This window comes from Prinia subflava, chromosome 14 (genome assembly GCF_021018805.1).
Source record: "Prinia subflava isolate CZ2003 ecotype Zambia chromosome 14, Cam_Psub_1.2, whole genome shotgun sequence".
Lineage (NCBI taxonomy): Eukaryota > Metazoa > Chordata > Aves > Passeriformes > Cisticolidae > Prinia > Prinia subflava.
This window is the reverse complement of record NC_086260.1, coordinates 20,798,595-20,940,041: the sequence shown is the minus strand read 5'-3', so window position 1 is coordinate 20,940,041 and position 141,447 is coordinate 20,798,595. Positions and strand designations below refer to the sequence as shown.

The window sequence follows — 141,447 nt, the reverse complement described above, 5'->3', positions numbered from 1 at the left end:
TACAAGAAAATAGCCTAATGACAGGTCCAGTAGCAACCCAAATGTCCCTAATCTTACAAAATTACTTACTGAAAAAAAAAAAGAGTGAAGCTTAACAATTCAGAGCTTAGGTTGATAGCCTGAAACTGATGATCGTGTTTATTTCTCTATTCTGAAGAAACGTCCTCTTTGACCTGATGTACAGTTTTTAGGCCCAGACCTTAAAAGACAGCAAGAATGATACAACTTTTGTAGAAAGGATAAACAACAGTAGTATCATTCCATTTGGTTACCAAAAAACTCAAAAAGATTTTACTACTCTTTTTCAGACATGGCATTTTTTCATACAAGTAAAATAACTGATTAAAAATGCTTTCCTCTATCTCTAGGTTGTGGGGTTTTTTGTTTGTTTGTTTGTTTGTTTGTTTGTTTTTACAGTGCTAGTTTCTATTGTTTCTACTTTTCTCTTTTTTCTTTTTTTTTAATACAGTAACACTCCAAGAGGTTCCAGAGTATTGTCTTGGTTTGAAAGACAGGTATCTGCTAGGAAGGGGGCAGGACCTCCCTAGAGATGGAGAATTCAAATCCCCTCCCTCCAAATTATTCTAATTTAGAAAATTAAAGGGGCTTTCAGGCAGAGGAATGGGGATAGGAATAACAGTTCTTTACTAGTATATATGACGAAACAAACAAACAGACAACAACTACAGCATTAATAATAAACAGAGCCAGGAACCTCAAGCGCTTTCTTTCACAAAAGCCCAGGGGCAGTTTTATCTCGGTGCCCCTGCGGAACTCTGAGAGGCTGAGCTGGAAGGGTGGAAAGTCCCGAGCTGGTGGATGAGATGAGGAGCTCTGCACTGGTAGCTGGAGCGGCTGAGGTGTCCCGGCAGGGCTGGGCAGTGCTGGGCTACAGAGTAGCCGGAAAAAACCTCAAAGCTCCCAAGAAGAAGTGGCAGTGGGGGGAGGGCTGGAGAAAGCGAGCTCAGGATTTCTGGGTACACGAGCAGATGACAGTAGATTTCCCAGGACGAGGCAGAGGCAGAGTGATGGCAGTGAACTCTTCCTGCAGCAAGGGGCAGCTTGACTGTCCTCCTTGATGCCGAGAACAAGAGAGAGCAACTGCCCCCCCAGCTCTGTCTTTTTACCTTTCCCAAAGCTCGTGTTATCTCCCCTCTGAGGGACACTCCCAGAGACTCAAACCAATAGGTGTAGCCTTGTGATGCCATGTTCTTCAACTACTCTTTGTTCTGGTTAAGCACTGTCGTTAAGATTTCTTAGAAACTTATGGGAAAAAATTCTGTAAGTGAAAAAGAGGCAAATCTAACCCCCAACATTATCCACCCCAAATTTTTTTCCATACCAACCTATTACATTGAATTTAAACCTTTAAAATATATACACACATGTGCTACCTAAATTATATACATATATACATACAGATATGGGTACAAACACAGTGATGTGGGTAGTTCATTCTAAAGCAAGGTCTCCTTGAGGTATGCATCGGGTCTCTCCATCCTTTTGCATCACTCACCAGGTGCAACCTGGTCCCTGAGTGAAGACAACCCCACGGATGGGATTGTCTTTGCTGGAGGCAGAATTAATCCAAATAGTTTTTCTCACCATACCTCTCACATGTACCGCTGGAACCTTATCTCCCTCTGTTGTTCTCAAGGGCTCAGATTGGGCAGGGCCTGCTCGGTTGGTGTTCACTAACCATGTGGCCTTTGCTAAATTAATCTCTCAGTTCTTGAAAGTCTCTTCACTCAGCGCCTTCAAGGTGGTTTTAAGCAGGCCATTGCACTGTTCACCGGCTGCTGGTTCATGGTAAGGAATATGGTACACCCACTTGATGCCATGTTCTCTAGCCCAGGCTGTTATAAGGCTGTTCTTGAAATGGGTCCCATTGTCTGACTTGATTCTCTCAGGGGTGCCATGTCTCCACAGGACTTGCTTTTCCAGGCCCAGGATGGTGTTCCGGGCAGTAGTGTGAGGCTAAACCTACAGGGTAGGTTTCCAGCCATCCAGTGGTGGCTTCTACCATGGTCAGTACGTAGCACTTGCCTTGGCGGGTTTGGGGAAAGGTGATGTAGTCAATTTGCCAGGCTTCCCCATACCTGTATTTGGACCACCGCCCGCCATACCATAGGGGCTTCACTCGCTTAGCCTGCTTGATTGCAGCACACGTCTTACAGTCATGGATAACTTGAGAAATGCTGTCCATGGTTAGATCCACCCCTTGGTCTCGTGCCCACTTATAGGTGGCATCTCTGCCCTGATGACCCGAGGTGTCATGGGCCCATTGAGCTAGGAACAATTCTCCCTTGTGTTGCCAATCTAAGTCTATCTTGGACACTTCTATCTTGGAGCTTGATTTACTTGCTCATTGTTTCGGTGCTCCTCATTAGCCCGACTCTTGCTGACGTGGACATCTACATGGCGGACTTTTACAGGTAGCTTCTCTACCCAAGCAGCAATGTCTTTCCACTCATCAGCAGCCCAGACTGGTTTTCCCCCACTCTGCCAGTTGGCCTTTTTCTACTTTTCCAGCCAACCCCACAGAGCACCGGCCACCATCCATGAATCAGTGGAGCTTTGGCCACTTCTCTCTCTCAGCAATGTCCAGGGCTAATTGAATAGCCTTGAGCTCTGCAAGTTGACTCGATCCACCTTCTCCTTCAGTGGCTTGTGCAACCTGTCATGTGGGGCTCCATACGGCTGCTTTCTACTTCTGGTTCATCCCTACGATGCGACAGGAACCATCAGTGAAAAGAGCATAGCGTGTTTCTTCTGCTGGCAGCTGATTATAGGGTGGAGCTTCTTCGGCATGTGTCACTTGCTCTTGTTCCTCCTTGTCCGTGAGACCAAAGTTTTCACCTTCTGGCCAGTTTGTGATTATCTCCAAAATCCCAGGGTGATTCGGGTTTCCAGTATGGGCGCGCTGAGTGATGAGGGCAGTCCATTTGCTCCATGTGGCATCAGTGGCGTGGTGGGTAGAGGGAACCTTTCCTTTGAACATCCACCCCAGCACTGGTAGTTGGGGTGCCAGAAGTAGCTGCGTTTCAGTCCCAATCACTTCTGAGGCAGCTTGAACTCCTTCATAGGCAGACAAGATTTCTTTCTCTGTGGGAGTGTAGTTGGCTTCAGACCCTCTGTAACTTCGGCTCCAGAATCCCATTGGTTGACCCCGAGTCTCACCAGACACCTTCTGCCAAAGGCTCCAGGACAGGCCATGGTTCCCGGCTGCAAAGTAGAGCACGTTCTTCACCTCTGATCCTATCCTAACTGGGCCAAGGGCTACTGCATGAGCGATCTCCTGCTTGATCTGGGCAAAGGCTTGTTGCTGTTCAGGGCCCCAATAGAAATCATTCTTCTTGCGGGTAACCAGGTAGAGAGGGCTCACAATCTGACTGTACTCGGGAATGTGCATTCTCCAAAAGCCTATGGCGCCTAGGAAAGCTTGTGTTTCCTTCTTGCTGGTTGGTGGAGACATTGTAGTGATCTTATTGATGACCTCAGTGGGAATCTGACGCCGCCCATCTTCCCAGGATGGGATCTCCTCTCTTTACTCCCAGGAACTGGATCTCCTTGGCAGGTCCCTTGACTTTGCTCTTTTTGATGGCAAAACAAGCTTCCAGGAGAATCTGGATGATCTTCTCTCCTTTCTCAAACACTTCCCTTGCTGTGTTCTCCCACACAATGATGTCATCAATGTACTGTAGGTGTTCCGGAGCCTTACTCTTTTCCAGTGCAGCCTGGATCAGTCCATGGCGGATGGTGGGACTGTGCTTCCACCCCTGGGGCAGTTGGTTCCAGGTGTACTGCACAGCTCTCCAGGTGAAAGCAAACTGAGGCCTGCATTCTGCAGCCAGAGGAATGGAGAAAAACGCATTAGCGATGTCGATTGTGGCGTACCAATTCGCTGCCTTGGACTCCAGCTCGTACTGGAGTTCCAGCATGTCCGGCACAGTGGCACTCAGCAGTGGAGTCACTTCATTCAAGCCACGATAGTCCACAGTCAGTCTCCATTCTCCATCAGACTTGCGCACAGGCCAAATGGGGCTGTTGAAGGGTGAGTGGGTTTTGCTGACCACCCCTTGGCTCTCCAACTCACAGATCATCTTGTGAATGGGGATCACTGCATCTCGATTCGTCTGATACTGCTGGCGATGCACTGTTTTGGTGGCAATAGGTACTTGTTGCTCTTTTACCTTCAGGAGTCTTACTGCAGATGGGTTCTCTGATAATCCAGGCAAGGTGTTCAATTTCTTAATGCCCTCTGCCTCCACTGCAGGTATTCCAAAAGCCCACCTGTTTCCCTTAGGGTCTTTGTAATAGCCATTCCTGAGAAAGTCTATGTCCAGAATACACGGATCCTTTGGGCCAATCACAATCGGATGTTTCTGCCACTCCTTCCCAGTCAGGCTCACCTTGGCTTCCAACAGCGTCAATTCTTGTGATCCCCTCGTCACACCGGCAATGGAAATAGGTTCTGTTCCCACGTCTTGATGGCATTAGGGTACACTGCAAACCAGTATTGACCAAAGCTTCATATTTCTGTGGCTCTGATGTGCCAGGCCATCGAATCCACACAGTCCAAAAGACTCGGTTTTCCCATGCCTCTTCCTGGCTAGAGGCAGGGCCCCTGTAGCACTGGTTACTACTCTCTTCCTGTGCATACACAGTAGGGGTTCCTTCAAGGGGATCTGACAGAGCATCCTCATTTCTGTAATACCTGGCAGCCTGGTCATGGAAGGCTGAGGCTACCTTCATTCTAGTGGAACCTCCTAGGTTAGTGTTTCTCTCCTTGAGCTCATGCACTCGTGCTGCTAGAACAGAAGTGGGTTTCTCATCCCACCTTCCCATGTCTTCCCCAAGGTCATGCAAGAAGGACCACAGGTCAGCTCATGAGGTGTACCCTCTCTCTCTAGCTGAGGGATGTTGGGCTCTGGCTCTGGGGCCTGTGACTTGCACCGGTGCCCCATGGGAACTGTTCCTCCTCATCTCCTCCCTTACCTCCCTTATCTCCTCTTGGAGTTCCTTAACCACAGCAGAGACCTGAGTCTGCATTGGGTCACTGATCATACTGTCAAAATTTCTAAGCTTGCTGGCTACAGAACCTACAGTCACTCGGTTGGTATCAGCATTAATCATTGACATGAATGTTTTGTATTCAGATGGCCCTTTAGTTGCTAGATTCCACAACATTTGCCCTGTGCACCTGACTTTGTCGGGGTCGTTGTTATGCTGTCCATCCCTCCCAAAAACTACCTCTAGTATTGCCACTTCTCTTAGCTGTTGGATCCCTTCCTCAAAGGTCTGCTAGTGTATGGTATGGTGGTGCTCCTGCATTCTGTCTCTGTGGACAAACCTCTCCCTTACACTCATTAAAAGCTGCTCCCAAAGGGAAAGGGGTCCTTGCTCCCTTACGAATACCTGATTCACACCTGAGTCTTGGGTCAAGGGTCCCAAATTCCTTGCCTCACCACCATCCAGTTGCACACCTGTACCCATAAGGTCCCAGACCTGAAGTAACCAGGCTGTATAAGGCTCATTTCCCCGTCATGCAATATCTTTTTGCAGACTATGGAGACTTTCATACGACAGGGACTCAGTGATGATCTCAACTTCTGGCTCCCCTGTGGGTTGTGAGGGCCCTCCTTTTTTATCCATATCACCTGGGTGCTCTGATTTCATCTTATATTTCTTCCTTTCCACAGGGGCAACTGCTGCTGGCTGTGACTGCCCCTGTGGTTCAGCTGGAACCTGTATGGTTGTAACGTCTGTGGGTTCCACTGCTGCACCTTCAGACTCTGCCTCTTCAGGGCAGGGGAAGGGTTTGCCACCAGCTGGGGCTAATGAGGCCAATGAGGCCACCACTGGGGCAGGGCAGGTGCTGTGACTCTTCTGAGTATGGGGATCTGTGGTAGGCAAGGACACAGGCACCGTGGAAGATTTCGGAATGTAATGGGAAGGCAGCTAGGACTCTTCCTCCCCCTCATCCACAGAGATAAGTGAAAAAAGTCCTTCTGAGGTATGCAACTCCCTCTAACTTCAGTAGTTTTCATCTCCCTACTAACTACTAAGACCCACCATCCCTTTGTGACGTAGCGAAACCCCTTTAAGTATTTAACTCCAAGATACAAGCTAATAAATCACCATTTTGACCATCCACCATATTGGTGTCAGTGTTTGTCTATGGCCCGAGCAGCTGGGGTGGGGCTCAGCCACTGTGCTGTCCTTTGATACCAGGTCGCCAGCCTTCTATCCGAAGGCAACAGGGATCCCCGGCCATATTGCTCTCTCGGCCGCAGGGCCATGGGCCCAGAGCAGGTAATGGGGAGAAGTGGCAGGAAAGCGCCAGAGAGAGGGTGCGGGGAGCCCACCCGCAGGGAGGCTGTTCCCAGCAGTGTTGAGGTGGAGCCAGGTGCTGTGAACCAAAAGTGCCGTTATTGAGGAAAGGGCATTGAAACCAACCCTGAGAAACACCACGTAGCTTTATTCACGACGTCAGCTGGGAGTGGGAACTCTTTAGCCCCTCCACTGCACCCCAAACCACATCCTAGCCTGCTTGGGCAGGCCTGTGTTGGGGCAACCTGGGGACACCAGGCAGCCCCTTGGCCTGACAGCCAGCAGCAGCTTCGTCCAGCAGCAGCCCTATCACAGCAGGGCTCATGGACAGGGCGGGGCCCCAGCACAAAGAGTCCAGAGGGGCTGGTGGGGATCAGGGCATCTGGGCCCCAGGGTAGGTGAGTAGGTGCTGTCAGGGTTCCAAAGCCTTCCTTGCCTGCCCAGCTCCTGGGGGAGACGTCTTCCTCTTGAGGGACTACATTCTGGTGCTGTGGTCCACCTAAGGGGGGCAGATAGGGGAGGGGTTGATGTGGCTGCCCTCTCTATTGCCATGCTGGGGACAGCAAGGCTAGATGCTCACCAAGGCCTGGTGCCGCTCCCTGCTGATGTGCACCACGGCATCATGCACCGAGGGGAAGAAGGAATGCTTGGTGATGGCTGAACTGAAGAAGTTGCCCCGCTCCAGCTGGGCCAGGACGGATACTGTGTGGAGGGATAAGTATCTAAAGTGATAGCAGCTAATTGAGACCCCTGCCAACCATCCGGAGCAGCCTCCTCCCACCTCTTGTGTTGTGGGGGACACCAGGGTCACCACCAGGGACCAGTTTCGAGGCTCAGATTGGATCCATGGGACAACCTGCAGCACCTGTCCCCTGGGGAAACCCTGGGGATGGGAGCACCATGGAGGGACCCCCCCCAGGCTGTATGCCAAAGGACTGGCCATGCCCGACCAGGGCTCATGACTGCAGATCCTCCTCACCCGGGCAGCTGGCAATAAAGACATCAACTTCTATCTCACGGAAATCCCTGAAGATCTGCAAATGGGAAAAAACATTTTACCCAGGAAGAGGGATGAGCAGCAGTCATCGGGGCACCCCACAGGGCCCCGGAGACACTCTCAGAGAGGCTGCTGTCCTGCCTGCTCCCCAGCCCCTTACATTCTTCAGGATCTTGATGGAGACAGTGTCCACGAAGCTGACAGGACTGAAGTCCAAGACGATGGCGTAGAAGCTGGGCTGGGGCAGCCCTAGGCTGTGCAGGGTGGGCTCTGAGAGCACACTGCTCTCTCCTGCACTCAACTCAATCACTGCCAGGCCTGGACCATCCTCTGCATTCTGGGGAAGGAAAGGAGACCTGGCGTCATTGCTCCAGGGCTTGCAGCACCCTGGTCACAGCAATGTTCCCCTGGGCTCACCTTGGTGAGGCTCTTTGGATGTATGAGGGCAAGGCAGTGGGTGGGCCCGGGAGTGGGTGGCCCTCTCACATCTTCACACACTTTTGGGCTCTTTTCAGATGTGTCAAAATCCACCCCTCTCCCCAGCAGCACTCTGCAGAGCTGGGCTCATTAGCTTGGCACCAGGCCAGCCTTTGCTCTTGCTGTTAATTCCCATTAACTTGCCAAAAGGTTAATGACTTGGCAGCTCCAACATATAATCATTAACAGCCTGGCTTTTCCACTGACCTTGGGTGTGACAATGTGACCCAGTTCAATCCCAGTGCCTTTCTCACCCATTGGCCCTAAACTGAACTGGGAATCACATGGGCCACCAAGCCCCACCAGTGCACTGACAGAACCATCAGAGTCAGGAAGGGAAGAGGTGCAGGATGTCACTGTCGGGGTGGTCTCCTACATCAAGGAAGCACCTTTTTCCTTTTTGCCTTTTCCTTCTCCAGTTTCTTCTGCTGTTTCTTCAGCTTCTTGAGGGCCTTCTTCTTCTTCTCAATCAGGCGGTCCACATCAATGCCGCTCTGCAAAGCAATGTGGCCTTGTGTCCCCAGCTGGCCCAACACCACCCTGCTGCTGGCAGGCAAGAGACACAGGAAGTATTCTGAGGTTGGTGGCTCTCTTACCTTTTGCTTCAGGGCCTCAGCATACAGCTCCACGTTCGCAAAATAGATGGTGGAGGAAGAGCGGAAGATCTTCACACCAGGGACCTCCTGTGCCTGGGGACAGATGGGGGAGGGTGGTACCCCAGGGATGGAGCCACCTGCCCCACTTCTCTCCTCCCCATGAACATGCCCCCAGCCCCTTTTTCCAGTGAGCCACTACTGGGGATGCTTTGAACTGCCCCTCATTGCAGGCAGCTGCAATGAGGGGCACCCCACCCCTGGTGCTGTTACCATCTCATATTCCACCACATCCCTGTAGACATCAGTGTCATAGATACGCCCCAGGATGGAGTAGTGGGGACTGCAAGAAGCAGAGCAAAGATCTGAGGTCACCAAAGGCTCCTCCTGTCCTTGGGATGTGGCACCAGCCCTAGCCGTGGGGTACTTACAGCTGGGTACGGAAGATGACCGTGAGCAACCCAAAGGCCACCGAGGCTGCCAGGCCTATGTCCAAGTTCAATAGGAGAGTGGCTATGAATGTCACAATCCAGACCAGCTGGACAGGGGACACAGGTTCAGCACAATCTCTCCACTGGCACCCGCAGGTCTCAGGGAGGGTGGAGAAATCAGAACAAGAGCATAGCCTCAAGGCTGGTCAGCACCTTACCAGGTCCACCTGGTTGGACTTCCAGAGAGTGCTGAGGTCGCTGAACTGCTTGAACATACCCTTGAGGTTGACAATGATGATGGCAGCTAAGATAGCCTAGGAGAGAAATCTCTGGAGCCATGAGGAAGCTGAGGGCAAATCTGGGGGTACCTCTTTGCTGTTCCCCCACCATATCACCATGCCATGGGATAGGCACAGGTGTGGGATTTGACACAGAAGCTGTTGGACTAGATGTACCTTGGGCAGGTCCCGGAAGAGCTCTCCAATCTTCAGAATGGTCACCAGGATGACCAGAGATGCGATGACACCAGCTACCTGTGCAGAAGGAGAGTGGGAGGCAAGATATGAGCACCCATAGGGAGCCCTGACTGCTCGCTATGCTTCCTGCCCCTGGTTCAGCCCCAGAGAGGGAGGCAGCACTGCCCAGACCCACCTGGCTGTTGCCCCCTGTGCTCTCCTGTACCAGGCTCCTCGACATGGAGCAGCTGATGGCAAAACACTGGAAGAAACCTCCCAGGAAGTTGCAGAGGCCCAATGCAATCAGCTCCTGCAGGGACAGAGTAGTGGCAGGGGAGCACCATGCTTTCATTTGGCTGCAAGAAGGGCAAGATTAGCTTTCACCCAGGGTGGGGGCCCAGTGCCTCAGAGCATCACCTGGTTGCTGTCGACTTTATAGCCATGTTTCAGAGCAAAGATTTTGCCCAGGGAGATGCAGATGGCATAGCCTACCACAGCAATGGCAAAGGCATTGCCCACCACCTGCCCAAAGTAGCTGACATTAGGGGCCACAGGTGGCTTCAGCCTACATTCAAGAGAGAAATGAGGCTCAAACAGGGGTGCTGTGGGCAGCACAGTGCCCTGGCACAGCCCCCTTCACCATCAGGCCCTGCTCACCCGCTGGGGATGTTGCCCACTACAGAGATGCCAAACTTGTCATTCAGGTTGACCCCATAGGAGATGCCAGTGGAAACGATGATCTGGGGGAGAATGACTGGAATGAGGCAGGGTCTTCCTGCACAGGGACTATGGTGGAGGAAGGAGGGCACAGTGCATGCCCTGGAGCTGCACTTGCCAAGGAACACCATCCCACCTCTCCCCACCCTGAAGTGGACAGGGATACACCAGGGATTCCTGGCTGCATCCCCACAGGAGGCTGGGGCAGCTTTGGGTACCGTGATAAGCTCGATGGGGATGGGCATAGGCAATTTGGCAGCAAACTTGTGGTTGAGCTCTTTCACGATCAAGATGGCCGCCATGGCAATGATGGAAGTCACCAGGGTGCCCACATTGGTGTCTGGCAGCTTCTTGCAGAGATCGATGATGGTCTGGAGAACACAGGAGGAGGGACTGTGCTCAGGAAAGCAGATGCCTCCCCAGCAGGTTTTTGGAGGCCTCTGTGTGCCCCACAGGTGACCACCAGGGGTCCTTGGGTTCCAGCAAGCCCCCACTCACCACAAACAGTGAGAGCGGCCCTGAGTGTTCGCCCTGGGAGACTCCAAAAACATTTTTGAGCTGGGAGACGAGGACGTGCACAGAGGCAGCAGTAGTGTAGCCACGCACCAGAGGGTCTGAGAGGTAGGTCACCACAAATCCAAACTGCAGGAGGCCCAGGGCCACCTGGAAGAAAAGATGGCAGAAATGACCCAGAGGTTATGGTCTCCTGTTCTCTGGTAGACTAGGCTGGGACTACCTTACCTGGAAGATACCTGTCAGGACAGTGATAGTGGCCACCAGCTCCACCCTGGCAGCGTCGCGCAATTCCTCATTGACAGTTGCATTGCTGCCATTGACGGACTCCAGGAAGTTCTCGCTGGGCACCAGGGAGTCTGTCAAGCTCCCAATCATGACAGATATGACAGCAAAGGGGCCTGAGAACAGGTAGAATGCAGGGAGCCCAAGGTGGGCACCAGGACCTCTCTGAGAGGACCTCTCAAGGGGTCAGCTCCTCTCCTTAGGTCAGGCTCAAAGCACACACACTATACTTTGGCTCTGGCTTGGCCAACCTCCTTCTTGGTGGAGTAAAGGCAAGAAAGATTCCCCCAAATGCTGATGTGGTAATGCTGTGCCATGGACATCCTTGCTCCCTCCCCACCATTGCTGAGCAAGCACATGATCCCTCAGCTCACCCACAGAATTGTGCCTTGATGTTCCAAAGAAGAAGTAGAGGAAGACGGGGTAAAAGGAGGAGTAGAGACCCGTGACTGGCGGCAGCCCAGCCAGCAGCGCATAGGCAAGCCCTAAAAGATGGAGCAGGGAGAAATGTTACCAACAGCCAACCCCTGGCCACCCCACCTGTGGGGAGCCCCTGATAGCCTGGGCATGGCATCACTCACCCTGGGGCAGGTGCATGATGCCCACACTGAAGCCAGAAACGATGTCCCCCAGGAGCCAGTCCTTGATGGGGTAGCGGGGCAGCCAACGCAGGAAGGGCAGGAAGCGGAACAGCAGGGACTTGGCAGCAGAGCCCGAACATCTGGAAGGGAGGGAGCAGGAGCTGAAGTTGAGCACAAGTGCAGGGGGCTTGGGGACATCCCATGGGGAGCAATGGGATCTGTAGGACCGTCAGCTCCATCCACTGGAGCCTAGTGTCCCTCCAGGAGGAGAACAGCATGGGGACATGGGCATTTGGGCATAGGGAAATGAACCCCCAGGTCTGCAGCTTCCTATGGTGGTGAGGCTGGGGTGCAGAATGCCTAGCAAGGTTCAGGCATATCCCACTGGCTATATGGTCTTACCTGGTCTTGCGGAGACAGCCACGCAGAGACAGCTTGGTGGGAGGTTTTCTCTGCACCATCTCCTCCAGTTCAGCCTCACTCAGCACCTCACGGGGTGCTCGGTGGGTCAGGGCCATCTCTGCTGCCATGCCCACCTGGCTCTCAAAATGCCAGTCCACTGCAAGGACACTAGGGACAGCTCAGCCACATTCCCACGGCCAGGGGCAGCCAACACCCCACCCACCCTGAAGCCCCTCCTCCAGCTCCACTTGCCCACGGGACCATCCCATCCTGGCCAGGTGGGCAGGAATGGCCCTGAGGATAGGCACAAGCTGAATTTTGGGAGTCCTGAAGCAGCAGCAGTGGCTCAAAATAGAGAGCAGTAGGCAGTCAGCCGGTGGGCTGGGAAGGAACTGAGGCTTTGGCAATCAGTGCTGCTCACTCCAGCCCAACAGCCCCATCTACCCCACTGGAATGCACAGGTGGGGTCTGCCAGCAGAGCTGCCTCGGGGGGGCTCCCTCTCAACCTGCCCGCAAAGAACCCACCTCAGTGCCAACCACCTTCCCCTCTGTGTACTGCAGCAAGGCAGGGCAGTGGGCCAGCACAGCTGCTGAACCGAGCCCCAGCCATCCTACAGCCCCATCTGCAGACTTTGTCCCTTTACACATGAGGGGAGCAGGAATGTGAAACCCTGGCAAATGTCACAGCTCACCATCCCTCCAACAGTGTCTTCCCTTGACCCCTGCAGTGCAGAGCAGGATGAGCCTGTGAGCAGAGGAGCTAGGCTGGGCGGAGGTCTCACCTTTCACAGGGCTGGGATGGTGAGACTGAGGAATCTGTACAAATCCACAGCTTGTCCTTATTCAGGGTTCACTCTGAGAGCTGCACCATCATGCCAGGCCCACCCAGCTGGTGGTCTGCTCAGTCTTAAGGTGCTCATCCACTTGCAGCTGGACCCACAATCTCCTCCCTGGGTGGGTGGGGGTGTGCCAGCCTGAGTCCCTGTGTGATCCCCAGCCCTCCTACCTGCTGTGCTCAAACTGGTCAGGACCCACCAGTCAGATGCATGCTCTGCTTAGTCCTATTTATTAAAACCAGCCAGTGACCTTTGAGACATTGTTTGCTGCCTCCTGCCCTGTCGGGAAGCTGCCCCATTTCCCAGCCCCATGGATGCATAGCACCCACCATGGTGGGTGCCCTGGTGTGCTGGGTTCCCCACCTGTGGTAGACCCAGCACTGCTACCACTGTGCCCAGAGCCATCCCATTCTGAGGACTTGACTACTGTCTCAGCTCCTGGTGTCCAGCCATATCCAGGATGCTGCCATGCCTGACCACCCATGCCATGTGCAAGGCAGGGGGCTTCTTGCAACTGGGCACAACCTGGTGCCAATCTCCTGCCAAGAGCTGCCTCCACAGGGTACTGCTGTGCCCCCACAGCTCCCATGGATGTCTGTTCCCCAACCCAAGTCCTGGAGCAGGAGTTGTGACCAGGACAAGGAGGGTTACCCACAGCCTTTGGTCATAGCACCCAGGGTATTTTACCCAGACCCTTACTTACCTGCTGCAAACAGGTGTGCTATGCTCTGTGGACTACCCTGGTCTCACACAGTTCGCACAGATCCAACTGTTATCTTGTTCCAAAGGTCCCTCGTGGGCACTATAGTCCCACTGAACCCATCGTACCTCCCTGGGCTTTATCTCAACCTAGAATTGGTTGTACGGAATTTCTGAGTCACATTTGGCCCAGGCCCATGGGGATACAGCAGCGGAAATTCAGGCTCAAAAGTCTGACTGGTAGCAAGGTGTGGTGTGAAGGCAGTGGGCAGGGTGAGGCATTAGAAAATCCTGGGTCCGCTGGATGGTGGGATGGAGCAGAGAAGTAGCAGGAGTGGTGACATCCAGGACCACAATCTCTGGAGTTGGAGCAATGTGTCTCAATCTCTGGTGCCTGGTGGGGGTAGCCTGTGGCCACCTTGGCTCTCTCTGTGGTGAGCACAACCCAGGTCCCACAGCTTTCAGTTAGGCTGAGCCTCTTCCCTCAACCCATCCCTTGCCCTCTCTGTCTACCCTCATGCCCATCAGTTGTCAGGTAAAGCCATGTCCAACACAGGCACCCACATACCACTGCTGCCTCCTCATTTATCCACTCCCTATCATTTATTCATTCCCCCAGCATGGAATGAGAAGCCATCGCAGGGCTCCTGCTTGGAAGCAAATAGCACCCTGTATCATTTATTGCCTCCTTATCACTGCTCCTTCTCCCCGCCCATGCCATTCCTTCGTGCCTCCAGCCTCCAGCCCCCCACCTGCACCCGACTGGTCACTCTGCCTGTGGCCCCTCCTCACCTCTCCAGGCCCCCACTAGCTCTTCCTCGCCCTCACCCCCCAGCCAGCCTCTGGGGTGTGCAGGAAGGGCTGCAGGACAGGACCACAGCTCCCGACACTGGCAACGCGATTCTTTAAGGCCACTCTGAACTCAGCCCCCAGCAGCTCAGGTGACAGAGCCTGTGAGGGACAGAGGGATAACAATCGATGGTGACCCTTGCTCAGGGCGCTGTGGATCAGTGCTGCCCTTTGCTCACCTGCTATCTCCTCTTCAACAAGAGGGATGGAGGGCACCAGGATCATGCTCAGCCTCCTCTCCCTACACTTCCTTCTCCTTGTTGGCAGTCAGCTTGACTCTGCTGAGGTCATGCAGCCTTTGGAAAATTAATCTTCTTCCCTTAGCCTAGGTCAGGCTGGGGGTGCTGGCAGCTGCCAGGCACCAGGCCCACAGCTCACTACAGCCATTCTGGCACTGCAGCCCTGCCAGTCAGGCCTGGAGCCACTGCACACCACCACTGCCAATCCCATCTCTGGGTGAATCAGCCTGGATTGAACGCAGTTCAATCACTTCACCTGAAGTCCCCATCCCCTGGTCACCTTGCCCCAGGCCACAGTGACTCCCAGGCAGCCTAGGAACTGGCTGTGAGCTCCTGCCCAAGCCCCCTCCCAACATCACCTCAGGTGCTGCATCCATAGCCCCAGCCATGGATCCCCAGCAGAGGGAGAGACGGCACAGAGGCCAGCACCATTTTATAGACTTTTATTTCCAAACCTGGCACTTCCATTATACACTTTTACACAGCCAAAAGGGGGGTGGGGGGTGGGCATCTCCCTACTCCCTGCCAACAGTCAGGAGACAGAGAAATGAAAAAAAAAGGTAGACCAAATCCCCCAAAGGAAAAAATCCAAACTCAAGGAGGATGCTCTCCAGACCCCAGGTCACAGCACTACAATCAGGGACCAAGCTGCAGACTGGTCTGCAAGAAGCAGATTTCTGCTTCTTGACTGGCCCAGCTCCTCAGGGATGGCCACCAGCTCTCCAGGGATGGCCACCAGCTCTACTGCTATCTTCTTTTTGGCACTTGACACTTGCTCTCCATGTAGCAGCAACATAAAGAGCCCCATGCCCAACTTGGCAGAAACATAGGCCCTACAGCACATCAAGGACAGATCTCAGGACTCTGGTGCTGGCACTGCACAGCTGGAGAGAAACTTGTAAATGAGCTTGTTTCCAAAGGCAAAGCTGGGCAACATGGAGGTGCCTGGCTGCTCCTAGCATGTGGGGCCAGCAGGCTTTCCCTCTGCACACTGGTCCCAAATGGCATGTAAACATGTCAGCAGGCCTTTCTCTCCTCTTCCCTGGGAAAAGGATGACAGTGAGCCTGCCTCATCAGGGCTGTGCTGGGGACCCAGAGTACCCCCAGTCACCAGGGGGTGATTCTGTTTCCTCCATACTCTCCCCACTGACTCAGAGAGGCAGCCAAGAGGCCTTGGCCTCCCTAGAGGCATGAGGATGGTAGGACGAGTTCTCTCCTGTAAACATGTCAGGCTAGGCTACAGTAAGATGCCACGGCAGTGTGGTAGTAAGGCAGTACAGAGCATGTGGTCACGCAGACCCGAGAACACCATGGGGGTGAAAGGGAACATGCTGCTCCAGCTAAAACGAATGCCCTAGCCTGAGGCTGGGGTAGGCACGGAGGAGTGCCATCTCACAGCACAGCCAGAGGTCAGGGCCCAGCCTGAGCAGGGACACCACCTAAGTAGCTTGAATTTCCAGAGAGGGCAGAGTGCCGTTCACCTCCCAAAATTCAGGCTACTCTGAGCTGGGGTCCTCTGGGGTCCTCTCAGGGGAGAGCAGGTCTACAGAGGCCCCAGGGAACCAGCTAGATACAACTTTTGTGGGCAATGGTGGACCCCGAAACTGGAGCCATATCATGCTCCATGCATCCTGTGGATGTTAGTCCTCTGCAGAGTTAGGACTGGCTCTGGGAAAAGCCAAGCCTGCTGCTAAGCAGGACAAGGGTCATTCAGCTCCCTTAACAGACCCACAAACCAACAGAGGTTTGTTCTGTAACATGCACATTAATGCATGTGCACAACACCCAGTGGGTAAAAACACACTGCTCACTTGCTGAACCGAGAAAACCAGCACTGATGAGAGTGGGACCATACTGGTACAGGACAGGACTGCACAGCAGAGCTTGTCTCCTTCCCAGCAGGTTCCTAGTGCCGAATTTGCTGCCCCATTCACATGTGCCCTCACTGGCACACAGCCCCAGCTCACAGACAGGGGCAGCCCCCAAGGGGTGGTCCCACAGCAGGGCAGTGGGAAGCCTGGCTGCAGGGAGCTGAGGGACACCAGGCAAGAAGGTGGCACCAAGACGGTTGGAGCTGCACAGTAGGAGGTTGGGGGGAAACAGGGCCAGCTGCCCTGCATTGCAGATGGTACAACGTAGTGCCAGTAAAGGCTTAAGGACAGCTTGGCACTGTTTCTCCAGTCCACTGAGATTGTGGTTCTAGTGGCCCCAGGGAAACTGGCAAGGGGCTGTTGATGAAACAAATGCTCCAGGTCCTGGGAACAGACCATCCGTAAAAATAACCATAGAAATTTCTCTTCTTTCTAATTATAAAGATACAAAAGGATAGAAAACCCTTCCTTGCCCCCATATCCTAGGCTCCATTTCTGTCCCCCTGCCACTGCCCACCCTTCACACACACAGGCACACCCCACACACAAACAGCTTGCAGAGGAAGAGCTTGGTCCCAGGGGGTCAGAGATGCCACTCTTGCCCAGTACTACCTGTTACACCAGGCAGGTGATGGAGAGCATAGTGGCAGCTGAGAGCCTGGAAGCTCCTGGTAGTGGGTGGTGTGGGCTGCTGGCCCCTTAGCCCACAGGGCAGGGGAAAGCAGGGTATGTTTTGGGCCTCTGACAACAATCAGTTCTGGCCCCGGTTCCATGGGGATACCAAACCTCAGATGGCAGTGCCTGGCGAAGGGCTCTGCTTCTTCCATTTCTCTTGTGGACAGTTTCGACCCCTCAGGAATGGCCATCATTTCTCATTATTCTTCTCAGAGGAAAGAAAAACAGTGTTAAGCCATGGCCTCTCTCCTGAGCTCCAGCATCCTTTCCCCGCTATGCCAGATGGGGTCAGGGCAGAAAACCTCTCCTGTGTTAGGGCAGGAACAACTGTCTCTGAGTCCCTGAGATTAGGGAAGAGGGAAGGAGGGATGGGATGGGGTGGGGTGGGGTGGAGTGGAAGCAGTACCAGCAGGGAGTAGAGCTAGAGGGAAAGACATGACATACTGGAAACTGGGTGCCTGGGGAGAAACGTGGCTGGGGAAGGCAGGGCTTCCTTAGGACTTAGGCTCCCTCCTCTCCAGCCAGCCTGGCCCTTGCATACATCTGTTGGGACTTAAGAGTCAGCACTGACCAAGGGATCAGCCAGGAGGCCAGTCTAGCTGCAAAGAGCATTTTCCCTGAGTACCCACAGGCCACAAGCAAGGACCATCATCTCTTGGGCAGAGAGGACAGACTTATATACACAGAGGTTTCTGCTTGTGCTGCACTACAAGCATCTGGAGCTGTCACACCTGAGGCTTCTCCCTGCCCAGTCACTATTCAGGACCAGGAGACACCTGCCACTCACCCGCAGAACTCACCCTTACACAGCCCTCTCCCTCCAAACTAAACCCCTTTGGGAAGACACCAGGCTTCAGACTACGCCCAAGATCAACTGAACAAGATCTGGCTGAGGAAGGAAGGAACACACTTACTCTGAGTCTGGTGACAGCTCTGAAATGCTGTGGGAGGTGGCAGAGTGAGGTGTTGAGGGACACACTGCAGAAGGCGTTGAGGTCTGCATGGCAGAGGGGGTGGCAGTGGTCTGGGGGCCTGAAGGTGTGCTGGAAGATTGCACTGAGGACAGGATGGAGGAGTTAAAAGAAGCAAGGATAGAAGAAAGTATATCTAGCTGTTCAGTGGAAGGATGTTGGCTGGGAATGGCCTCCAGGTTCTCCCTAGAATGCTGTCTCCTTGACAGCGGTTCTAGGCTTTCCCTAGACAGCTGCCTCCAAGAGAGATTCCCCAGGTTGTCCTGTGAGGGCTGCCTGCTAGGCACTGTGTCCAGAGGCTCTCTGGAATTAGGTCTTCTGGACAAGAAGTTCAGCTGCTCCCTTGAAGCTTGTCTAGCTGATGCTAGCAGGTCCCTTGAAGGCTGTTTTCTAGAAAGCAAATCCAATTGCTCTCGAGAAGTATCTCGACTTGGCAACGTGTCTATTCGGTCTCTGGACACTTGCCTACTTGGCAATGTGTTTAGCCACTCTCTAGAGGCTTCTCTTACTGGCCCACAGTCTAGCTGTTCTTTTGATCCAAATCTGCAGGGTAAAGTGTCAAGGCAGTCTCTGGAGCCCTGCCTCCGGGGCAGTGTGTTCCCATGATCTCTCTGACCAGGCCTAGCAGCGAGTAGATCCAAGTTTTCCCTAGATGCATGTCTGCTTGGGATACTTTCCAGGTGTTCAACAGACCCATGCCTGCTGGGGATAGTGTCCAGCTCCTCTCTCGACCCATGCTGACTGGGCACACCTTCCAAGCATTCTCCTGAGTTGTGCCTGCTAAGCTGCTCCCGGGACATCTGTCTCCTCATCAGCATGTCAAGCTGCTCCCGGGATGAGTACCGGCTGGCTGGCTGCGACAGACTGCCAGCCCCAGAGTAGATCCTGCCATAGGAGGCAGCAGGGACAGCCCTGTGACCCAGCGTGGAAGTCTTGTACCACGTCAGATCATTGGTCATTCTGCCAACAGATGGCAAGCCCTGGAGGGCTGGAGGGTACTGGAGGCGGTTCTTCAAAATCCCTGCATTGGACAGAAAGAGAAGTCAAATATTTGCACAACAGCAAGAGCAGGAAAACCAGGGAGATTACCATACCTCCCCAAGGGCATGGCCACACAGATCTGATGCTGAGCTTTCAGTGTCATGTCAACCTGAGACAGGCAAGGCCACCTTTGCCCACTTGCTCCAGATTGTTACCTTTTCTCTGCCGTTGGGTCTGGGTGAAGGAGTTCTCATCCCCACTGGTCAAAGCCAGATCTGGCTGGTTATTATTGGCTGCATCCTTATTGATGTCAAATCCCAGTTTCCGCTCGGAGCCCCATTTCTGCAGGGAGCAGGGGTGAACCTCACACTCGCCCAGAGCTGGCCAATATGACATGAGGTCATTGCCATCCACATCTGATGAAGGACACAGCAAACCAAGCCCCAGAGAAGAAGGAGAGAATATTTCCATGAGCAGCAATTGAGCCATTACAAGAAATGGCCTGACCCCCAGGGAGCTGAGCTCATTCTTCTCCCTGCCAGACCCTCAGGACTTGCCTTTGGGAGTGGTGTTGGCAGGGTTAGTGAGGAGGCGTTCGCTGTGTGCTGCCCGCTTGAGCTGGCGCTGGAAGCGGCCCCGCAAGCGTACATTCTCCTCGCTCTCTGAGGATGGGATGGAGATGCTGCGCTCTTCATCCAGAGACAGGTCACTGTCTGAGTCTGAGTCCTGGTCTGTAGGAACATGGTGTGTTGGGGAGACATTTGGTATGAAGGTGGGAGAGGTTCCTGCTGACAGTACCAGAAAGGCAGAACCACCCCAGGCTGACCACACTCGTTAGAGTGCCTTACCCTTTGCTGCCCCTCCCTCAGCAGCAGCCTGTGCCAGCTCCCCTGGCCCTATCACCAGGACCTGTGAGAGAAGCCCAGCTCCATTTCATTGCACCTTCCTGTAAAGCAGCTGCAAATAGCCCTAAGATCCCCTCTGTCTCCTCTTCCAGGCTGAGCAAACTCACACCTCTTAGCTTCTGCTTGCCTGTCCCACACCCCAGCCCCAGTTAGTCTAGCTCCAGTGAGTTAAATGTCTGTGCAGTACTGGAGAGCCCAGTGACCCCAGAGATCCCACAACAGCCATTGTCTCCGCTGTTGCCTCTGCCACTTCTACCCCCCAAGGGACTGGCTATGCCCCTTGCCATCTGTCCAGGAGGAGGCTGTGCTAAATGACACAATGGCTGCCTCTCCCTTCTATCTACCATGTGTTTGGAAGTCACAGCTGAACATGGGGAGGCAGATATGACCATACAGCCAGAGCCTACACCAAGAAGAACTTCCCAAACCCAGGAACAGGGCTGAGCTTTACCTCCCCCAGCATCACGGTGGAACATTGCCATGTCGATGTCCGTGGGGCCGGCATGAGCCAACAGGCTGTGATCCAGTGCCGAGCCCTGACGTGCTGCCACGTTGTCTCTGAAAGAGAGGAGGCTCAAACTGTCACAGTGGCAGGAGCCTCTAGCTCTGCCCACGCACTGCTGGCCGCCAGAACCCTGGCTGCTCCCTACCTGAGGTAAGCTCTCTGGCTGGAATGGGTGCGGGCAGAGCGTACGCTGCTTACTGAGGACACTGTGGAGGCCCCCAGGGTGATGCGGATGAGCCCACTCTCCTCAAACAGTGCTGTATTGTTGTAGGCATTGGGGCCCTGGGGAGGAGGGAGAGGGTATGTGCCCTGTTAAAGAGTTGCCATGGCAGCCCAGGGAAAGTGGGGTTAGCTCCTGTCACCTCTTGTCCCAGACATGTAGTCTGAGCCCAGCATGCTGGGCCACTCTGCTCTCACCCACCTGTGTGCTCCTCATGGCCTCCTCACTTTGCCCCTTCTTGTTGAGGCAGGCCAGCTTCCATGCCTCCTGCACCTCCTCATTCAGTACACAGAACAGGACCAGCACTGCCAGGCCCTGCCAGGTGGGGAGAGATGCCATGAGAGACAGATCCAGAGTGCCAGCAGCAGGACAGTCTCTGGCTCCTTCGAAGTCCAGTGGCCACCAGATGCACCAAAAACCCCCCAATACCAATGAGAGCTAACATTCATAGTGGCTGTGGATGAGAGAGGAACAGGTGGGGTGTCCACTTGTCTGACAGTGGCCAAAGAGCAAATGGCAGGGTCCCATGCTGCAACATCAGCCCCAGAGGTGGGAGAAAGTTGGCAGGGTGCTGCCATGGATCGTATTTTGGGTGTCCAACACCTCCATCACATTCTCTTACTCAGCCCTCTCAAGACATGGAAGCGTCTTCCCTCCAGATGGCACTTGCTATCCCTTGGACGCTACCTCTGAACCAAATACCTTGTAGCCACGTCCTGCTCCATGAGACTGCTCACCACAGGCACAGCAGCAAGGAGTCATTCAATGCCACAGAGGTGACAGCAGAAGGGATAAGGAGATCAGTGAGATGTTGGGAGCTCAGCACAGGGCACCCACTCTCCACAGATGGCCATGGCGACCACAGGGATGCTCTCCTGCGCTCACCTGTGTCCTCCCCAGCAGAGGCCGGGCAGTTACCTGGAGGCTGCAGAGGACAGTGTAGAAGTAGTGGAAAGCCAGGACACTGTTGTTGACAGCCAAGAGGCCAAAGAGCCAGGTAGTGCTAATAACTAGAAGCAGAACAAAGGAGCTCCGTAACGTCATGCTGGAGAGAGAGACAGACAGGGACATAGACACACACTGAGAGGTTAGAGCGTACTGTTAATCTGCACTCTAGTGCTCACAGAGATCCAGAGGGGAAAGCTCCTGCAGAGACCTCCCTGCTGCACCCAGCACTGAAGGCACATCCCTACCAAGTGGCCCAGCTCCCCTGACTCCCAGGCCTTCCCTTCTGGATCATGTATGGCAAACACAGGGGCCAAAATGACACAGGTCATTTTGAGCCACACAGAGCTCCAGGGCTGGCTCAGGAGGGAATGGGGAAATGTCTCAGGAGCACGTACAAGAGGAAGAAGCAGGTGCTCATAGCTGACAAGGGCTTAGTGCTGAATCCAAGCAGACACGAGATGGCTGTGAGGGCAGGTGGTGAAAGGGGACCAGTTGGGAGGTCAGTGTGGAGATGGGGGCATGTAGGAACAAGAAAGGATAAAGTTTAGGAAGGGTTAATGTGGCTAGCAGGTATGGGAGAGGAGAGTGGCTGACACTGATGCACAGAAGGGCCCTCTGCAATGGTAGAGGGAGGAGGATGGTCACTGAAAATGCTAAAAAACACTAGCTGCCAGAGCACTGCTAGGAGTTTGGCCACTAATACTCACAGAACCGATTTCTTCTTCATCTCCTTTTGGCCTGGGGAACAGGACATCTTGGCCACAAGCAGGAACATGACCCCATTCATCTGAAAGGATTGGCACTGATTAGAAGCTGTGCCAAGGGCTGGCTTTGACCTGACCTTCCCAGTGCAGACTTCAGGTTTGCCAGGCCCTGCAAACATCCCCTCCTTTCCCCTTCATGCCTGAGCTGTGGCCTCCCCCAGGTTTGGCTACAGTGAGGAAGGGCCTCTAACTGAGGTAGAGGGACACAGAGAATGGGACAGGCAGTAGGCAGCCAAGGAAGGGCAAGTGCCCATGATGCAGAGAAGGGAGGCAGGAGAGGGTTGTGGGCAAAACAGGACAGGGTTTTACCACAATGACGACAGTAATGGGGCCTGCAAAGCTCCAGACCAGCTTATCATGAATGGAAATCCAGCAGAAGTCAGGGTTCCCATAGCCCTCAGGATCCAGGCCAACAGCCAGCCCTGCAGGAGGAAGGGAGAGGTCAGGTCCAGACCCAGCAGCCTTGGACTTGTCCAAACCATGTCAATCCCATGCCAGCATTGTCAGGAGTGAAGGGGCTTTCTCCCTGCTCCTTGCCCTGTGCATAGGCTTCCCCACCACAGGGGGAAGAAGTCGGGACTGTGAGACTCAGCAATAGGGGCCTTATTTACTTTTCCTCAGGTGTCCCTGACACAGCCCAGTCCAGGAGGCATTCACTGCCAGCAACAGGTCACCCAAGTACGCAGGCCTGGGAAACCAAGAGACTTTAACTAGAAGAGCTGAGGGGATGTACTGAGAAATTACTTCTCCTTAGGAGGCGAGATGACAGCCCCTGATATGTTGTCCCCTGACCACCACAGCACTGCTTGCTGCCAGCACTGCTGACCATGGCAAGCCCACCCTCAGCTCTCCACACTGGATGAGCTGGGCAACATGAGGTAGTCAGGAGACTGCTGAGAAGCAGCATGGCTGGTTTGGGTACAGCTGTAGCATAAGCAGCTCTTACCAGTGATGATGGCAGGCACTCCCCAGCCAATGGCGTAGTAGAAGCGCATGGCCCCAAAGTTGACGTTACGGGCTTCAGTCTGCATGCGGTAGATGTGGAGGCCCTGGACGAAGAGCCAGGCGAAGGTAGAGAGGAAGAAGCAGTGGAGGAGGATGGCAATCACAGTGCAGAGAAACTGGGGAGGGAAAAGTGACTTAGAGATGGTCCCACTGTGCCAATGCTAATGGCATCATCCACACCTCACCCTCAACCCCATGGGCGAACTTGTTCAAGTCCACAGACCTGGTTCTCAGTACGGTTGATACCCAGCAGGAAGAGCAGCTCGGAGAAGAAGAGGGTGACTGATATGTTGGAGTGGATGCCACGTGTGTTGGACTTGAGGCCTTTAAGGCAGGTCAGAAAGGAGAAGGTCAGCAGCAGAGACACCAGGGAGAGAGACACCAAGGAATACGTGACAATTGCCAATGTCTCCAGATCACCTTCCAGTTGCTGCAACAGCAGAGAACCAAAGGCAAATAGCAGTGTTAGGGGCAAACACAGGAAGCTTGCAGAACTCTCAAACTGTATTTGTGTCCCACAAGAATTTTTTTGCCTGTGTCCAGGACATTTTCTGCCTGTGCTGGGACCCAGCTGCTAACAGTGCCCACCATCACCCATAGCTCCACAGGCTGAGCTTACCTCTCGGTGTGAGCTGTCCATCAAAACTCCAAAGGTACCAAACTGGGAGCACTGGCAGTGGACATGGGTGGCGTTTCGGTACACAAGCTCGCAGTCTCTAGCTGTCCAGAAGCCAGAGGGGTTGGTCCTACAGCCACCAAAAAGCAGAGTGCACTTAGGAGAGAAGACACACAAATGTGTGTGGGGGACAGGAACCACAGAGAAGAGAGGTGACTGACACAGCTCTTCTGCCAGCAGATACAACTGCATTCCTAAAGCTGAAATACTGGAGCCAGAGTGTGGGTGTGGCACTGAGGGAAATGGGTTAGTCATAGACTTGGCAGTGCTGGGTTAATGGTTGGACTCAGTGATGTTAAAGGTCCTTCCCAAATAAAATGATTTTGTGACCCTGCTGTGTCCTCCCAGAAGAAACAAATCCCATGGGAGAGGGCGAAAACCCCCACATCCCAGTGCTACTCAGGGAAACTTGGGGAATGAGAGGTGTGTGAAGAAAGCAGCGCAAAAGGAATGGCCTGGTCAAGCTCAACTCACAGGTTGGAGTGGGTCCACTGGACACAGAGAGGTTTGCTCCTGTTGGCTGTCTCCAGCAGGTAAAATTCCAGCACAAGAGGGGTGTCGAGGGGTCCTTGCAGGAAGGTGCGATTGCTGAACACAGAGACACTCACAATGGGGGAGTTCATCACAGGATTCTTGGGGAGCCTGCAAGGAGCAACAGAGCTCTACCATCACTATCACTGTGTCTGGCAGCTGCAGACCTCCAGAGACTTCTCAGGTGTCCTGCTCTGACATCTCAGAAGGAAGAGCTCTGCCAGTCTACAACATGGGGCTGGGAAATGTGGCACAGAGCAGCACCAATGCCAGGAATCAAACCCTTGCCATTGCAGACAGACTTCGCAACTGCCAGAGGGAACAGAACAGAGTCCAGCCAGCCCTCTCCACTGGTGCTTGTGGGGGCAAAGGGGAGGAGAATGTACCTGACGCTGCGGCGATCCACTTGGTAGCGTGCAGGCAGCAGCCGCCCAAGGGTGCGGTACATGATGAGGATGACCACAGTGAGAGTGGGCTCAGGGTCTGGCAGTGCCTGCTTCGGGGAGGAGTTCTCCACAGTGTAGTTGCCTTCACCCCTAGCCAGCGTGGGCACTGCTGTGGGGACAGCTGGGGTGAGAACACACACACACAAACACACACGCACACTTGTGTGAGCATGTGCTGTTCTGAAGACCCCCAGGAGCCTTTGGGATGTAGTGAAGTGTAAAGCTTAGGCTCTCAGGGCTGGCTCTTGGACCTCTGACAGAGCCATGTCTCAGTAGGGTATATGCAAACTAAGTGGCTTTTAAAGATCCATTCCAACCCAAATCTTTCTATCATACTACATCTTTCCTGCCAGCTGTACCCACTGATGTTGTTTCTTGAGTGATGCTCACATGCTCACCTTCGGCTTTCAGAGGGCTTAGCACTGACAGTGGCAGCACAACGTGGGTGTGGGGGTCCCAGACAGGCTGGCCCCGGAAGAGGCTGCTGTGGTAGCGAGGATAGCGCCGGCGGATGTGGGAGTGGTTCTCCATGCGATCAATGCTTAGCACTGCAAAGGAGCAAGGCAGTGAAAGTCAGCTCTCAGATGGACACCAGGAGAGCAGCTGTGCTCCACGACACCCCAGGATTCAAGTCCCTGGCAAAGGGACCATAGGAGCCATAGGCTGGGTTGGGGCTATGACCTTTATTTGGGCATGACAAAAAAATCTCAGTACCCACAGTGTTCCTTCCCAGCCCAGATCCTTGCTCTGCCATAGGGCAGACTACTCCTGCCATGAAGGCCAGCTGCTTTTTCACTAGAGACTGGAAAGTAACTGGGAACAAGCAGCACACTCCTGGCTCTGCTAGCTCTTAAAGGGTAGCTAGTCCAGGCAGGTATGGGACAGGATATCTCCCACAAACATCTCCCCATGTTTGAGAGAACCATCAAGGACATTACCAACACACTCCCTGAGATGCAGTGAGATGAGAAGGGAACAAGGTGTGATGGCAAAGTGTCTCTGCACCACCCCAGCCAGCTCCTACTCACTGATGTTGGGTGTGACGACACCAACAGGGTTGAGGTAGGTTAGTTTCATGTTGCTGGCCAATGTGCCTGAGTAGTCTCGCAGTTGCTCCATGAGGCTGACGCTGCTGTGCTCCCCGTGTGGCAGCATGGCCCAGTGCTCCTGGTTCTCAGGTGCCAGCACAGAGCTGCCTGCACGCAGCAGGTTCTGAATGGGAGAGATGTGAGGACAGAGGGTGGGCATGGCCTTTGGGCCTCTCCTGACCACCTCCAGACTGCTGCACTGTGCTCTCTGCACAAGGGCTCTGGGAAGAGAGGTACATTCTACTACGATGGGTCTCCACCCTCAATTTTCATCAACTAATGCCCTTTCCTGCACCCTTGCCATGAGGAACCTGCTAGCAGCAGTAAGGCCTCCCTTTGCCTTCCCAGGCTGAGCAAACCCACTTCTCTGCCTTTGCTCTAGCCCTGACCACACAGGTCTTGCTTCTCACACTGCTGGTGTGGACTGAGGAGCCCAATGCTTCTGACAGGGTCCCACCACATCCTCAATCCCCTCAGAAACATAGGGTGGCTGCTATGAGAAGCAGCAACAGAGGCCGCTCTGATCTCGGGGAAGGACTCACCTCATTGAAGTGGGCGTCCTGTGTAGCTGTCAGGCCAAAGCCATGCTGCTGGCTCTCAAAGGCCATGAGGCGGGACAGCAGGCGGAAAGCAATGTGCACATCATTGCCAAAGTAGTGGTCCATGTGGTCTGTCACCGCCCGGAGCCGGTGGGCCAGCTTCTTGGCTTCAATTGTGTTGAGCTCAGTCTTGTTCTTCTCCAAGCCCTCTAGCTGTCAGTGGGGAGAAAAGAGAGGGTTAAACAATCCAGCAGATTCCTTACCAGGAAACTGGGATGCTGCAGATCCTGTTGGACACAGAGATTATTTCTGAAGCCACAGCAGAAGCCATGGACACTCACAGTGGTGGTCACTAGAACAGGGAGAACATCTGGCAGACAACCAGCATCCAGCAACACATCAGGGTCCGCACTGGCCCAGCTAACCCAGTGCTATACTTGACAGAGGCCAAGGAGATGAAAGGACAGGGCAAGGCTCTGGCAATACTTCCATGGAAGCTCTCCTGGCTTCAGTTTCAGTTCAGCTAAGATGACATGTAAGGGTTGAATACACTTGCCTGGATATTTCAAAGTGATTTGTCCCTGAAAAAACTGGGGGGTTAAAGAGGTCTCACGGAGCAGATATCCCACCAGCTTCAAACCACTCAGCCCTGCTCAGGGTTATTTATTTTCCTCTCAAATACTCTGGTAGGACTCAAGTCATTCTGAGGGGAACACAGACTAAATGAAGCCATATGAATTTAAGCTCAGACCACTGCTCCCACAGGAGGGATTTGGGGGAAGAAGATGAGAACAGAAAGGCACTGAGCACTATGACAATGCCCTCTCGTACTCCAGGCACCCCTGGAGAGCTGAGTGCTTTGAATTCTGGCTGTGAGCCCTTGTTCAGAGGGCTCCTGTTCTGTCAGGGCTGCAGAGCTGAGAGGATTACCAGCACGGACAGCTCCTTGAAGGCAGGTGAAGTGCAATTGAAGAGATCTGGCTCCAGCCAGCCCTTTTCCTCATCACAGTGTCTGATGGCTGCACCTAAAACAAGGAGGAAGTGCTTGTTGGAAATTCAGCACAGGAGACATGGCTGCCCTGCTGCATCCTCCTAGCATAGATCTCTGCACCAGCTAATCCCAAAGAGTGGCACTGACAAGTGATGGGGAGGGCTTGTAAATCCCTGGCGCCATTGTCCTGCTTTGCACCAGTGCAACTCATTCTACTCTCAGTTTGTAATGCCTCAGCGAGCTGCTGCCATCCCCTTCCTCTTGGAGCTGGGTGCCTATATGTGCTTTGGGGCTGCATCACACCAGGTGCCATCACACAGGCCTGCAAAAAAGGACTGACTTAGCAGGACCCAGGCTGGAAAAGCCCAAGGGGACATGACTGTGTCCTTAGGCACGTCTGACCCCAAGTTACGGAAGCCCAAGCAGCCCCAGGCATCCCCCAGCTGACAATGCCTGCTGAGGTCCTGCCCTACAGGGCAAAGCCACCCCAGCCCTGCTGTTTGGCTGGAAAACCAGCACTGAGATGGAGCCCCTTCAGTCAAGGGGGATAGGGGAGTGGAATGGTGGACCCAAGTGTAGAGGATCCAGCTGTGTGGGTTCAGTATCTAGCGCCAGCCCCTAGTACCTGGTTGGAGCCCAGGCACTTGTGTACAGCAAGAGAGTTTCCAAAACCAAATGGGATGAGATATTAACCATCACCAAAAATACTGCTAAAGCCAACACAGAGAAAAGTGTTCTCAGGTGGTTGTGTCACCACAAACACTTTGAGCAAGAGAAACCAGGCAAACCAAGTGTACCCAGCAGGACTGTGGAACAGGTCTTCCTGGGGACAGCATCAGGGCACAGGAGCCCACCCAGGTGCCAATGGCCGGGAGAGGATAGCAGGGGAGGGCAGAGAGAGGAAGCTTAGAGCAGACTCCAGTTGCTGCTCAGAAAAGCCCCAGGGACAAGCGCATCCTCTTCCACCACCTCCAGCTCCTAGTAGTCCTTCCAGCCACCCTTCTCCCAGCTGCAGAAGCACAAAGACCAGTGCCATTGCAGCAGGGAACAGGAAGAACAAGAAGTCTCCATACTGATGGCATTCCCCTTGCACAGAACAGAGACTGACTCAGATACAGATCTGGGCAGAATCTGACCTCCAAGTCCCTGTGCCTTCCCCTGCCAGCCAGGCAGAAGGAACAGGATCTTATGCTGTGCCTGTCCATCAGTTCCTGCTCCCATCCTACCACCCCCCACTCAAATAGTTTCCCCTTCTTCCACCCCACAGCCATTCCTCCCTGGTCTTACCACCCATTGTTCACCACCAACTCCTTCCCCGCCCAGGTTAAGCAAGCGAGTGCCATCCAGGAGACCCAGCATCTATCCCAGCCAGCAAGCAGAACACAGACCTGCCCAGAGGCAATACTGCAGGCTTGGCACAGAGGGTGTCAAGAGCTGCATGCAGCTGCAGCTGCAGCTGGTTAGCAAGCTGGCAGCAGAGAACACTGTGTAGGAGCAGTGAGACCAGGCAAAGCATTGGGAAGATGCTTGGCAGCTCCAGAAGCAGTGGGGGAAGAACAGGGGTGTGCAGGGTGTCAGGCAGGAAACAGGGAGGGAAAGCTGTGTGGTGCAGCCCTTACAGCACAGGGAGAAGGGGATGAGAACAACCTTACCTGCACCCCTCAAGCCTGTGCACAGAGGGCAAGAGAACCAGGGAGAGAAGCGACAACAGTTAGGAGCCGAACGTGCCTCCTCCAGGGGCGAACGGCTGGGGAAGGACAGGGTTTGTATTGTCCCCTGGGGCTCACGCTGCCCTACATTCCCAAACACCCTGCTGACACTTTTTCTGTCACTGAGGACAGCTTTGCCTCCTCCAGCTCAGGATGCTGACTCCTACCCAACATTCACCTGACAGCACATTGTGCCCTGCCTCCCTTGCAGTGCACACAGGGATGAGGCCGGTGGAGACACAGCAAGGCACTGTGGGTGCTGTGCCAGACCTGACCTCAGCCTCAAGCCTGGTGAACCCAAAAGCAGCAGGAAGAAGATGGAGACCAAGACTGAGGGAACAGCATAGCCCCATGGCTGGGTAATGGGTCTCTCCACAGCTTTTACCCAACCCCAGTCCTATGGCCAGCAGCCTCTGCTCTTTGCTCTTCCCCATGCTGTGGCATTTTCTCTTCCAACTTCCTTCTCCCCAGCCTCAAGCCCAGTTGAATGGGACTGGGGTAGTGCAAGAACAGAGTGATACTGCCAGGGCTGCTACAGGACAGCCAGGCTGCCCCCTCCCCTCTCCATCACGTCCTCCACTCACCCAAGGAGCCTTTGGGACACAGCACTGCAGCCGAGAAGCCAAACTTGGTCTGGGGCCACCACACACCTGCCTTCAGGCTTTTGGGGCAACCATCATAGAGCACTGTGGAGACACACTGGTCACAGAGCCAGGCCACTGACACCAAGCCCCATGGCACTAGCTGCCCACACTCCTGTGCCCACGCTCACCCTTGCAGCCACTGGGCGTCACCTCAGCAAAAGGGCTGTCACAGCTGTTGCACTGGCGGCCAATGACCCCGGGCCGGCAGTGGCACCGGCCAGTCTCCCTGTCACAGGAGCGCGAGGTGGAGCCCACAGGGTAGCAGTCACAGGGCATGCAGGTGTCACCACCTCTGGGGCGGTAGTGGAAGTCCTAGGAGGAGACAGGGACAGCCATCAAGAGAGCCCACTGGTTCAGCAGCTGAGGCTGGCTGGAGAACCCCTAGAGCCAGAGGAAGTCAATGCTTTCCTGATTTTCAAACACCCCACTGCCCCCATCATCACCGTTCCTCGGCCAGGAAGGCTGTACAGAGGAGCTGAGCAGCGATCCAGCCCAGATTCAGGCACACAAAGCAGGGCCTGGGCAACTGCCAGGCCTTTGTGGGGGACAAGGAACAGAATCAAGAACAAGCAAGGTTTCAGACAAGCCATGGTACACATCCCCATTAGCACAGCAGCCCCTCACCTTGCAGTGGCACTGCCCGTTGGTTTTATTGCAGTCGGGGTCAAAGCCCTTGTTCACATCACAGTTACAAGGCCCACAAGTGGGATTTCCCCACCAGCCCTTCGGACACTGCTGGTTTATCCTAGAGAGAGAAATACCTTTGATATTACAACAACCAAATTCACCAGACCTTGTTCTGCCACCAGTCCAACTGCTCAGCAGCTCCAAGGAGGAAGGTGGCATTGAGAAGTCCCTGGTTACATATCCAGGATGCGAGGCCAGCATGGAGCCAGGCCCAAAGGCCATGGTCTTGCCCTGTGTCTCACCTGTGCTCGCAGTACTGCCCAAAGAAGTTCCCATTGCACTCACACACGTAGCCCAAGCGTGAGCCTGGCTTGCGGCGACACACCGACTTGTTCTTGCAGGGGTTGAGGTGACACACATCCACACAGTCTCTTCCATAGTACCCTGAAGTGTGGACAGAGACCACCATGTAAAGCAAATACCTTCTCCCTGAGAGGTGCTGGAGTACCAAGGAGTGAATTCAGGGGGCTCAGGAGGGATTCTGCCCTCCAGAAAAACTGATGAGTGTCTGACAGGCATGTGACTTGCCCAAGGCATGGACAGGAAAGCAGTCATGGACCAGGAGGAATGTTGCCCTGGTTTTTCTGAGTTTTTTTAAAGCCTTCTACTTGTTCATAAGATAGAGTCAGTTCTTTAGTTTCTGTACAATATTAAGGGTCAGTGTTTCACTTTCTCACACTTTGGAACATAAACAACCTTTCCTGTTTTTGTTCAGTCCTTTGTTTACATATTTCTAGCCTGAAAATAATGTTGGTTGACAGCTGGTCTGGCCAGTGGGGTGAAGGGGTAGTAACCCCAGAAGCCAATCCACAACCGGACCCACAAATGTATAAAAATGAAAGAAATAAACAGGCTTGTTCTCTTTTTGGAGAGCAGCTTTTCACTGCAGACATCCTGCCTCCGTGTTGTTTTGCGTGCCATTTTCACAGAGGGAGTCACAGGGGAGAGGAGAAGATAAGCAGGCACAAAGAGCAGAGGAGTGGCAGGGTGCTGGAGGTCCTACCTGGCTGGCAGACACAGGAGTAGCTCTGCCACTCATCCTTGCAGACGCTGTTGGCTGGGCAGGGGTTGGAGTCGCAGGAGCTTGGTACATTGCAGCCAGCCTCCACCCGCAGGGCATGGTTGGGCTTGGGCAGCACGATGCCCATGACACTGTCACCCAGTCGCACACCCTGCAGTGCAGGTGACAAACTCACAGTGAAGCTAGGACAGACACATGAGGCTCCGGTTCTCCTGCCTTCCAGAAACGCCCAGCAGCAGCCACTCCCCATCCTCCCTATTTAATGCTACCCCATGGCACCTCAGAGCCTTGAATGCCCAGAGGGAGTGACACCAGCAGGAAGGATGCTGGCAGCAGTTGCCAGATTTGTATTTCCAACTCTCCATGTAAATGGATCCACTGAAAAGGGAAGGCTCAGAGCAATGGACTCACCTGTATGCAGCCCCTCAGCCCATTCTTCACCTCGCCAGAGCCCAGGACTCCTCCCACATGCAGGTGTTTCACCTTCAGGCCATGCAGTTCATTTCCCACAACCACCGTGTCCTGCAGAAGGGAGTAACATGAGACAATGGGCACCAGGCCTGTCCCAGCCCTCTTAGGGGGTGCAGAGGCACAGCTCCACCTATGTTTGCCAAGCATCCCCCACAGTTTCTGTCCTGGTGCCAGGGTCTTAAGCAGCACCTACCTGGTAGAGCCCAAAGTCCAGGGTGAGGGTGATGACGTAGCGTGACTCTTGCCCACTGTGGTTGTCCCGCAACTCCAGCTGGAGGTCGTGCCATTTCCCATCACTGAGCTGCAGCTGATCCAGGAGGAGGCTGGTGCTGCGCCCTGGCCCCCTGCTCACCATGAAGGAGAGTAGGCCCCCAGCCAGCTGCAGAAAGGGAACAACAATGCCAGTGAGCAAAGACATCATCAACTGTGGCTGCTTCCAGCCATCAAAGCATGGGGAGGAAAATCCATCCCTGTGTTGTGGTTGCGGGGGGTGGTGAATTTTTCTAGGGAGATGTGTGCAGGCCAATCAATGATCAGCTTTTTTTGCTGGCACCTGGATTGGTCACTCGGAGGTTTAGACACGCCTCTGAGGACACAAAGAGTTAAAAGCAGGACTCCAGAGGGGTTCGGTCTCTTTTGGATTCCGGTTTAAGCAGGCAGACCTCTCAGGCCTCCTTCCCCCGCCCAGCCACGAGGCGGGGTGGGGGAAGGGAAACACGTGGTCGGGCTCAGGTAAGCCGGAGCCCCGGGGGAGAGAAGAGAGTGGACAGGACTCTGGAACTGAGCTGCCCCATCCAGGATGGAGGGGTGGAAAACTAGAAGTGCCTTCCGTGTGTGCTCACCCCTCCCAGCCCCCCCCTCCCTCTGGGAGAAGATGCCCAGCCACGTGGGAGTTGCCCAGCCTAGGAGTGCTTGAGCCTGCAGCCCTGCCTAGAGCTAGAAACTGTTAACTCTTGCTTGGCAGAAAGAAACTTTTTTTAGACATTGTTCTCATGACTGGTAGTTTCAGAAGAGAGAGAGAAACAGCCTGAGACCAAGATGATAAAGGAAGATGAAAAATCCTGGATGGGCAAAGAATGAAAAGAGTAGCTTTCTAAGCTGGACTTTTCTTGCATAATGTTAGCTATAAACTGAACTTGAGTCTCTTTTGAACATAAACTGCATTTTAGAGTGGATGTGGCCAGCTCGACTTGCTGTAGTAGAGCGAACAGAGAAGAGAGGAAAAGGGAGTGGTAGTGCTCTCTGCCCTCAGAGAAGAAACCCTCGGCCCCAAGGGGAAAAATGGGGAGAGCTCGGCATGCAAGCATCTTTAAAAGAGCCCTGTATGCAGCTTCAGCCTATAGACAGCGGTGAGAGCACTGGACATAAGAAAAAGAGAGCGTCACCCTGGCAGACTTCTCCGGGCAGTGCCACGGGTGACATGGAAACACATAAGGAGTGGACCCATGTTTTCTGAGGAACAGTCTGTGGTGCGAAAGAGACTCCTCTCTCCCTTGCTGAATTGAAGATTAGGTTTTTTTGAGTGGTGACTGTTTGATTTAAAACCCAAAGGTTTGGTCTGTAGAGAGTAATGTGTAGGGAGTAGAAACTAAGAAAAGAGAAGAAATGTTCTGAGAAGTATTTATTTCTGTCTCTGTGTGTGTTTAGGAGTTTTCTGTCTCTGTTCTCATGTAATGTAATAAAGTTTTGGGGTTTTTTTGTTTTCAAGATTTAAGCCTGCTCTGCTCTGTTCCTGATCACATCCCACAGTAGTTGTTAGAGAAAAAACATATATTCATAAGTGCATTAACATCTAGCCAGTGTTAACCCATGACACTCTGCTAAATGCCTCTTCCCTCAACTACCCTCTGCTTGGGATGGAGCCAGCAGGGAGAACAAGGTCCCCATGCTCTCTTGGGATAGACAGCAGCAGAGGCTGGGCCTTGAGTGCTGTGGTTGAGGCCATACCTGGCAGAGCAGGGTGGTGTACTGGCCTGCGTGGGCCTGCAGAAGCACCCCATCCTGCTGGCGCGTCCGAAACGCCAGCCCCAGGTACCATGGCACCGAGATCTTCATGTCTGCCTTGAAGTCCCAGGTCAGGACACTGTTGCCCTGAAAATAGTGGGCATGGTGCATGGCTGGAAAGGAAAGTGGAGGTGAGGAGAAGGGAAGGGCACTTCACAGGGAACACTAGAAGCAGGGACATCAGAATTAGTTCATCTCACATGGATCCATTACTCTGCTTCCACAGCAACCTCAGCACAGCCTTGTGCATATCCATCCTGCCCATGCCCAGCAGTGCCCACTCACTCACCATGGCGGCAGTCTTTGCCCCCAAAGCCAACAGGACAGAGACAGGAGTAGGTCCCCCAGCTGATGGAACAGGTGCCGCCGTTCTTGCAGGGGCTGGAGTCACAGAACGTGTGCTTGGCATGACAACCTGGAGGTATCAAAGTCAACTGTATCAGCCTCAACCAGTTCATCACCTCCTCCCAGCCCACATGGAGAGGTACCTCTGCCTGCTGGCCTTTTCCCTGGCTGTCAGAGAGGCAAGCCCTGCTGCTCAGTGTCTCCACACAGACCCTGCCTGCTCACAGATGAGGGTTAAGGCTGTTGGTGCTCCTTATGCCAGAACAAAGATACTGTAAAGCTGGACTGATGACCTAGCATCTCCCAGTTCAGTCAGCTCAGCAGACTCTGCATTTGGGTTCAGGGGACATTCCCAGAATATTAGCTGAGGTGGGCACTAGATCATTTAGGGGGATCTAAAGGCCTTGTTCACCAGCGAGAATCTGCTCAGCTCTAGTTGTGGTGCTGGGATGCTGTTATAGCCCAGCAACACCGCTGTGTGAGAAGAAGTCACTCCCTGGGCAGGAGCTGGCAGGTGGCAAGAGCAGAGGCATTGGTACCTGCAGCAGTTCCGTTGTTGGCAATGTAGGAGGCTAGGTCGATGCGTTTGCTGTCGATGAATAGGTCTCTCATGCATCCCACAAAGTCCCGGTGAGTGATAGGGAAGTTTTCTGGCAGGTTGGGGACTCCTCCAAGAAGCAAGGGACCTGTGAGGTCCAGGGACCTGCAGGATCAGAAGTCCAGGGCTTTAAGAGGTACAGTGACCTCACATGAGCCCAGACAGCTCCCTAAGTGCACAGGACTGAGAAGCAGACATCCTCAGGGACAGGCACACACAGCCAAGGTCTAGATGAAAAGGCCTGGCTCCTCAGGGAACCACCTCTCCCCACCACAGCAGTTCCAAGGAACTCACTTTTTCGAGCTGGTTTGCACACCTTCTGCAGCACAGGAGTAGTTTCCAATCTCGCTGCCAAACTGCAGGGCCACTGAAGCATCACATTCATCTATTGTTAAGATGGCCACCTTGTCCTTGGAGGGGCCCTGCACCACCCCCAGGGTGCTGACCTTGGGCTGAAAGCAAATGAAGGGTGTCAGCAGCACACATGCCCCAGACCCAAGCACCCAAGGGTTCACACAACAGTAAGGAAAGGCCTGAGCACGGCCAAGGTTCAGCTGTGCTCCTGGGTGTGTGAGCAATGCAGGAGGGAAACCTCCAGCCGAGCCCAGCAAGCAGCACCAGAGAGGGGCATGGGCAAGGACACTGCATGGAGCACATTCCTGCAGCCTCCAAGTGAGGTCCTGAGTGTCAGTCTGTCCCTGTACCCAACTGTCTGTTCCACTGCATCCACCCCTAAGGGCTGAAAACCTCCTCTACCTTCTCTCCAGAGCCCCTGCCACAGGACAGAGCCGAGAACAGGAGAGTCAGGCCATTCACTTGTGAGAGAGAGCCATGAGTGTTGGGGACAGCTGGGGCACACGTACCTTGTTGTAGTAGCGGAGCTGCAGCGTGTGCCATTGCCCATCACTCACACCCCCTGGCAGGTAGGGGCTCACCACCGTGCTGGACTCTCCTGAGGAGACAGGGATGATGGCAGGCTGAGGGAAGCCAGACAGCCTTCAGATGTTCCCACCCTTCCTAAGGCACCAAACCCACTGTGCTGATGATGGACTTGTGAAGCTCATAGTGACACAACAGGACAGAACAGCAGCAGACACCAAAAGAGTTTGTCCTGGTTTGTGCTCACTCTTAAGCCCAGGGAGAGTCCTGATACACACAATTTTCATCCCCTGTGCTGTCCAATGATGGTCACCAACACTTCTTAATCCTGCTTCCCTTAGCACAGGTTCCATCCAGGGCAGCACTATTGTCTCCCCACTCAGCACAGGCCTTCTTACAGCTCCCATGACACAAATCCCACAACAGGCAGGGCCAAGTGTACCTGTCGAGTATTTCAGCTGGACCTGCCCTTGGATGATCTCCACTGCTAGGAAGTCGTGCCTCTCATTCAAACGCCCGTTGTAAAGCAGGAGGCCGCTGGGCTCCACAGTGCTGAACCTGGGGCAGGGTAGGAAGGAGGAGAACAGGGTGTGTGCAAGGAGCATGTGGAGACCCCCTCTCCCATGGCATGCACCAGCATCCCAGCACAGGGACACTAAGATCTGAGCACAGGGCCCTGGGATGGAGGCAGAGAGCTGGCAGCAGCAAACAACAGGGGCACTGCAGGAAGGGATGAGCTGATGCCAGTGCAGATTCAGAGCCCTTTGGCTAAAGGTGCTAGGGCAGCAAAGCCAGTAGCACAGGGGTCTGGAGAGCATCAGGCAGTTCTTGAATTGGCCCAGTGTGCATGAGAGAAGAGCCAGGTGAACCAAGGATGCTGGTGTCCAGTGAAAGAAAGAGAGAACTCACGAGAGGGCAAGGGTGAGGTGGAAGCGCTGGCGCAGGCCCCGGAACATGACGAAGGATCGTGGTGGGAAGGAGCGTGTGGACACCTCGCAGAAGGGCGTCTCAAAGCCACCTGCCGGGCACTGGCAGCGGAAGCCGCTGTCGGCGCTGTTGGTGCAGGTGCCACCATTGTGGCACACGCCAGGCACACACTGCCCCGCATGGCTGTCCACTTCACAGTTCTCGCCTGCAGAAGTAAGGCCATGGGCTTGGGATGCATACACAGCAGCCACCCATGTGCTCCTTGTCTTGGGAATGCAAACCTCAGCCTGAATTCAAGACAGGGCAGCTGAAGGGAAGGAGTCTATGGAGCAGCAGAGGGCCAGTGAAGAATACGACACCCAAGTGTTCCCCAAGTGTTCCCCACAGTAGCCAGTGAGCTAGCAACCACTGCCAGCCCGGCCCAAGCCACTGGGCTGGATGTGATGCCAGGTCTGGCTGAAGGGGCAACTTTGGATCCAGTACAACAAGGGAATGTGACGGGAGGGCACTGGCCACAGCTGGGCTGCAAATCCTAAGAATGGAGAAGCAAGCCAGGGAAGTCCTGGTAATGCTGTGAGTGCCTTCTTGGGCCCTGCCCCCACACAAACCTGGGACAAGCATCTCAGTTCTGTCTCTGGGGTGCGGGAACAGCCCAATGCCACTGAGCTCCTGTTAATAGCTATAGAAGTATCACCCATGGCACCAGGAGCTTCCAAACACTGCATGCAAGTGAGAGCAACATGGGGAATAACAAATACCCTGGCACCTTGCTGGCATGGGTAACAGGGATGCCCCATGCCACCCCAACAGTGCAGTTCAGGGCATCTGTCAGCCCATTTTCCTGTGCTAGCTATCCCCACAGAACCCAAGGAACTGCTCAGCTGAAGTCCTACACCCAGACCCTGCTCCCATTACTTGCTCCATGACACACAAGGAAGAAGAAGAGATAGCATGAAGTGACAGGCAAATGAGCTCATTAACCCTTCTGCTAATGGCTGTTCATACTTCAAATGCCAGAGGTTAATTACCACTGACTCTACTTATCTCACCAGGAGCCACCTACAGAAGAGCTCCAGGCAGCCATCTGCTGCCATGCTCCCTCCAGGAAGCAAGAGCAAGGCAGGGGATTTCTCCTCAGTAGCCAGAGGCCACCTTCCCTCATCCCCCAGTTGCCAGTTCTCCACAGCCTGTTGGGAACGTTGAGCAACAAGACACTGGCTGGAGTGTGAATTCCCCTGCTTGCCCCTCCAGCTAGGACCAGATCTGCCTGGATCAGATCCTGCCTGGTGGGGCACCTAGGCCCAGTCTCTTCTTCTGTTCTAGGTGTGTTGCAGCTTAGCCACTGCACACGGGGCCAGCATGGCTCCACACCTCTGCTAGACCAGCTGAAAACTGGCACAGCCTGAAACCAGCAGATGGTCCCAGAGCCCATCACCCTCCTAGCATGGTGCACAGCCAAGAAACCTCCTGTTCCCTAGCCTAGCATAGTCTAGCTTAGTCCTCTTGCTCTGTGAGAAGAGGTGAAAAGTGATGGCCAGGGTCTCCAAGAGAGTCCTCCATGCCAACTCCCTACAAGACAGATTTCTGTCAGATGGCAACCCCAGCCCTGCATATGCAGCACCTTGGAAACACAGAGCTGGGAGCAGAGCTGGACCTCTGCAGGCACAGAGAGGCTTTGACACCCACTGCCCTGGTGGGAAGAGCACCCACCATGGTGACAGCAATGCCAAGGGCCCCACCCACTCCTCTCCCAAGGCCTCAGCCCCAGCACTCACCGCTGAAGTGTTGGCGGCAAACGCAGGTATATCCCCCCTCCTTGTGGGTGCAGATCCCCCCATTCAGGCAGGGGTTGGAGTAGCACAGATTGATCTCTGTCTCGCAGTAGTCCCCTGTGAAGCCTTGGGGACAGCGACACCGCAGGCCGGTGATGGGGTGGATGGGCCGAAAAAGGGTGGAGTGAGAGGCAATGAAGGGGGCGGAGCTGTCAAACTTGAGGACGGAGATGCACTTCATGTAGTTCTGGCAAGGCTCCCGCAGGCACACGTTGTCGTCGAAGGGCAGCACCTCCAGCATGGAGGTGCCTGTCAGCACCATGCGCTTCATGTACAGCTGCTCCTGCAGCTCCTCCGAGCTGAAGTAGCGCCCGCCCCATGGTGCCAGGGCTGAGAAACTGACATTGAGTACCATGCCACCCACGTCTGTGTCATTCTGGATGTTGAAGATAAAGATGTCCTCCTTGGGTGTTGCAAGCACAGTGGCCACTCCTTCCAGAAAGGTGGACAGCAGTGGGGAGAGGAACTGCTCCTGCCACATGTTCTCCAGCCGCACCGTAATGCTGTTGGCCAGCATGTCCTCTGTGATGATGATGACTTGCAGGGTGCACTGAGCTGTCACACTGTGGATCCCATCTGTTGAAGGAAACAGGAACATGCTGCAGGTCTCTGCCTGCTGCTTGGAGGATCTTCTCCCTCCCAGCCCAGGGCAGAGCCCTGCACCCCAGTGTGGCCCCCAACAGGTCAGCATTTGGTAAGGAAGCTTGGAGCCACAGCCCCAGAGGCTAGCAGGGGGCCACCTGGGATGGAGGGGAAGTGGCTGATGTGGCTGCACCTTCTACCTCCTGTCAGGCTCTCCACTGAAAGAACTCTCAGGTTTTCTCTTTTCCTGGATCTGAGCAGCAAACAGCTCTCAGGAACAAAGGTGCTCAGGAACAGAAGGAAGTCCCAGCAGGAGGCTTGGCAAACACAGGAGCTGATGCCAGGGCCTGGGGTGTTTTACTTCCCTGCTGTGCCCTGTCTGCCTTCCCTATGCTGCCTTTTCCTGTGGTCTCGTCCTGCCATTTCCTTCCTCTCTTCTCCAGGCTCTCCCAAGCTTTTGTGCTTGCCTCCCTGCTTCCCCCCTTCTTATTGTCTGCTCTGCATCTCTTCCTCTCTCAGCCCATCTCTGGTTCAATTCTCTTTAATCTCTATTGTCCTTGGAAACAAACTCCTTCCCTTTGGGATCCTGCACCCAGGAGCAATCTCCCAAGCAGGAGCAGAGGAGCACACAGGGACACTCAGAGCATGCCTGCCTGCTCTCTCCCAGACCTTGGCCAGCAGCAGCAGCTCACCCACCACACATCGAGTGCACTCTCAGCCAGCGGTTCAGGCTGCAAGGGGCACAGGCAGCACAGCACAGCCCAAATGGGCAATGGTGCAGCTTCCATCCTGGCAGACCTGTGATCATGGGCCCTTCCCTCACCCCACCTACCCAACTCCCGGAGATCCAATGTATCATGATACTCCAGGATAATCCAGACACCTCTGCTAGCAGCTTTGGCCAGGGCAACCAGCTGGGAGAAGCCTGTCTGCTGATCCCCAGGAAGATGCCTCCTATCACCTGGTCCCCTCCTTCTGGGCCCCCAGCACAGGCTCCAGCATTCAGACCCAGATATCAGCATGGCAAGGAAAGACTGTGCCAACCTTGGTGGCCCCAGAAATGCTCGATGGCGCTCATCAAGAACCTCACTGCTCTTGAAATGAAGCAATCCATCTTCCAGCCCCTTGCTAGCACCCCGACACTGGTGCCCCATGGGCATTAGCAGAACACAGCTGTCACCTGTTGTTCCCATCTCCCACCCTACATTCACCTGAGAGCCCCAAACCCCCACATTTCCTTGGAAAACTGGCTCTCCAACATCATACCAAGACAACAGTTACATTACCACATCTTAACAGTGACTACCATGACTAACCCTGGATCCCAAGCCTTGTTGTAACCTCACCTATGTGCTTCACCTTCTCCAACCCAGTGCAGGAAGGCATGATGAGCACAAGGATTCCTGGCACCCCAGTCAGTCCCATGCCTGGTGAGCATCAGGTGTGCAAATGCCAGCCACTCATCTTCATTCATGCCGCAGCTCCAAGCCTCACTTACAAAGCTGCCTTTACTGTTCTCCTCTTCTCATGGATGCTGTGCTGCAAAGCCTTTTGATTTCCCTTAGCCCTGTTTGAAGTTTGCAGTGCAGGAAGATTTACAAATTGAAACATCTCCCTTTCTTCCACCTCTCTCTTCTACTCTTCAGAAGGTGAAAGCTTTCTAGTGACCCTGCAAATTCCTGCGCAAGCAGCAGCCTGTGCACTGGGACTGGTGCTCTGGAGATAAGGCTGGCTCCAAACTGGGGGAGCAGCATGCCAGTATAGTGACCCAGGAGCTAATCTCCTGGAGGAAAGGGTGGCTGCTTCTCTCTGAAGTCAAACTGCTTCCACCCCATATGGAAACAAGGTGAGAAAGCACCCCTCTCTGTGACACCCTGCCTGCTCTGGCACAGAGGGCAGCATGAGCAGCAGCAACTAAACAGCTCCATTCAGCATCTGGTGGGACATGCCACGGTATCTAGATCTCTCTGGGCCCAGGGCAAGGAACTGGCATCATCACCTGCGTTTGCCAAGGCACATTCTCTCTGCAAGAGGTTCATGGGGTATTAAGACCACCTAAACCTTGGGAGGCAGGAGTATGAGGAAAGCTACAAGTCACACCTGGCATAAGATGCTCCCCAAGCCACCATCAATCCGGCAGCTCTCCCTGAGGAACCACCTGGTGAGACAGTATCTCAGGATGCCACTACTTTGACACCTCCTCTCCTCTCCTCTCCTCTCCTCTCCTCTCCTCTCCTCTCCTCTCCTCTCCTCTCCTCTCCTCTCCTCTCCTCTCCTCTCCTCTCCTCTCCTCTCCTCTCCTCTCCTCTCCTCTCCTCTCCTCTCCTCTCCTCTCCTCTCCTCTCCTCTCCTCTCCTCTCCTCTCCTCTCCTCTCCTCTCCTCTCCTCTCCCTTCCCCCTCCCCCTCCCCGAAGCAGCCACAAGGCCCGGGGACAGCTCTCGCTCTCCCCAGGGGCTGCTCAGCATCCAGCAGATATCTGTGTAATTTATGGTTGTTATTAGGCCTTGGCTGACATGATGCAGAGGGCATCCTGGGGCAGGCTGGAGACCAGACTTGCTCACAGGAGCAAGGAACCTGTGTCTGGGGAAGAAAGTGAGTTGGGGGGAACCTGATGCCTTTGGCATTGCCCAGCCCACAGCAGGAAAGCCAAACATCCCTTTCCTGGTTCCCCACACCAATGTGGAGCCAGGCCTGGCCCCAGAGCCCTCCTCAGTAAGCTCCCCTCTAAGACTGTCCCACCTCAGCATCACACTCAAAGCTGCCATCACCCTCCATGCAGAGGGAAGCAGATGATTAAGAGAATGACCTGCTGCAAATGGAGAAGGATAAAAAATAAAGCTACCAGAAGAAAGCCCAAAGCTGGCTGGAGGCACTGACCCCCCATGGGAAGCATTTTAATCATGAACGCTCAGCCTTTCTGATTAAATCCTGTGGCTGGAGAGCTGGTGCCTGGTGAATATTCATGCAGCAGTGAGGAGTCCTAGAAACACAGCTACAGGGAATGGAGCAAGGAAAAGGGACAAGGGGCTCTAACCGTTGTGCTGAACAGCATAGGGCCATTGTGTTTGCAATTCCAAGACTGACAATTACCACCTTCAAAAGCAAAAAAGCTGAAGAAGCTTTTTTGTCCTCCTCTGAGTGGTAGCAACAGTGTCCAAGACAGCAAAAGCCACTATTCTGACTGCAGTGGCCACCCAGAGACAGCAAGGGTGCTCTGGGGACAGACAGGGTGACTTTCATGTTTGCAAGTGAGGAACAGTAAAACATTTCCAGACAGAGAAGTCAGGAAAAGAGACAGGTATCAGTATGGTGAACATTCTTCACCACTGCTGAAGGGCTTTGGCAGATCTCTCAACATTTAGATAACACTTTACCAGTTAGGAGATCGTGAAAGTAAATCAGGCTCCCGTCACCCAGCACACAAGATGAATGTCATTCTCCTGCAGCTGAGCTTCCATACTTGCCACCACGCCCACAGAAACCAGTCTGAAATGGTTTAAAGTCAACATGATGTCAGGCTCTTACACTGCTCCAATTCCACAGTACTGCTGGCTATGGACAGCCCCTCCATCCTACTGTCCTGCATCCTCAGCAGCCAAGAGCAGATTTTAGCAGCCAGAGGTGTCCACACACCTCTGAGAAGCTGGGGTCAGTTTTGAGGCTATCAGCCTGCTGGAAAGGCACTGGTTTGTGATGGCCCAAATTTTCTGCCTCCTACAAGGGGCTGAGCTAAGAATACACACAGCTCACAGGCAGGAAAAAGGGCCCCTTTGCCCTGTTTTTTAGGGGATTCAGCCTCCCTCAAATGCACCATAAAGGCAGGGAAGCCTCTCCCTCCTAGGATGTTGACCCTTGGGGCAGCCACGTAGGAGCTACTGCTGCCTTGCAGCAGCAGGAAGGTGCTCTGTCATGGCACAGCGTCCAGGGCAGACAATGCAGCCGGGTCTGAATGCCCTGGCTGCCAGCTCCACAAACCCATCCTCTCTCTGTACATGACAGCATGGGGCCGGCGGAGCTGCCAGCTGGGTGGGGGGCTTCCAACAACAAAGACTGAAAAACCAAACAAGACTTCCACCTCCACAACCAATATAAAAGCCAACAAAAGGCCCATTTTCCACCATCTCACTTCCCTTGCCAGAACAGCAATTTTCCTCTTCCATCTTCTCCCCTCCTTCATGAGCACACCTCTTCTATTCTGCCTTCCCACTGGAAGATGACGACATTCTAATTGCAAGGGCCCCCTTACCACGAGGCAGCTCGATACAGGACTTCAGGATGTGATTGTCTTCTGTCTTTGTGCAGGGCTAAGTGTGTGAGGAGACAGGGCTTGCATAAACATACTGTGGCAGAAGCTGGAAAGGTAAAAACCACCTCCAGCTCCAGCAATGGCACGTGTTTGCCTGCAGTCGCTCTGAGCCGGCCCTGTGGCTACAATAAGCCCCCACAGAACCCCTGCCCACTGCCAGACTGGTGCTGCCATGTACAGATCTCCTTTTAAAGTCCCTACTCCATCTTTTGAAAGAGATCCTCCTCTCACAGAATTAGGCAGATCAAGAGAGTGAAAAGGGAAGGCAGCTGCTAGCCGCTGGTCAGCGGAGCATCACAATTTAGAGTACAGCTCCCCATGAACTCCTGGCAATTCAGTGCTTGGCCCCTTCAGAGAGGGCTCTTGCCCTCCCTCCCACAGCTGCTCCACGGTTCAGCAGTGGACAGATGCCTCCATTTCAGATCATGCATCCACCAGCTAAGAAAGGCTAGTGGTGAAGGCAAAGCTCAAGCTCTGGGAGCTCCAGGTCCAAACCCTGCTTGCTCACAGGCAAGCCCCAAAGTCCACCTTTGTTCTGTCCTCAGCTGGGCTAGAGGGCACCCCAACACCTCACAAAGCCACCCCTAGCTACAGCTAGCATCTACAATTGGATACTCCAACAACGCACACTATGCAAGAGTTCCAGGCACTGCACTCAGGTTTGTCACAGCTGTCCCCTGCAACACTAAGTTGGCTGCAGAAAGGTGGTACTAGGCTTTAGAAGCCACCTCGCAAAGCAAGTTTCAGGTGCGAAAGCCAGAATCCAGACTGAACTGTTTGCTACTAGCAGATGGGTGGCTCTTTAAGAGGGCTCCTTCTGCACTGAGCTCAATCTCTCTCTCCTGTGCAGCACCAGGGAAGCACTCGGTCTCGGCAGAGAGAAGAGCCACCTGCGCTTGGGAGCAAAGCAGTGTACCAGCCCCTGGGCCAGCAGCCTGGCCATCCTGGGAACCACCTTTTTCCTGGGCCAGCACCCTATGGCACACAACACAGTCTGGCAGGCCACAGCGCCTCACCAGTAGCCAGAAGTGATCTCACAGCTCAGTAATGATGCTTTGTTCTTACAGACCATTTCCAGCCTTTGCCCCTTTACAGAGAACTGTAACACTGTAACTCAACAGCCTGCCTCCCATGCCACCCTTAACACCACTCCAGTAGTACTCTCTGACTGGAATGGACTCCCAATCCAAATCTTGTTACCAGTCCCCAACCCAATCCCCAATGCACAATGGGCTGCCCCAGAGGGACCTCGCTGAGCCCCTCAAAGGTACTGTACTGAAGATTTAATGATTTTCACCCCCTACCTGTGACAGTCACCAGCATGGAGGCCACAAGCGGACGGTTGTTGTCCAGCTTACGACTCAGCCTCAGTTCCCCGCTCGACTGATTTACAATCAATAAGCGTAGTTCATTTCCCCGCTCAAAGGTGTAGAAGAGGCGGTCAGATGCATCTGGGTCATATGCTGGGACCTTCCCTATGACCCCCGAGGGGAAGGTGTTGGACTTATTGGACACGTAGTTATTGAACAGGATTTGGAAGTTCTTCAGAACAGGGCTGTTGTCATTCTGGTCAATGAGTTTGATGTGGACTGTAGCTCTGCTGACAAGAGGGGCAGAGGTGGCCTGCACTACAATCACATATTCGGATTTTGTCTCATAATCCAAGTCTATCAAGGCTGTGAGCTCCCCAGAAAAGATGTCCATCTGAAATATCTCAGGGATGTTGCCTTCCACAATTTGGTACATGATCTGGGCATTGAGTCCATCATCTGGGTCAACAGCTGTGATTTGGGCCACCACAGAGCCTACAATGCTGTTCTCCTTAACCAAGACCTCAAACTCTTCAGCAGGAAAGACAGGGGCATTGTCATTCACATCCTGAATGGTAACCTGGATGTGGACAGGAGTTCGCTGAGGAGGGATGCCCCTATCAACAGCATAGGCAGTCAGTTCATAGACAGGAACGTTCTCGCGGTCCAGCCTGCGCACAGTGCGAATGATCCCCGAGGTGGGCTCTATGGTGAAGTCCCCATCCCCATCCTCCCCATTCTGGAAGGTGTACTGCACTCGCCCGTTGGTGTGGGCATCCCGGTCGGTGGCAGAGATCTGGAGCACGCTGGTGAAGGGAGGTGCATCCTCAGAGATCATGCCCTGGTAATGAGGGCTGACAAACTGGGGGGCATTGTCATTAACGTCATTCACCATGATTTCAACATATGTGGTGTCCGCCTTTTGGGGGATCCCATTGTCCTTGGCAGTGATAGCCAACGTATATGTGACCTGGTCCTCATAGTCCAGTTCTGCCTGGAGAGTGATGGCCCCAGAGTCTGGATCAATACGAAACTGAGGGACATTGTCTTCCAGGTAGTATGTGATGCGAGCATTTTCCCCCACGTCATCGTCCGTGGCACTGATCACCACCACAGTGCTGTCCACAGGCCGGTCCTCGTTGATGCTCACGGAGTAGTGGGCACTCTGGAACACGGGCCGGTGCGTGTTGGCATCAGTGATGTTGATGTGAACGTGGCAGTTGTCACGCAGGGTGCGATCAGAGGCTGTCACGGTGAGCACATAGCGCCTCTCCTGCTTGTAGTCCAGTGGCAGAGATAGAGTGATGAGCCCCAGCCCACTTTGCGTGCTGATGGAGAAGCGGTTCCGTGTGTTGCCTCCTGTGATCTGGTATGTGATGGCACTGTTCACATCCCGGTCAACTGCTGTGACGCTGAGGACGCTGGTCCCCACAGCCGCATCCTCATTCAGGCGGATGAAGTATTCCTTCTGGGTGAACTCAGGGCGGTTGTCGTTGACATCCATGACAGTAATGGTGACGCTGGCCGACGCCGATAAAGATGGAGAGCCATGGTCATGAGCCTCTACCCCAAAAAAATAGTGCTCGACCAATTCCCGGTCCAAGGGCCCACTGACTGTGATCCACCCCGTGGCACTGTTCACCACAAAGGGTATGTCAGCTGAGACCCCTGTCAGTTTGTACTCCAGGCGCGAGTTCTCGCCATAGTCTGCATCCACGGCCTGGATGTGGATGACAGAGTGGCCAAGGGGAGCATTCTCCAGGACAGAGATTTGAAAAGGGGTACTGACAAAAATAGGGGCATGGTCATTGATGTCCATCACCTGGATGCTTGCCATGCCAGTGTTGTTAGAAAGAGGAGGACGCCCCGCATCCTGAGCCCGAATCCTCAGGGCATACTCCCGCTCCACCTCAAAATCCAGAGGGGCCACCACCTGTATTTCCCCAGTGACACTGTCAATGGAGAACTGGCCCCTACTGTTCCCACTGATGATGTTGTAGTGCACCAGCCCATTGTTGTCCTTGTCCAGGTCCGTGGCAGTGACACGCAGGATCTCAGTGTGCGGCCGTATGTCCTCCCTCACTTGGACAACGTAGCGCTTCTCGCTGAACTGAGGGATGTTGTCATTCTCATCAAGGACAGTGATGTAGACCTTCACAGTGGCAGAGCGGGGCCCCGGCTCCCTGCCCTGGTCATTGGCTTCCACCACCAGGGAGTACTTCTCCATCTTCTCCCTGTCCACTGGCCCACTGGTGGTGATGAGGCCGGAGCGAGGATCAATCTCAAAGATGTCATAGGCAGCTCGTTCATTGACAAAGCGGTAGCGGATGTTGGCATTGGGCAGGGAGTCAACATCGGTGGCCCGCAGCTGCAGAATAGGGTATCCCTCCTCAACATTCTCCCGGATGGTCTCCCTGTACTCGCCCTGCTCGAAGACGGGGTCGTGGTCATTGCGGTCAGCCACAGTGATGGCCACCATGGTAGTGGCGGAGAGCCGCGGTGCCCCGTGGTCAGTGGCTGTCACTCGGAAGTAGTGCAGGTCCATGCTCTCGCGGTCCAGGGCCTGGGTGGTGGAGATGAGCCCGGCCCGCGGGTCGATGCTGAACAGATCCCGCGAGCGGCTGTTCATCAACGCGTCCATGGAGTACACCAGCCGCCCCGCCTCTCCCCCGTCGGGGTCCTGGGCCGCCACCGCCACCACCACCGTCCCCGCCGGCTGGTTCTCCGCCACCTCTGCCTGGTAGTTGTACTGGGGGAACAGCGGGTGGCGGTTCGGAGCTGCGCGCCGGCCCCGGTGCCCTGGGGCCGGCGCCGGGACCAAGGGCAGCCGGGGCGGCCGGGCGGCGCGGGGCGGGCACCGCGGCGGGGACCGGCGGCGCGGCGCCGGGGGCAGCCCCGGGGACGCGGCCGCCGCCCGGCACGGCACGGCAGTGGGGCAGCCCCAGCGGGCCGGCGGCCCCCAGCCTGCCGGCGGCGGCGACGCGGTGGCCCCCAGCCTGGAGGGGAACAAAGAGAGCAGCAGGAGCGGTAGCAGCACCAGTAGTAGCGGCGGCGGCGGCTCCCGGTGGCGGCGGCAGCAGGAGGGGCTCGGGGCGGCCACCGGCTCCTCCGCCACCGCCATGGTGCCTCGGCGGCCGCCGCCCGGCCCGGGCGCACAGCGGTGGCCTCCGCGCAGCCCCGGCTCGCGCCGGCGATGGCCGCCCCCTGCCCCGCCGCCGCCGCTGCCGGGGGTGGTGGCGGCTCCTCCCGCAGCCCCAACATGGCTCCCACCGCCCCGCCCCGCCCCGCCGCGTCCCCGCCCGCCTTGCGCCGCCATCTTGAGCGCGGGCGAGCGGGCTGTGGTGGGTGCTGCGTGCCGCGGGGGCTCTGGGCACTCTGCGGAACACGTGTTCCCGGGGCCCGCCGCAGCGGGTACTGCTGGGTGGTCGCTGTCTGCCCTGGAGCGGGGTGTGCCGCCCGCGAGTAAGCCCCGCGGGCTCAACGCTGCCGGCCACGTCTTTGCGAGGGGCTGCACCGGCCGGCCCCGGGTGAGGGGCTCTCGGAGCCTCCCTGCCAAAACCGCAGGGCCCGCGGACACCGTGCACACAACATGCACCCGGTGAGCCCACCGACCTGCTGCTGCGGCACTGCCTTTGCACAAGGCACCAGAACGGTCTCCGTGCCACCGCCAGCGTCACCGCCAGGGCGACGCTGTGCCCCTGCGCCCGAGGTGAGCCCGCGGGGACTCTGCCCTGCCGCTGTCACAAAGGGCAAGGCAGGAGAGTGCCTGCGGAGAGAGAGCGGTTAGACAGGAGGCACTGCCATGTCTTGGCAGCCCCACGGGCCTCTTCCACTCCCTCGTGTCCATCTGGAAAGCAGCACCGCGTTGAGCGTCTACAAGTTGGCTTTTACTGTGTGGATGAGGATGGGTTTCCCCGTGTCCTGCTCGTCCAGGCAGTGCAAGTGGTATCACAGCCCCTGCGACCCGGCTCCCCACCCATGGGCAACCAAGTGCATGGCACAAATTTAGCTATCCCACTCTGCTTCCCTGGCACAGACCGCATGAGGCATCATCACCAGAGAGGAAGTTGCAGATTTTGCTTTCTGCATCCCTGATACATAAAACAAACAAACAAACAAACAAACAAACAAGCAAACAAAAAAACCCACCAAAAAACCCACCACAAAACAAAAAAAAAACCCCAAAAAACCACCACCAACAACAAAAACCAAAAAACCCCAAAACCAACCAAACAAAAAAAGCCCACAAAAACCTACACAAAAAAAACCCCCAACCCTACATTTTTCCAAGGAAAATAGTTTGAGGCCTTTGCATTACAATGATTCATTAATGCATCAGCTTTGTAATTTAGTTGTTGGTTTGATTCAATCAACTAATATCCCATCCTAATCCACTGGAGCTCGTAACAGGTTTAGGTCTTCATTAGTATTTCATGTGCCAGGGTAGAGGGACATCCTTGGCCGTGTCCTGCTGAAGGAGAGGGCACACTGGGGCAAATGATAGGGAATAAAGAACCGCGTCAGGGAGGAAAATAGAGCATATCTGTGAGATTGGGAAGTTTCAGATGGGATAGGAAAGGGCAGGGCATACATGGGACATGTGCCTCCATGCACATCCCAGCTCCAAAGGGGCTTCAAGAGCCTCCTGTGCTGCTGTGCTGGATGTACTGTATTCTGTATTATTCAGGGTGTGTAGGCTGGAGAGCAGGCGGACCCCCATATCAACACCACAGCCAGGCTAGACATCACTGGCTGCACTTGTTTGGGCCCTGCATAGCTTCCAAAACAAAGTCACAAAGTCACAAATCCATTCCACCAGTGGAATGGATTTACACTGAAGGTGGCGCTCCGCTGCCCAGTTGTCACTCCCAGCACTGCAGGAGCCATACTCACTCTCCAACATATTCCCACCCCACAGGAAACACATGGCTGTGCAAGGTCCCACTGTCCCTTTGCAGAAATTCAACTGGCTGCTTGGGAGCTGCACACTGCTTTGGACAGCACAGGCCATCTGCACAGCAAAGAAAGTTCACAGGAGATGTGTTGGCCCCATGGCACAGCAAATCTGGGGACCTTAAAGGGGTCCAAGCTGTTCTGGTGGTGCCCTCTGCTCCAGCTGTGGCTGTAACATCCCACATGCTTCTGCCACAACATTGAATCCTGATATCATCAGTGCTTTGCTTCTCTGCTCCATGTTCCAGTGCTTCCCCACAAGCCATGCCCACTACCAGCTCTCACCCAGCTTTGGTTCCACCAATGGTGACAGATGGTCCCCTAGCAATTATTGTTAGTATAAAGGAGGGGGTGTAAAGATCACATGCTGTGCACTGATCAGGAGTTTGACAGCAAGCAGGCTCCCATTCCTAGGGTGGAAACCAAGGAAACACAACATAGAGTCTGCAGCACACCCAGTATGTCCCCAAACCACTGGCTAGCCTCATGCAGAGCTGGTAATTCCCTCCCACTACTATCACCCCTGCAGAAGCCAAGGCCTGGTGACCACTGGGGAAGCCACAGGGTGAGCAGAGCAGCAGGCAGGGCTCATCCTTGCCCTGTTGCTTGTGCTGAGCACATGTTGTAGGACCATGACGGGAAATACCAGGCAGGCACTAAAGCAGTGGACAGTGTAGCTCAGCATGTGCCAGAGAGAAGTTCCCCTCGTGCTCACACAATACTCAGGGCTGACACCCAGTGAGCATGGATGCCTAAGTCCCTAGAGAAGCCAACATGTTAATTTATGAACTCCACAGGATGGGTAATCTGCTGTGATTAACTCCTCAACCACCACATGACACCTCTGCCTTGGGTGGTCCAGCACCAGCACTGACAGGGCTGTGTCCATACCAGCCATGGGCATACTGTGGTCTTGGGGGATTTACGTTCTCCCCTACAGACCCTTAAGCATCCACTTGAGCCCTCCCAGTGCCATTAGGATAATGCCAGAGCAGCCCTAGCCCTGCACACAGCTCACCCAAGAAACCTCATTTAACATAGTGCAGCTCATCACTCACATGTAACAGGAACATGCTGGCTGGATCATATATCACACCTCCTCAAACTGGGGATGTGCCATCAGGAAACCAAATCAGAAGAGAGGCAGTATGTTTTAAAAGTAATGAAGGCTTTCAAGTTTATTTGTTCTAATTACCTAGCTGACAGCTCAGGGGAGGAGGAGAAAATTATCAGGGTATTACTGCCACAAAATAGTTGTAATTGAATCATTCCAGACAAAGCAGAAGCACAGGTCACAGGCAACATATCACTCCCCTCCGTGCCAGCCCCCCAATAACCCCTCACTGTTGCACCACAATAAAAACACCAATACATGGAGACACTGCTCTAATTGTGCCTTATTACAGCAAACAATCTTGAGTGTCTTACTTACATGGAGAGCAGGACCTGCTGAGTAGGCTGGGGACAGTGTTTTTACATGCTGAATCCCCTGTGATGTGGGAAGGCCTTTCCTGGGCAGCAGGTGCATCTCTCTCCCCTGGACTTCACAGCCAGCTGCTTCCCCAGCTCTTCCAGCCCTTGGCAGCAGCAGCATGGTGGGGAATAGGTTGTTATGCTCCTGTGCAGCTGGGATAGGGTGAGCAGCCCCATGGATCCCAATGGCTCAGGGGTGCCAGTGGGAGCCACCCGCTCTACTGTCTGGGCTCCTGACAAAGCAGAGACACAGGTCCTGACACTGCTGGGTTTGCCTGGCACGGCAAAGCCTCTGCTGTGTCACTGAGAGCAAGTGCCAGATGAACATCTCACCACAGCAGCAGGTCATGGGCCAACAAGAAGCCCCAGCTGCACTCAGAAGCAAGCCAAGGCTGGCTCAGGGGCACATGCTGCACATGTGCTGCACAGAGCAATGGGGTACAGGAGAGCCAGCATGGGGGACACACCAATGAGCACTGGGAGCCCTTATTTGTCGCAACTGACCCCAGGTGTCACAAATTGCACACATCAAGGCCACACACCTGGGGACTTTTGGAGACACAGGCTAAAGAGGCAAGATGTGGGACAGTCCTGGCTCCGATTCTGCAGGTAGCTGTGTTTGATACCATCCCTATGTTTGGAGTGGCACAGCTTGAACCTGGCATTCACACCCCTGCTCTGGCAGGGCTGTGCCCATGGCCTGGCTGGCTCCCTTGGCACAGAGCCAGGAGCAGAGACCAGCTTCCTGCTGCCAACATAGTGCTCTGCCCAGTACCTGCTGTCCTCCCACCACACAACTCCTGCCATCCTAGGCACCCCAGAGCTGCAGGCACAGGCTGAGGTTTGGGAGCACACATCTGTAGCCAAGGCGTAATTCATTATACTCCATCCAGACCATTAAACCCTTCTTTGCCCAGGTTCACTGCCCTGGCAGTTCTGCTGAGAAGCGAACTGAGTCCAGCTCTGCCAAACCCTTATTGTGGGGCAGCGATGCTGGGCAGGCCCCAGGAATGAGGGCTGTGCCCCTAGCACAAGGGCTCCTTCCCTCCACCCTTCCTTGTCAGCCAGCAACATGGTAGAAAAAGACAAGGCAAGAAGTAAATGAGGGAAAACTACTGCATTACCCCCATTTAGAGATCAGCACCCACTGCTTTGCCTCTGTGGGCAGCAGGCACTCAACCACCCCTGATGCTTTGGTGCCCCCACAACAGGACTGGGCAGGCAGGGCTACACTCATAGAAGTCCAGTTTAAGACATTTTTATTCTTCTGCAGGTTACACATAGTGTTTAAGAAAATACAGTATCCCTTTGGACATTCATACATTTTTACAGGGAAAAAGTAGGTTTCTCTACTAGGGTGGTTATTAAGCTTGGGCATTCCCAGGCTGACTTCCTTGCCCCCCTTGTCTGCCAGGTCAACCTCCCCTCAAAGCATTACTGCCCCAGTGCCCAATCCAGGCCTGCAGAGCTTGTGTCATCCCCTCAAGCTAACAACAAAACAACAAAACAAAACAAAACCCCCAACAATAACAAAAAAAAAGAAGTAAAAAAAAAAGGTAAATACAGTGCCCAGTATTTCCAGTTTCACAGCTCCCACACTAGCTAGTCCCACACTTGCGGACAGAGAGTGACCACACTGTGTAGACAAATATCTAAGAGACCCACATTAGTGTGTGTGACTTTCTGGACCAGGGAAGCAAGTTAATCCCATTTGCTAGAAATCTAAAGGAAATAAAAATAAGGGTTCCCCACAATTAGCTTAGTCACAAACAGCTACTGGACACTAGGCTCACACTGCCTCTGAGCGCTGCCATGGGAACAGGGAGGGCTGTGAGGCAGAGCTACTATGAAGCTCAAGGCTAGAAATGCACGTGCTTCATGAACAGAGCGTGCCTGCCCAAGGGCAGCCCCTCTGCTCGAGGCAATGCTGCAACAGACGTGGCAAGTGGCAGCTTCACTTGGCAGGACATGCCTTGGCCAGACTACTGTGTCTGGCCAAGGGCTTCCAAGGGGCAGTGTCACTCATATGGCTCTTACTTCTAGGCGCCACAGTGTGCAAGAAATTCAGATTTAAACATCACTATAGAAAGCAGATTGAAAAGCAGCTGCTGGGGTAAGACCTCCATGACCCAAGGTGGGCTGCTGCCCAGACGCAAAGCTGAAGGCTAGGAGGGAATAAAAGGTTCACTAGACAAGGCATTAGACAGCGAGCAGCTACTTTCCCTTGAAAGTGCCGCAGCACATTGGCACTAGCAGTAGGAAACAAAACAGATGTTACAAAAGCTTCTTCCAAGCACCAGCGGACTCCACTTGGTCACTGCAGGGAGAGAGATGCACATGGAAAAGAAGTGATACTCTAAGGCAAAGGCCTTTCTCTTCAGGACCTTGGGACACCAGTGCAGCTAAACATCCCCCCACGCTGGCTACTAAGCCCTCACAAGCTCTCTGCCCTTCCCACTAACACCAGCTGCCCAAATAGCTCCTGCTGAGTCTTGCAGGCAAACTACACACCAGCACCCACCCTGCTATGCCTGCCCCGGGCACATCCCACACTCTCTCTGCCACCGGTGCTTCCAAAAGGCCAGTGAATGCTGTCCCAACTTCAGGCCTCACACAGAGGGATACAAGGTACAAGGTGTACTGGGAGGGAATGGGGAGAAAGTGTCAACAAAAGATGTAGTCAATCCAAGTGGTTCAAACTCCAGTCCAAGCTGAGGAGCATTAGCTGGTACCAGAAGAGATTTCTGGGAACTCCTTATAAATCTCCAAGATGATCAGTTTCTCCATCTGGCACTGCTGGTCCTCCTCCTCCTCGCCCAGGATGCGCTGCAGGATGCCCTGCAGGTCAGCCAGACGGTGCTGGTGTTGCAGATAGGGCGTGGAGCGGATGATAGCATGCATCAGGGACAGATACTCCATCCTCAGCTGCCAAGTGGGAGGGGAGACAAACCACAGAGCACAGTGAAAGATCTGAAGTGAGATAAACACTCCATTACAGCATGAACACAGGAGCAGCTCCTGCTGCTGTACCATCAACCAAAGCACAACTCCAGAGGCACCCGCTTTTCCTTAAGTATCATTAGTAACTATGGAAAACTCTGCTTTTCACACAGCAAGAGGGAAAAGCAGAGCTCCTCCCCTGCCCTTGAACACATGCACATCCCCTGCCTCTTGCAACACCAAACGAGAGATTCCTCCTACTACTATTCACAGAGGGTCTCTCTTCCGAAAGGTCCTTGGTCAGAAGTGTGCAGACCACCAGAAGCCTGGCAGATCTTTCTTCAAATATGCTGGTGTGCTGGGCAGGAAAAATCCTCTCTTCCCTCCTCAGCTCCCGAGGTTTATTTAAGCACCCACAAATATTGTGTCCACCCCAGAACTCCACTCTTGCCTGGACCAGCAGGCACTATGAGGGGCCAGGAAAAACACCATTGCTTTGGGACTGTGCTCGCTTCCCCAATGCCCATGAGCACCTTGTCTCCAGGGGAGAGATCAGCAAGCTGCCGCACCAGGATGTCTATCAGGACCATCATGTCTGTGTGGTAGAAGATGCTGGCTGTATCCTTGCTGGCAAAGATATCCTGCAGAAACTTCAGCACTGAGTGTGGTGGCTGAGGTTGATGCTTGAAGATGCAAACTGGATCATCTGGGGGAGGCAGAGAGACTGTGCTGAGCCATATGCTCCCTGTTGCCCCTCTGCTCCATCTTCACTGCACTTCCTTTCATTAGACCCTTTGGAAAGGAGACTGCCCTGCCCTTGGCCAGCCACTCTCTGGCCATGGATAGCTTTTGTGCCAAAAGATCTCAGTCCCTTGCACATTGGTGTGTAATCAGGATGGCAGCTATGCAGGCTACCAAGATGAGACCAAACTCATTATGATTAGCATTTATCACTGTTTATGTTGCACTGACCATCCCAAGTGAGAGCACATTAGCACATCACCTCTCAGTATCTACTGTTTTTGCCCAACAGCCACCATTCATTTTCTCCCTGGTTTATTAAGAGGGGTCCAATAACCCCTTTGAAAAGCCTATCAGAGCCTGTACAAAAAATAAGCTTTCCCCAGAGACCAGCCTAGTACTGTCCCAGAAGCAAGAAAAGAAACGCTTCCAAGTTTAAATGAGCCACCGCATCCTGTTCTCTTGCAAAACACATCCCTGCAGACTCCAAGAGGGGCTCTGGGCCATGGCAGCTCCCCCAGCAGTTGTCAGGAAGGTGGGCAAAAGAGAATCATCTTCATTAGGTTGTGGCCCTCCTCTTTCTTCTCCCAGCTCCTCACTGTAAGGTGATCTCTGCAGGGAATCTGGCAGGGAAAGGGCTAAACAAAGGCTTTGGGAGGAGGCCGGACAGAAGAGCACCTGAGGGCCTGCTGCCCTCAAGCTGATATAGTGTGCAGATGGTGATTTGCAGCCCCAAGGAAAACTAAAGCCAGAGTAAGATGAGCTGCATCCATCACAGGATGGGTTATTTCCAGCAACTCAACCAAATGAGTTCTCTCAGGCAGCAAAGCCGCTGTGCTCCAAAAGGTATTAGAAAGCACAATAGTGGCCTACAGCACAGGCTGAAAGACCTAGCACTATTTTTCCTGCAGAGATCTCCAGCATTCCAACAATCTGCTCTGCAACAGCTCTACAAATACACTGGATTTGACCCCATGCCTGAAGCAGACACAAGGCTAACTCTCTGCTGGCAGTTCAGAAATGGAAAGTTCCACTCTAAGCAGTGTTTCAGACAATAAAAGCTCCCTCTCCATCTGTCCCCCAGGGCAGCACAGGCAGAGATTGGTGTGCCAGCACACATTGAGTCCTCTGCCTGTCCAAGGACAGAAGTGGCCCAGGACTAGCTTTCTTTCCAGACAAGAGCTTGCCTATGGCAGCTGGTCCATGCTTTGAGATGGAGCTGATCTGACCCAGAATTATGGAAATGGCAACCCCTCTTCTTTCCCTAGATGCCATTAGCCAATTACCTTATTCCTTGTGCAGCTCCATCCTCAGCAATGCAGACTATCACCCTCACAAACGACCAGGAAGCAGCACAGCCTGAGCTGACAGCTCCTCAGCTGCCTGCATCCTTGACATCCTATCCCTCAATGAGCATGGGGCTTGTCTCTCCAAGCATCTATGTGCACCCCCTGCCAGACACATAACAGTGCCACAAACACTCACCTCCTCTGTTCAGCAGCAGCAGCAGCTTCTCTGTGAAAATCTTGACGTTGGAGTGCTTGCTTATTGTAGTCATGATCACACTGTGTTCTGGAACTAAGGAAGAAACCTGTTCAGCATCTCCCTTTCTCTTCTGAAGACCAAGGTGATAAAAACCCATAATGGGTGACTCCTATTTCATATCATGGGGAGCTGGGGACTCTGGGGAGCTTTGGGGAACCACAGTCTGCCAGGGCTACAAAAAAGTTTCAGGCCACCGAGTGGGTTCCCAGGGAGAAAGAAGGCAAAATAAATCTGGAAACAGCACATGGAACATTTGGGAGTTGGTGCCTTCTCCGTATATTTGATTCATGTGTGGGTTCCCACCTTGCCAGCCAAACACTGGGAAAATACCTTGCAAAAGCTTTAAGTTGGCAAACATTACCTCTGCTCATAACCCTCTGCAGCCAAGAGCTCCATTCTTTGGTACCTTCTTACTTCCTATCAGCAGTACCCTTCTGGAACTTAGAGTCTTGCAAGTTCTCTTAAGAAGGGTCCCGGGAGCATTCCAGAAGAGGAAAGTTTTTCCAAGCACTCAGCACTGTGTGGTGCAAGGGTACAGGCTGAAGAATTCTAGGAACTGTCCCCTTGCCTGCTGTGGGAGTGATTTGCTGTAAAATACATTTACCCTAGTTTGGTGTTGGGTTTTTTTTTTTTTTGTGTGTGTGTGTATGCAGACTCAATCACATAAACAGCGCAGTGTGGCTATTTCTGTGGCCTGTAATATTTCACAGGCTGCAAAGTGTTTCAGGATCCTGAAGAGCGTCAATATTGTTGACAAGAGTTTTTAGGAGAGTTTTTGAACTAATGCTGCACCACTGAACTGCATGACAGATGAATCTTGCAGACATAGAGATAAAAAATACATCAATAAGCAATGTGAACATCATTTATCATGTTCTTAGCATCAGCAAAAAAGTCACTGCTCTTGGCTATGCCCCAGGTCGGGGGGGGTTATAATAATCCCCAGAAACACACTGCCTATTATGCATTACTGCCTAATTATTGCAGCCAGCAAGGATTTGGGTAAGTGTGGGAAGGGGTAATGAATGAAAGCAGCAGAGATATACTTAATCAGTCTCTGTGCAATCAACTTTCACATGAAATTAGAAACTTTGCATAATTTTTAATGGCACAACCCAAAATAACAGGTAAATTACTGGATATCTCATTGCTGCTTTATCCTCCCCCTCTCTCCAAAAAAATCAAGGATAATGTTATGAAGCAGATCAAGGGTAAGTAATTAATTAAAGACAATTGGAGCAACAGGAGACTGGGTTAAGGAATGGCCACTCTTAGCAGGACCTGGAACTATGCTCCAATCTTCCAACAGGCTTCAAAATGTGCAGGCAGAGGGAAGGAAGATGCTTTTCCCTAAGGACCTGATCTGCTGTCTGTCCTCATAGAGCTCAGCAGGGCAGAGAGGACAGAGAACAAGGGAAAACAGGGGAGAGCACAGTTCAGGCCAACGCTGAACCAATGCTGAATGACCTAGCCTCAACAACTTGGCATTGAATAACTTCAGGCAGTGTGGACAGGGAAGCAGAAGCTTTGCCAAGACCTGCAGAAGGCTGAGGACTTTTGTTCTGAATTGGTATTGAGAAATGCCCACTGAAGTGTCTTCTCTCCCAAATCACCTGTGCCAACAAATTAACCCCATTCATGCTCTGCAAGTACAGCCCAACAACTCTTTTGATTGGGCACCATGAAAAGCCCAGTGACAAATCCACTGAGCTGCCCAGAGCTGTTGGGCAGGGTCTCTCAGACCATTTTTTCCTCTAGGGTTTTTCACCATATTTAAACACAGTGTCATGGTGCCAAAGACTAGGAGAGCTGGTTGGTGGCTACAGCACCATCAAGACCCAGTGAGATTCTCCCTCCCTGACCACTGAAATCCTGCCAAGGCAGAGCAGCACCAGTTTAACCTGGAATGTGGAGATTGAAGGCCAGAAGGACATTGACAAATAAGTCAGGCAGCTGGTCAGTAGTGTCCGAGGGCAGCCCGTCCTCAATCACATCCAGCAGGAACTGCACAAACTGAGAGTTGAGATGTTCTGCACAAGGAGAAAGGGGCATTTACAGCACAGTGAAAATAAACCAAGCAACAAGGGACCATCCAAGCCACTTCTCTGTTCCTTTATGCTTAAAGTCATTAGTGGAGTGCTAGTCTCAGTCATCAGGGAATAAAGGGCTCTTCAAGTGAACTAGACAGACCACTGAAGCATCTTTGTGTGAGACACAGTGCAGGGGATTGCTGAAATTTGGTGCCCCAACTGAGAATTTTTTTTGAGTAAACAAAACACCAAATCCTGCTCTAGCTGTTGCAGAACCAATGCCACCAGTGAATGCTTCAAGGTAGGAAGACATTGGTATTCTTGACCACTGGTTTAATTAATTTCTTTTTTAAAAAACCTAATAATCTAGATCATTAGTAATAACCCAGTTTCCAATTCAGCCATTACGAAAGCTCAGGGGCTCATGCAAATAAGTCCACCTGCAGGAAAGAACTGCCAGGGTTACACAAGGACAGAAAACCAGGAGGTGTAGAGACTCATTCCAGTCTCTACTGCACCAGTTTAAATCTTGTACAGGTTTACCCAGTGTTAAGGTAAAGCTACTGACAAGATACTTATAAAAATCTCTACTGCATTTCTAGGAAAATTAAGCCCAGAATTTCCCAAATACAACACAGCCTTAAGAAGAAGTAGGCAGGGCTTTCTGGCTGAAATGAAAGAACAGAGGATAAACCAAGGAGGATATCTGCACTTCATTATTGGCTGCAATACCCTTAATCATCTCCCCTTTCTCTAAGAGCCTGAACTACAGAGGGCTGCACTATCCTGCTAGAAGAGAGACCAGAAAGAGGCCACATTATGCAGGTGACAGTCTTAGGGGGTGTTTGTGCAGAGATCTGGGATCTCAGTCTCATCAGCAGACAGTCTCCAAAGCAAGAAAGATGTGTCTTTTCACACAGGACAGATGAAATAAAATGCCACTTAGTCACGGGGATGGGCAAATCCATGTCACCTGCAGTGTGGAATTCAGTCCTCCACTGCTCTAACCCAGATTTATGCTGCTCTTAGGAAATCTGGCATCTCAGACCAGTGCTTCAGCTGCTAGGCTCTATTTATAAAGAACAGACCCTACTCTTGTTGGGCCTTCCACTGAGCTGTCCCCCACCTTGACATCAGAAAAAGTCCCTCCCCCATGCCTGCCAGCATGCCCCAGACATCCCAGCTCTGCAATGAGCACAACCCACTCTTACCATAGTGGTGATATGGCAGGGGCTCCCCCATGGAGAACATCATGGCCAGCACCAGTGCAGAGTAACACATCTTTTGATGATCTGCAAGACAAAGGTCCTGTCATTAGTTCTTCCAAGGATGTGAAACCTTTCCCCAGCTGCAGCTGGGAAGTCACACATTTAATACAGGCATTTAACACTGATTAGCCCACTCCTCATTCCTGTATTGACTGAGCAGTAAGGGTGTTTTTCCCTGTTTCAGCACACCACCTGCCTTCTGTACCGTGTGTTTCCAAAGCAATTTAAAATTAATCATAACAAGAGTCCTCTATTTTTTCCCCTCCACTTCAGAAGATCTGGGCAAACTTGATCTGAATAATTAAAAACCTCCCCTGCAGTCCCAGGACACATCCCATAGTTACGTAATTAGTGAACTCAGAAAAAGCATCCATCTGGCCAGCTCAAAATACTGCCTGTCCCAACCAACACCACCCCCAGACAGCCATACTGCTTGTTACCATCTCTGCACTGCTCTACTTTTGCTACCTCAGCTCTGCCTGAAGGTATAAAAGGTCCCTGGGGAGAGCAGATCACTGCTCAGGCTGTGCATCTGCCCACCTCCCAGGCTGCACATCTCCAGCACTGATACATCCCACAGTCTGCTAGTCCAACATAATTTTCACTGGCAGCAACTATATGTGAATGCTCCAAAGAACAGCTGCCAGCATCTTTCCTGAATTTTAGTTAATGGATACCTCTCAATAGATATTTGTAGAACAAAAAACAAACAAAAAAACAAACAAAAAAACTCAAACACCCCCCCCCCAAAAAAAAAACCAAACCAAAGAAAAAACCACCAAAAAAACAAACCAACAACACACCAAACACCCAACCAAACCAAACAAGTCGTGGAAAAGAATCTGTGCCCTCATCAAATGTAGCTTCTGTCCAGTTCAGCAAGTCTGGAGGCAATAGGAAAATGAGTATTATTATATATAGGTTACCATACATACTGGCTAAATAAAGTTCAGCTACATCTGACAGAAAGAGCTCTGGGGCACAAGGAAACTGAAAGTGTAATTATGAAAAACTGACCAAAACTACTTCTCATCAGAGGAGAAAAAGGCCCCTTCAATCTATGATGCTTTTCCTGGCCATACTGCTGCCCTGCACAATACACATCAGTTCAGTGCCCCCTCCAAACCCTTTACGATATTTCACTTCATGCACAAATCAACCCATCTCTAAGCATCTGCAACCTTCAGTTTGGTTTTGACTGCACAGGCTGATGCCTTCACTGTCTCCACTTACTCCTGGACTTAGCCAAAGGACTTGCAACATTTGGCAGTTCTCAGGTTTACTGTCAGCATCGGGGAAAAATACTAGAGTCATTCCAGCCCCATGCCCCCTGGAAAGTCAGCTCTGTCAGCAAAGACTCTCCACTCAAAGCACACACACAGTCACAGTTCCACATGATGCCTCAGTTTTCAATCAGCAAGTACTTTGAGTAAAAATACATAATTTTCGGCTTAACCAGTTACTACAGAAAGAACAAGATTAAGAGTTTGTAGACCATGTGGCAGCAAAGGAAGGCTGAAAACTGCTGTTTACTCTCTGTAAACAGAGGAGGATATTTAACGACTTAAATATAATTCATACTTCTTATATAAGAAGTTCTCAGCTGTAAGGTGACAGTGATGCCAAAGCACACTGTGCAGAAAAGGGATCTGACAAACTGGTCACCACATTTCTTTATTCTTTCCTCCATGGCTACAGGAGCTGGGTCTCAGAGGACACTGAAGTAGGCAGACACAGGGAGCTGCTGTTCTCATGTTCCTAGAAAGGCTTTCTTTCATCAACAAAACATTTTCTGTCATCACATCAGGAGCAATGAAATAAAGTGAGAGCCACAAGCCAATGATAAACTGGAGATGGCAGGGAAGAGCCTAGTTTTATACCTCCTTGGTCCATCTGCCATTAACTGATGTCCATTCATCTTGGTTGACAGTAGTCTACATGACTGGGAGGCAAAGCTTGTTGTATTTCCCTAAAGACGACAAATCAAAGAATGCTGAAACCAGCCAGAAACCCGAATTTGGGGAAAATCTAGATCAATCCAGGACACTCACTCTCACAGGCTCTACAAGTTTTTGGGAGTGTCCCAGCTGCAGCAGGACAAGACTCCAAGATTCACCATGCTGAAGAACAGATAAACTGTTAGTCAAAGCACAGCTTCTTTTTTTTTTTTTTTTTTAACCTTACAGAGCAGCACCAGTGGCTATCAGAAATTAAATAGTATCAGTGCAGCTCTCCTGAAGTAGAGGGGCTGCTGAGGGCTGATAAGCATTACTGAAGTAGCCATGACAGGTGGGAGAGATACAGCTGTTTGTTTACCAGCCTGCATTGCTGAAGTCTACTGAGACAGTGGTGAAAAACTGCAGTCATGCATGAAAAGCATTTCTCAGAGGCCTTTAAAAACCTTGCTTCCACCTTCTAAACACAGAAGTGTGAAATGTGGGCACTGGGAGCAGACACAATTGTCTATGACTGAAGGGAGAAGAGCCTGACAACTGACTTGCATGTAAACTGTGCTGCAACAAGGGAGAAAGTAATAATTACAGACTGGATTATCCCTGTTTTCTTTGGAATTGTTCTGGTTAATTCTGTCTTGCTGTGACTTATTATAAGATGTTCTAAGATGGACAGATGTGCAGGCCAGCTGCAGCAGAGAGAAGGAGCTGTCCAGAAGCAGAAAGACCCAAACATCTGCAGAAGAGCTGGCCAGCAGCCAACATGCCTGCATCAGTCCCAGGGTCAAGTCCTTCTTGCCAAAGGCAGCCAGCCATCCATACAGACCTTCTGCCTTAGTTGCTCTTCAATAGTAAGCCAGGAGGGATTCCACAGAGCTGCTGCAGCCAGTTCCACACTCCCCAGTTGTGTAGTGTTGGCACTGACTGCTTTGGATCCAGTCACCCACAAAAGGGATTAGCTATCCTAGCTGCTATTTCCCAGTTTCTAGTACCAAAATAAACTCAAGTTGTTCTAGAATTCAAGGTCATGTTTTCACGCAAACTTGCCATTTGCTGGCAGCACATGAAGCAGTAAAGCACCAGAATGGCAGGACTAATGCCCTGAAACACCTCTGAAAGACATACACATTTGGGCCAAGGATGGTTACTCCCCTGCAGCCCCACTGTGAAGGCTGAGAGGACTGGATGATACACAGATGCCATTGCACAAGTGCCTACCATAAAGCTTAGCACAAGGAAAGTAGCACAGGATGAGGACACTGATTTGTGAGGCTCCTGTATCCACACAGTGGTCTGTCAGCAAAGGAGGAGTAGCTTTTCACCCTCCAACTAGACCACTTTACAGCAAGGAGGGAAAAAAATCCTCACCTTGAGATGATGCTAGGGAAAGGGCGATGCTGCAGAGCTGCACCTTGGCAGCTCAGAGGACACAGAAGATCCATTTCTTACTCACGTCCACTGCCATAATTTTAGGACCCCAAAGCAGAGCTAAGACTTGCTGAGAGACAGGCCTTCTCCAGCCTAAGTACTACCTGGAGATCAGCAGAGATGCACAGAAGTCACATAGCTCAGAGCTCAAAGCTCCATACTCAAGAGGCTGAATCAGCTGTGCAGCCTGGGATGACAAAGCCCCAGACAAAAACAGCATCACTGCAATCAGACAAGGAGTAATAAGGGTAACCAGCTCACTCTGCCTGCACAAAGACAGCTCAGGAACAGTGCAAGAGACAGAACCCTTTTGGGGGAGGTGCACAGGATGTTCACTTGGAGACAGTCTTTGTAAATGAATGATGGAGGCACAATAAAGTTTATTTCTGGCAGCACAAAATCAGGAGAAATGTTGCTGCAGGAGCACGGTCACAGTCCCATAACCAAGTAGTATTTGCTTCTTGAGCAGTAAAACCTCAGCCTGGAGAAGATGCTTCTCAGGCATAACCAGATTAAACACCAAGAGTGTGGTAAATTCACAGCACAGGATTTATAAGTAGCAATAACAAAAGAGGAAGCATAGCCAACACAGGAGTAATACTTGCAGTAGCACCAGCCCTTCCCCCTGCCCTGAAATGCCACTCTCCTCACCTCTGAAATGCCTTCACTTCAAAGCATCTAAGCAGACACAACTACGAAGTCTTCTGCAACAGGCTTGATTTGCATTTCCCATACCCCTTTCCAAACACGAGATGAGCCCTGCTAATGCTGCCCGCCAGCCAGGCTGGCAGTCTGTGGTGGGATGTTGGGGACAGGAATGCCTACTATGCAGGTTCAGAGTGGTCATCTAGGACATTTACTCACCTCACAGGAAACAGATGGGACATATTCTCTTCAGACCTGTCAACCCCTACAGAGCCTCATCACCAAATTATACCTCTCCACAGCTTCATGACACCCATCAAACTGAAGGACTGCAACCAGGGCAGCAAGGCTGCAAACACCAGGCTGTTCTGATTTGATCCACGTGGTCACTCAGCAGCTACTCTAATTATGGGGCACAATTAGCACACGACAATGGATTTTCAATGTCCTTTTAAAAAAAATATGCCACTCCCAGTACTGGTGGCCTACACATTGGCTTCAAACTGGGGAGCAAAGCTGTGACTGTCCAGGACCAGGCATGTGTGGGGAGCTGGAAGGTAACACCAGGGGAGTGTTATTACATGTTCACCTTACTCTCAGGCTTTTTTCCAGCATCTACTTCTGGCTGCTCAGAAATAAAGGACACTGGCCTAAGCAGGAGCTCTAGGGCATGAAGGACATTCCTATTAGTAGCAGGGACAGATCATCCTAACAAATGGAGGAGTGTGAAGCAGAAGGAACATGAGGGCAAAGCCTGAGTATGGAAAGCAAAGAGCTGGGAGAACCCGGGCCATGGCACTATCCTGTAGAGGACCAGGACTGCCATGCTAACAACAGCACCATCATCTCTCTTGGCAGAGTAGTGGAGAGAAGGCCCTTTCCTTTAACCAGCACACATCTTATTCACCACAATGAAACACCACAAAAACTGGGTATAGAATGCTGCATAAAACTCTTTAAGAAACTGCAAAGATCTTCCTTGAGATCTGCAGGTGTCTCTTGTTGGCATTATGAAACAAAACTGGAACTCAAAATGTGTTTTAAGACATGTACAAGAAGTGACACAGATCATAAATGGCATGTTCAAGAGCTGGAGGGCCTCACCCTGTTGGACTGAAACATCCCTTCCTGCGCATTCCCCAGTTACAGCTGTAACAACCTGAATAACTTTAAAACCAGAAACCATTCCCCCCTGAGCACTGGGTGTGTAGAGCAGCTGGGCAATGGGGGGCCACTGCTGCTGCTGCAAATTGTGTAATGGGAAGACATATTCCCACAGTCATGGGAACAGCAGCTCTGGCTCACCCTGTGTGTGAGTCTGCATGTCCCGGGCCAGCTCCATCGGCAGCACAGAATTCACAAGCGTTGAGATAACAGCAGCATCCAAGTTGCACATGGCTCCAAAGCACTTCAACAGCAGCAGGCGCAATGGCACCCTGTGTTCCTGCAAAACCAATTTGTTAGATCAAACTATGTCCTAGAGGAGGGCTCACTCTGAGGCAGAGATACAGCTTCTAGAAGTTCCTGTTGTTGGGAAGCCACAGACCTTCCCAGGGTGACATGAAGCCAGAAGCTTTAAAAGCTTTTAAAAACAGTACAGGAATCACTTTACAATGATGTTCACAACTGGGCTGGCTACAGGTTGTTGGCATCTGTGGTCAGAGGACGTGGCAGCCAGAGCTCAGATCTGAGATGTCCCACATGATCCATTAAATCTGATAACTCACCAACAACCCATACCTGTCCCCAGCAAACAGATTGAATGTGCTGGGTAGCCAGGATTCTCTGAGCATACTAGGGTTTTGTGAACACTGCTCTGATTAAGGTTTCCTGACAAGGTAACATTTGCAAGCTCTCTTCAGAAAGTTTTGGGACATGCAAGGATTCCGGCAAAGATGATGCTCAGCCTGCACCTCCCATGCAGAAGCTCTGATGCTGAGATATCCTGCATACTCCACTCTTAGCCAACAACTCCAGGGTTCAGAGAACACAAGTGAGCCAAGCCCTGGAACTGGGCATGACAGCAGCAGGACAGGACACCCAACTGCTTCCTACCTGATAAGGCTTCCTTGGAATTGTGGTCAGAGAAGAGCAGGCAGTGAAAGTCAGAAGGCTCTGTTATGCCCAGCCTGCCTTCCCGCTGCTCTCAGCTATGCTACAGCTCCCTGATGCTGAGATCTGAGTTCAGACACAGAAGTGCCAGATGAAAGCAAAATGTCACAAGACTAGATGTGCTGTAGCTGGGGACTTAGGGATAAGATGGGGACAAGTTTTTTACTCCCACAGAGACCTACAACAGAACATTCCAGGAAGGAGAGGGGCAAAGCAACACTACATAGGTGTTTAAGGCAAAACTTCAATTTCTTTCTTTAAATACTGATTTCCTTCCTCACTCCCAAGTCTTCTACTCACTACTTACTTTCCTAAGCAAAATTATTTACTAATGCACAGGAGTGCATCAATTAAAAGAGCAATCACACCCTGTCAGATCTCCCAAGGCATCCTCTGAAATCCTTCCTCTAGATACCAGCGATGCAAATGGTGTCCCTCAACAGGCCAGTAAAACCAATGAGCTTTACCCTTGCCAAGTGCTAGCTACTACTTCAAAGTCTACAGCATTCTCTGCTCCTTCACACAACTTTCATGCATAGCATTGACATTAGCCAGCACTCAAAAGGGATATGCTGCAATTCCAGTGAGACCATAGAACTGCTCTATCCAAGGGAAACATCTTTTATACATTCATTGTACCAACCCTGCTCTTTTGCATTTTCAGGGAAATCTTAAAAAGAGATTTAGTGCATTCTGCCACCTTACCATCTGATAATATGCCACAAGGGACAGGACAGATTCAAACTCATTCTTCTTGCACATTTTCTTGCAAACTTCTGGGTCTGCATCTGTCTGGAAGAAGGAATGGACAGGTAACTCAGTGACACATCAAAGCAGAAGGTGCTGGCTCCAGGGACCTCAAGGGAGTCCACTTGCTTTCAGATCTCAGTAGCCCCAACATCTCACAAAGAAACTGAAGGCAGAGCACAGAAACAGGTAAAGAACCATCACTCTTCATCATCAAAGTGGATTCTTGAGAAACACCCCTGCCATAGAGCACGTCGTGGGCTCAAAATATCTAAAACGTGACCTGAACAGCACCTCATTGAACGCATCACACAGTTACATGGCGCAGCTCCAGCACTGCTACCATCCTGAGAAGTACATCTCCTCCCACCCCTAAGTTGTGAGGAAATGGTTGCACAAAACCCCACTCAGCCTTGCCCTGCAGACCCACAGCAAGGCAGCATAGGCTGTATGTAGAGTGACAAATACCCTGACATTTACTACAGAAAATTTACCTGTTCTGTTTATGTCAGAACTGGAGAGGACTATAAAACAGTGCCAGAGCAAACCCCACACCAGTACCCCTAACACAGACCATGTCACTGCACTGAGGACAGTTCCCAAGTCATCCCTGGACACAGCTGACCTTGTATGTACTAGTGAGAGTGCTGGAACAGTAATCCCACTGCTGCTCACTATGGGTACGTTCCTCTCATGTATGCAGAGATGTGTGAGATGATTTATACTTTTCACTGAAACAGCTTTAAAGCTCACTTTCAAGGCAACCAAAAATGTTCTTTGCATTTAATGAGCTTAACCCCACAGGTACCTCCCAGCAACAGAGGGTATATTAAATGGAAGATGTTTTAAATGCACTTAGGAGTGCAACAATCCTCACCAGAGACTTCCAGGTTTTCTGTGGGAGGTTGGGTTTTTTGGAGGTGAGGGTTTATATCCTCTTGTGATAGGTAAATACCAAAACTACCATGAACAGCTCAGTAATGCTTTTCAGAACAGCTTTGTAACACGGCATAGAGAGTAAAGGCAGCTCAAGAGCACTGCAGAGCCCACAGAGAAGGATAGGGCTTACTGACAGTAAAGGATGCACAAGAAACCTGTGCCCCTGAAACAGCAGATCCAGTGGCAATACAGGGGTAAAGGAGGTCATAAAAAGGAGCCTCATCAGCACTGTCTGCTCTGCTTGTAAAGAGAAAAATGTACTCACCAGGATGTGAAGCAGCTCCTCCAGGTAGCAGCAGATGACATTCTCATCCTCGTAGAGTGCCCAGCTGCGCTGCTGAGCATCATCCTTGTGCCTGGCCAGATCTGCAAAGATCACCTCCAGCCGCTGCTCGTCATGGCAGATCTGGCCCGAGGGCAGCCCCGCACTCAGGTTCTGCAGGACAGCAAAACCACTGGTTATTGGCGCCCGGACAGGTGGCTGTTGTTTGGGTGTCTGTTTCCTGCAATCTTGTCTCACGACTGGCAGCTGACTTCATTCAGTCAAGAGCTGGCAGTACAAAACCAGTAAGTTTATGACACATGTTATTTCAGATCTCATACTTTTGAAGCCTCTACCCTCTGTAGATTCCGGAAATCATACTGAGAATGGGAAAAACCAAATCAGCCTGGTATGTCCCAGGACCACTGCCAGGCAGCAGCTGAGCACCCCCAGTAAAACAGATATGTCCTGGACAGCACACCACCACACTGCACAGCTGCCTCAAGGCAGGAGTTCCCTCTGCTGCCCACTCCCTCCAGCCTGAAAGGGACAGATCTGCCTTGAATTCTTGGCTCAAGAGCAGGGACTTATTATGGAGCTCTTCATGTCAGCTGCTCTAGGCCTGGATCCTCTGCAGCAAGAACAGGAAATAATTCATCATGGGCTGCTTTGTTTTTGCTTCATTCTAAACAGCAGAGGTCCACTGTACACCACAGCTCTGAAGTGTGTAGTCACTCAGTAAATATTACTGGACACATTCCTTTCTCAAATTGCTGTCTACTGCATCCCCACCACTTCTGCCTCACACACAACCCTTGCCATGAAGGTCTCACTCTTCAGTTACCTCTCCTTTGCTCTTCCTCTCCTTCAAGGAAGAGGGGAGTGGTGAAGGAGCATTTAACCCACCTGAAGAGCTGCTGTGCTCTGGGTATATCACATGAATCACTTGGTTTCCTGAAAGCAAGGTAAGAAGTGGGGGTTCAGTACATGGAACTGAGCTGATCACAGGTGATGAGCTCAGGCACCATTAAGAGAGGTAAGGACTAATTTGTGGAAGAGCTTACATTATATGCACAAGAGTCTGGCAGCAGTGACAACAAGCAGCAGGAGATCACTGAGGTGGAAGAGAACCAAGCTGAGAAATTCAAACAACAGGAAAAACCCAATCACTGAGACCAAATTCCTAAAAAAAATTTGGATGTGGCTGTCTTACCACATGCAGCAACAAGTTGTGATCACTCAGTGAGAAATGGCCTTTATAACTTACCAGCCAGGACATCTGAAATCTCAGAGAAGACTTAGTCCTTCCAACAGGCTGGCCGTGCAGGCAAGGGCAGCAAACCTTTAGGCAGACTTCACTTTGGGAGCAGAGCAGATAGATTTTGTATGGAAACACAAGCCCATGTCTTGTGCCAGTTGTGACACCCACACATGGATGGCCAAGTGCAGGAGGTGCACCCTTCCTGCCTGTCTCCTACCCTTCAGCCCTTTCTGGGGAAACCACTCCCATGTTTAACAGTGATATCTTGCCTGCTTTAGTAGAGACAGAATTGATAGTCATTTGCTTTGGAGTATGAATTAATTTACGACCTCAAGTCCATGCTTCAGTTATAAAATAAAGAAGTTTTCTTGCTGCTTCATACATAGTTTTTGTCAGGCAGGTAATGAGGGAAGAAGCATGCAGGTTTAACACAAGTCTGTGTACACTCTTAAAATTTTGGGAAGCTGTCAGTAGCTTAGCAGAAAAGCAGGTAGCCAGATGTGAGAGAGCACAACAGCTTTCAAGAGCTGAGTACGAGCACCAGAATTTCTTTCTGAAAGGTGATTTATCAGAAGCAAACACATTAAGAGACTCACTTCATCTTGCCACTCCCCTGCTTCTCCTTAGGAGGGCTTATAGCACTGCAGTGTCACCTGCTTGTCCTCAAGTGTCCCAGCTGCTTGGGAGAGGGTTCTCCATTATCTGCCTTTATCACATCCTCCTCACCGGAGCACTGCAGGGCCAGTCCTACCTCAATCCACTGCTGAACTCTTTTTGGATGATCATTTTAATGAGTATTCATTTTAAAGATCACCCTATTCAGCCTCTTACCCCTAATCTAATTTCTCCAATCCTTCATCTGCAGCCCTTAATGACTCCACTGAGCATCAATCTTGGATGGACTTGGATGAGATCAATCCATTAACAAGCTCTTCCATCTTCCATGTAACTACACCTCACACTGTCTCTGTGCACTTTCAGCATCATTCTCAGCCCTCCCATCACCATAGTCAGGTCTCTTGCTTATTAAACATTTTGGCAGCTAGTACAACCTGCAGCATCATCATATGGTCATTTCCAGGAATCTGCTGGAGAGCCCATAAGCAGAAAGAGGTTTCAGTATTTCTAACAATGCCACTTTGCATTGTTTTGCTGCTTTAAATAGTTCCCTGACCCCAGCCCAGTAAAACAAGCTGCTATAGGGATTTCATTCTTCCTGAGCAGCCCAAAACCACTTTGGGAATTTCATCATAACCACACTGCTCAGAGGTGGCCACACCTGTCATGCAAACCGAGCTGCTGTCCTGGTTATTTCTTCTTTTCCCACTCCCACGCCTCTCTCGCCCTGACCCCATCAGCAAGTGCAGTGGATCACCAGTACCATGGGTACACACATCTTCTCTCTAAATGAGCCCCAAAGTCATATAGCAGGCTTTCAGACACATTTCATTGGGACTGCTCTGCAAATTCCTCCATCCTCTGGGCAGTAAACCATTCCCACAACATTATCCACAGAAACCAGACAGCTAACACTGGTCCCCAACACATGCAGACTGCAAGGCTCTTCAGCAGCTGTTAAATGAGATGTAACATGGTGCAAGAGAGATGCCTGTCTTCAGCTGAGCCAAATGTCCCAGGGCAGGCCTTTCACATGCACTCTTCCAGCAGCAGCAGGTCTGCTCCAAGCTGACACAGCCCCGTCCAGGGCAGGTCTGTTCTGCAGGGAGGCAATGTCAGCCATGCATAGACCTGTGGGTGTCACAGGGAGAAAACAGCACTTGGCTTTCAAGTTAGCTATGCCTCAGGAAGTGCTCTGCAACCTTCACTGCTCAGGGGTCCATAGATGTCCTCAGCAGCTCTCTGAAGGAATGGGACGATCTACAGTTGAGCCGTGATGGCTTCGTGCAAAGAGATTGCTGCAGACCGTCATAAAGGATCTACCAGAAATGACCTAGGAAAAGGCCTGCCTAGGGACTAATGCATTCCTCCTCTGCCTTCCACATTCCCATTTGTTACACTATTTCACTGCGGAGGAGTCCTCCTAACAGCCTTGAAAGCACGCAGCCTTGAAAGCACTCAGCTTGCTGACCTTCCCTTGTTTCTAGTGAGTGTGGGGACAGAGTTCCCCTGGGGAGAAGTTGAGCCCCAGAGCAGCCTTTGTGTCTCGTTAAAAGCAAGTCTCCTTTAAGCAAAGCTGAATCAATGAAGGAAAAGGAAGGCAGCATCAGGGGAAGGAGAGGGTTTCAGCCACATTAGCCACGAGGTTTGTCACAGCTTGTTGAGGACAACAGGTGCTGGTGATGGGCAGCTGGGAGCAGGTCACGTGTACTCAGCTTTCAAGGCTGAGTGCTTTCAAGGCTGAGTGCTTTCAAGGCTGTTAGGAGGACTCCTCCGCAGTGAAATAGCATAACAAATGGGAATGTGGAAGGCAGAGGAGGAATGCATTAGTCCCTAGGCAGGCCTTTTCCTAGGTCATTTCTGGTAGATCCTTTATGACGGTCTGCAGCAATCTCTTTGCATGAAGCCATCACAGCTCAACTGTAGATTGTCCCATTCCTTCAGAGAGCACAGCACTACAAGGGAAACCCCCTCCAGAAAATCACCTCCCACACCAACTTTCTGACTTGTTCCTCCATCTCCAACATATCCAAGAATAGTTTGACCCCACTCAGCAGCCTGGGCTCAACTAGAAGATCAATCCACATTACGCATCTTTGTCAGCAGTTTTCAAGCTTGAATTTAAGGCAATTGGAAGATGGATCTGAGTCACAACTACAACACAGCAGTGCAATAGGTAAGTGGTTTCTGAGTTCTCCCTCTCAAGGTGCAACTAGCTTGAGCATTGGGCACTTCTGGTTGTCTCACACTAAGTTTAATAAATCTGCAAAACCTAACCTCCTTAGACATGACATCTACAGTACATGACATCCCCTCCTCTCAGATGGGACATAATCCAACAGAGCTGAAGGCAATCACGTATCATCAAAACCTACCAATCCAAATGATTCTCTAGAAGCCCAAAGACCAGGGAGCATCTTTACATACGTCCAAGTTTCCAGTAAGTCCCCACGAAAGCCAGCTCCAGTTCAGACCGTCACTGCAGTGCTGTCTTTGTAAGAGGTTTCTGTCCCTTTGTGCATCTTACCCAGTCACTGTGACATTTATCAGGAGCTAGCTCATGGACAAGAAGAAGGACCATTTCCAAGGCCAGGCCAAATGCTGAAACAGGGAAGCCAAGCTGGCAGGTTTGCTCCTGCAGATCAGGGTTCCTAAATAGTATGGTACATCTGAAGTATCTTTCCTCAGGTGTGAGCTTCTCAGCATCCTCCTTTGCTGTTCCCCCCACTTAGTCTTACATTACTTCTCAAAAAGCAGCAGCAGTATGCTCTCCCAGCATCTTTTACTTTCTAAAAAAACCACATGCATGTACAGACTCCACACTGGAGGAGCAGCAAGGTAAATAAGATGGAAGTACTATTCAACCTTCAGAAGTCACTGGAGATAGAAGCAAGGTAATGGATTGTGGAATTGATTTAGTAAACCAGTGAGCTGACTTTAAATTAAGACTAGAATAGGAATAGAAAGGATATAACTAATTAAAGAACATGATGCAAAAGGTTGAAGCAGGCTTAAGCAGACCAAAGCTTTAAATCAAAGCTGATATCTCACTCTGTTTTAGGGAGACAAAGCAAAACTGAAAAATATGCAAGAGATTAGTTGCTCATGCATTTGTATGGATTGGGGAGTACAGGGATTTCAGAAGCTACAAATTAAAGAAGAAATGTCCTTGACCTAGAACTGACAACTCAGCAATAATTCTACACAGAAACCCCTGAGACTGTGGAATGATTTGGTATAATGAGCAACAGAAAGTCAACAATACTAATTTGTACCACTAAACCACACTAGTGAAGCTACAGCAGTGCCCACAGCTACAGCCAGCCCACAAGTACACATGACCATCCTTCCAACTGTTAGAGCTGGTCTTCTACACCAGGTGAACAACCTCACTGGGGACCAGGCCCCCACATATCAGCAGAGCTGTATCATGCGTGTGGGACACGGACAAAAAATGCACACCAGATTCACAACATTTACACCTGAGCACTGTACAAGCCCATCCAGGCTCTCCTTCTGAAAGCAGTACTGGTATGATGAGATATTATGAGATGGGACAGAATCTTCTGCTGTGTCTCCATACCTTACTGGTCATTTTAAAATCCCACAGATGTCCTAGATGACAGATACCATATCAGTTACCAGAAGATCCATTCTTGTCCCTACACCAGCATCACTTTCTTCCCATCCTTTTCAGGTTGGTCTGCAGCAATGGCCATGAAATTGAGGCTTTGAAATCCCCTCTGCAGAAACCTGGCACTAAACAACTTCTGTGGAATTAAGCTTACTGCATCCTGAGTACAGGTATTAATGATAAAAATAACATTGAAATCTTCGACAAAGTGCAAATGTCAGAAAACTGAACTTTTCAGCAGGCAAGACAGAGTCAGAACATTTGCTTGAAACAGCTAAATTCTTTTGCTGAATCTAGATCACACATTGACAGGACATTGTTATTGGAGAGGAAAGCAATTAACCACTGGGTTATGGCCACAGAGACTTGATGATTGCTTATAGGGCCCTCTATTCAGTGCAAACAGTCAACCAGACTATGATTTGATGTAAAATTTGAATGCCATTAGTCCTCCATAGTCAAATGCCTCTGAATAGTTCATTATAATCTTGCCATTAGCAATGGGATTCCAATCTTAGAAGTTTATATGATATGCACTCCTCAGGGCTGCACTGAGCAAGTGGGAGCTGAAATTTATTATCCCTTCAGTTAAAGCAGAGGGCTGCCCAGGTGCATTTCACATTTCAATGACTGATGCAGAAGGAGAATTATAGGATTATTTTGACATAAGGTTTATTTAGAACAAGCTCAAGATAATTGTCTTGGGTTATGTAACCAAAAAAATGTGTATTTTATTTCATCTGTTGAAACCCGTTGGGAGATTTTTTTTTTCTTTATCTCTTGTAACTCTAGGGGGGAGGAGGGGCAGATGCCTTCTGATAATAGACCACCTGTTAAAACCAGGTGGAACAGTGTTTCTTATCTCTTTCACCACTGTCCACCATCGGGGGGAGTATCTTCTGTTAATGGACCATTAAGGCTCACCAAGGACATGACACATTACATCATCCCATTGTGAGATACACTGCCCAGGGAGGGGGGAGCCAGCCGTTCCTACCAAGATAAAAACTGAGATGTAGGAACACAAAGTATCCACTTTTCCACTGGATTCTCAGAAGAAGACCAGACTCATCTCACTGCCACTGAACCTGTTTACAGGATCATCTCTACTCCAACGGAACCACATCTGTCATCATCTCTACTCTAACAGAACTACATCTGTCACTCCAGAAGGACTTATTTGGACTGCTTCCAACACCCTGGCCGACATGGTGTCAGGTCGTATTCCTGACTGTTTGCTTGCTTGTTTTTTTCTGTATTACTGCATTTGCATTTTTAATATTCCGAGTAAAGAACTGTTAGTCCTATTCCCATATTTTTTGCCTGAAAGTTCCTAATTACAAAATTGTAATTATTTGGAGGGAGGAGGCTTTACATTCTCCATTCCAAGGGAAACTCCAGTTTTCCCTTACAGATACCTGTCTTTCCAAACCAAGACAATAATGCTCCAACTCAGGGTTATGTTGCATATCTGCAGCTCATCTGGTGAATAAACTCACCTGTTTTCCACTTCTTTGCTAAGAGTACTGCAACCTGGCTTACACCCCTGAAACACCTGGTTCCCCTGGCTGGACATTTACCCCCATCTGGCACCTTTCCATTTGGGATCTCACTGCATTTCTCATCCCAAACATCGGGAGCTCATTGAGCTCATAACACCTTATCCTTGATGCTCCGAGGTGGTGTGCAGCAGTCCCCACTCCAGCCTCAAAAGTATTACCTTACTCTCCACCACAGAGATGAGTATCTGCTCCATGATGCTGCTGGTTGCGGGGACAGAGGTCTGGATGTGGCCAATGACAATGCCAATGGCCACACGGGACAGCTCGTAGCTGAGGTGGGTGTTCCTGCGCACCAGCTCAATCAGTTCGGCACCAATTGTCTTGGGCACGGAGGCCACCAGGGCACTGGGTTCTGCTGGCAGTGATTCCACCCCAGCTGCCTTCTTATCCTCAAGGCAGAGGTTGCTGAAGGCATCCAGGCTTGCAGGGGGGGGTGGGGCAGTTTTCTTTATCTGAGAAGTCTTCTCCCCATCCACATTGTGGGACCTCTGGGTCCCCCCTTCAGCTGGCAGTGCTGGGGCAGCCCTCTTGGACTGTGGAGATTTGCTGGTATCCTTTGGGGAAGTCCCATAACGGGAATGGGTCACAGAGCCACTGTCCAAATTGCGTGTGATCGTGGTATGTACACTCCGGCTTGGGACAGGGGGTGGAGTGTTGGCAGGACTGGAGGTGGATGTTGGGAGAGCACTCTCAGATACAGAAGAAGCAGTGTACAAGGTATCCAGGGATGTCGTGCTTATAGAGGAGGCACTAGAAGCTGACCCAGGAATAATTTCAACAGCATCTGAAAGGGAACAATTAAACATGCCTTAGCAACAGCATCAAAGGAAAAGAGAAAAAACCCAAATTGTTACAGCACAGTCCATTAAAAAGCTCATTATGCATTCGACCAGAGCAGTTTAACTCCTCTTCCTGCTGCACTTATCTTAAAGCAAAATTGTACCAGTTCTCTCTGGAGAATTCCCACACAATCATCTCTTTAGAAAGGGGAAACCTACTCTGCTGAGATGAAAACCTTTCAAAAGGCTTAGTGTTTTACACAGGGGAAGGAAGGGAGAGATGGACAGCGTGGTTGTTGAGATGTCCACAACACTCAGATCGCTTTGGTAAAATTTCAGAAGGCTTCAAGCATCAGCTCCTTGTTATCTAAACATCTTTCATACCTTTTCTATGTAGCCTCCCATGGGCAGCTCCACACAGCTCTTTCTCTCCTTCTGTTCTCTTCCTTCAGCAGTTCCAACTCACTCCTTCCTGTCCCTAGCACAGCTGCCTAACCCTGTCTGTCCCTTGTGCAATGTCTTACCCTTTCTGTCCCTTGTATGACCTTCTGTCCCTTCCTCCTCACAGTACAGCCAACAGACTCCAATGGACTCCAACCAGCTAACTCACTCTTTTATCACATCCCTAGCTGTGAGGGTAAGGCTGTTCCCACTCTTGAGTAATTAACACAGCTGCAATATATCAGAGGCAAGATTGCTTTTAGCAGTATCTGTCTCCCCACAGACAGAACTAAGGGACAGAAAAGTCTTTTCCCCCTGGGTTAGGCTTTTTCTAAGTTAAGGATGTAAGCACTCACTTTTGAAAGATGGTGCCTCAGAACTGCAAGACACAGAAGGCTTCACACACAAGCCTGCATCTCCCTCTTGCACAGACCTCACGGTTAGTACTGACAGTGGAGGAAACACTTGACTGACAACCTCTTTAGTCCCTCCCTTTCAGCACTCTTCAATATTTGATGATGAGCCCTGCAGCCCTGCTAGCACCCACTGATTTCACTAGCCTCCACACTATCTGCTCTACTGTATTTCTCCCCGCACCTCTAGTTTTGACTAGCTCTAGCAGTGGGAGTCCCATCTTCTATGGGAAAAAATCCACAACAAGCAAAGAGATACTAAGATTTTTCTTTCCTTTAACCTGGTCTTATATATAGTTTTGGTAAATCTTATCCATTAGTTTCTAGTGGGCAGAAACATATCCAAGTTCTTCCCTGACTACAAAAACAATTACTTGGACAAATAGTGGGTTTGCTGGAGCTTCCCAAGAGCAGCTGGTGTTAGTGCTGGAAGAGAAGGAGCTGCACCCCATGGGGAGCTCAGCTCTCATGGAAGGCAGTTACTCACATGCACACATGCCCAAAGGAAAGAGCAGTGGGACTGATGTGAAATGCCTTTGCTACCCTTTTGCAGGCAACTCCAACCCTTCCTGCTCCATCAGTGCTTGGAGCCCTCCACTAGTCCATCCACCACTCCTCCCGAAGCAAACACCAGCAAGGCAGAAAAACTAGGCCCTTCACTCCCCCATAGGTTCAGCATCTCTCTTTTTCCTCCTCCTCACAGAGGATCATTCATGAATCATGGCTTCCCCCCATGCTTCATTAAATCAAAATTGAGTTGAAGGAAACTGACCTTTGCAGACTCCCACTACTCCAGTGAAAAATAGCTCAATACCATTAAGTACCATTAAGAAAGCTGGTGCCAGTTTCAGGTCTCAATTACCTGCAAGTCAATAGCTCTGCCCTGCTCCACACAAGGGGACAGGAGTGGGCTTGAGATGGGCTGAGTGACACCAATAGCATCACTGTCAGAGCACAGCAGACCATTTGAACAAGCTGGCAGCAAGTCAGAAGGATAAGCACTGCTCTGTCAGCCCAATCATGCTGAAGATGAAGATGAAGACTCCTGCCATGACCCCGTGTCCTGCTCACAAGTGTTCCTCACTAGCTGCTCCTCTGCCTTTGGGCAGCACATAGGCAGATGTGTCCCTGGTATTATTACTGTTCCTTACAGGCACCGGCCACTGAATTAATAGAAATCCAACCACTGTACAAGAAAGTGCTCAACAGACTGGGAGTCAAAAACAAGACTTGAGACTGTATTAAAAGCCAGTAAGTTCCCCTGGTGAAATATCATACTCTGCACTGCAAGGGAACACTCCCTCTGCCTTGCTGGGAGATAGCCATGGCATCTGTGGGAGAAAAAGGATCTTAAACCACTGATGTTGTGCACTAGCCAGACTAGCTACATGAGCAGACAGAGTTGCTCCTTGGAGACCACTATGATTCCCAGGGCCACAGGCATTGAAGTAGCAGGGGGATGCTGTACCTGGCAACCATCCACAAGCTGCTCAGACCCTCCCAAATCAGAACAGGCTTGAAGGAGCACTGGTTACCAGCTCAAGACCACTAGCATTAAAACCTACAGGAATCTAGGCTATATATTGTCGCAATTGGACATGAAAGAACCACACAGGGACTCAGAGATGTCCAAGCGAGAAAGAAGTGAAGAACTTTCTTTCAAATTTATACATTTTGTGGCACCAGCTGTGGATTGGAGGATGGAATCACGACCCCTGCAACCACTGGTCAAAGAGACAGTCAATCAACTTTTCTCCTCCTCCAGAAAAGAATGTAAACAAAACCCAACCGTTAGGTAAACAGAGCTGTATTTACATTAAGAGACTGTTAGAATTGTGAGAAACTGACTCCAAGAAGGTAGACCAACAGAAGGCTAGGAAATTTCCAAAAGAACAAGGCAATAATATATATTTTATAGATATCTTTGTAAGGATATAAACCATATAGGAATTCAGGGAATGGATAAGGATGCTCATCTAAGCACAAAGCAGAAGTGTTCAGGCCCCACGGTTATTACATCACCCAGTGTCTATTTCATGCCCAAGACCTGGAGAGCAGTTTGTCCTTACTTTTAATGGGAGCAGCAATCTGTGTGTTCTTGCGCTTCTCTGGAGGTGGGGGGGTGACAGGAGCAGCATGACAAGCCTGTGGTGGGATCTATAAGAAAAGATTTCAGAGCAATCAAAGGAGGTTGACAATAAAGATATTCTCTTTTATGAAGACTTCGTTCTCATATGCATGTGTAGATTTGTCCTTAGATCTCTCTCATCAGTTGAGGCAGTTTCCTCAGGAGGACAGATGCTAATAGGAGGCCTCCCAGAGGAACAAAGCAGGACTCAAACTGACTTCATACCCTCCCTGTGACAGGCAAAGCAGCTCTTGTTTAATTGCTGTGTTCAGCAGCACATGGCACATATGTTGTGTAGACCTGTCAAGCATTTACTCCTCCTTCATTCCAATTGCAATCCCACACACTTACCATGCCTCCACATTACTCTCAGTAAGTCCACAGAGGCTGCAAAAAGAGTGCGTATTTACACACTCTTCTGGAGAGATCCATGACATCAGCTACAAATACCCTTGCAGAAAGACAAAGCCAAGGACTGGAAACATGTAAATGCCTTTTCCATGCTTTCAAAGCTATTTCTGCTCATGCAGGGAGAAAATAGGCTTTGACCCTCTGTGCAATACTATGCTACCTATAGCAAGACGCACTGGGAAAAGCTTGGCCAGGGAGTTGCATTAAGTCTCCACATGTGGGGTATCTTGTGCAAGTTTCTTCTTCTAGGATTGACAAGCCAGCAGTGTACAAGCCCCAGACCCAGACTCCTACACTCATCTTCTCCTTTCAAATCTAAACACCATGACCACAAATATCACATTCACCCACAATTACTCCAGTGAGGTGCAGCCTCACAGTTAACCTCTAATCAGTAGAGCATTACTAAACACAGCAGCCAAACTAAGTGGGAGCACATTGCATTAATATGCCAGTCCCCACAGTCCAGCAGCTCAGGGCCAGGAGACTTTTCTTGGGACATCTTAGGACTGCTGGTATTCAGAGCCTGCTGCCTCAAATGTGCCTCTGCTTTTATGGGACATTGCCATCACTGTCTGTGGCCAAATCTCCCAGGGAGGCACAGGAAGGGAAAGGAGGTGATGGTCTGAATGTGTTGGGTAACCAGGCTTTCAACCATTTGGAATCTACAGTGACATTCAATCCATCCCAAGTGAAAATTTTCCAGGTTTGTTTAACCCTCAAAGAGAAGTTTTTCTGTGCTCTGCCATTACTGACTAGACCTGTATAACTACCACAAAGGGCACAGAGCTCTGCCACCCCACAGTAAAAATCTGAGACAGGCCCTTAAAGTGTCTCTATCTTACATAGCTCAGTAGGAGAATAAAAATGTATTTTTTTCCCCAGATTCAGGAAGGGCAAAAATTTCATCTGAAATGGGAGCAAAGATATTCCTGTAAACCCCTTCAAAAGCCACCTCAAATATTCAAGACTCAATGCCAAAACCTGACAATGGGTTCACAGCCCATGTCTAGATCCACTAGACAAGTGAAGACACAGCAGTTTGCACAAAGGCTTTTTAAAAAAGGATCTCTTAGTCCCTTTCCTACCCAACACCAAATACATCCAACCTTATGCCATGTCATAAAAAAAGTCACTTCTTTACAATGCCTTCAACTGGTGAATTAGCACAAGACGCTGCAGACTCCCTGCCTGCACTCTTGGCTGTCGTCAATCCACCCCATATTGTTGTCTGGGTGGAATGCTATCTGATACTTGCATATAGCTTCAAAAATTATCTGTGTTGGTCCAAAAAGAGACTGCACAGATGAGGGAGGTCAAGCAGATCAGGAGGGGTCTCTGCATTGCATGGTTGGCAGGCTGGCCCCAAATCCAGAAAGCTCAGCTGTGCTAAAAGCAGAGCCCTATCTGCAGAGTGCTGGAGCTGACAGCACAAGTTGGAGCTGCTTGGCACAGCCACGATTACTGGGGCAGTGGGATTTAGTAGACAGGCAGGCTCAGAGCTTAGCATAGATGCATGACATTGTATGTAGACAGTGAGGGTTGGGTCATCCTGGAGTATTTCAGGACTGGACTTCATCAGCCCTTCCAAATTTACCATACAAGTTTAACACAGTTAGTGCAGGCTAGTGCTTAAATTAATAGAGGTACAGATAATGGTAGCTCAGCCCCTACCAGTTTAGACAGCCACACACCACAGTACAAGTGTCTGTGAGAAGAACATGAAGCATCACAGGAACTTCCCTGTGCTTGCCCAAGCCTCACGGTCAGGAGCTGTGAGGTGTAACTGATGGCCATCCCCTCCCTCCACCCCACATCCTAGCTGCTGCTTGGGGCTAACAGGAGGATGTACAACACCAAAACCCCCAAAGGGAAAGCCCCCACCTCTGTGCAGCATCCATGCACAAGGTGATCATGCAGGAGTCCTTGAAGTTCAGATCCCACCTGTCCAGAGGGGGAAAGATGAGGAACCTCTCTGAACCAAAGGTTTAGAGAGAAGCAGCTTGTGTTGGAAGCCTCTCTTTCCTCAGGCCTCTATTAAGGTTTAGAGAGAAGTACCTGTGTTGGAAGCCTCTCTTTCCTCAGGCCTCTATTAAGGTTTAGAGAGAAGTACTTGTGTTGGAAGCCTCTCTTTCCTCAGGCCTCTATTAAGGCACTGTGAAGTTCCTCAAATCCAAAGATTTTACACATCTGCCTGTCCTTTACTCTTTTTCAAGGGTTGATAGCAGGCTGTGCTCCCTGCACCATTCAAAGACAAGAACTGACTCAACTATAACACTCCCATTCCCTTTGCAGCCAGAGAACATCACCACTCTGACTCTGGGAACACTGATATAGTGGTACCCTTTAAACAAAATAATAAAACAGTAAACCAAATGAACAATCTCCCATCCACCACCTCCTCCAGGCAAATTGTGCCAAGCCAGACACACTGGTCTTTAGCAAAGGTTTCTGGAGATGAGCATCCTAAATGCAGCAGACTGACTAAGATATTCCAAGAGCCCAACCTCCACCTTTGGCAGCTGGTATGGCAGCCCCAGCCTCCCACCTTATGTTGACTGTGGAGGAGCTGAAGCACAAATGCCCTCACCAACTACTGCAACCAGTTAAGTCCTGGGAGCAAAACCACTGAGAGGAAACCTCAAATTTTGCTTAGGCTTTCAGATGCAAACACTGAATGCACCTGAAAGTCCCAAGCAGTGAAAAGCACAGGCCAAAACCTCTGCTCCTCTGGAGCTAGTGAAAAAGTTTAGATTTCAGTAGGTCTCCTCTTAGGCTACTGCATAACCAGTAAAAGAAAGCAATGCTGCTTCCTCCACTTTGTATTTTCAAACCACTCAGGAAATCCACTGAGCTGTTAAAACCTCAAGGAGCCCTTTCAGCACAGGGCTAAGTTGGAAGCCCTTCAACTGTATCCTCAGTGCCAGCCAGACAGAAATAGTTCTTCGTCAGCCAAGGAAATTCGTGTTCCTCCTTTTCAGCAAGCAACCAAACCATAGACCAGATAAAAACAGGGAATCAGTATGTAGAATGGGCTGTAAGGTGCCTCATTTGCTCAGCCCATAATGTACAGGCGTGAGAATGGAGCTAGTTTGACTGCCAAAGAACAAAAATGAATACTGAGGAGAAAAATGGGGTTTGTAGAAATAGCTGTGTTCAGCCAGAGTGAGCCAGAGCTATCTTTTATCTCCCCAAACTCACAGTTCTTCAAGTATAAAACAAGCCTCATCTGCTAGGGGTGACAGGAGATCAGTGCCTCATAAACACAACACCTCCAAACTCTCAGTCCAGAGAGATGAAGAAAAATTACAGTGCACGGGTTCATCTGTAGGAGAAATAAAAAATCTCCATGCTCATCCTTGCTTGGTGCCTTTAGCCCTAACATCCAGCTACACCTACACAGAGAAATCTGGCACATCATTCATCCCCAACAGTCACAGTCTCATCCTGGGCTGCTACTTTGAAGCCTCACTGATGCTGCACTGTAATCTTGGAACTGCATGTCGCTGAGGTAAAAAAAAAAAAAAAAAAATCTGCTCTAAATCTTATTTCCAGCAATTTGCCTTTAATTCATCATGATAAGCAACCTTCAGACAAAACAGGATCTTTGGGGTTATTTTTGCTTTTTGTTTTGTTTTGAGTAGTATAAATAGGCAGCCATAGCAGATGAAATGCTTAAGGACCAATGATTTTGTGCAGGCATAACAAGGGGAAAATAAAGGAGTTCTGATTGCTTGGAGGGAGTGCTACTGCTCACGTCAAAACTGCTTTTCAAAGCATTCTCCAGGGAGCCTGCAACTCTTTTAGAAAGTTGCCAAGGGACAGTCACGCAGTATAGAGTGGATTTTGCATGTTATCATAAAACCATGGATCCTTAAGGATTCCAAAAAGCATAACAAGTGTATATGGCAGAGGGACTGTTCCAGATTTCCTAGAGACACCAACACTTGGCACTGCAGTAATCTCAGGACAGCAGCACAAACACCTTATTCGTAACTTCAGCTGCAAAGGCATTTTATTCAACAGGACAAGAAATGTCACAGCACCAAAGGAGGAACCTAGCAAGTGTTCAGCCAGTTACCTGATAGAGACCTTCATCCTCCTCCTCGAACTCGGTGTTGGGAAGGCTGTGGTGCCGCTCATACCCTGTCCGGCACACCCCGTTGGGCTGCCGGGACACATCCAGGTGGTGATCACTGGAGGACTGAGTCATAACTGTCCCCTGCGGGGTGGGAGAGTGGCTTTTACGGGACACAGTCTCCTTCCGGTGATGGATCAGTTTTCTGAAACAGAATGATGACATCAGGAAGAGCAACAGTCAAGGGAGTGACCATGTTACAATATTTAAATTATTCTTTAATGATTTATTGCATTTGGGCTATAAATACAAGAATGGGCTACACTACTCTGAATACCAACTCCAGTTTCATTAACAAGTAAGGAAGCGCTTCTGGGCAAGGAAGGAAGAGGCTTTGCAAGAGCCCATAATTTATTCATCAGTTCACTGGAGAAAAATGCCTCTTCCTTGGGGGAGAGTCATATATTGAACTGCAAGCTTCAGAAATTGTCTGCACTTTAGAATTGCTGTTCAACTGAGATTAAACCAGCGTGCCTCAGCACAGAATCTGAGGTGCCAGAGAAAACAAAAATTCTCCTCACAAGCAATTATTTGAGAACAATAATTAAAGACTTTATATCACATGCCAAAAACCTCTACAATTCCTGGCTGGTAAAGCAGAGAAAATGCAGCCAGAAAGGTTTTGGATTTCTCCTCTGAGCCTACAGTGTGGCTGAGAATCTCCTCTTCTTTGTATGTACAGAGACAGAGGAGCAAGAGCAAGAGCTCTGCTTTGCTGGACACAGTGGTCAGGAGGAGCAGCAGTAGCTCAAACACTGGGAAGTTCTCGGAGTGCAGCAGCACTTTGCAGCACAGGGGTTCAAACCAACAACATCCAACATCCCCCCAAGGACAGAATGACACTGTGACCACCCTCCATCTACCAGCTCTCCCAGATGCCCATGATACTTACTGGAGGACATCCCTCTGCTCCAGGTTGTATTTCCCCCCATTCTTCATTGCTGCATTGTGCACAGCCTCAATAGCACGGTCAATGGACTGGAGAACCACATCCTGCTCCAGCACCTGAGAAACAACATCCAACATGTTACTGTGCCCTTCAGCTGAGGTTCTTTTGCACCAGAGGTTATGGTAGGAAAGATTTTGGTACAGTAAACTCCCAAAGTTTATGCTTGAGAAAGAAAGTCACTGTTACAAGCACCAAAGTACAATGACCCCTACAGGGAGACCAGAGACAAAGCTTCAGGAGTGTGCGGTAGCCTTGAATATTTAGCCTGCTGCAGGGAGGTTTGGAGATCCCACTGCAAAGACAAGGGACTTACCCCAAGCCAAATTATTCCTGCTCTTGCTGCCTTACTGTGGAGCAAATTCACAACTGTCAATGTGACAGTTGAAATCTAGTGGTCTCCAGAGTCTATTGGCTCTGGTTGTTTTTGGTTTTTTGCTCACTTTTTTCTTGATGGTTTTTGTTTTTGTAACTTGAAGCATCTTTTCCAAATCACAGAATCACTAGGTTGGAAGAGATCTTCAAGATCATGGAGTCCGACCCGTGCCTTAACACCTTAACTAAACCATGGTAACGAGTGCCACATCCAATCTTTTTTTAAACCATCCAGGGATGGTGACTCCACCACCTCCCTGGGCAAACCAGTACTTTATTGCTCTCTCCATAAAAGCCTTTTTCCTGGTATCCAACCTATATTTCCCTTGGCACAGCTGAAGACTGTGTCCTCTCGTTCTGTCAGTTGCTGCTTGGAGAAAGAGACCAACCCCCACCTGACTACAACCACCTTTCAGGAAGCTGTAGAGAGTGATGAGGTCACCTCTGAGTTTCCTTTTCTCCAGGCTAAACAACCCTAGCTCCCTCAGTCATTCACCAGCCTTGTTGCCCTGCTCTGGACACACTCAAGCATCTCAACATCCTTCCTAAACTGAGGGGCCCAGAACTGGACACAGCATTCAGGGTGCGGCCTCACCAGTGCCAAGTACAGGGAAAGATGGACTTCCCTGGTTCTGCTGGCCACACTATTCCTGATACAGGCCAGGGTGGCATTGGCCTTCCTGGCCACCAGGGCACACTGCTGGCTCATGTTCAGCCAGATGTCAACCAGGACCCCCAGGTCCCTTTCCGCCTGGGCACTGTCCAGCCACACTGTCCCCAGCCTATTGCATTGCAGTGGCTAAAATGCAGGACTCGGCACTTGGACTTATTAAATCTCCACCCAAGCTGTCACAGCAACATTTATTCCTCCCACCAGCCAGTTCAGCACTTATTACTGTAGTTAAAATAAACAACAGCCTTGAAAGAAGAAACACCAAAGATGCTACTCCCTGGGCTCACAGAGGAGGCTGGAAGGGGAACAGGAAGATAACACAGGTTTCTACACTTGTGACACTCTAAAAGGCTTTGTTTATCAACAGTTGACATGCCTTCAAGCGAAAAGACTTTTACAGAACTAAGGCAGAATATCACCGCGGGGCCTGACCAGTAAGAGTGAGACTCGAGAGACAGTTCTAGGTTCAGTGCAGAGCAGGGCAGGAAGCCCTGAGGTTTATTTACAAAACTACTTTTATACATTTCTTATGATGCCCATGGATTGGAAGATGGAATTCCCACCTCCCAATCCACACTGGTCAAGCTAACTGTCAATCACCTTTCTCCTCCCAACTAGAAATATGTAAACAATGAAAGACAGTTAGCAAAACATGGCCAGTGTTTACATTAACGAGCGGGAGAAACTGCACGTCTCTCCTTCAACATGAACACTCAGCACACCAGGAAAAAAACCTCATGGCAACAGCAGAAGGCAAAGGACACACTACTGAGTCTCCGACCACAGGTCTCCCACAAGCTGCTACTGGTGCCAGCACCATCCGTTCGGTCACACTATTCCAGCCTCAGCTTAGGCACTAGGGGAGGAGGGGAATGCTCAGACTCTAGTGCTCACTGCAGCTGTTTGAACACTAAACCCTTCTTTCACTTGCTTTGGCCCCTGCTCCCTGCATCAGAACAACTATTTATCCAGCCAAGCAGCAGCTGGATTTTCATCAAGGATGCACCTTAATTTGCCTTAGGGGGCTGCAGAGCACAGAAGGGAAACCCTCCCAGCCAGGGCCAAAAGTGCCTGCCTCCAAAACACTGCCATGCAGTTTTCTGATAACATGCTATGTAGTATTTACATCCTGGTTAATTGCTTACTCAAATGTGAATTAACAGCTACTGCAGACTGTAGGGAAAAAAAACAAGGTGTGGATGAGAGGCCTCTTTGAAAAATTTAGGAGGGTTTTGTTGTTGTTGTTGTTGGTTTGTTGGAAGACAGATAAGGAAGAAAGCAACTGGGTAAAACTTTAAAAATAAAACCAAATTTGTTCAAGTATCAGGTCAAGAACAAAACCAACACTCAGAACTCAACGTTGGGATGAAGCCTCCAAGCAGCCCCATGTGGCCTAGGGATATGGCCTAGGAAGCATTTCACCACCTCTAACTACAGAACTAAGGAAATGGAGCAAAGTGTATTTTAACACATTCCAAGAAGGGTTGGAAGGAACAGCAAGTTATTTCAGCCAATTCCCCTCATTTTCTGAGAAGACAAGAGAAAATGACAGCAAGCTGCATCCTCTCTCTGGGAAAGGGGAGCAGTGCAGAAGTCTCCAGCACCGCTGTCTCCAGGGGAAGGATGCCTTTCCCAGGGCCAAAGACAAGCTTTTAAGAAATACCGTTCCAGAATGTCTTGTGGGTACCTAAGCACAGCCAACACAGGGCATGGCCCTGCAGAGGCAGGAATGTATCCATCCCCATGCCTCACACTGCTCTCATCCTCATCTTCCACTGCCCCTGGAGCAGTCTCCCCAAAAAGAGCACACCTGCACAGTATGTGTTGCACAGCCTGGTAAGAGACATGAGTAATTCAGAAGATACTACACGTGTCCTTGTTGTACAGGCAGCACAACCTCCTTTCCTGCCCTCCCCAGGCTATCAAAAATGTTGCCTCCCTCCCCTTTGTTTGTAATTTTTCCACATGTACCACTGATGTTGTTTAAATGCACTCACCCAGAAGAACTTGCTCAACAGTCTAGAATAATCATACCTTTCAGAAAAGCATTTTCTAGACAAGCAAGCTGACAGCTGCATTAGCTCAGGCTGAGCCATTCTGCGTGCACAAGGCTCCCACATTTATGAAAGTGGCCCATTAACTTATGGCAGGCTTTTCTTTGCCTCCACAAGGGGCTGATCCAAGAAAATATAGCTTTTTTTTCTCCTCCTACCTCCCCATCTTTTAGTGATCAAGGGCATTTGCTCTTCTCCATGTGCAGCAATCAGTGCCCTCATGCCTGCAGCTGCCCCTGCAGCCAGAGGGGTGCCCAGGCAGGGCTGCTCATCTTCACCCTCATCTCATTGCCCCAGCTTTCACAACATGACAACAAAGGACAAAGTTTTGTCTCCAGTGACAGCTCAGTTTTCACGCAGCTGCATTGATACGGACCACTGGTGAAATTAATATATTTATCCTGCTGGCATACACAGGCACAGACTGGTTCTTTGTTATGCAAATCAAAAGAAGAACGCCACCTCTTAGGTCACATGCCCCTCACCCCCAGCCACCACCAGACTGTCTGCATGTTTATTCCTTCCAGATTGAAATGATCGTGGCAGTAAATTACAAAAATCAACTAGCCTTTGTCTGTGGCAGAGGGGTGTGCCAGATCAGAGTTCCTCCTTTGGGACCACATAGCTCACACAAATGAGCTGAATTTTGGTTTTCTGCATTGCTGGGGAAAATTCAGCTCCTTTCCCTTTCCTTTTTGCAGCCCAAATCAGAAAATTTTAGTCCCCAGGCTGTTGGCTGAGATGCATTAACTTATTCTTGCCCCCATGAAGATATTGTGCCTCGCAGCACTTAAAAACACACAACAAAAATGCATATGAAACAAAGGGCAACTGCCCTATTTGCCACTGAGCAAATAAGATGAGAAAAACCTCCAAACAAACTGCAGTATCTCTGACTCGCTAGCAAGAAAACAAAGACATGGCTGAGCTCTTCTGACAAAGAGGCGGCCCAGAAGCAGCCCAGGAATTCCTGCTGATACGCTATAGCGCGTTTCTCTTGGATTGGTGTTTTTCCACTGTGTGCTGACAGCAGCTGCTCGAGCAGACAGCCAGCAGAAATGGGAAATGAAAAGAAAGGGTAGCCAGGGAAAGAGCTTAAGCTGTGCTAATCGCACTAAAGCAAAAGCCAGAGCTCCTGGCAAAGAGATGCACTAATTAGGGACAGTACAGGCAGAAGAGGCATTTGGAACAAACAGAATTCTGACAGCAGAGGGATGCATAACAATCAAACCTCAACCAATTTCTCTCCCAAGAGCAGGAAGCCTCAGAGTCAGGGAGAAGGGGGCAGAGACAGGCTTAAGGACAACAGAATGCATGCAACCCACCACTGCATGCTTGTACTTCCTGAGGTGGAAATGCTTCATCCTAGGTCTCTCCAGCCATGCTCAGACCCTGTTTACTGGCCACGATGACCAGAATCAGCCACAGATTCCTTCCCCTCATAATTCTGCATTCTCCAGTAACCAGAACACGTGCCTCATGCCAAAACAGTCTAAGAAGATAAAAGCAGAGAGAGAAAATTTTAAAATAAAACAATCAACACTACTCACATACCTTGCTGTTCCCTGCTGCCTTAATCGTTACTGCTCTTAATGCTTCAGGGGACTCCCCTGGCTCAAGCCTGCCCCAGGTGAACAGCTGCCAGACAACAGAGCTGCCACTCTCTTTAGGATCACCTGTTCAGCATCATTTTTGCACACAATTGTCAAGCCAGTATCTGACCTGATCAACGTGACACCTGTGCAGAAAAATTTACACTTCTGCTGATACATATATAAACATAAAATGTATATACATACACATACTAGAGTTATCACCTACACTGAAAAAGAAAACAGTAGATAGCCTCTGTGTTGATGAAAACTTGGGATTATGAACCAGGATGTATCAAGGTGTAAGGAAACATACTGCAGGGCAGCGCTAGAAGTATACCAAGACTTTTGACCTATTAATATGTGAAGTGGGGAAAAAAGCCCAGCAGAAGGGGTTTTGCCGGACTTTGTGTGGTCTTCAGTTTAGTAGCCCAAAAAACTGTTACAGATGTTGTTTCCTCACTGAGATTTAGCACAGCTCCAAGATAACTTGCACAAAATTAGCACAGGTCTATAAGAAAACCCTATATTAATGATGATCAAAACTGCAACTAATTTCTAAGTTCCCAGAGTGCTGGGAAGAGTGCAAAGTGCTAATCTCAGTTCATTCTTGTTTTGATTGAGTTGGCAAAAACATGGATGTGGGACGAAGATCCACCAACAGAAACTCTCTGCAGTTTTGCAAATCTGGTTTGCAAAGTGCTGCCAGAACAAGGAGCAAGGTCAGAGCCCAGAGAAAAGAACAAGACTGGAAAACTGCAACTCCTGGCTCTTCTTCTGGCATTCAAAGACGAAGGCTCACTTTCCCTCCACAATTTATTTCCATAGTAGAGATTGTAGCAAAATGCCAGAAAGGTAACAGTTATATAAAACGTAGGATGAAAAAAATTCAAATTTCTACCACGATCAAGGGAACTCTTTCCCTTCCCATTCACCTCTGCCTTGGAGCACATGAGGATCAAGTAATTAAAGTCCTCAAGAGTGAAGCAGGAAAAATATGCAATTACATTCTCAATTCATCTGATGCCCAACGATAGATGCAGAAGAGCCTGCATGTACATGTTAACCAAAAGGGACTTTCTTCCTCCATGCCATAGATTGGTACTGATGTAACAGCTTGCAGTTATGTGTTTCAGAAAGAGGTAAACGTGATTCATCTTGCACAGGAATTTATGATTTATCAGCTTTTCTTCCCAAATCCTCCCTGTCTCATGACCAGCACTCTGGCAAGAGTTAGAAGGCAGCACACTGGAGTTAAGATGTGCTTTGGGCATAATAACTGTGTTGCCCAAACCTAACATCATGGGCAAATTATAAAATGTCTCTTATACAGACAGAAAATGGGGGAATGAAAAATTAATTGGACCTGCTGTCTCAGTCTCAGTGAACATGGGAAGACAGGCAGCAGGCAGAGGTGTACAACCTAGGAACATTGGCCAGGCAAGAAGAAGGGGGAAGGAGGGTACACAGGCCACCATCCAAGGAAGTGCAGAGCCTGTGGGCTTGGCATGAAAGATTCGAGTCTGCCGCATAGAGAATAAGTGCCGCTTTCTGGATAAACAGCGGTACGTACTTCATTAAAGCCATTAATGAGCAAAAAGAGATTCCATCTTTAGGGGGCAACCACAGAAAATCATCAGCCAGTTATAGTCCTGGACAGTTGTAAATTGCACAAAATAGTAAACCACACATGAATCCCCAGGATCTTTTGAGTTGCACCAGGATCAGAACTGCCAGGCCTGGCACAGCCTAGGATCTTTCCTGCTAAGCTGTCACTGTGAGATGAAAACCTGTCTTGCATATTGTGAGCAAACCTGAGGCCCTGGAAAGTTCTCACCTAAAATCATTCTAGTTGGGAGGATCAAAGGCAGCTTGCTGCTGCAGGATCAGTGAAAAGTCTGGATAGAAAAGAATTCTTCTGTGTTTTGGACTCTACATGCAGAATAAGCATTGTTTCCTCTGCCACAAAGGGGCACAGCTCCCCTGCACACTGTAGCAGGATATCTATCCCCCCATCTCTCTTCTCTACCACAGAGAGTTGGTGCATAAAGAAAGAACCTGGGCTGAAAGGCCCAGCACGGGGTCATCTCTGGCACCAAAAGGGCTGAGACCCCAGGTAAGAATCAACATCTTAGTCTGGAGAGCAAACGTGGGAAGAGATAAAAGAAATATTCTTGACTGAGAGACACTGTTTTACAAACCACAAAAGACACACAAGTAATCACAGAGGCAGAAGCCTCTTACACACACCCTGACAAGGGTTTGAGACTTCTTCCTGGAGTTTGGATGCAGATTCTGTGGTTACTTTGCTGGGAATTGAGAGTGTGATAAATGATGTTGGGTAATTCATGTTTATAATGTATGTAAAATATAAAGCAAGTTATGCCCTTTGAAATAAACGGTAAAATCATACAAGGCTGGCGGGGGGGGGGGGGGTGTGGTGTAGACAGGTTCAGGAACTACCCTTGCAGGGAACCGGGGAATGACTAAATTTACCAGAGAAAAGGAGAGGGGGGGTCTGAGGAAGATGGGTCCTTGCCAGAGGTGGGATTGTGAATGACCCAACCATTACCACCGAGATGGGCCGTGTTCAGCCACCAGGGGCATGCATTTCAATATGCGAGTCCCAGAAGTCATATCTAATATTCAGCTCCCCACGGAAGGACCAAACGGCAAAGATTAATCCCCATGAATATTGTTATAAATGTAGAATGGTTAATTCATGTTCTTATGATAAATTAGAAATTTATAAAAGTGTATAAAGTGGTATCAGGTAAAAGTTTATGTTTTAAGAGATTTTGCAGCAGACGGTGAAACTGACCACCCTGAGACTGCCGGTGCGTATAAGACCCAAGCCCCGAACCGGGCTGATTTGTGAACCGTTGGGGGAGATAGCAGGCTGCCAGACCCTGTATCTCACGGTTCACCCTTGACATTTCCCGGGAAAGCTCTATCAAGTTTTTCCGCTGTTGGTGGGTTATCGAAATTCTGTGATTTGATTTGTTATTAATAAACCAAATTATTATTTAAAATTGGAATATCTGATTGGCATATATAACATTAATGCTGCAGTTGTTATTGTTTATTTGCCTTGTTAGACACACTAGTAAAGGACTGTTATTCCTACCCCCATACCTCTGCCTGAAAGCCCCTTTAATTTACTAAATTATAATAATTTGGAGGGAGGGGATTTGAATTCTCCATCCCAAGGGGTGTCCTGCTCCTCCCTAGCAAACACCTGTCTATCAAACCAAGACAGATTTGCCAACAGTACTTTTACTATCATCCCTTCACACAACTCCTATGCACAAAAGTTAAGCCAAGGTCCTTGAGGACTTCTCCCACTAATGGTGTTTCAGACCAGGGACCCAAGACAGCAAGCATATTTACAAGGTTTCTCCAATGCAGGTGCCCATATAATGTTCCCACAATATGGATCTCACAAGCAACTTTGCTTCTCTCCACAGTCCCATCTGGGTCACAGGCATGAAGATTTGAAACATCAGTATTGGGAAACCCCAGGATACCCAACCAGCTTCTCCCTAACACTTTCCAGTGGTACTGAACAGCTCCCACCAGTGTTGGTGGGGACACAGTTCCCCACATGGGAATCCCAAACAAATTCTCCATCTAAGCAGAACAGCAGACACAGCAGGCTTCTTCCAAACCTCAGAATCCTTCGTGACTTTGGTACAGATTACTCATTCTGGGATTTAAACAATGTAACAACCAGACTCACTGTAAAAGATAACTCTCACATGCTCATTTGCTTTCAGGTGGGCCACAGTAAAGCTATGGCAAGAAGGAACATCCTCCAAAAGAGGATCCCGTCCCATGGGTTTTGGTAGCTGTAATAAATGCAGTAGAATAATTCATGTTATAGTGTATATAAAATGTGATGTAAAATATGTTTTGTAAAATAAAATGCACAAGCAGGTCAGGTATGAAGCCGATGCATTTTAGGATGGGCAATACCCAAGGCCAAGAATGCGGGAGAAACAATACTCCTACTGGGAACTCGGGAAGCACAACATTAACACCAGAATAAAGGGTGCACCAAGTTCAGAATCAGTCCTCTGGGGTGGTGAAACTGTGAAGCACCCAGCCCTTAGGGTTGATATGGATCAGGAAGAACGCCTCTTCATTCATGATTTCATCTCCCCATTCATGCTCCAAAGGAACGGACTTAATATTAATTTTCCCTCGGAAGCCCTATTCAGCAGACCAGACGGCAGAAATTAATATAAAGAAGAAGGATTGAAGACAAAGAACTGTGGAGAAATACTCTGCCACCGGCAAAATAAACTACATAAAAGAGGACCCTGAAAAGGACTAAATTCGTGAACAGGGGGAGTTACGGTGTAATAGAGGCCATAGCTAAGGTTCACTCAATGCTGATCCCAGGTCTCGACACTGAACTTCCGATTGCTGGCTTGCCCAAATTTTTGTTCTGTAATCCTTTAATTAATAAAAAAATATTTTATTAATTGGAATTGGCTGGACATTTATAACAGTAGCTGTATATTTTAACATGTTCAGAGTAGCACTAAGGAACAGGGGATGTTATTCTTGTGTATATCAGTGCTATACACAAGAATTACACTAAGTTGTGTCCACTAATTATAGCAAAGCCATTTAAAGACTGTTGAGGGTGGAGGTGTATGGTAGCAATGGAGAAGGTATCAGAGGGGCTGAAATACTCCATACATGCTGCACTGTCAAGAGGGAGATCATGCTGTTTGGTCACAGACAAAATACCCAAGTGTGTACACATCCTTGTTAGCTGAGAGCTGCTCCTGCATGCATATTTATTGTTGGTAAAGTGGATGTTTCTGCTGATGTTTCTGTTCCTGACTCACCAAATCCAGTGAGTCAATGCAATCAAGCTTTATTGGGACAGTGATAAAATTAAAGCTAATTCATACCCCAAACCCAAGATACTACTGAGATCTGCAGCAGTGTCTTACACTGTTACACATGTGATCATAAAGACAACAGCACAAGCCAAAATAAATCCCAGAAAATTCTGAACTAATGATCCTGCAGTTGTTTTTGACTGGCAGACAGCAGAATCCTAATTTTCTGTGCTGCAAAATTTCAACAGACTGTCAGTTTCCACTGAGCTACAAAAGTACCTTGAGAATTGCAAGTTTAGCTCTATTTATCAAAAGAATGACACTAACTTGCTGTTATCTCCAGATTCAGTTCAAGAACAAATTCTGGGGTTTGTTCAGTGGGCTTTTCTACCTTAAAAAAAATTAAAGGGTTCAACTCCCTTCAACTCCATAAGGGAGTAAGAGGTGAGTCATGGAAGAAAAGCAATTCATTAGTGTCCCACACGATCTGCAGAAGAAAAACAGCCTCTAGTTTAGCTGCAATTTATAATCTCATCTCCTTTCGCAGCTTAGAGTGGCACAGGCTCCCCAGAAAACACAAAGAAATGGGGGCAGGAGGGGAATGTCCTCATAGGACATTCTGCTTCAGGCAGCAAAACAGCTATAATCCTGTTTTCCTCACTTTCTGAGGTAGTGAACAAAAAAACCCCTGCATTTGTTAGACTGTTCATTTCACCTGTGCAAAAGTTGCTTCCAGCTCCCATGGCTCATTACAGGATTGATTTCTTGCATCTGCTTCTTCTCGTGCCACATTCACCTGTGTCGGCACCCATCTCACTCAGAGGTATCAGCAAGAGCAATCTACTGTATTTCAGGAAATCTTCCCAGCCCATATCACACGGGACAAATCCTGCAGGAATGCAGATGGCCAGGACTCAACTCACCTCCTGCATGCAGGTTTGGAGCTGTCTAACAGCAAGCAAAGGGTGACTAACTCTGAAGCTGCATGGTTTGCACAATTCACATGTATGTTTTCTCTCTCCCATATCTCTAAACTCTTCCAGGTCAGGGCTCATCACCTCTCACCACTCCTAACTCCCTTCAACCCAGCTGTGAGGTTTGTGTGGTCTTCCACATCCATCCAGAGACACACAAGACCAAACACTGCCAACAGGGGATTTTGTTGAGAGAACATTTATGCTGAATCATTAACAAAATACTAATAGTATTTAAAAGGTTTTAAACTAACCAGAGCTTAATATGATTTTGAGATCTCAAGCTCAAAAATACAGCCAGTTCACATGAGTTCATGGGCATAGGAGACTCAGATGCTGTCCCACATCACTGGGCAATGCTTCTAAGGCAGTGCCCAAGACCATAGGCAAGATGATGATTCCCAAAGCTGGATGTTGGAGGGGTTTCCTTCCATCCCTGATATAAAAAATAATACTGTGTAGGTCCCTTGATAACAACTGCACAATTATTTCAGTGCTGCTGCTACCTCTTGTCATCAAGCTAATAGAAGACAGACATATGAAGTCAATTAAAAAAAATAAAGGAGATGCACTTTCCAGTTTAAGTCAATAAAAGTGATTCTAAGGCGAAACTTCATTACTTAGAACTTGGCACATCAAGGGACATTGGTTTTTTTGATGTCAGATGGAAAAAGTCTTCATCTATAAACACTTTGATTTTGCGCCAGCCTCAGGGAAATCCCTAGGGTTCTGCAGTAAGTAGGTAATGAATTTTTTACAATCATCATTCTTACTTGAGGTGCTGTGATTTTATGCAATTATTCTTTTAGCATGCTAAAAATGTGGACTTTCCTGATACTTGAACTTCTCCCCCAAATATTCCCCAGGGATAGCTAAGCCTGAACATAGAGGGAAAGGGCCCATGGACCTGCCTTCTGGCTGGTCACTTGGATGCAAATCCTTGTTCAAACAGTGGTCCATCTATCCCCCTGCAAACACGCATCCTTTCCTCAGGAAAACGAAAAAGGAAATCTGGAAAGACACAGCATTCACAGAGTTTACACAAAAAGGAATTGTCACCACATCAGATTCAGAGGCCATGGAGGTGGACTCACTGGAGAGCTTCAACTTTGATGTCTCTAGGTGGCCATCTGGTTTCCACAGGAGCTTCCCTGGTTCTCCTTGCAGCACACTGACACCGACTGAACTCTGCTGATAGACAGCCCTCCACCCCAAAAACCTGTCCAACCACTTCCATTCCCCAGGTACAAATGGGTGAAATGCACCTGTGTGGTCCATCACAGCTTTTTTCCCACCTCCAAAGAAAGAGGATGAAACTCAGAGGCTGAGCTCAGTCTCCCAGCCAGTAAGCTTAAGGGCAGTGGGGGGGGGGAGCAGGCAGCAGGAACAGTGGGAGATGACATCCCAACTACATCACAAGCTGAGGAGGTATGGCCCCAGGCACAAACCTCATGGATAGACATTCAAAGACCTTTTCATCAAGACATCATCCCAGCAATTCCCACCTCCTTGTGGGTGTCTATTTTTTCAGCTCTTGCCTCAACTTCTCCCTCAACCCTTTGGTTTTTGTTCAGTATAATAGATGGCGTGGAGTTGAGGCCTGCCCTAAGGTTTCCATACTACAAGGCACTGTCCCTATTTGCACTACAAAAAAACCCAAGAAATAATTAATAGTTATTACTTAGAAAATTTCTAATCTGAACTTGAAACCAGTGATTTAGCAAGAAACAACCCACAGTCTGGAACTATCTAGCATGCCTAGTCCAACAGCTTGATTTTTAAAAAAAATTAATTATAACTCTTGAGCAATTGAACAATCTAAAATATCAGCTTATGGTGGCATTTCCAGATCACAGAAAAAAATCAACACCTTGCAGACCACTTTCACACACACCACCCCAGCCTGATCAGTGAAGTGAGACAAAGAAGCACAGATGGCTCCCCACCACCACCACTGGCATGAGAGGAGATCCCTATTCAAAAGCATATCCCACTAGCATGAAAGGCAGCCTGAGTCTGAGGAATGGGTTCACCGCACTTGCAGCTGGGTGACAGAGCCCTTTTAGATAGCAGATGGACAGGAGGAAGGACACAGGCTTCACAAGAAGCAAGCCGCTTTCAAGGAGGAAAGCAGAGATAACTTCTAAACAACTTCAACAGGCAATCAAATAACCAGGAAAAACTAATCCATGGACTTCCCACCTCACTCTAAAAAACTGACAAAATCTTACTTCCCTTTCTTGCCTAAGCCTCATGCTATAAAAGCACAAGTTTTAGTTCTTTGCTCCCTTGAAAGGGCAGCAAACAGCTCTGCCACACAAGCTCTGTGTTGCAGGGCATGAACGCAGATGATCTCATGTGAAGCTGAGCCTCCTTTCCCAAGGTGATGGGTCTTGTCTTTTGGACAACTCTAGTTAGCACTGACGGAGCTCAGAATAGTGCTCAATATCCCTGTGTTGAGAATGCAATGGGGCTGAAGGGGAGCAGAGACAAACATGAATCGCATCCTCTGTTCTGCTTCTCACATGACAAGCTTCAAAACTCTGTTTTTAAAATCAAAGGTTTTGCCATGTGATAAAAGTCAAGACAAATAAGGTTTGACAAGACTCTCTTTTAAAGGTCAATATTTGATTTGCGAGCCACTGGCTGGGGAAACAAAGTGATGCTCTTCCAGAAGCAGGACCAGGAGGACCCACAATTCCTGCTGCGACTCAGACCTGAGGCGATGAGGTCAGTCAGGGTCCACACAAAGAATTTCCAGTGGACTGCCATTTCAAATGAGAAATTTTCCTCTAAATGCAACAAGGATTTTTCAGATCGAGGTGCCAACTGACAGAAAAGGCCCAAACTGGGGTCCTCCAAGAGTGCCTGCACCCACTTCTCTCTGGAGAGTGTCAGCCCTGGAAACAAGACCTCCTTCTCACCAGAAGCTGGCACACATCACACAGCAGTCCGCACACACAGCAACAACAACTCTGGGAGGCAGAAATTACCAGTCCTGCAGGACCAGCTGTATCCTCAGTCCAACACCAAACATTTCCAGCCCTCACAGCCCCTGCAAGCCTGCACACAAATACACTTCAGTGCAATAAATTGAGCCAACTCTTACTGATACAGCCAAGATGAAAGCCTCAATTTAAGTTTTGTCTCATGAAGAAACACAATGCACATGCATTTTAATTTAAAGATCTCTGCACACAGAGCTCTGTTAGAACATGTGGCTTGAAAAATTTTGGTTATGGCAGTGGCCATTTAGATTTCACAGCTACTAACATTCTACTTTTCTTGCAAACCATCTAATGTTACAGTTGCATACTAAGGCTGCTTGTAATTCCCTCCTTATAAAACCCTTCTGGAATTCGTCCTTCTGCCAATACCCAGGCTGACAGCTCACACACTGAATATATAATCCTGTCTTGAAATGACAAAGTTTAAATTGTTCATGCAGGAGTAAATCTGAGATGCTCTTATAAACTGTTTGTTTTTATGTACATCTGAAGTACAAAAGGAACAGAATAAAAAGGAGGCTCCTTATGTTCCAGAACTAGAGCTCTCCTTAACAGAGAGGTTCAGCTGTTTTTCGTGTTTCAACTGTTGACAGATGTAAATATTCACTTTACACCATGGGATTTGACCTTGCCCCTGGGTATAAAACGCCCCAGGCCTTGCAAGGGACCTTCTTAGGTCAGCCAGTGACCATGATATAGTCTGCTTTTGTCAAAGCCTTTCCTAGTTTACAGGCTGCCCCAAGCACAGAGATTAATCTTCTCTTGCAAGGAGGAGGACTCTTCACATTGTTTTCCCATCATCACAAACAGAGCCCATTTTTCTCCAAGGACAAGCACTATGAACGCCTCCCTGCTCTTCAGTGTCTTGCTCCCTCTGTGCTTCACACAGAGAAACAATCACAAGAAAATCAATTTCCATGAACTTTCTGGTTTATTGGTTTAGTATTTCTTTCAATACAAATCTCTCCTCCTTTGTTTTTTTGTGGTTTGGATTTGTTGTTTTTTTCTAATAACAGTTCACCTGATGGAATGCTGGAAATTCTCAAAGGAAACGCAGTAGTGGGATTGTGAGAAGTGATGCAGATGCACAAACGGAACAGGACATTCCTAGTTCAAAGCTGGCAGTTCTTCCCTTTGCGTTAAGAAGCTCATCATCATCCAGATGTAAACAAGGAGAGAAAGTCTAGCCTCCTTCTCCTGATGAAAAGCATTCAAAAACCATACAGTAGGAAAAAAAAAATCACAGATTTGATCAGTAAAATTGCAAGGTAACAGCAAGTGATAACCTGTGCAACACTCTAAAATGCTCACAGCCCAACACTAGAAAGCAGAAATGCGATGAGCTGGCAATGACACTGTGACCCGTAGGGAAGCTGGGAATCAATCTATGTCTGTCTGCTCTGGGCAAGTACCTCTTCAAAGGCTGGGAAGAAAATGCCGCATATTCTTTCCAGTCTGCCCTCTCACCTTGCCCTTCCTCCAAGGCAAAGAGAACTGCAGCTACATTGCTCAAGAGTGGACATGGACTCTCAGATATGTCCCTACTGCCTGCTCACTTCTGACCAAAGCAGCCTTCATGTTGTTCAACCCTGAAACAGACTTAATATTTCCAGCCCAATGGAGCCATCCATGCATCCACCAGTATCACTCCACTCATGACACAGGAGCGATAAGACCACACCACCAATGCTGCTCATATGTGGGTGTCCAGGCCACAAAGGCAAATTTTATCTGGCTTAATTATTTTTAATTGGAGTAAAAGTGATAAGAACAGGTCTTCACAGTCAAGACTAAAGATCATTACCATAGCTCTCCTTTAATCATTCTGGACCACGAAAGATTGTAGAACTTCTGCCTAAAATTTCAAGTGTTTAGCTACAGTAATTAGAAATGGTTATAATTCCCCTGATTGTGTAATTTAGTTTCAAGAATAAAACTTCATCTCAAAGCATGAGCAGCTCTGACACAACAGCATCTCTGCTATGGTGAGAGCCCAGAGAAAAATGCTTCGTTCTTTCACTTTCTTGCATGTGTCAAGAAACACAGCCTCAGCTGCAAAGCGCTACCAGCTGCTTATTCTCCAAAATAAAACTTTATTTTTAGCCTAAGCACTTACTCAGGATCAGTATTGCAATTAAGCTCTCATGCCCATTGAAAGCTCAGTCAAACCTGCAGCAGATGACAATGCTGCAGGCTCCAGTGCAGGGGACAGTCCATACAACAGTCTGTACAATCATCACCTGTTCAGGAACAATGAGAGCAACTCTGCAAAGGGTCAGGAGCACCAAGTTTAAAGCTGGATTTTAAGCAGATGGAGGGAGAAACTCTTACAGCAAACAACAATTGCCAAAACTCAGTTTCCAGCAAGCCCAGGGAGGTTGTGGTATCTCCCTCTCTGAAGACATTCAAAACCCACCTGGATATGCTCCTGTGTCACCTGCTCCAGGTGGCTCTGCCATGGCAGGGCATTGGACTGGATGATCTCCAGAGGTCCCTTCCAACCTGAACTATTCTGTGATTGACAGTGTACAACCAACTGGGGAGTTGGAACTCGATCTTCAAAATCCCTCCCAATTCAAGCTATTCTATGATTCTAACCATGTTCTACAACCATCATTGTCTCCATGGCAGTGTGGAAGGTTTGACAGTACCTGAACTGCCACAGTGATCCTACACAGCACCCACCTTGACACCTGCTGCTCCATCCCTGAACCAATGCACATGAGATCCTGGCAGAGAAGCAACATGACTAGAAACAAGGAGTTTTCTAGCAAGCCAGTGAACTGAATTAATTGAGAGTGGAGTTGACAAGAACAGAGGCAGCTTAGAAGAAGGTTGGACAGCAGGGCCGGGTGTAGGACATGGGATCAGGCTGGAGGAGTGGCCATGAACTGTGAGACCCACACTCCGAGCCCTGGCATGCCCTGGTCTGCAAGGAAAGGCAGCTCCTACACTACCTCACTCTGCACCACACAATTCCAGTCCTGAACCCAGGTCAGTGCCACAACACAAAATAGGAAAGAACGGTTTGGGCAAACAGAGAGCTCAAATTTCACTCCGTCATAGAAACCTGTCTTCTTTGCAGCTGGGGAGGTGACACACCACTCCTGTGTCTGCCTGGTCAGGACTACCTGTACTCTGCTGCTATGCACTTGCTCATGCTGCAGGAGAATTAAGTTGTTGCTAGGCTGCACAAAGTAGTCTCTTATTTTTATCACATGCCTGTTTATTCTTGTAGAAAAAGATACAGTAAACAGCAATCCAAGGCATCCTCAAAATGCTTGTTATACTCTGCTTGACTCCATTTTCTCACCAGACTGTCCAAGGCTTATTGGCCATCAGCATACACACCTTTGCACCCAGACAGACCTTTCCTTGCTCTTCTGGAGGTACAATGTGAAATCATGAACAGAGACTCAAAATCCAGATTACAAATAATTTTTCCGTTATTACAAATAAATTTGATGTAATTTTGAAAAGGATATTAATAATAATTTCAAAACTGTTTCCTAATGGCTTAATACATCTGAGCAGCAGATTTGTAACAGGCAGCAGGCTAAACCATTCCCACTTCATCAGGAAACATTCCCCTGCGACTTAGACATTTATGAATACAGCATTTTAAAGCTGCCATTCCCCTCCCCAGCATTTAATGTTAACACTTTCATTGACAGAGAATGCAAGCTGGGTCGGTGCAGACATGAGACAAGACAAGATCAGTTGTGTTGCCTGGTGAAGCTGAGAGCTGAAGCAGCCCTACTGCTCCAGGACGTGGGTTCCATAGCAGGAGTAAACCACCATGGCCAGCTCCTGTCCTGCCAGGAGCAGAGCAGATCAGCTTTCCTGGCAGGTCAAGTGTCACCTAGCTCAGCATCCTTCAAGACAACCACACCTTCTGTGCTCCTGGTGCTGCTGTGTGACAGCCTGAAATCTTCATCCAGAGCTGGAATAACTCCACAGTCCCATTACAAAATTCCAGGTCCCATCATAATCATAGCAACACAGAGCTACTTATCCCACAGAAAGCAACTTTATTATTTGCTAGCCTTGGCATTTGTCCCTTCCCGACACTGAGTGAACCTCCCGCGCCAAAGCAAGCTTTCCAAATTGAATCTTTTACAGTTGCATATAAAGCTTTGAAAAGCCTATCTTCTGGAGTGACTGTCTGACTCCAGAGACCCTAAGCTCCATTTTAATCTCCACATTTTTCTGCCACTCATACATCACTTAACCATCAGCACACAGCTGGAGACAAAAGACCAACCTCATGCTGAACTTTGCCATTCATTAGGAAGGCCTGGCACTTGAGTGGACAGTTTTGTTGCAGCAGTATTCACCTGGCATTAGATATTAGCATGTTTCTTGCTCCACCAGTAGCTGGAGGCAACTACTCTCGTGCTGTCACCAGAACAGTGCTAGGTACATGTTTTCACTTGTCTGGCAGCAGCACTCATGACTTTGCTGGGCACTGTCAAGCCTGCTGGTGTCATGGCCTCCCAAGAGCTCCACCACGGCCATGCAGAGCCAGGGCTAAGTCACATGTAAGGCCACTGTTTCAACAAGCAACTCTCTCTGTGTGCGGTCCACAAGCTGCCCCATTCAGCAGCACAGCCTAATCCTGCCCTCTTACTGCTCCATGGCCTCACCATCTATCCCAAGAATGGCACTTGGCTTGAAATGACTCTTAATAACCCAAACAGGAGCTAAAAGAGAACTACAGAAGAGTAAAATCAGCAGGAATATCAGCTGAAGTTGGCCATTTCTAATTGACTCAAATTAACTTCACATCATCCGTACCTTCTGGTGCTCTGGCTGGACCCCAACTTGTTTCTTAGGGGCATTCTAAGGAAGATTTGTTGGTGGAGCTTTTTCCTCCCCTACAACTAACTCTCCTTTAACAGCAGTACTGAGCCACAAGGATTTCAGTACAAAATCCTACAAAACGACATCAGACAAAAATAAGCCTTAAATAATAACTGGGAATTATTTTTTTCTTTTAGAGAAGTCAAGGCATCAATATCTATGAAAGCTGAGAAAACCCTGAAACTCAATAAGAGCTCAGAAGAAAACAAATGCTCCTAACAGTGAAAAGCAGCAACAGCAGCCCAAGCCCTCCCCCCCACCCCCTTCCCCTTGAGCATCCTCTCAGCAGGTTGCTGTGAGGGGCTGTGACTGTTCTCCAACCTACTGCTCACCTGGAATCTAACTGCACTGCTAAGGAAGGCCAAACTTACCTTTACAATGGTGACTCCTGTTGGCCACTCTCTCTCCCTGCCAACACGAATAATTAGCAGTGTTTTTTCCCTGCTGTGATTGGGGCAGCATTAATTGTCCCCCAAATCACTGTCACTAATTGGTCTCAGTGCCCTTATTAAACCGAAATTGGGTGACAAATTGTTTGCACTCCTCCTGGACATTAAGCAAACAGTCTCAAGCACACTCCTAGTGAGCAGATGCTTTCTGCCATGAATAAACACACGTTTTGACTTCCCATCAGCTCTTCAGAGCTGGCAGGATGCAACAACAGAAAGTCAGTAACAGACACATAGGATGACTGCAATTGCAGAGCAGCAAATTAGATCCTGCTGCTTCACACATCATCAACAAATTCAGGTGCTGGAAGTTTAATGGCCAAAACACAGATGAGAGGATGCAGGAAAGACTGTTTCCTGCAACAAGGTCCAAAGGTATTTGGGAAAGTTACAGCTGAAATAGAGGGAATGCTCACAAAGTCACCAGCAATGCTGCTTTAATATCAGTGTATTACTAACATGTCAGGAGTTAAGCTGGCAGGCGGCAAGCTGTGTTGAGGCTGTAGCAAAATATAATGTTAGAAATGACGGTAAAGTCATAGAATAAATACTTTTCCTGGAAGATTTTGAGATGCATACTAGCAAGGTACCTGCAAGAAAAAACTGGTATGAGTGAGCAGCCTAGGAAAAGGCTCCTGCACCCACAGCAGTGAGAAGACGTCATGCCACACAAGCAAATGAAGCAGGAGACTGCAGACAGGAAACTCATGAGCAGCAACCTGGAGCTATGCCACTGTGGGGTTTTAAAATCTAGCCATTAATAAGGTCTTTGCTCTCTAACTAAATAGCTTCTGTAAATAGCTTATAAAGGGCTTATTGATACACAAGATGTCCACTTCCATCAGGTCATCCTGCCAGGCTGCAGAAGAGCCCCAGCTTCACAGGATGGACAGACCAAGCAGCCATCAAAGGGAGCTGGTGTTGCCCTAACACAATTCACACTCTTCTGTTAATGCTTGTCTCACTGGAGTGTTCTGCAAAGCCCACACCCACATTTACTTACAGCCTGAGTTACTGCTAATCAGAAATTCAATGGCATCTGAAGAAGCAGCAACACACTAAAAGCGGGTTGTCACCATTTTCAGACAGATGTCAAAAGGCCCATTTGTAACATTCACATGCATTTCTGTGCAGTTACCCCATTCACTGATGCAAAGAGTCTTCAGCATCTGGGTCCCACAGCTATCCTGAGGCCCAAAAGTACAAAAAACCCTATGAATTAGTTCTACATGAAATGCCTATTTTAATTTTTAGAAGTCATATTTTCCCTCAGAAGTCTCCACTAAGCAGCGCCTGCACTGTACAAGCCACATGCAACCTCTTTCCCATGACACTTGCATGGGCACAGTGCTCACACCCCAGTAGCAAAAGGTGTAGCTCCATCCTCTGACTCCAGTTAGGGCCACAGCTGGTGCTCAGACCTTCTATAATTCCCAGTATCACCAACCTGTCTGTAAGTGCTGCCATTGCAGGCAGCTGCCATGGCTTCTCTCAGCCCTCGGGACAGCAGGGCGTGCTGTGGGTGTCACGGTGTATTAATGGAAGGAGGACAGTCACCCCTCACTATCCTCTCAATGTGAGGGTACCACACACATGGAGCTCCCAGACTGAATAGCCAGCACGGAGATGGAGACAGGAGTGCCACTAACTTACACCAACCACAGCTGCCGGCCAGGAGATTCCAGTTTACCTGTAATCATCTTTACTCCAGGGAGGAGGATCCCCCTCAGCATCTCCCAGGGATTTTCCTGTCTTCCTCTCCCAGTTCTACAGGAGTGAAGAGCCCGCCAGACTTTAAGGCCCTAGAGATAGCACCCTGGGGATCTATACTCAGCCCTCTTCCTCCGGATGAGGCTGCTGAGCTCAGGGCTGCTGCTTCCCAAACCTGACACCACAGGAGATGTCTCCTGCCTCCCTGCAATCGTAGGATTCCGACCCCACAGTGTCCCAGACTGTTCCCGCCTACCGAAGACACTGAGGGGGCAGTCACGGCCACAGAAATCGCACATCCATTTCTCCAGCTGGGCCAGCGGCTCCCAAGGAGGACACGCGAGGGACCATGAGCGTCTGGGGCTGGGCTCCTCAAAGCAGGGGGCAGGGGCTCTGAGCACCGGGCTGTGCTCTGCCAGCGCGCCGGCACAAACCCAGCCTGCGACAGCTGGGAAAGTCTCGCTGCCTGCGAGGAGCCAGGACAGAGTTGCCCTGCCTCGGGACCCACGGTAGAGCCGCCCGCGCCCGGCCCAGCCCACCTGCAGCCGTTGAAGGTAGGAGGCCGGCGCGTAGCCCGTCTCGCCAGAGCCGGCGCGGGTGACGAGCCACCAGTGCTGGTTGCTGCGCTCCAGGAGCAGGAAGGTCTCTCCGGCAGCGAAGGGCAGCGAGTTGGGCTCGGCCGAGCGGAAGCTGTACAGGGCCCGGTACATGGCGGCGGCACCGGCACCAGCTGCACCGGCACCCCCGCCCGCCCGGATCGGACTGGCTCCGCCCCCTCCAGCCCCGCCCCCACGTCCCCGCCCCCACGTCCTCGCCGCGCCCCGCCCCCCGCGCGGTACCGCCCCCTGGCGGCGCGGCGGAGCCTCTCCCCCCCCGCCCGCCCCTGCCGGCAGGGGGTGCCAGCTGCTCGCGCAGCGTCGCTGAGGCGGCAACGACGGCACCGAACACCGCTGCTTGTTCCGGGACTGATCCCCGGAACTGACCTACGGACTGACACCCGGCGCCGACCCCCATGGGGCCGTAGGCAAGATCCATTAAGCTTCCCCGGCACCGGCCCATTTGTGTCCATCCTCAATCACACAGTTGCCTGGGTCACTACCAGTTTCTGGTACCAGTCACTGCTACCGCCTACCGCCCATCGCCCACCCGCGCCTGGTGCCTCTGACCCCCCCCTGGCCGCAGGCACATCGCTTCCCCACTAAATCCGCCAGTCCCGGCGAGTATCCCCGAGCAGTCCCTCCTCTCGGAATCCCGTATTGGAACACCTGGCACCACTGTGTCCCCAAAGTCCTTGTGTGCCCGCCAGCCCCACCCTGGGTGCCACGAGGGCTTCCCCCAGCGAGCTGCCCTAGGCCGGTCCCGTCCCCGCCCTCCCTCAGCATGGGATCAGGGCACGACCAGGGCTGGCTCTGACGCGCAGGGGACACAGTGACCTGGCACGTGGCCGTGGGGACATGGGACACGGCTTGTCAGGCCTGGAGCTCTCCAAGAAGACAAAGCAGCCTCCAGTCCCATTCATCTTGCCAGGAGAATACCGTGGGACACTACCCCAAGTAGCCCAAGACTGCTGCAGGTGCCCCACCAAGACATCAGCAGCTTCCCTTGATCCCTGCTGCCCAGTGACCTGAGCCCTTCTTGCTGTCCCGGGGAAGTGGGCAGCAGCCCTGTAGAGCATGGTCCGGTACCCTCTCCCTCTTCCCCAGCTAGGGCTTTCTACATGCTGACCTAGGAAGAAGACAAATTTTCCACCTGGCAAAGCCAGCAGAGCAGGGTGAGTGGGGACCTGGTTACAGCACCCCAATGGGACTAGTACATACTCTGCAGCCACTCCCACCACAAAGACACCCCTCACCCATCCTGCCCACCCCTGCCATCCTGCCGGGATGCAGAGATGAAACAGTCCACAGATCCCCGCTCACAGTTGTAGGGGAGTTTAATTCATCCAGAAACCTTTCGCAACCCAATCCAACCAGTGGTAATACAATAAAAACCAGGCTTGCAGCCCTGCCTGCTCCCAGCACAGCCCACTCAGGCCCCCACTTTTCCCAGCACTGACAGTTAGATAATTCTGGCTGATCCTAGTTATGCAGGGATGGAGGATGGAGTGGGAGTGAACAGTTGCCTAGACTCCCCCACTGCAACGGGTACTGGGAATCACTGTGGTGAGCTGAAGCTGGGCACACTCAGGCTGAAAAAACAGCAGGGTGCTTTGATTGGGAACTGTGAGATGTAACTGGGGCTGAATCCTTCAGGAGCCTTTCAGGTCTGGACTTCCTGCCTGTTCAGAGTCCCTTCCAGATGCTCAGCAGGGAACAGCATGATGGTGGGCAAGGGTTGGGCAGCCGGGGCTCGCCACTGCAGGGGAGAAAACCTTTCTTGTGAAGTCATTATTCCTGGAAACACCCATATCCCATGGGAACAGCATTCTCTGCTTGCCCGTCCACTGCTCGGTTTGGCTGCAGTGTTCACCCTGCTGCTGTGTCCTCACTCCAGGTGAGCCCTGGCCACTCCCTGGCACGAGCCCAGCTATCTGTGCTGGAATAATGGTGCTTTGTTTCCACGAAGTCGGCAGCACAAGCTGTGCTGGCAGGCAGAGGCAGCTGAGGGGGATGCAGGCAGCCATCATCCACCTCCTTCATGCACAGCAGCAGCAGCACCCGATCTTTGTCTCTGCTCAGCACAGCATCCCAGATCTGCCAAACTGCAGCTGTGAAGGATTTGCTCTGTAAAGGCCCCTGCAAATCCTTCTGTGTCTGAATAGAATGCAGAGCCCGGGACGAATTCCTGTTGCTGATGAATCAGCTTTGAATTGCAGGTACTGGGTGATTTATATTGGACAGGGAGGGGCAACAAAGAAGGATCATGCTGCGTCACTTGCAAGTGACTTTTAAAGCTGAACTTGAGACCTCAGGACATAACACTTGCATCCCTTGCCCTCAGAACCTTGGGGACTGGGATCACTGTAAGCTGGGAAGGGCTCGGTGCATGCATGGCAGCCCCCGCACTCCTGTTTTCCTCCAGAGCTGTGGAGGGGAAGCGTTGCACAACAGTACTCATATGATTGGAACACAAACTTGCCAGCTCCACATACACTTATATAATTCTGCACTGCCTGCTCGTCAACACGTTGCAAAACAGCAGTAGGATCAATCGCTCTACTTTTAGGTATACAAATATTATTGCACTCCCACCACCTCTCTCTGGGTGAAAAGTCATAGGGATGTGAGTTGTTGTGAGGACCCCAGCCCACAGCTCTGGGGACAGTGTCTTTAGTGTGTCCTGCAGAGGCTGGGGGTTTCCATGGCCAGGATGGCCAGGCATTGGAATACCACTTGGGCATGTCCCTATCTCCCAGTGTCCTGACAGCCCTGCCTCCTGGAAAACCACATTAAAAGGCTGTAGATAGGAACCCCAATTGCATACATCAGTATCACTTCCAGAAGTTCTCACCTCTCCAACTACATCTGCTGCCTTACGGGAGAAGCCCCCAAACCACTGCTGCCTGCCAGCAAGCTGGGAAGGGTGCTCCGGCCAGCTGGAGCAAGACCTGCTCCTGCCTCTTGCAAGGAGCACCCTGATTCATGCTGAGCCTGAAAACGCCAGCGAGGGGCTGCTCTTTTGGCGGCCGCTTCCCCGTAGAGCACAACACGTGGAGAAGCCGAAGCTGCCGGAGCAGTGGGTGGCTCTGGGACCGCTCTGTTCCGCCCTGCCTGCGGGGGCTGAGGTGCCCGCAGGGCTCCTTGCGCAACAGGTCCAGCACAAAGCCTGTGGCTGGAGGAAGGAGCAGCCAGTGCCTGCCAACAGATGCACTTCCTAGAAATGAAGAAGACAGAAGGTCGGGAGAGTTGAGGGATAGTGGAGGGGGGGCAGGAAATGCTGCGGGAAGGATTGAGGCTCTGCAGGTTACAAGGCGAGCAGCACACAGCCCAGCCTGTGCTCTGTAGCTTCTCTTCAGGAAAACAAGCTCTTTGGCTTCACACAACTTCTCCCTGTTCTTTGTTAAACTCTGCTTGAGTCCAGACCCAATGAGCCCCTTGCCAGCCCACGCACTCTGTGGGCCGGCACAGCCCCTTCCCAGCTCTCTCCGCTGGGGCAGCTCTGCAGGCTCCAATGCCATGCTGCGGGAGCACCACCACTTCCTGGGTTCCCCACACTGTCCTTCCAGCCACAGGGCTGCCCTATGAAAGACACTTCCTGGCTTCACATCTGTCTCCAAGCAGGCCTTGCCCAACACCACCCCGCTCACGTCCTTTCCTCGTTCCATGTTGGAAGAGCTGCAAAACAAGGAATTGCCTGTGGTGCGGCAGTGGATCCTGCCTCTGTGGGCTGCAGGAGTTCCTTTGCTTCTCTTTCAAAGAGAAATTGAAAAGAACCCACAAGGCCAATGCAGCCTGTCACAGCTCAGCTAGTGGGAACACTGCTATGGTGAAAACCCAAGAAAGAGAAGACAGAGCCCATGACTTTATCTGGAGCTGGCAGCCCAGCATGGCAGGCACCAGCCTCCACCATGTGAGGCTGCTGCCAGTGTCACCTTTTGCTGCCCATATGGTTTGTGGGGCAGGAGGGACAGGGATCATGGCCCTGCTTACAACCTTTCCATGAGGGAGAGCTCTGGGCTGGTGGGTGGGTGCCCTGGTGAGCGGGTGAGGAGTGCTGGGATGGGGATCCTCACTGATGAAACAGGGTGCTCAGCCTCGTGAGGGCTGTCTCCAGGATTTGCTCTGCTCTCATTCAGATGTCTGAGTTACAAGATTCAAACAAAGTCCAGACAACAGAGGGCTGGGGGAGGCCCCTTAGCCAACCCTCGTCTCCATACAATTGAAGGAAGGTGACTTTTCTTCCAGCCAGGGACACAAGCCATTCATTCCCTGCCCCCTCTGCCCTACCCTACATGACTTCAAGGCTTGGGCACCGTTGGATATGGCCACAGGGCAGTGCAGGACCCTCACCCTGTGCCAAGGATGGATCCATGCACAGGATGGACAGACAGTGGCCCCTAGCCTCACTACAGCATCACCAGTTTTGTTAGTTTAGCCTCAAGTTACACAAACTTAAGCCCACCATTAGAAACAGGGAAGGCACAGCTGCTGCGCCACACACAGCACTCACTGTCTCCAGTACTGGGTGCTGCAGAGGTATCAGGGCACAGGGTCCCTCTGCCCCTGTGCGCTGAAAACCAGTGTCCCCAGTCACTCAGGTCTGAGCCCTTTGCAGGCCCAGGGCCACAGAGTGAACCATTCTCCCCTGGGCAGGGAGCACAGCAACTTCGGACTGCTGCCCTGTGAGATGTCACTGCTTGGCCACAAGGAAATACTTTGTTCTTGCTGCATAAAAGGGATTTGTGTGTTGCTCCCCACTGGCACAGATCCAGCTCAGGGGAAGAAGTCCAGCAGCTACTCAAGAGGCAGCAGCACAGGATGAGGACAGTGCCAGGACAAAGGTGCCCTCTCTTCCAGTAAGGCCAGGGGCTTTCCCCTGCCTCTTCTTGCTTCTGCCCTGCCCAGCCCCAATGCCAGGGAGGCCACCTACCAGAACATCCTGGCAGGTCCACAGAGCGCCACTTACTCCCCACCTCAGTCCCCAGTGCCCTGCCAGTAAAGCAGAGCTCAGTTCACTGGAGAAACCGGTGCCAGCTGCAGGAATGTGTTTCATCTCTAGCCAGCTGATGCATGGCAGTTCCCATCAGCCACCCCAGTTTTTGGCTAGAAGTGACCTACTTATGCAAGACAAGCTCCCCACAAGCCTGGGGCTGCTGCAGCATCCTCCAGAGGCAGCCATAGGAAAGCGGAAGCAGGTGCCATGGGGCCTGGACCCAGCCAGGCAGGACCACATGCTGTCTCTCACCCAGCCCCTGCAAAGCCACCAGTGGAGGGTGAGGCCCAGCACACTGCAGCCACCCTGGGCAATGGGCCTGCTAGGGCAGGGCTTGCAGGAAAAGGTGGGTCTTCTCCAAGCAACAAGAAACAGATAGGGAGGAGACCAGACACAGGGGAGCCTTGAGGAACAGGGACATGCACTTCGCATTGTCCCCCATGGAGCAGAGGCTGCAGAAATAACAGAATAGGAGGTCCCTGCCAGGGCACAGGCTGTCCCAGCTCCTGTCCCTCATCCCAGCAGGGCTGCTCTGTGGAGGTGCCTCTCCCATAGTGCAGGGCTCCCCAGGACATGAGGGAACCAGCCCAGCTGCCCCTTCCCAGTGCTCTTGCTGGCACAACTAGCATAGAGGGAAGCTCACAGTCCAGGGAGGACCAGAGCTGTGGGGAGTCATGCTCAGAGCATGCACAGGAATATAAAAAGCCCTCAAGTCTATCCCTGAGTGCATCTGCTGCTTTCCCATTATTCCATCAATCTGTCCTTTGCCATGGTCCAACAGGCAGGTGACCACAAACACCGTCCTCGACCCCAAACCCTGTTCATCCCATTTCTGTCCTCCAAGAAGGGCAGGCCAGGCACAGCCCTCCCAGAGGTGGGAGGACATTTACAGGGACTGTGGGAACTCCACACCTTCCCACCCCAGCATGCTGGCAGTTACACAATTGCCTTTCCACAAACAAGGAATTGCTCGGAGGGATGTGTGGAGAACAGAATGGAAGGAAAAGAAACCTGCTCTTGAACTTCTCAAGATAGTATAACATTTAGAGGTACTTGCACATGGGTTGCCCCTTTTTTATCCTCAAGGATGTGGTGCAAGGAAGGGAACTTTCCTCCTGATGTTTTGCTGTTACATACCTCAAAGTAACTAATGAAAAAGGTCTTCTGTGTTCCTGCTCCCCTACTCCCAGCTGCTGCAGCCCAGGAAGCTCCCAACCACTTGTTGCTTTGGAGCCCTGGCACAGCATTTCTTCATCCTCAGACAATACTGCCAAAAGGATTTTAAGCAGTGCTGGCTTAGGCCCACAGGGGCAGGTTCCTCCACCTTCCTGCAGCAGCACCAATTGCACCTGAGGGTTTGCTATTATACTATATGGACCCCACAGTGCTCCAGGTCTGGCTGCTGACACTACACTGCTGAAATCATGTCTAGACCAAGCTTACCCCGCTGGCAGGGTTTCTGCAGCTCCCTGCCTGTACCCACGGCCGTGTCTGCAGGCCTGTTCTGGAGGCAGCTTGTTTCAGATCAAATGCAGTTGTTCTCACCAGATTTTATGAGCTCCCTCCAGAGTTCCTACATAATACAAGTACATTAGGGGACTTAATCCCTGCTAATTTCAGACTACAAAGTCAAACCATGTATCTGCACAGGGAGGCTTATTCATAAAGAGCAGCAATGATAGATGACTACAGTGCCTGCCAAGAGACTCATCATTAGCTCATTAGAAGAGGACATCACATCCTGAACTGGAGAACTGACAAGGAAATAGCACCTTGCAGCTTTGGCCCCTCTCCTTGTGCTGGGCACATCTTGGGAACAACAGGCAGGAGTGCTGCTCCTCAATGCTGAAGGCATTTTGCAGTTGACATGCCAAGAATAAGTAGCCCCATCCTTTCCCCCTTGTCCTAGGCTTTTTTTCAGCCAGTGCCAGAGTGGTTCACAGGGCCCTGTCAGCTCCAATCACCACCAGAGTCTCACCCAGAAGCAACACCTGGCCTGTTCAGACTGGACAAGCCCATCTCCAGAGACAACAGCCCATGTATGGGCATAAAATACTGAGGTGACTGCAAGACATAAGAATACCTGTTTAAAATCAACATCAGTTGGTGCCTGAACACTGTGGAATGCAAACCCGAACAAAAACCAACCAAAAAAAATCCACTTGCAAACTCACGTACAAAGGTAAAAAACTTCTTTAAAAAGTACAAAGGAGCACATGAGAGCCATCAAACAGACTTTGATCAGGAGAACTTGATAGCAGCTGCTGGGGAATATGAAACTGAAGCTGCAGGGCTCAGACAACTGATGAGGGTGACCTTTCACAAGCAGATCTGCAGCCTTCCTATCACACCCCACCTCCCCTCTCCTAAGCAAGCCTGCAGGCAAAGTATGGGCCAGAGAGATGATTCACCTGACTCTTCTGCAAAAACGGACTCCTTCATTCTGATTATCTGTAACAAGAACTTCTCCGCTCTTACCTCAGCACTTCCACACCCATTTTTTTCTTGCACTATCATGATGACGTACATACATCTAAAAATGCTTAGATAAATGCTCCTCTTAACAGAACCATTGCTTTAGTTACTCTGCTATCTCAGCTACTCCCTACCCTCTCACTTTCTGATGATTCCCTTCCTGTCAGTTTGTCCCAAGTAAGATTTTAAGCTGCTTAAGGTGCTTTTCAGGCTTGGCAGCTCTGCCCTGATTGCTGCTGTTGCAGCTACTCCTGTAAAAGTTTTACATGTTTTGCCTCAGCTTAGATTAAATAACATCTATAGCTCTCTAGAAATAGGTTACACAGCATAAGATCTAGTTACAAGACCTTGGAACAAGAAATAGGTTGTTGATTTCAAGAGCAAGTTCTCACTGATCAGTCCTCATTCTGGCTGGAAGGGACCTCTGGAGTCCTCTCACAAGCTGTCTTTACCCCCATCTAAGCAGACCCTGTTGTCTCAGCCTCTTCTCAAAGAGCAGGTGCTGAGCCCTGCCAGCTCAATGGCTCTGCTGGGCTTGCTCACCATCCTTGACAGCAGGCCCAGGACAGACATGCTATCCATCTCACAGGTAGTCTCGTGAGGCAGGTAAGCCTCACTGTTCATATACTGCTTCTGCGTTACACCAGACCAGAGATCTGAGCTTCCTCTCCTCAGTCACCAGCAACAACAGAAGCATCACTTACAACGAACAAAAAGATTTTATTGGAACATATACACCCAGGGGTAACAGAGGTATCTGAGTAATCAAACATGGAATGTTTAAGAAAGTTAAAATAAATAAGGATACGAAGGTTTGCCAGTGCTAGGTCCAGCACCAATGTAAGTAAATGCCCTCTGAACAAGTCTGACTCTGACAGGCTGTCTCTGACAGGACCATCTCTGCAGAGCCTGTAAAGATTCCTACCACCAGAAAGTGGCCAATAATTTTGGAATACAAAGAGTCACAATAGTGCTTTCTACTGATGCACATTCTCACTGTTTATTCACTACTTTCGTCTCTTATTTCTTTAATAATATCTATTAAATTCTGGAGTCCAAAAACATAACCCGTGTCTTGGCCCTCGTGCACCACACTATCTTCCCCATAGTACTTGCAGGTTGTGTGGGCAAAGTCTATCATGCGGACATCAACAGTACTGGCAGTTGGTTTGTAGGCATAGGCTCCTGCTGACTCATCTGAAGATTCTTCTGAAAGGTCTTCTAGGTCCTCTGGATCTGAGTCAACAGCAACTTCCTGCCTTTCCTTTCCATCATAGATGATCAGCAAGGAGCTTGAGTAGAAACGATAGGACTCTTGTTTCTCCAGCACAGACTTGAGTTCAGTAAGTTTTTTAATAACAGACTCAAAGAGTTCCCTGCGCAGATATTTGCCGTTATGAAAGAACTGGTAAAGTGCTTCTTTGAATCCTTGGACTGAGAGTTTTCTTCCATGGTATTTATTCATGAACATCAGCTGGCCAGTGCCTGCCTGGTAGACCTGCATATACAAACACAAGACAAGAAAAAACGAATAGTTAAAATTGCTGGTACACTGACACCAAAGCCTTGAGAGGACACAAAAAAAATTTAAAAACTAAAAAAGCAAGCTCCTTAAAGCTCTTACAAGATGACATACTATTCTCTAGAATTGCTCTTGCACAATTATAGAAAATGCTGTCAACAAATCCAGTAGCACCTGTGCAACTTAGAGGACGTGGAAAATTCCTTCAGTTTAGATTTGAGTTTTTCCACCCAGAATGTAAGAACAAGGACTTTACGTGAGATTAGGGAAGCTGCAGCCAAGATCTCCAAAGTCAAGCTACAACTTGTACCACAGTCACTCATTCAGCTCATTACCTGCCTCTGCTCTAGGATGCACCAGTTGATTTTCAGCATGCTGAGATCTGAGTGACAGCAAACATTCCTATACAAAACTAAGCTGTACCCCATAATCATCTGTATTTGAAGAAATCAGAGGTGCTCCTGCAGGAAAATGCCTTCCTGCAGGAAGGCATAGGAGAGTGGTCTATGCAACCCATAGTTTAATAATGCCTAAACATCTGGGTCAAGAAAGGATAGCAGGTGCTTCTAAAGTTCCTCTTTGTTTTCCAGCACAGGTCAACACTATAAAGTGAACAATGGCCATGCCCTGCTCAAATCCCAGCCCACTGTGGTTAGAAATGCAGCTTCCACACTTTAATTTCTGCCTCATGTTTTACTCTGAACTTGTACAGTGAGCTGAACACTACGCATGCCAACAGTCCTGCTGTGGAACAAGTTCTAGCAAACACTGCTAGCATTCCTGGAATCTATTGGATAGGAGGAGAGAAGCTTCAGAAAAAAAACCTCTAACACAAACATGTTGTTTCCCATTTGTCACTCTAGGAATACAGAAACAAGTAAACAAAAAATTCAGGTGAAAGTCCACACAATGTCTCCTTATCTGGCAACAAATCTTATCACATTTACCAAGCACTTCTTGCCTGCACTTTGCAACAAGTCTACTTCGAGCAGTGAAAGATCTGTGGCTTTTCAAAGTTACAGAACAGAACTGATTGCTTCTTAATGTTTTGACAAATTTCCACATGCTTAATTCAAAATGCATATAACTTCCCCCTCCCCCCCCCCCCCCCCGCAACTGCTCCCTATGCTATCCTGAAATCTGAATTGAATCAGTAGTTTTAACAGTTTTGAACTGCTGATTTGGTGCAGGAGGCTGTTTGTGTGTTCACAGCCTGCATTCACTGATGCAGAACATGGGCTGCAGGTTGCTCCTGCACATGCTGCCACCTCCAACTGATCAGTGATACCCAAAATCTTCCTGTGAAGGAAACGAAACACAGCAGCTGAAAGGTAACAACTTGTGAGATGGCTACATAAACCCAAAACTTCACTAACAGAAAGAAGTACAAGACTGTTGACCATACATGATGAGTTCTCCTCTCACCTGCATGCCACAGACTCGCACTCCGATCACGGCTGAGGTGCTCTGCTGACACTTGCGGATCTGATTCGCCTTTTTCTCCTCAGACGCATCGTCGCCGTGCTGCCGAGTCCCCATCTTCAGGTCCAGCACACATGGAACCTCGTAGCGAGATGTCAGATTCTCCAGCAAAATGAATTCTGATCAGTTAAGGAACAAGTCTCACAATGAGGAATACAAGTTTTAGAAACACTACCACAGATTTTATAGTGCCTCACTCTTAACTTTAAGCATATCCAAAACACTCCTAGTATAAAGTAATCCAGAAAAATTACAGTTACATAAACTTAAGATGCCCACTCCATTTTAAGCCAGTTCCAGTTTTACTCGTCTGGACAGACTAGTGAATTTCCACATTAAGTGACAACCAAAACAATCAGGGTTACAGAGAAATATAATGTGGTAGCTGACTTTGAATTATGTAGTATTTTTTATCTAGCAAGAGGCTTTTTTTCCTGTGGGAAGTGAAGATTTTGTGTGTTTGTATTACCATTCAAAACCCATGATGCCTTTTCATACCATCTTTACAACTTTAAAATATCTGTATTATTGCTGTGCCAAAGATATCACACACTTCTTAGGCAACTGAATAATAATCTACAGTGATTAGATTAGATACTCTGAGGGTAATAGACAAAAAATCCTATCAATTTCATCATTTATTAGTCACAGATGTTTCAGTAAACCATCACCAAAATTCCTCACACATGACAAATTTGTTTACCTCAGTATTTAGATACTACTGCTTTTACAGGATGTTTCAGTTGCATCCAAGCCTACAGCAAGATCATTTTTCGATAGAATGCTCAGGGTGGAGATGAGTTTCTACAGTTCCACAGCACAAAACAATGTGCTTCAGCCTTCCTAGATTCAGTCAGTTTTTTGGTTCTCATACTCCAGTCCTACATTACTGTTTATATACAGCTTTTCTTAAAGCTCATTAAATGAAGCTACCAGAAGCAGAAACTCCAGGCACTGGAACATCCTCTATATTTAAGAAACTGGTAAGAGGAAGAGGACATTGGTTTTTAAGATCATCAATATCAAAACAGTAATAAAAAGTGTCAGAACTCATCTCCTTTGAAAACTCTCACTAGAAACTGTTCTTGTGGAAGATACCAAACACACTATGCTATAAAACCTCTATAGTAACCCACAATGTGAAGATTTTAATTCGGGTCTCTGAATTTCCTAGCTTAGGTAGTTTGTTACATGCTGGAGAAGTCCATTTCTAGAAAGTGCTGATAAACCCTTCAAAGATGCCAAATAAATCACAGCTTCAGAGAGTCTCTTGGAACTGCAGTTAAGCCTGCTCTGTACTCTTATCTGGAATGTTCAAGAAATAAAAGGCAGAGCCCTACTCATTCCATTGTTATGAGGTACTTTCAGGAAAGGATACTATATTGATTTCGGTGCTTTGCGTTTTCCTTCATCCGCTGTAACTGTTGCTGGTGACATTTCATGCTCCAAGGATTATGGTGTTTAAGCTGAGAACTAACATTTCCTTTTTTCTCTACAGTATAATACAAGACTTCAGATTTCTTCAGCCACTCAAATTCTTCCTCCAGTTTGTGACTAGGAAAATAGAACAAAGTAGTAAATTGCAGGTCTAAAGCAAAAATAAGCACTTGAAGAGGGATTGTCAATGGATTTAACTTTACAAGCTATTTTGCTCACCTTCACTAAGAGTACGCAAAAGCTTTATTTTCCACTCTGTACATGTGAACAAGATGAGTAGTATTTCAACCATTACAAAGCCACTTCCATACTAATATAAATGTGCATATAGCCAAATGTTACAAAGTATGTAGTAATTCAACTTATATATCCTTTACCTGTGAGCATGACTTCTATGAAAAAATGCAACAGGTAGCAATGCACCATAAGGTTTATCCTTAGCTAAGGTCACTGTTTTTAGCACAACACATCACAGCTTACAGTTTATGGTAGGCACAATTAATAGGAATGAACAAGGGCAAAAATGTCACTAGCAGTCATAAAGCAGGACTCCTAACAAAGTATACCATACATAGTAGCACTTAAATATATTTGGTTGTTTGGGGTTTTTTTAACTATTATTCTTCTGCAGGTGGGTGAATGTTTTTTGTTTGTTTGTAGGGGTGCTTTTTTGTGGCTAGTTTGTTTGTTTTGTGGAGTTTTTTTCTCTTTCTGAAGCTTCAAAAATAACATCGGGAAACCTGTTTCAACTGACCACAACAGAAAAAAATGGAAAGACTAAACTTAGCCTTTACTGAGGGCTAAGGACATACTAGTTTCACCAGAGAACCTGTCTGCACTGAAGAGGTCAGGAAAAACCAAAGAAACATGAGAAGAAAAGAAAATGAAAGCAAAAGATTCCTGGAGAATTTTCTGGAATTCTGGAGACCAGAATTTGACAGCTAGAAGTCAAACTTACCTTTTCATTTTTTCCTCTTTCCGGTGCTGCCGAACCCATTCCTTAGATATCTTCTCATTTTCTAACAACACTGTCTTTTTGTTAGTCCACCGCAATAGCTTACTTTTGGGTTCACAGTCAGAGTTATCTAAGTTTTCTAAGTTATCATGGTCCCCATTTAATGGATATGCTATTAGACATAAGTTTCCATCTTCATCCTCTTCAAAGCTCACTGATACCACACCTGAAGAGAAAAAGGAGCCAGATAGTTATGAATTGCTCAAGTGACAAGCAAACCTTTTAGAACGCATTCTTTTACACTAAAAATACAGCAACTTTATTTTTTCTCTTACCCCAGTCCTTAGTTTCTATCTTGCCACAGGCCAAATCTCATCTGCCAACCTAACAAATATCAAAAGAGCTAGACAAAAATAACACCTCACAAAAGACATTTTATCATATTGGCACAACAATGACACAAAAGGTAATTTTTTCTCTCTGAGGCAGTAAAGTAACAATCAAATAATAACAGCACACAATTTCAATTAATAATTTTTTTTATTAATGAAAAAAACCCTGACTGGTCTGATTCTAAGTGAGATGTAAAGCATTTGTTAATATCTTGCAGTGAAAAGTGACCTGCACAAAGAAATTTCACACCAAAAACTTATTAAATTTTGCATGACAGCTAAGCAAAAAGCACTTATCCAAACAACACTTGGTTTATAGATCCCCAAGGGGAAGGAAAGATGTGCAAGGAGAGCAAAACAAGGGAAATGTCACATTTCAACAGAAACTAGTCCAAAAGTTTCAACTTAGAATCACCATGTTTAATGGTACATTTTCTTCTATTTTTTCATTGATACTGGTTATGAAGCAATCTTGTAGAACAAGTAACAAAAATGCAATACAAAGCAAATCTGTTTGTGGTACAGAAACATGGTGAACCTCAAAAGCATTTTTTCTCCTCATCCTCCCCTCAGGAATCTCTAGAGCACTGCATTGCATTTTAAGAGCATTGACAGCTGTGCCCAGTGCTATATGTATATATCTCAGGGGTTAACGGAGAAGCCGTAACAATTATCTAAATCGGTTTTTATTTTGTTTTCCAGTCCTCTATTTCAGATAAATCAGTCTGCACAGTTCTTGCAGCTCATCACTAGCTAGGGGAGAGGTATTGGTGAGAGACTGGAATTTCCAAGTCGGGCAGGCAGCTCCCAGACCTGAAGTGGCTGAGGCAGGGAGTGCAGAAACTCTGACTGTACCACTGTCACAAAGGAAAGGACTATGTGAAAAGTGGTGGGGGAGCCAGCTAGCAAATGGCTTCTTTGCCTTTACCCTGGAAAAAAAATCAGATGTGGACCAAGTAAGGCCCCTTCCCTCTAAATCCCTCCCCATACTTCCCAGAAAGCCACATACACTAGTACAATTGTTCTATTACATTTCAAAAAGAAATGAAAGATCAGATAATTTTATCATTGAAAGATCAGATTTTTTTCCAGTCCAACAGAATTTGTAATTGACATGGCAAAAAGTCTCTGTAAATGAGCAGAGAACATTAACTCTGAAACATCACTGAAGTCTTCCATCACTTTCACAAACAGAACACAAAGCTTAATCACCATCATGGTTGTTAAAATCAATATACTTTAAAAAGCAATTCCATTTCAAAAAAGTGCTTCAGACATATTATTTATTAATCATCAGGCAGCAGTTGATGGAATAGGCAAAAGAAAAAGAAGTATTCCTGTTAACTAGTGCAATTCTTAGGAGAACTGGATTTTCCACTCCTACATAACTTCTGACTCAGCCTCATTGCAGCTACTTGATCCTAGCCTACCTAAATGCCATGAATTTTCATTTCCTTAATGGCAGAAATAACACTGCAAGTTTTCAACAAGACACCTTACTGGCATATACTTAACTGCAATCGAAATGAAAGTCAGAGAAGAAATCAAAGCACAAAAGAGACCACAACTCAAAACACAAAACACCATTACCTATCCATACCAAATCCTTTGTAAACAAACATTAAACAAATGGGAAAAAAAAATAAAAAGAAACCGCAGAAGATAATTACTGAAAACGTTAAGCTGTTAGCTACTTACCTATGCCTAAGGGAGATATATGGGCTATCACCAGCAGAATTGTTCTACTCTAATGCTGTTAGTCAGCCCAAACACCAACTTGGCAAGCATTTCCACCCTGCATCTCCACAGCCTGCCTCAGACAACATCAAAACACATGAAAAAAAACCCACCCTAAAATCTCTTCCACAAAGAAGAGATTTCAGAGAGAACCGAGAGCACAGCACACTTGCATTAACAGAAACGAAAAGCCCAACCCCATTCAAAGGTTTGGCAACTTACCCTCATACTGTGGAGTGAATTTACGCATTTCTGTTGGGAGAGTCTCATAGAATTGGTGTTCTCTCTGAATAAGAGGTTTACAGATGGTCGTGTCATTAAACCGGAGGACACAGGAGTGTCCTCCAACTTGGTGGACAAAAGGCTCGAGCAGGACTCCTTTGGAATAGTGCTCCACTTCCATTGCTCCAAATGCTGGGCTCATCCTTGTAGCACATTAGACAGAAGGCGGCAGCAATAGTCAAGGTAGTTCAGAGCCTATAGCCTCCGAGACCCGCAGGTGTTTACTCTGATTCAAAACTCTGTTAAGGCAAACACAAGAGAGCGGCGGCCATCAGTGTCCGCGCACGCTGTGGGCAGCACAACGAGAGCGAAGCGGTGCCGGGCACAGCCAGGCGTGCGCCGCTCTCGGTCCCGACGCGGCCGACTGCGAGCGAGCGCGGAGCGCAGCCAGGGAGGCTCTGGCGGACACACCCCCGCCGAGCCGCAGCCAACGAGAGGCTTCGCGGGGCGGGGCGGCCAGTGCGAGACGCGCACGAGCGCAGCGGCAGAAAGAGCGCTGCGGCCAGCGCCGCTCGCCAGTTCCTCAAACCAAACCCATCCTGGCGAGTGCCACCGCCAGCCATCCCTGTCGCACTCCAGCGCTCAGCTGCGGAGACAGGTGCGCCAGCGCTCCCAATGACACCCCCCGCCTCCTGCGCAGGCCAGCCCAAGAACCCGGGAATTAACACCGAACGTACAATTCCTCCCTTCCAGGCAAATACAACAACCAAACGACGTCCAGGGTGGGACGTTTATTTCACCGGTTAATTCACAACAATATGTCAGATACCGAAAATAGTACACAGATGCAAGCTCTTCACAGGCAAGTCATAATGCTAATGTGCCATCTTCCAAGAACGGTCTTTTTTTTATACATTCACCAGAAGGCAGTGCTCTGCGCCAGCTGCATCCAATCTGCTTCTGTACCCTGTGACCGCCTGCTGCTCAGTTCTGGCCAGACGCCAGTTTCGTGCAACCTGAACTTCAGAAAGCAACTAAAGGAGCCAGGCTGAAAACCAAAACATGACTATCTTGTTCTCTGCCTTCCAGTAAATTTTTAAGTCGAGTTACTCTAATTTTAGACCAAAGCTTTAATAATTAACTTTTTGCGGCTAAAAACAACCTCATGTTTCTTTTGCCTGAAGATAGTTACATGAACAATAATGCACTTAATTCAAAGAGACTACAAAGTGTTCTAGGTCACAGGTCTATTTTTATTTGTCCTCCTTAGATATTTATCAGCTTTACATTAACTGGAAAAGCAGAGACCTGCAGGCTTAAAGCAGCAGTGCTACCAGAACTACAGACGTCCACAGCACATCTTAGACTTAAATGCATTAATTGAATTAAACAACTTAACTGCTTAAGGAAATGACAGATCAATCAAACAAATGAACTCCAGGTCCTGGAATGTTTACCTGCACCTAAGGTTAAGAGGTCAGTAAGAGCTGAATGTGTTTTTGTTGGTGGAGCTTTCTGGTGCTGGGGTTTTTTTCCTCCTTTCTTCCAAGCACCTTATTTGACAGAATATTTTACAATATTTTACATTATACAATGTTTTATTTGACAAAACATTATCAAGTTGTTGTTTTTTCTTTTTTCCCCCCTTTAATCTGGAATAGTATTCCCCAGAAACCATACTGTCTTCTGATAAGCTATATTATTAAGATTAGAGCAATATCAATAAGCTTTCATTTATCTTTGCACTACTTTTAATTTCCTAGTATTCTTTTTCTAATGCAGCAACTGCATCACCACAGAATTTTCTCACGTATCTCAGCATCAACAATTTGTCAACTTGGAGACACACATATTAAAACCTCTCAGTTACACCCCAAACACAAGCCACTTCAAATAAACCTACCCAACTACACCAAGCTGAGCAACCCTAAAGTGCCCAGAGAGTGCAGAAAAGCCACATAACCATGGCCTATCCCCACGTCCTGGGCAGTCCAATGTATCTCTTCATACCGCAGTCAGAAGAGAGCACTGTCACTACTCCAGTCACACATTTGTTTCTCCATGGCTCCCCACAGTAGCACCCACTCCATGCAGAGCCATACTGCCCTTTCCTAAGGCTCACCCTCACCTGAAAGCTGACCTACCAGAACATGAGTAACACACTTGGAGCTGTCTGAAAACACACACTTGGCAAGCCACATTAGCTCCTGAGTAAACTCTGAGAATTGTTTCCATTTTCTCTTACAGAAATTATAAGTATGTACACTGCACCAGTAATTTTACAACTCTCGAGCTTTGATTAGGATTTTCTAGAGCCAATAATGCTTCCAGTCTTCTGGAATTTCTGAGGGAAAGCCAGAAGTGCGTCTGGTTTCACTGGAGGTGTGGTAACACATGTACATGATCTTGCAGTGCCAGAGCTTTACACTGCACAGGCACACTTAACAGACCTGCAGAACAGCAGCAGTACAAGAGCCACTTTTTCCAAGACAGCATCACTATTTTGTGGCCACCTTCCTAATTACCCCGATAGAGACACTGATTGCCAACCGCAGCGATTCAGACTGAAAAAGTACCTTGCACCATCCTTTAACCTCAAACATTTAAATCTGTCCCAGTCCTCCTACATTACAGTTGCATCAGGAGTTAAGTCTTGAAGATATTTATGCCATATAAATGACTCTAGCAAACATCACCTCCAACATAGATAATGTACACCTTGTTTACCCAACACATCTTCAGGGAGCTCATTAGTAGCAGCTCAACTTGTTTGCTTTCATGGATGCCCAAGTGGTCTAGACAATACTTGCACACAGATCACCCCATGCACTCAGCAATGGAACTGCCAAGCACAGAGTTGGACAGGACTACTCATTCTACTTCACCCTTTCCAGCACATCACATAATATAAGTTCCCATTCAAGGAAAAAGAAAGCAAGTTTTTTTAGTGCTCTGATAGTATACAAATTATTTTATAAGTTATTATAAACGATGCAGTATTTAAATATGGGTGGGGGGTTTCTGAGAAATGTTAGAAACATTTGTATGCAGTCAAACACAGTGTACTCTACTAGAAATAAAGGGGGAGGCTCATACAGATGTAGATGAGTTTACTGTGCCTGTATTAGTAAACTCTCCTTCTGTTTTTATCTTTCAAAAACTACAGTGCAACTCCCCCATGTTTCATTTCTACAACTGAATTTTTGTAGTACACATCCCTGCTGAAAAAGCTCTAATACAGCTCTGCAGCAGAAACTGTGTGCAAGGACTGCTGAACAGAGCACCAGCAAGGTGTTCCTCACTATAAAGCCGTTAGCCGAGTGCCTTAATTGTGCAAGGCAACTTAGTGCCTCTTTATGAACTTACAACAGGTATGATTTGAACATAGTAACACTGCTCAAGAAGATAGCAGCAAGACCACAATCTTGTCAACAATTCAGGTTTCAATGAAACTTTCATTTTCACTTTGATCAATTAATACATTTTAGCCATTCAAGAAGCACTGTTTACCTAATAAATTCAGTCTGTTTTCACCTAATGAAATTCTTCTCAATCGCAAAAAGGTTTTAAGATCAGCAAATGCAGGTTCACTATACCCTGCCCTTTTCCTCCTACATGTTTTAAAGTGCCTTTGACTGAGTTTTTGTTCAAACAACACATCAGCCAAAAAAAGAAGATTCAAAAAACCCTTCACATGTCAAGCATTTTAAGAGAAAAATCTGGCATAACTTGAAGGAGTGAACAAACATGCCTAGACAAAGTAACATTAGCTTGAGCAATGTTGTTCCTGCAGTAAGCAGCAAAAGATGTTTAAAACCCAAGCCTGAAAACCAGAAGTGACATTTATAGACATCTTATCCCCATCATGTGACAATGACCATCAAAAGAATACTGCAATGGATTCATGTTTCAGGCTTTTAATATTAGTCTCCGATGATGGCATTCTTTGGAAGGTACTTCATGTCATTACAGATTCTCAAGTTAGTCCCACATGTAATTGCATTAATGAATATATCCTCTACAGAGCACAGCTCTCAATTATGCAGCAACTTCTTCCTTCATAACAATCTCAAAAATAATACACCTCCCACCAAAACTCTGTAATGGTAGAACTACTGATGCAGAGCTGCCCTTCTGTCAAATCTGTTAAACTGGGTTCTCTCTAGTGCAGGCTTTTTATTTTGGATGGTTAGCATCTTCAGCTCCACACAGCCATAAATCAACTTTACAGGGACAGAAATAGTAAGGCAAGGCAGCAAAGCTTTCTGCCTGTTCTTTTTTCTCAGTTCACTGGGGAGTGCAGAGGAAGCTGACAGGGTAGAGATCTGCAGAGCAGAGCTGCTGCAGACAAAGCAAAGCCCCTTTTCCAAGGTTCCAAGGTGTCATGGTTTGACACTGGCACAACGCCAGATGCCTCACTCAGCCTCCCCTGCCACAACCAGGCAGAGCAGAGAAAATAAAAATTAACGAAGGGTTCACTAGTGTTCACAAGTTGAGATAAGTACTGGGAGAAACACTTCAAGGGTAAAAGAGGCTCAACGTAAGGTTGAAAAATTAATTTATTACTAACAGAATTTATTACTCAGAGGAGAATGAGAAGTAAAGTAAGCCCTTAAAATACCTTCTCCTCCCAGCTCCTCCCTCCTTCCCACCAACAATGTAGGGAGACAGGGCACTGGGGTTTTCAGGTCAGTTCATCACCGAGATTTTCTTCCACTGCTCCAGGAAAGGAGTCCTTCTGTGAGACCGTGGGGTCCCTCCCATGGGTGACAGTTCTCCGTGAACTTCTCCAGTGTGGGTCCACTCTCACAAGCAGCAGGTCTACCTGCTGCAACGTGAATTCCCCCCACAGTTAGAGAGTCCTCCCAAAACTGCTGTTATGTGGGCTTTTCTTTCCATAGGGTGCAGTCCTCCAAGGACAGGCTGCTCCAGCCTGGAAGCAAGGCCCATCTCTCTCCATTGGGTCTCCCACTGAATCACAGCCTCCTCCAGGCATCCATCTGCTCCAGCATGGGCAACTCCCCCATGGGCTGTGGGTGGATCTCTGGATCACATATGGATCCCCATGGGCTGCAGGTGGACAACCTGCTTCACCATGGCCTGCAGAGGAATCTTAGTTCCAATGCCTGGAGCATCTCCTCCCCCTCCTTCTCCACTGACTTTGGTGTTTCCATGTTACATGTTCTCACCTCCTCCTCTTCTCTCACTAGGAGCAAAATTCTGTGACTTTGTTTTGATTTCCTTAAATATGTCACCACAGAGGTGTTACTAACCTCTCTCACTGGCCCAGTTTTGGCCAGCATCATGTCCATCTTCAAAGCCATCAGAGATTAGCTTTGCTGTACATGGTGGAAGCTTCCAGCAGCTCCTCACAGGAGCCATCTTTGTGGTCCCCCTGCTATCGAAAACCAGACTGTGCAAAATCAAAATACAAGGAAAGAGAGGAATGGCACAGTCAACCAACAGCAGAGTATCAGTGACCTATTAGATCAGTAAAATAGAAGGCTGCTTGAGCCCAAAGAATACCCAGAAGAAACATCAAAGTTGAGAATGGATATAGGAAGATGCAAATAATAAGGTGGAAAACACGGTATGTTTTTGAGAGGCCACCCCACCACATTTCATGCACAACACTGAAAAGGTACTTGAGGTCTGAGTTGGTAAGTCATTATATTGCTCAAAGAGAATGACCTGTCACAACTGAAGTAGAATAAACACAATTTAAGAGCCCACAATAAAATACCTATAAACCAAGAATGGTTACAAGAATTTTACAAGTCCTCATATGATTGAACTACTTGTTCTGTTATTAGTAATGTAGTACTTGACAAATACAAAGGTACATTCCTTAAATCAAAGAAAGCCAAGGATGCAACTTTAGAGTATTAAAAGCATTAGATATATTAAACAGGCTTAGATTCAAAGACCTTGCACAGCTTGTGAATAATTTTGATGAAAGTCAATGCCATTCCTCCACACAAAATACTGTTTTATTAGGAAATATGCCCAGAGTAACATTAGTAATAATTTACTTCTAACATTCACTCTAGCTACTGCTTAGCTCAGGAACTGAAGTTACTTTGATGTGTTCTGTTTTCAGAAGTTAGTAAGATTAGAATGTAGATACTCATATCCTCTAGTGTCCAGTCAGCTGCCTTAGAACAGTACCAGAAACACTTAAAATAATTTTAATTTTAAAAATTAACTGCATCAGATTAGGAAGCAAGCCTTTTAAAAGAAATGTTTCTAATTCTTAACAGAAAAATTAGCTCCGCATTCATTTATCACAATTGTTTTAATCAACTCCTGATTTTGAGGATGCATTATACCCCTACATATAATGCAAATCCCACACTAGTTACTTTCTGAAGCTGTCTGTATCTGCATAGAACTAATATAACTAAATAGTAAAAGCTATAGTTTATAGTTTTTAACTCATTGAGACAAAAATGCAGAGCCCACATAATAATGTGCTTGTATGAATCCTACAGTTTTGCGAAAAGTCTTAAGAGCAGCCCTAAATTCTGCATGATTACAAAAAGCAAACATTTATTCTGGTAAACAGTTTGGAGGGAAAAGCTTATCTTTGGTAGAAATGTGCATTGACATTGTCAATTCTCAGAATTCTTTTATTTATAAACCAAAAAAAGTACTACAAGCAGCAAATAATTGAAATTTAATAAAGCAGACAATGATCTTCAACACCATGAGGGGTAGAGGGACAGTGTCATAGCATCAAGGGGGAGAAATACAAGAGCTTTTCTTTAAAAGAAAGACTAGGGGAGAAAAACCCTCTTCTTTTTCATTAAGTATAACTTGAAACAGGTGGTTGTGATGATGAAATGATGCTGAGCTGTATCTTTCTATGCAAGTCAAGGTTATTTAAGCTCTTTTGCAGCAAATCAATCAATATAATGATCATTAAGTTACATGACTTCTACTCAGGAATGAGTAAGCACAGTGCTTTGTAAAAACACTCAGCAGAACACTTGCAAACTCAAGACCAACCAGCTCCTTCAGACCTACAAATTCGGTCTATGTACGCTTTCCCTTCGGAAGCAGAAACGTTTTTACTATAGCTTTAAGTGGTAAATCATGAGGGTGCTGGGAGTCAGACACTGTAGTGGCACATCTATCATAACGACCTACAGACACAAAAAGCCAAGAAAGAGCAAATTTTTCTTGTTGCATGTCATGTGTTTGGGCTAGACCAATAAAAGAAGCCACCTGCTTCTTAAAAATATTGATAGAATGTTTTGAGGGTTTTTTTAAACTTATCTTTACTAAATGGCTGGTAATTGCAGCACTGCATTGCTGCAGTTTAGAAAAATCAAGTAATGTCTCGAGAAAAATAAGGAAAAAAATGTCTTGGATTAATTTCACAAATTAAGGGCTATGTACTGCAGAGGCATACTGGTTGTCCACAGAAAATTATGAGCTGGGAAGGACCCACAAGGATCATAATTTAATTAATCATGCATAACAGATGGATTCTAGAAACCCAGAATTATACATTAACTCATGCACAAAATTCCTACAAAACATGTTTGCAAAACACTTTGGGAACATCATGTCTCCACAGCAGTCTTGGTCCATCAAGGTAGAAAGCTAATCCTGTTTTTAACATTAGCTTTCAAAACATCAGCAAACATTCAACATTAGAAAACAAATTATTCGCAACAAGGAAGAACACATTTTTCTGCTTTTAAACTGCCAAAAGATACCTTGAAATGCCCTAGCTTCTTCTGAAGATGTCAGCTATATCACACCTAAAGGTACTACTCCTCTAGATATTTCTTCCCCTGTGAGGGACAGTCCAACAGCAGCTACAATGGCAAAGGACTCACAAGTGCTGCATTAAAGTCCTGTTCTGTTATTTCTCAGGCACGTTAGACAGCACCCAGACATACTTTCTTGTAACCAGAGCATCAAGCCTTTTCTATCCACTAAGAATTTTGTCTTTATTACAGAAATGAAAGATCATGCACTGAAATGTTGAAAAATTTATCAAGATGCCCTCTTTCAATGCAAAACTTTTTTTTAACTAGCAACATGTTTATCCTATCTCCTTTCAGTCCCTAAACATGGAGTTCTAGTTTTGTCTTCCTTTAAATATAACCCAGAGACATCAACACTGCCTGCCACAGAGGTTAAGACATGTATTTATACCTGTATATTTAACACCATAGCTGCAAAGCCACCTCCTATACCAAAAATACTTTTGAATACGGCTTTAACAAAACTAAGAATTATGAAACGTTAGGCATAACATATTAAGGGAGCAAACTACACACAAACCAATCTGAAGTTGCATAATGTTCTATGACTATTATTCCTCATGCACAATTATTATTACTATCTTCCTTAAACCAGGTCTACATTATTATGAGAAACTCAGTTCCTCAATCCTTTTGTCTAGGAAAGCAAGACAAGTCACCCAAGGCAATCTCCAAGAACTCCTAGCTTTTTTTTGTTTAAGTGTGCACACCAGCCCCTCAGCTGCAATTTCTTAAAATTCAGCAGGGAGGTTCTGTGCCCAGTGCAAGTGATATTTCAACATCTAAAAAAGGCAACAGCTTTCCCTACACCATTTGTTATCTGTAATCGTAACACCTACATACACAAAGTTCTGGAAAAATGCCAGTTTTACCTCTCAAGTAATGCTATTTTATCTCCCTGGAACTAAAATAAAGCCAAATTACATGTTACTAGGCATATTAAGACAGAAAAGAGCATGCAATTCTGACCCATGTCGTTTTTTCAGGGATTGTGTAATTTAAGAACCAGTCTCCTTTCCAAGAAAAAAAGTGCCATGGAAACTAAAGAAATCTGAACCACCCAAACTAAGCTGCTTAAACTTCCTATTTAGAAACTGATCCATCTTAAAATGGTATTCTAGCATCAGCAGCCAAAATCACCAGTTGCTACAAAAAGACAGTACCACCCTTTGTCATGGAGAAACCAAAATAGCACTCAGCCTTTAATCTTCTGAAAATATGACAGCAAGAACTAAATTGTGTGGATTACACACATGAAAGTATTATTTAAAACATCAATACCCTCAAGAAATTCCAGCATTAAGATTAAAATAAATCCAAGGCTATGCCTTTCTCATTACCATGAATTTAGCAGTCTGGGAACTGTATTTTGATTCATTCAATGAAAGAACACAGAATCTTTGTGACTAGCCCTTCAGTTGTGATCCACTTGCCATATAAGAAAAATAATGTTCATATAGGACAAGTGTCATGTCCCTCTCAAAGTCCACCCTCATTTAACTACACTAAGATTTTCTCTCCATGTAATTCCTTTAGAAATCCCAACCTCTAATGCTTTTTAAACCATAAGCGCTAGGGGCCCAAAGGACAAGACTGTTAAATTAAAGTTTTGATGGCTAAATCCTACAATCCAAGCTGTTGGGGGTTAGATTTGGTTTTTTCTTCTTCTCCTCACAGAATTTTTTCCCATAAGTTTCCAAGAAGCCTTGATGACTACTTAGTCAGAACAAAAAGAGTACTTGAGGGATACGGCAGCACGAAGCTACACCTATTGTTTATGAGTCCCTAGGAGTGTCCCTCAGAGGTGAGAGATGATGAGCTTTGGGAAAGGCAAAAAGACAGATCTGGGGGAGGGGGAGGCACTCTTGCTCTCAGCGCCGAGGAGGACGGTCAGGCTGCCCCCTGCCTCTGCCTCGTCCTGGGAAATCTATGGTCATCTGCTGTGTACCCGGGAATCCTGAGCTCGCTTTCTCCAGCCTCCCCCCCACCGCCGCTGCTTCTTCAGAGCTTTGAGGTTCCACTGCTACTCTGTAGCCCTGCACTGCCCAGCCCTGCCGGGACACCCCTGCTGCTCCAGCTGCCAGCGCAGAGCTCCTCATCTCTTCCACCGGTCCGGGACTTTCCTTCCTTCCAGTTCGGCCTCTCGGAGCCCTGCAGGGGCGCCGAGATCAAACTGCTCTGGGCTTTTGTAAAGGAAAGCCCTCAAGGTTCTTGGTTCTGTTTATTATTGATGCTATAGTTGTTGTTTGTTTGTCGTTTTGTCATATATACTAGTAAAGAACTGTTATTCCTACCCCCATACCTCTGTCTGAAAGCTCCTTTAATTTTTTTTAATTGGAATAATTTGGAGGGAGGGGATTTGAATTCTCCATCTCTAGGGAGGTCCTGCCCCTTCCTAGCAGATATCTGTCTTTCAAACCAAGACACAAGCTAACTCCTTGAGCAAAAACTTCCAAAAGAATGCACAACAAAAATCCTTAACAAATAAATTATTATAGGAAGAATGGTATCCTAAATGCAGTTACCTATTTCATGCTTCTCATTTATGTGTATATTCACCTAGACCATCAATACCCCTCAAAAGAAGTTTAGTCCCTTTATGTGGAAAAATGATTGAAAAGTCACCCAGAAGGAGATACTCATCATGTCTTGGAATACCTATCCTCATTTTTAACTGTAGTTCTACAAATATAGGTTCTGAGAATACTTCTGATGACTAAGATAAATGGAGTTTTTGCTCCAGTACAGCTCACATTAATGAGATACATTTAATATATATTTTAGAACTGTATTTACATTTCAGAATATCTCAAACTACTGCAAAGACATCTCAATTCAGATAATATAACCCAGATTTGTATCTTAAAGGGAGGCATTTGTATGATTCAGTGACATCTACAGACTCTTTCCCTAAAGAGTTGAAAGTAACTGAGACCTAAGACCTTGAGCACATAGCTTCCTGCAGGGTTGCCAGTGCAATGACAGAAGTTCAAAGGCAAAAGATACAGTAGAATAATTTCCACGTGCTTCTTGTTTAACTGCAGCAGATTGGACAAGTAAGGACAGGAGAGAAGTCTTACAAGATAGACTCTCATTTGGCACAACAAAACCAAGGGAAAAAATCTAGACTGTTTTCCCTGGTAAATGCAACTCATTCAAAGAACAGTTTCTTCCCAGGAACAGGACCTTTTCTACAAGTACACCTGCACAGTACTTCAAAAATGCTTAAAAAATTATTTATGTATTTCATGTTTCATTGTTCAGTGACCTCCTCTTACACCATCTGGAACAAATTACAGGCTTATCATAATAATACCTGCCAAAGAATTAATTCATTTTAATCTTACACAGTTTACATATTCTAACAGCAACACAAAACCACTTGAAAAAAATCTTATCAATTCCAGTAATCTAGAAAAGGAAGCTTCATCAGGAGCTTAGCTGTACTGCTCTTATCCTTGCAGCAGGCTGAAATACATTTAATGATATGCAAGAGCTTGCTGGTTTAAACAGATCAGGCAATGGGACACAGCTGGAGTACATCTTATTCCCTTAAAAATATCTGTTGCTTTAAAGGCAATTTTTATAGCAGCCAGCAAGTGTGCACTGCACAACTGTCTCTAAAGAGAATCCATTACTCACCAAATAGGGAAGAATCAGGTAAGACGACTGCCAAAAACCTATTTTCTCTTCAAAAGTCCACAACACAGCATCTCCATCCACAGTGTGCTGATGTTCCAATTCTGCATTTCCAAAAAACAGCACACTAAGAGGGGGAAAAATATTTCAAGAAGTCAAGCTTATGAAAAAAGCACTTTATTTCTTCAAAGCAAATTTTGTACATAGTGATGTTAAAACATTATTTGCACTTTAAAACATAATCACAATTCAGCACAGGTTTAAATACATCAAAGGCTTTGTTTAAATGGAACAACTTGAAGTCAGTCATCCTCTCACCTGGCAATTCACTGCAGCTCCATCAGCATTAACTTGATATGCCTTCATCCTCAAGAGACTATCTATCTCCACAAATTCCAATTAACCCCCCCAATCATTTGTTCCCTCCCTGTTGGAAATAATACAACTTTCAAATTTTTCTTACGTAACTTTGGTCAGGGTTATCTAGAACTATACCCTCAACTTTACTACTCACAGATCTCTCTTCAGAAAACTGACTGGTTCTATTCAGCCAGAATCCATTCTCCTAAGATATCTTGAACAGATTCCCAGTTGCAATGACAGTTATATTAGTATGAACACATCTACCCATCAATTTAACCTTATATCTCTTGTTAAATTGAATCAACCTTCTGAAAGAGCTAACACCTTAGAAAGATCAAGATGATGCCTGTCACGTCAGGCAGTTTCAATTCTCATTTCTGTAACCTCATTAAACTAAATTATGTTATTAAAAAATCATTTGCCATCACACTGTCTTCATACATCCAAAGCACATGGCAAATAAATTGCCATTTTTCTGGAAAATAGAAAAGAACAAATGTCAAAAGAAAAGAGGTCATCTTCAATAAGCATGAAATTAAGCAGCACCCAAAATTCCTGTTAAGGTTTCAGGCAGTGTAGAAAATTTCTGCATCACATCACTGCACAGCTATTTGGGTATGCTTAAAGCACTCTGTGCTTCAAGAAAATAAAACCCTTTTTGCTGTGCTCATTCTAATACAGACTTTGGCATCAACTCCCCAAACCCTTGCTTTTGCTAAAGAAAAACAACCTTAATAATTATACCTTCTGTTCATTTTAAGTCTCAACAACCTGAGGCACTATTAACCAGCTTAAACAAGTCATCCAAATGATTTTTTTCCAGTTCCTTCCAATCTTCTACATGCCAGCACAGCAGGACAGAAGGCAGTGACCACAAGAGGCAATACAGCTGAATGGCTACTGTGTGAATTCAGTAGTTCCCTGGTCTGTTTGGGCTCTTAACTGGCTGATGAGCATGTGCTCAGTTCCAAACCAGGCACTGCCTGTGCTACCTCGTGCCCTACCATCCATCATGTCCTGCCATCCATCATAGCACACACACACAAAGCAAGACTCTCAGTGGTCAAAACTATTTTATGAGTAATCCTTTCTTTACCCAGTAAAAATGCAAAACTGGGCAGTAACTGGTTCCAGCTGTCTTCAATAGAGAATCCTCCACATGCAGGAGCAATCCAGACAGAGGGTCAAAGGCTGCATGTTGATAGCTGGTAACAGCAGAGTGGTATGTTCTGTACCTATTATGAAGATTATCATTCCTTTATTCTACCACAGCCCGTTTTTCAGAGACGCAGTCAGGGCTGCAATGGCTTTGTGCCACAGAAGCCAAGAATTTGCAGATTTCAGATTTCAAGCTCTGAACACCTGATTAAACACAACCAGTGACAGACCTTCATTTGAACAAACAATTTTGTTTCCATTATGCCTTCCAGTACTTTAGATTTTGCAGGAGAAATTTCTAGCTGCTTGCAGCAAGCGATACAATGTCATACAGCTTTTTGCAGAAGAGGGAAAGAAAGAACTATTTTGCAATAAAGTAAGTTTTATGAAAGGCCCAAAATTATCATTCTAATGAGATATTTCTAACAAAGTTACACAAACACATACCTGCAGTTATACCTTAAAACCCTTAAAATATAACCTCTTCATATCTGTGAACTATCCCTGTATTGCTTCAAAGATACAATGATCTTGGGCAAGACAGGAAGCCAGATAAAATAATTAGCAAGAGGAAAAATCCTCTCCCCGCAATGGAAAATTTTCATCTCTTCAAGCAAGGCAGAGATGCTCAGCCGGACCTGCGTTGCCTGGAGACCAACCACAGCTTCTTGCCAGCAGGGAGGAGCTAAGCATCAGCAAATTCAACAGCTGATAAGTGGATGAACTGAATGAGAGGCAGCAAGGTTTTTCTACACGTCAGTGTAAAGCCCTGACAGCTTTCAGATAATGGTTCTAGCCCATGCTCATTAGATAAACAAGAATTATTATGAATGTAAAATGTCAGCTTAAGAAAGCTTCAAACTGCTCTACATTTGGCTCTTACCCCCACACTTTGGGTACAAACTAGCGCAGTAAATACCACACTGTAGTGGGTTTTTTTGTAGTGGCCAAACCACCACACACACACAAGTTAAAAATTTTAGCTGCACCTCAGTTTCTGGCCTTTCAATCCTTGGATGTGGTACGTGAACTTTTGGAATATGGTCCTACTCATTAAACAAGTTCTGTGCTTAAGCAAGGGTGCAGAAACCCTAAGGCAACCAGTGAATTACATCAAAAAGGAAGAGCCTATACCTCAACTTCGCATCAAAAACCACATCAAATGTTGTTTCACTTCAAAACTCAGCCTTTCCCACTGGAAGCACAACTCCACAGAAAGGCTAGCATCATGTATGTTAGAGAGGAGATACTTGTTTTACCTGTTCTGGTCCTGGACCTGCTCTCAAGCTCAGGCAAGCATTAACCCAGCTGCAGGAGCAGCACTCCTGACTTCTCAAAGAAAGACTTCAGCTACTTCCCAATTTCTAAAGACTATCAAATTAAGAATCACTGAAAAGAATTGACATTTAATACCAGTTAGTCCAGAATTTCCCTAGATCTTATCTAATTCAATTCACTCAAAATATTCAGACAGTAAAGAACTAGAGATTTCTAAAGAATGGTTTCTATTTAATTTATCCCTGTAGGTAAATTCCACAAGGATATTATACGTCACTAGCAAAGTACATCTTTCACCGCCAACCTGACATTTCCCCGCCTCCAGCTAAACCAAAGGTCAGACATTTATGTGTCACCACTGCTGACAGACTGAAACATCCTTAGTGCCTCGAGGTTTGCATCCTTCCTCTACCCTTCAAAAGAAAAAACATACCCCAAATAGCCTCACACTTCCTAGCTGACTGAAGAACAACTAAAGCAATACCAATACCACTGATCTGGATGCAAGCCCAACCACTGACAGGCAGTGAAGAGGTTCCTGAACATCTTTTCTCGTCCTGGTTTTTCAAAACAACATGACTGACAAGTGTCAAATCTTCCTTCAAAGCAACTGGTAGGGGAAGAATTTTTGAGAGTACAAAGCCCAGGATTCATATGACTGACCACTGTCCAGTTTTCCAGCTGCTTCCAAACTACCATACCACATGGTTATGACAGCTCTGATCTACCTTTCCTCCAAAAGAAACAGCAACATAAAGCTTCCACTGCTTGTATAACTGAAGTGCCATAGACAAGATAACAGACCGTTACTTCAGAAAGGTATAAATATCAAAGAAAAGGCAGAAAAACAGTTTTTCAATTAAATGAATGTAACTTTATGAAAAGCTACACAGCCAAGTTTAATGTCTGGAATTTCTTACAAACAAGTACATGTGAATGGCTGTAATCCTTCTCACGATCTTTAACCAGGAGACACTTTTGAACACTAAGGATTATTTTTTAAAAATAAATTTTCCTGAATTCTGGCAATTTAATCACTGGGTTCTTTCTTACTTACTAAAGAAAAAAAAATGTAACAGCAAACTGGAAGATGCTACATCAGCAAAAGTAAACAAATTTATCAGTCCATTTTTAAAACATACATATTTATGTGTGGATGCATGTGTACATAAACACATTTTCTATTCCTTGATGTTACCAGTAAGCCCTGAAAACACACAAATGAATTCAACTTAAAGAGAATTTTACAAGTCAGTTTTGTCTTATTTATGAGAAAAATTATAAGCAAAGAGGCAATTTTTTTGCCAAAACAACTCTGACCTTGTTATCCTCAAGCACCAGATCTGAACAGTTCTACTACTATTTCAGTGCTGCATGTTGAGTAATGACCAATAATACATCATCTAAGAAGTTAAAGCAAACATTAATATTCCAGAACCAAATATTAAAGCAAAATTCTAATTACAGTATTTGAAACAGAACTGTCCCCCTTAGATGTTCACGAAAAGCACAGGGGCACTGGAAGCAATTCTCAAACACCTGAGTATATGGGACACATAAGACACTTATGTCAAAAAAAAGAAGGGGGATGGGAAAGCCTAGAAGTAGAGGGTGATTAAATGCCAGCATATATCAGGAAAGTTATCAGTGTTAAACATGCGTACTTTTCACAGTGGAATCAAGGGCATATCACGGTGCAACTACCAAGAAATTGTTACTCTGTCAACAACGATAACATTTATTTTCTCAGTCTGGATGCCTATTTCCAAAGCCTCGACCGTGTTTTTTGTTTAAACCGTCTGCAGCTCCCAAGCCACGTTAACAATGTATTACAAAATCGTGATCTTCAAACTAGTTCTTAACAAAGCATCACCAAGAACTCCCTGTTTACAGAGAAAAAGGTATTCTTGAGCATCACATCCGCTTATGCAACACATCCCGCAGCACCCGTTTCTCATTTAAAACTATTACCGAGCATACCAAGCAGCCATCAGAGCAGCAGCACACCCATCACCCGCGCAAAACGGACAGGCAACGTCTGACAATTCACAGAACTGCTGACTAACAGCGTGAGGCGACCACTAGCTGCGGGGTCAGCAACCATGGAAGATACAACTGCGGCACCCCCACGCCGAACCCGGGCCAGCACGGCCGACAGCCCCCACACCGCAAACCCCGCGGAGAAAGCAGGAAGCGCTGTGCGGACGGTGATGCTCCGCGAATGCTGTCACTGTTGTCCTCCACCCCGGCCATACCCGCATCCCCCGGTGACAACAGGTCAGGGCTCTCCTCCCTGCCCGCTGAGCCCGGCAATGCCCCCGAGGCTGCCACCAAGCATACCCTTCGGGCAGCCGCCAGTCCCCACCTAGCCGGGCCAGGCACCGATCTGCGAGCGGGTGGGGCTGGAGCTGTCCCCTTCCCGGGGAGGAGAGCAGCGGCGGGAAGAGAGGAGCGCGTCCATTACCTGATGCTGGGCCAGCGGCGGCGGCGGCCTCAGGTCTTTTGTTCCTCAGACGTCAAGATGGCGGCGCGGCGCGTGGCCGGCCCTCCTCGCTCCGGCGCGCCCCGCCCTCCCGCCTGCCTCTCCATTGGCTGGGCGCGCACCACAGCGCGCTGATTGGGCACTGCCGGCGCCGCTGTTGCTAAGGGAGCGGGGCTGGGGGAGACGAGGTAGAGGTGGTTTCGGCTTCCTACCGCGTCGTAGCCCGGCGCGTGCTCCTTCCACGGGAAACGCGGGCAGCGGCCGGCGGGGGAGCGGGGCCACGGGGACAAACGATCCCTCCGGGCCTCCCAGCGGGCCCTGCCTCCGCTCCGCGAGGCAAACACAGGGTACAGCCTCCGCCCGGGCGGGCAGCGCTGGGCAGCTGGTGGTGGCCCACCCAGCTTGGAGGCACCACCCAGGGACGCGCAGGCTAGGGCCTGTCCCGTTCACCTCCTGACCTGTGGATTCCACCTCCGCAGGCCGCAGCAGCCATGGACAGGGCTTTCCGTAAATTCCCCTCAGTGCCTGCTTGAAAACCCTTGGGTCGCGTCCCTTGGTGCGTGACACATGTCGTCAGTTCGGATGGGCCCAGGGCATGGCTGCCTGGCTCCGTCACAGCTTGCCCGCAGAGGAGGCAGAGCATCTGCAGAGCCCTTGAAGCAAGGATGCTCATAGGGCTGTGTGCCTGAGCTCACTGCACATCGTGTGCTTCTGTTCCTATACACCAAAAATCTCAGGCAAACGCAGCTGAAAGTCCTTGAGGCTCCCCCCATTCAGCTTTATCTTTGATGACTTTTCGGGCCAGTGCCTGATGTCCAAAATGTAATCACAGCAGCAAGGTTTGAATGCAAGGCCATGAACTGTGGGTAACAACAAAGCCACCATCATTGTAAAGAAAAAAGAATAATGAGCAAATTGCAGTTTAAATTACTAAGCAACAGTTTCTCTGACAATGAACTTAGTAATGCTCTGCCATGTATTTAATCACACTAATGAGACAGAACTGCTCCACTCAAATATAAATTACTCTGCATTTCATTTAAATAAAGGTCAGAGCTAAAAGCTGCAGAAGCCACCACACTTCTGCACAACACACCCAGCAAAAGACATCCTTTTTTTCTAGAAGGGACCCAGCCTTTCAGGCTCTGAGCTGCCAAGGCAGGGCTGCATAGGGCATCTTGCTCAAACCTCCCACTTCTGCTTCCTATCTGCCTATGTGTAGGCCTCGGGCTTCTCTGGCTCAGGAATAGCTCCTTGGTTTGGAGATGTGAAAAAGGCATATTATATATGTGGCTCTACGCAGATATTTACTATATGTAATCTGATAGATAGAAAAGTTATACTATATTAACATTAGAATAATATAGTAAATGTAGTTTTGTAATTAACAGTAAGTTATAGTACAATAGAAGCTGTGTATGTGTGTTATATTTTTTTGCTCAAGAAGAGAAATTCCTCAGCACAGAGATAACATTCACAGAGGCCCCTAAACCTTACAGAGGCCTCTAAACCTTCTAGTGAAGAAGAATTTATGGCCTCTTATCCACAGAACCTAACTTTCTCAAGGACGTATGCTCTCATGCGTTCTTTTAATTAACAGAAAACTTTTGTGACAAGAAACAGCTGAAAATTACTCGTTTTACGTAAGATATGAATAGTCATAAACTGAAGGCTTAAAAAAGAAGACTTCTCTTTGTTCGGGGCCCTTCTCCTTCCTAGCCTTTGTCTGGGAGGGAGGGGGGACGGTAGACCCGGGCTACCTTCTTTGCTCTTATTTGTCTCATTATTTGTCCTGTCTCTGAAAACTTTTTTTAAACTTTTATTATTGTATTAATATTTTTGTAACCAATTTTTATTCTTTATTAAATATTCATAAATTTAAAAAAAACGAGTGATTGGCGTTTATCACAGAGAGGTGACCATTGCTTCACCAAAGAGGTTTAGAGTGCAAGAGATCTCTGGTTTCTAATTGATCTAAAGTAAAAGCATGAGTAGAATCTTGTGTAAGAGACAATTAGACCCCTTGGTTCTCACTGCATATCTGCCTCTTGTTCATCAGGCTGACAAAGTCAAGCAGGCCTGCTTAGTGAGAATGTTCTCATTTATCTGGCTGGTGCCATCATGATTACCTTGATATAAAATCTGGTTTTGTGTGTGTCTCTTACCATTTCAACCTGATGACTTCCCTTGGATATTTAAAAATTTTGTTTCAAATCCATGCCTCTTTGGGCTGAAGCTGGTCTTGAGAGGGCAGGTCTATAATTTACTGAAGAAATCTGACTGGCAGTTCTGACTAGAGCTTATTAACACGTGCTACTAGTTTTAATCTAGTGTTTGCAAGTCCAGAGCTAGCCCAGGGCTCACATCTGATTTATGTTCCCTTCCCACAGGGAAAGGGGATCTGAGGTGACCATGATACCTTTCCCCAGTGGGTGGCTGCATGATCTGTCCAGAGACTAGGAATATTCCCACATACTCACAGCAGCAATAGGTTTCCTCAAGTCTCACTCCTTGCTGCACTCCTTTGCGTTCCTCTTAATTAGCGGGGGAGTAATTCCAGGCTATTCAAGTTACTCCTACCTCCTCCACAATCAGCTTCCCTGATACCGTTCATGCCTGTAATAGGATGTCAGCATCAAGTTTAGCTTGCCAAGCCTTTCATTCCTACAATATTCTTGCCTGCACAGCTTCTAGAGTCACTTCTAAACTTCCAGCCCACCACCCCATCAGTTCCAGAATCAAGCTGCAGCTAGCTGTGCTCCCAGACACAGAAGGAAGGCTGATCCTTTGGCTGCATGGCAGTCCAGGTGACCCTGTAGCACTTCTTGAGAGCATTATCCCCTGAGCAATGGTGTGAGGCCAATGTAAGGAGCTTTAGATGCAGGAGTCACTGCAATAGCAACGCAACTCTAACTTCCTCCTCTTCACCAAGACAAAGGAGATGCATTTAAGCCAGTGAGGATTTGCTCATGCAGGCAGTTTCTCCCACTGCCAAAGGCATTCACAAAACAAATAGGCAACAAATATTCCGATTCCACAGACGCCTTACTCTTCCTTGTGTACACTGTGTATATATACACATATGTACAGTTAAGTGCCAGACTGACAGTTTAAAAGAACAAGCACTTCCTGTTATTTACCAAACTGGTACAATACAGGAAGCGGCAGAGTAAGCTTTTCCCTCTTGGGCTGTCAAATCCAGAACTCAGAGGACATACATTCAAGCATAAAGTTAATGCATCTTCATTTTTTCATCTCCCTTGCTAAGGATCTAAGAATCGAACCTTTTACAGGGCACAGTGGACTATTATAAAGTTCCCTAATTCAGTATAATTCTTACAATGTGAGGGTTGCAAAACTTCATTTCTATGAAAACCAAGACCCTGAATCAAATAATTATAAACCTCACAAAATTCAACCACTTCTCACCAACCCAGTTTCAACCCAATACAATGTTCTAACTGCATATTCCTCACCAACAATCTTGATCCCATGCTATGTCTGCATGGTGTGGTCTGTGCCATTTTCATATGCCTGTGGTGGCTCAAATTAATGCACATGGTTTTAGTTTTTACTTACTTGCAGAACATTTCATCAGAGGATGTGTCTGATTCAGGACTAAAAAAGCCAGGCCACTAAAGATGGACAGTGCTTAATGAAGTAGCAGGGAAACATCATGATTTAAAGATTTCTTGCACGGAAATAGATTCTATGCTCTATCCTCAGTCCTCCCAGTGTCAAAAATACTAATTATGAGAATGGAGCTAGGAGAATAAGGAAAGCAGTGGGTTGGGTTTTTTGGCATGAGGCAGCAACAAAGCCAGCAAAGCCCCAGCACTTCAGTCATCCTCTGGGCAGCCCTGTTCCTTGCCAGGCACTTTCTGTTACTCCTGAGCAGTTACATATTGATGGATGGGTCACATAAGAAAAACACAACTAGACCTTGTTTACTGGATAGAAGTACAGCTCTGCAGTTTCTCAAGAGCTACATGGATGCTGAACTGACAGCTGCTGCTCCACCAGGCAAGGTGTGAGGGATTGCAGGTGAAAGATCAGTGCTTTCCTGAAAAAGGCTATGATTAATGGAAAGGGTTTTCTCCACCGAAAGTTCTTTTCATCTGATCTGACCAGACGCAGCAACCACAGGCAAAAAACATCTGTAATTTATGGTTTAAG

The 141,447-nt window shown here is 48.7% G+C and overlaps 4 protein-coding genes across 15 annotated transcripts; all 4 read right to left on the bottom strand.

Annotated features, from left to right (window-relative positions):
* Nucleotides 1-6,474: 6,474 nt before the first annotated feature.
* Nucleotides 6,475-14,698, bottom strand: SLC26A6 (solute carrier family 26 member 6). The gene is made up of 19 exons (XM_063412022.1): nt 11,785-14,698; nt 11,383-11,522; nt 11,176-11,286; nt 10,745-10,917; nt 10,502-10,666; nt 10,222-10,374; nt 9,944-10,026; nt 9,704-9,851; nt 9,483-9,596; nt 9,287-9,364; nt 9,050-9,145; nt 8,832-8,938; nt 8,674-8,743; nt 8,404-8,496; nt 8,197-8,301; nt 7,491-7,667; nt 7,313-7,367; nt 6,914-7,035; nt 6,475-6,832 (listed from the first exon to the last, which is right to left on the bottom strand). The coding sequence occupies exons 1-19, from the start codon at nt 11,910-11,912 to the stop codon at nt 6,809-6,811; spliced, it is 2,142 nt and encodes a 713-aa protein (XP_063268092.1). The 5' UTR covers nt 11,913-14,698; the 3' UTR covers nt 6,475-6,808.
* Nucleotides 14,699-14,835: 137 nt separating this feature from the next.
* Nucleotides 14,836-48,170, bottom strand: CELSR3 (cadherin EGF LAG seven-pass G-type receptor 3). 6 transcript variants are annotated; one of them, XM_063412017.1, is made up of 36 exons: nt 44,834-48,170; nt 38,584-39,216; nt 36,791-37,013; nt 36,324-36,439; nt 35,866-35,954; nt 35,297-35,454; nt 34,944-35,107; nt 34,349-34,474; nt 34,003-34,172; nt 32,249-32,434; nt 31,996-32,106; nt 31,567-31,735; nt 30,806-30,947; nt 30,501-30,621; nt 30,005-30,188; nt 29,817-29,918; nt 29,176-29,190; nt 27,463-27,557; nt 26,536-26,745; nt 25,934-26,117; nt 25,304-25,453; nt 24,846-25,026; nt 24,403-24,570; nt 23,872-23,998; nt 23,476-23,682; nt 23,194-23,368; nt 22,557-22,669; nt 22,191-22,270; nt 21,454-21,580; nt 20,737-20,850; nt 20,461-20,597; nt 20,262-20,368; nt 19,463-19,636; nt 19,121-19,321; nt 17,868-18,945; nt 14,836-17,158 (listed from the first exon to the last, which is right to left on the bottom strand). In XM_063412017.1, exons 1-36 carry the CDS (start codon nt 48,153-48,155, stop codon nt 17,131-17,133), a joined length of 9,687 nt encoding a protein of 3,228 aa, XP_063268087.1. In that variant the 5' UTR covers nt 48,156-48,170; the 3' UTR covers nt 14,836-17,130. The 6 variants fall into 6 exon arrangements, 5 of the variants coding, with proteins under 5 accessions (XP_063268087.1, XP_063268088.1, XP_063268090.1 ...); XM_063412018.1 differs by having other exon boundaries at nt 24,846-25,014; XM_063412020.1 differs by having other exon boundaries at nt 24,846-25,011.
* A 4,337-nt stretch (nt 48,171-52,507) lies between these two features.
* NCKIPSD (NCK interacting protein with SH3 domain) lies at nt 52,508-105,533 on the bottom strand. Of its 4 annotated transcripts, XM_063411291.1 has the most exons (14): nt 105,299-105,438; nt 88,633-88,799; nt 84,152-84,264; nt 83,203-83,404; nt 78,652-78,739; nt 75,108-75,733; nt 67,878-68,048; nt 66,632-66,718; nt 65,120-65,258; nt 59,733-59,813; nt 58,393-58,521; nt 56,432-56,524; nt 54,739-54,911; nt 52,508-54,235 (listed from the first exon to the last, which is right to left on the bottom strand). In XM_063411291.1, the coding sequence occupies exons 2-14, from the start codon at nt 88,669-88,671 to the stop codon at nt 53,987-53,989; spliced, it is 2,190 nt and encodes a 729-aa protein (XP_063267361.1). In that variant the 5' UTR covers nt 88,672-88,799; nt 105,299-105,438; the 3' UTR covers nt 52,508-53,986. The 4 variants fall into 4 exon arrangements, with proteins under 4 accessions (XP_063267361.1, XP_063267358.1, XP_063267359.1 ...); XM_063411288.1 differs by lacking the exon at nt 88,633-88,799 and having other exon boundaries at nt 105,299-105,533; XM_063411289.1 differs by lacking the exon at nt 88,633-88,799 and having other exon boundaries at nt 52,508-54,190; nt 105,299-105,533.
* Nucleotides 105,534-113,526: 7,993 nt separating this feature from the next.
* IP6K2 (inositol hexakisphosphate kinase 2) lies at nt 113,527-137,409 on the bottom strand. Of its 4 annotated transcripts, none has more exons than XM_063411390.1 (7): nt 137,254-137,409; nt 131,994-132,117; nt 120,574-120,872; nt 118,226-118,448; nt 117,209-117,384; nt 115,774-115,949; nt 113,527-114,324 (listed from the first exon to the last, which is right to left on the bottom strand). In XM_063411390.1, the coding sequence occupies exons 3-7, from the start codon at nt 120,773-120,775 to the stop codon at nt 113,827-113,829; spliced, it is 1,275 nt and encodes a 424-aa protein (XP_063267460.1). In that variant the 5' UTR covers nt 120,776-120,872; nt 131,994-132,117; nt 137,254-137,409; the 3' UTR covers nt 113,527-113,826. The 4 variants fall into 4 exon arrangements, with proteins under 4 accessions (XP_063267460.1, XP_063267462.1, XP_063267463.1 ...); XM_063411392.1 differs by having other exon boundaries at nt 131,994-132,094; nt 137,254-137,391; XM_063411393.1 differs by lacking the exon at nt 131,994-132,117 and having other exon boundaries at nt 137,254-137,401.
* Nucleotides 137,410-141,447: the final 4,038 nt, after the last annotated feature.

What these genes read in the sequence shown, in the direction of transcription:
- SLC26A6 (XM_063412022.1), bottom strand. Translation starts at nt 11,912, where the DNA reads ATGGCAGCAGAGATGGCCCTGACCCACCGAGCACCCCGTGAGGTGCTG. An exon ending in TCCCCATCGAGCTTATCACG is followed by an intron (nt 10,027 to 10,221) that starts GTACCCAAAGCT and finishes ATTCTCCCCCAG; the next exon opens with ATCATCGTTTCCACTGGCAT. An exon ending in TCTTCCGGGACCTGCCCAAG is followed by an intron (nt 9,146 to 9,286) that starts GTACATCTAGTC and finishes TTTCTCTCCTAG; the next exon opens with GCTATCTTAGCTGCCATCAT.
- CELSR3 (XM_063412017.1), bottom strand. Translation starts at nt 48,155, where the DNA reads ATGGCGGCGCAAGGCGGGCGGGGACGCGGCGGGGCGGGGCGGGGCGGT. An exon ending in CTGTCCTCTGCAGCCTCCAG is followed by an intron (nt 20,851 to 21,453) that starts GTAACTGCCCGG and finishes CCCACCTGGCAG; the next exon opens with GGCCTGGCAGTGCTGGTCCT. An exon ending in TGCCAACACCACTCCCAAAG is followed by an intron (nt 19,322 to 19,462) that starts GCAAGTCCTGAG and finishes GTCCTTCATCAG; the next exon opens with ATGTGGATGGCAATGACCTC.
- NCKIPSD (XM_063411288.1), bottom strand. Translation starts at nt 105,469, where the DNA reads ATGTACCGGGCCCTGTACAGCTTCCGCTCGGCCGAGCCCAACTCGCTG. An exon ending in CCTGCCATATCACCACTATG is followed by an intron (nt 58,522 to 59,732) that starts GTAAGAGTGGGT and finishes CTCCTTGTGCAG; the next exon opens with AACATCTCAACTCTCAGTTT. An exon ending in GCTGCTGCTGAACAGAGGAG is followed by an intron (nt 54,912 to 56,431) that starts GTGAGTGTTTGT and finishes TGCCTCCCCCAG; the next exon opens with ATGATCCAGTTTGCATCTTC.
- IP6K2 (XM_063411390.1), bottom strand. Translation starts at nt 120,775, where the DNA reads ATGAGCCCAGCATTTGGAGCAATGGAAGTGGAGCACTATTCCAAAGGA. An exon ending in ATTCACTCCACAGTATGAGG is followed by an intron (nt 118,449 to 120,573) that starts GTAAGTTGCCAA and finishes TTTTCTCTTCAG; the next exon opens with GTGTGGTATCAGTGAGCTTT. An exon ending in TGCGAGTCTGTGGCATGCAG is followed by an intron (nt 114,325 to 115,773) that starts GTGAGAGGAGAA and finishes TTGTATATGCAG; the next exon opens with GTCTACCAGGCAGGCACTGG.